General features: G+C 36.1%; 4 protein-coding genes and 2 non-coding genes across 12 annotated transcripts; 3 read left to right on the top strand and 3 right to left on the bottom strand.

Annotated features, from left to right (window-relative positions):
• Window positions 1-32,629: 32,629 nt before the first annotated feature.
• On the top strand, window positions 32,630-34,782 carry LOC141405208 (COP9 signalosome complex subunit 9). Its single transcript, XM_073989298.1, has 2 exons — window positions 32,630-32,838; window positions 34,619-34,782. Exons 1-2 carry the CDS (start codon window positions 32,776-32,778, stop codon window positions 34,751-34,753), a joined length of 198 nt encoding a protein of 65 aa, XP_073845399.1. The 5' UTR covers window positions 32,630-32,775; the 3' UTR covers window positions 34,754-34,782.
• A 91-nt stretch (window positions 34,783-34,873) lies between these two features.
• Fsn (F-box synaptic protein) lies at window positions 34,874-41,079 on the bottom strand. Its single transcript, XM_073989297.1, has 4 exons — window positions 40,171-41,079; window positions 36,422-36,695; window positions 36,268-36,358; window positions 34,874-35,994 (listed from the first exon to the last, which is right to left on the bottom strand). Exons 1-4 carry the CDS (start codon window positions 40,476-40,478, stop codon window positions 35,900-35,902), a joined length of 768 nt encoding a protein of 255 aa, XP_073845398.1. The 5' UTR covers window positions 40,479-41,079; the 3' UTR covers window positions 34,874-35,899.
• A 1,133-nt stretch (window positions 41,080-42,212) lies between these two features.
• TRNAF-GAA (transfer RNA phenylalanine (anticodon GAA)) lies at window positions 42,213-42,285 on the top strand. Its single transcript has one exon. It is a non-coding gene; the product is annotated as a tRNA-Phe (tRNA).
• A 177-nt stretch (window positions 42,286-42,462) lies between these two features.
• On the top strand, window positions 42,463-42,535 carry TRNAF-GAA (transfer RNA phenylalanine (anticodon GAA)). The gene has a single exon. It is a non-coding gene; the product is annotated as a tRNA-Phe (tRNA).
• Window positions 42,536-49,278: 6,743 nt separating this feature from the next.
• Amyrel (Amylase related) lies at window positions 49,279-53,045 on the bottom strand. Its single transcript, XM_073957793.1, has 2 exons — window positions 52,324-53,045; window positions 49,279-50,153 (listed from the first exon to the last, which is right to left on the bottom strand). Exons 1-2 carry the CDS (start codon window positions 52,993-52,995, stop codon window positions 49,323-49,325), a joined length of 1,503 nt encoding a protein of 500 aa, XP_073813894.1. The 5' UTR covers window positions 52,996-53,045; the 3' UTR covers window positions 49,279-49,322.
• A 17,221-nt stretch (window positions 53,046-70,266) lies between these two features.
• Window positions 70,267-104,351, bottom strand: gprs (speckle type BTB/POZ protein). Of its 7 annotated transcripts, XM_073957800.1 has the most exons (10): window positions 104,249-104,318; window positions 103,001-103,105; window positions 89,112-89,290; window positions 88,862-89,020; window positions 88,635-88,673; window positions 78,210-78,327; window positions 77,149-77,480; window positions 76,151-76,291; window positions 75,773-75,823; window positions 70,267-75,634 (listed from the first exon to the last, which is right to left on the bottom strand). In XM_073957800.1, exons 3-10 carry the CDS (start codon window positions 89,280-89,282, stop codon window positions 72,638-72,640), a joined length of 4,008 nt encoding a protein of 1,335 aa, XP_073813901.1. In that variant the 5' UTR covers window positions 89,283-89,290; window positions 103,001-103,105; window positions 104,249-104,318; the 3' UTR covers window positions 70,267-72,637. The 7 variants fall into 7 exon arrangements, with proteins under 7 accessions (XP_073813901.1, XP_073813899.1, XP_073813896.1 ...); XM_073957798.1 differs by lacking the exon at window positions 88,635-88,673 and having other exon boundaries at window positions 74,157-75,819; window positions 103,960-104,351; XM_073957795.1 differs by lacking the exon at window positions 88,635-88,673 and having other exon boundaries at window positions 74,157-75,823; window positions 103,960-104,314.
• Window positions 104,352-119,750: the final 15,399 nt, after the last annotated feature.

Genomic DNA, 119,750 nt, shown 5'->3' with positions numbered 1-119,750 from the left:
ATTAAGCTGGAAACACATCCAACGTTTGAGTAAACAGGTCGACGCCGACACCAAAGTCCAGCGTTGATCTGTTTGCCGGCATATATTTCAAATGGATTTTAATTTTTCGGCATCATGCCCAACAGTGTAAAAACGGCCAAAACGACACAAATCTTTACCCAAACGTTGGATGTGTTTTCGGCTTAAAAGAAGAATATCACCATGGTCGTCATTCCCTGATAATACGTAATTCTGAAATAATTGATCAATATTCACAATTTAAAAATTAATGTTCAATATATACATATGAAATGTTAGGATTCTACATCTTCCGTTTCACTTTATATTCGATGGAATTAAAAATACACCTCCACATCAAAAAAATTCTGAAAAAACCAATTCAACCAATTTGTCGAATATTACACCATGTTTACATTAGAACTTGGCGGGTAAACATCCTTTATGAGAATTTATACGTATACGCGATGGATATGACAATGAAAATCCACTGGATTTACTAAATATAGTTATATGTAAACGTACATTTATAGTTTTAACTGCGATTTTTTTAATATTTAAGTTGAATTTCTCTAAATGTAATTTGAAACATAATCATATTATAAACAGTAGTAATTTAAATAATTTCATTAGAAATTTGAATTATGTTAATTTTGAATGCGCATTATTTCGTTTAAAGTGTGATTTTTTCCATTCCATTTTGAAATGACCTGCGTCTTCTTTAAAATTCCGTCATTCTACCGATATTCGTCGCTAAAAATTTTGTATCGATAACTTTGAGTTACAGAATATCACTTTCGGTATTTCAACCGATCATATTCGTTAATTAACGATATCGGTTCGGTAGAAAAAAAGTTACAGAATACCACTACAGTTTATGTTTTTTGGTATGACCATGGCACAATTTTGGCATTGTAAAATTTTGAATATGTTATGTCAAAACTTTCTTTATGTTGTTGTGGAAATTACAACAAAAATAATTTTTTTATAAAGTGATTTGACTTTTCATATTCGATCAGCTGGTGTGATACCACTACCTGGGTTGTGCCATGGGTATGACATAACCCACAAATGTAAACAACAGCTTTGCCAAAAAACAAAACAACTGTTCCATTTATGTTTACAGACGAGAATAGAGCGCGCTCTGATCGAAAAAATATACATATGTGTTGTCATCTTATTTTGATTCATATTTTTTTATGTATCACACGACGAGTAGAACTTTTGGCCAAATACATACGGTCCGTTGTGTGACGCGTTGCGCGTTGAAAGCAACTACCACATGAAAAATGTGTAAGTGATGCCAAATTTGTTCTTGAAGTTTTCATGTGGTTGTTGTAACGCAACGCTCAACGCGTCGTATGTGCAGCGGCCTTAAAGGCCTCGGCAGATACGGCCCGTTGTAGGGATCTTTAAGGGAGTGCTTCTAAAATGTATCGAACGGAGAGCATTTTTCATAACACCGTGTGGATTGCATCGATAGATTAGTGAAATCATAACTCTGCATTGCACTACTTCCAAACTTTTTTGCTGGGTATGAGTTGGCATATGAGTGTACAACATTCGTAAAGGGCCAAATACATACGGTCCGTTGTGTGACGCGTTGCGCATTGAAACCAACAACCACATGAAAAATGTGTAAGTGATGCCAAGTTTGTTCTTGAAGTTTTCATTTGGTTGTTGTAACGCAAGCTCAACGGACCGTATGTGCCGCGGCCTTTAGTAGCGAGTTTGACATCTCATATGACATTGATGGCTACTGTAAAAACCGCTTTTGTATTTTCGCGTAATCTCTTTTTATGTACCAGAGAAAAATTAGCTAAATACAATTGGTGCGTTTGAGTCGCGTCACGCGTTGAAAACAACAACCACATGAAAACTTCAAAATAAAACTTGGCATAACTTATGGCCCCGGCACATACGGTACGTTGTGCGTCGCGTCAAGCGTTGATAACAACAACCACACGAAAAAAGTGTAAGTGATGCCAAGTTTGTTCTTGAAGTTTTCATGTGGTTGTTGTAACGCGACGCTCAACGGACCGTATGTGCCGAGCCCTTTAGACATTTTTCATACGATTGTTGTTTTTAACCCGTGATGCGACTCGAACGAACGGTTGTATTAGCCCCTACGTTCTTCAAAAAATTACATACTTTTGTGTATTAAATTATATTTTGAAGCGTCAGCGTATGCGTTTATATAACCCAGATTTGTGCGACGCATTGCGCGTTGAAAACAACAACCACCTGAAAAAAGTGTAAGTGATGCCAAGTTTGTTATTGAAGTTTTCATGTGGTTGTTGTAAAGCGACACTCATCGGATTGTATGTGCAGAGTAGAGCTGGCAAAAAATCGATGACAATATCGATTATTATTTAAAAATTCAATATCGATAGATAGTTTTGCCTATCGATATTATCGGAATAAAAACCCCTAACCTGAAATCCAGTGAAATAAATAGAAATTTCGCTGCTTTTCGGTTATGTGTGTGTAAGAAAGTAAGTCCGTAGTCACACGTACATATTTTTCGGTAAAATAAAATGTATTTTTTTACATTTTTTATAAAATTAAAGTAGTTTTTTATTCTCCTTTACATTTCTGTGAACTACTTTCAAGAAAATCATTGACATTTCCGCCATTTTATCTCCAAATTAATGGCGATGACAACTTAACGATAATATCGATAGCAATCGATATTTTAAAACATATGCTATGTTCCAGAACTTGCAAGACACTACTAATTTTTACTACGATAACATTTTTTCATTTATGTTATCGGAAAAAATAGTAGTAGCTCTGTTCCTTTACGTGCAAGAATCTTCAATGGTCTGTTCCAGAACTGCAAGAATCTACTAATTTTTACTATTTTTTCCGATAACATAAAGGAAAAAATATTATCGTAGTAAAAAATAGTAGCTTCTTGCAGGTTCTGGAACAGAGCCCAAGTTTTACAACTTTTTACTCGAAAAGCGTTCCTTTACTTCAGACACCATACAATTCATATGAAAGCAGATTGCAACTTTTGCCGGTTTTACCACTTTCAAAAGTAAAGGAACAGACCAAGTAATAGTAATAATAGTAATGTTATCGGAAAAAATAGTGCAGAACCCTAAAGCATAGTACACACCGGCCAACAAAACTGACAGTCATCGAGGTCCATTTTGTTAATGTTAAAGTCTAGCTGAATAATTACTTTCCAAATCTCTAAATAATATTTTACATATTGTATATCAAACATGATTACCTAAACAAAAGTTTTTATTTGCCAGAAAATTGTAGCAAAAGTTCATTGACTGTCAGTTTTGACTGATGGTGTGTACTCCCCTTAAAGGCCTGCGTACATAACCCTGCGTTTACAAATGACAGGACAGTTGAATTCATGTATTGGTTGTCAAAATCCCACAACTTGCCTGTGTGACGTAGGCGTCCCGACAACTGCAAAAACAGTTGTAAAATTTTGAATGAAAATCATCGACATCTTTTTGTTTTCCATTCACATATTTTTTTTTTGTTCATGTTCTTTTGTTTTCAACACATTTCAATTATTATCTCACTTATTTCTACAAAAATGCCAAAAATTTGTCTTCCTTACTGTCTGTAAAAAAATGATGGACAGCTGGGAGACAAACGACAAATGTATGTATGTGTTTGTAAATCAGAGTTGTATTGGAAGACAAACTGTCTGGTGTAAACGCCTAGTAAGCTGCCTCGCCTGGTTGCCTTGATTTCCTTCATCATTTCTGACAGAATAAAAATAAAAGAATAAAGAAGGCCGAGCAAATTTCAGACTGGGTTGCCCTTTCCTTTTTTATTCTTTTATCAGAAGCAAGCAAGGTAAGCAGGCTAGGCAGCTTATGTACGCAGGCCTTTAAGGCCTCGAAACCTAAGCAGCTGGCTTTCTGATTGTACTGTAGAGTAAACGAACAGCATCCAGTAAAGCTGGGTACACTTTGTCAGTTTTGAATGTCGATATTTCGCAATTATCGATAACTGTCAAACCGTCCAGCAACCACGAAACATTTTGTGGTTGCATGATGAATGACAAAAATGAACGGCCACACTAGCAAGCACCAACAAAGCTGTCATTCAAAACTGACAATGTGTACCCAGCTTAACATTTTGTACAAATTTCGATAACTCAAACTATTTCCTGCAAATTTGTACAAACTTTTACAAAATGCCGACGATTTCAAACTTGTGCAGTAAAAGAGAAATGAGAAGTAGTAGCAAGTACTAGCAAACACTTTTTACTTGCGAAGTTATCGAACAGACCTAGTGTGTAGATGGAAAACAAAAATAATGCTTGGACTATGTTTATATTAACGAAATCCACTCGGTTTCAACTGTCAACTCCTTTGCGTATACGTCAAATGAAAACCCATCTGAAATCCATTGGATTTCATTTGACGTTTAAGCAATGGAAATGACAGTTGAAATCGAGTGGATTTCGTAAATGTAAACTTACGATAACAGACCAATGTTCCAGAACTGCAAGAATCTACTAATTTTTACTATATTTTTTTCCATATCATAAAGGAAAATTTGTTATCGTGGTAAAAAATTTTAGATTCTTGGTTCTGGAACATACATAATGTTTACTTGTGGCGTTTTTGTGTGATGCGGAAAAGTCTTTTTGATCATAAATATTTAATTACAAATGAAATAGGGTACTTTATTATTTCGGATGATTAATATAGATGGTATAATTATTTTATGATTAGTTTTTTTTTTAATAAATGCATTACAAATGCAACTTTCCATTATCGATTGTAAAGACAGGTTAAATTTGTTTACCTTTTGTTGATATTGTGTGTGTTCGTTTACTCAAAATTTGTACGAATTGTTACTGGATGTTGTTAGACGATTACAAGAAGTTACTGGACTTGTGCAAATTTGTACAAATTATTGAGTAAACGAACACACCTATTGACAACACTGACGATGCCTGTTTGGAGCGCGTAACCCTGCGTTTACACATGACAGAACAGTTGGCTTCATGTATTGATTGTCAAAATCCCAAAACTTGCCGATTTCTTTTTGTTTTCCGTTCACGTATTTCGTTTTTGTTCATGTTCTTTTGTTTTCAACACATTTCAATTATTATCTCACTTATTTTTACAAAAATGTCAAAAATGTGTTAACCCGACTGTCTGTGAAAATATGATGGACAGCTGGAAGACAGCCGACAAATGTATGTGTGTGTTAGTAAATCAGAGTAGTATTTAAAGACAAACTCTGTGGTGTAAACACCTAGTAAAAAAAAGAAATGATAAGGAGCCAAATACATACGATCCGTTGAGCGACGCGTTGCGCGTTGTAAACAACAACCGAAAAAATGTGTAAGTGATGCCAAGTTTGTTCTTGAAGTTTTCATGTGTTTGTTGTAACCCAACGCTTATGTCAAGTTTGTTCTTGAAATATTTATGTGGTTGTTCCCAGCAAAAAAAAAAATGGAAGTTCTCCAATTGCATAACTTATGATTTCACAACATCCTTCGATGTAGTCCAAAAGAATTATGAAAAATGGATTTTTTTCTAAAGACGACAAAAAGTCTTTTTAAATTTCTAAGCATTTGTTAAGGCCGCTGCACATATGGCGCGTTGAGCGTTGCGTTAAAACAACCACATGAACCCAGCAAAAAGGTTTGGAAATAGTGCAATGCAGAGTTATGATTTCACATCTTTGAATGCAGTCCACACGGAGTTATGAAAAATGTACTCCGTTCGATACATTTTAAAAGCACACGCTTAAAGATCCCTAAAGGCTCAAGCCAATTTGTTGATCCCTACAAAAGACGTCGCAGTCTTTTTTCCAAATATAAAAAAGAGTGTCTAAAATTCTATGAATTTGTTTAAAAAATAAAGAAATACAAACTAAAGTCGCGAACATTGCGGTAATTTACGAGACGGAAATTAGTTTTGGAGTGGAGTTGGAGTAAATTTCGAAATCTGAGCTGGAGTGGGAGGATAATATGTGTAAAAACCCTTTGGATGATGAAGTAGAATCAATTGCGATGGTATAAAATGCAGAGCAGAAGAAGTAAACTCGGTTACGATTAAATTTAACGGAGAATTTGTATAATTTGTGTTTATGTAGTAAGTTCTTAATATTAGGTATGTATAAATGCAGATACTATCGTCCGTCAGGGTGAAAAATTAATTCAAATTAGGACATTTTTAATGCAAATTAACTCTGCCGTCTGTCTAGGGTATAAGGTTGACAGAATATTGTTGTTTGTTTCAACATGAATTTCAAAATAATTTGACTTTGAGTAACGTTTTGCGTAATTTCTAGCAAATGAAAAAAGATCTTGGAATAATGGCTCTGTTTAGTACCGCGTTACAATAAACAAAGGTGTAAAGGTGCCATCAGACCATCTGCTTTTTTACGTATGTTATGCAGCTTGTATATTCACATGCAAATTCATATGTACAACAAAATTGTCATTTTACATACCGTTTATGATTTTTGCTATCATACCTGTAGTGCGATTCTGTAACTCTCTACCGATGGAATTAACGACAAATGTCGATAGTTAGCGATATTTGTCGGTAAGTGCTATTCTGTATACAAATTTTACCGATTTCTGTCGGTAGTTTACGTCGGTAATTATCGAAAATCTTTGGTCAGTTAATTTAAATAATTTCATTAGAAATTTGAATTATGTTAATTTTGAATGCGCATTATTTCGTTTAAAGTGTGATTTTTTCCATTCCATTTTGAAATGACCTGCGTCTTCTTTAAAATTCCGTCATTCTACCGATATTCGTCGCTAAAAATTTTGTATCGATAACTTTGAGTTACAGAATATCACTTTCGGTATTTCAACCGATCATATTCGTTAATTAACGATATCGGTTCGGTAGAAAAAAAGTTACAGAATACCACTACAGTTTATGTTTTTTGGTATGACCATGGCACAATTTTGGCATTGTAAAATTTTGAATATGTTATGTCAAGACTTTCTTTATGTTGTTGGGGAAATTACAACAAAAATAATTTTTTTATAAAGTGATTTGACTTTTCATATTCGATCAGCTGGTGTGATACCACTACCTGGGTTGTGCCATGGGTATGACATAACCCACAAATGTAAACAACAGCTTTGCCAAAAAACAAAACAACTGTTCCATTTATGTTTACAGACGAGAATAGAGCGCGCTCTGATCGAAAAAATATACATATGTGTTGTCATCTTATTTTGATTCATATTTTTTTATGTATCACACGACGAGTAGAACTTTTGGCCAAATACATACGGTCCGTTGTGTGACGCGTTGCGCGTTGAAAGCAACTACCACATGAAAAATGTGTAAGTGATGCCAAGTTTGTTATTGAAGTTTTCATGTGGTTGTTGTAACACGACGTCCAACGCACCGTATGTATTATTGCCCCGGCACATACGGTCCGTTGTGCGACGCGTTTCGCGTTGAAAACAACAACCACATGAAAAATGTGTAAGTGATGCCAAATTTGTTCTTGAAGTTTTCATGTGGTTGTTGTAACGCAACGCTCAACGCGTCGTATGTGCAGCGGCCTTAAAGGCCTCGGCAGATACGGCCCGTTGTAGGGATCTTTAAGGGAGTGCTTCTAAAATGTATCGAACGGAGAGCATTTTTCATAACACCGTGTGGATTGCATCGATAGATTAGTGAAATCATAACTCTGCATTGCACTACTTCCAAACTTTTTTGCTGGGTATGAGTTGGCATATGAGTGTACAACATTCGTAAAGGGCCAAATACATACGGTCCGTTGTGTGACGCGTTGCGCATTGAAACCAACAACCACATGAAATATGTGTAAGTGATGCCAAGTTTGTTCTTGAAGTTTTCATTTGGTTGTTGTAACGCAACGCTCAACGGACCGTATGTGCCGCGGCCTTTAGTAGCGAGTTTGACATCTCATATGACATTGATGGCTACTGTAAAAACCGCTTTTGTATTTTCGCGTAATCTCTTTTTATGTACCAGAGAAAAATTAGCTAAATACAATCGGTGCGTTTGAGTCGCGTCACGCGTTGAAAACAACAACCACATGAAAACTTCAAAATAAAACTTGGCATAAGTTATGGCCCCGGCACATACGGTACGTTGTGCGTCGCGTCAAGCGTTGATAACAACAACCACACGAAAAAAGTGTAAGTGATGCCAAGTTTGTTCTTGAAGTTTTCATGTGGTTGTTGTAACGCGACGCTCAACGGACCGTATGTGCCGAGCCCTTTAGACATTTTTCATACGATTGTTGTTTTTAACCCGTGATGCGACTCGAACGAACGGTTGTATTAGCCCCTACGTTCTTCAAAAAATTACATACTTTTGTGTATTAAATTATATTTTGAAGCGTCAGCGTATGCGTTTAGATAACCCAGATTTGTGCGACGCATTGCGCGTTGAAAACAACAACCACCTGAAAAAAGTGTAAGTGATGCCAAGTTTGTTATTGAAGTTTTCATGTGGTTGTTGTAAAGCGACACTCATCGGATTGTATGTGCAGAGTAGAGCTGGCAAAAAATCGATGACAATATCGATTATTATTTAAAAATTCAATATCGATAGATAGTTTTGCCTATCGATATTATCGGAATAAAAACCCCTAACCTGAAATCCAGTGAAATAAATAGAAATTTCGCTGCTTTTCGGTTATGTGTGTGTAAGAAAGTAAGTCCGTAGTCACACGTACATATTTTTCGGTAAAATAAAATGTATTTTTTTACATTTTTTATAAAATTAAAGTAGTTTTTTATTCTCCTTTACATTTCTGTGAACTACTTTCAAGAAAATCATTGACATTTCCGCCATTTTATCTCCAAATTAATGGCGATGACAACTTAACGATAATATCGATAGCAATCGATATTTTAAATCATATGCTATGTTCCCGAACTTGCAAGACACTACTAATTTTTACTACGATAACATTTTTTCCTTTATGTTATCGGAAAAAATAGTAGTAGCTCTGTTCCTTTACGTGCAAGAATCTTCAATGGTCTGTTCCAGAACTGCAAGAATCTACTAATTTTTACTATTTTTTCCGATAACATAAAGGAAAAAATGTTATCGTAGTAAAAAATAGTAGCTTCTTGCAGGTTCTGGAACAAAGCCCAAGTTTTACAACTTTTTACTCGAAAAGCGTTCCTTTACTTCAGACACCATACAATTCATATGAAAGCAGATTGCAACTTTTGCTACTTTTGCCGGTTTTACCACTTTCAAAAGTAAAGGAACAGACCAAGTAATAGTAATAATAGTAATGTTATCGGAAAAAATAGTGCAGAACCCTAAAGCATAGTACACACCGGCCAACAAAACTGACAGTCATCGAGGTCCATTTAATGTCAAAGTCTAGCTGAATAATTACTTTCCAAATCTCTAAATAATATTTTACATATTGTATATCAAACATGATTACCTAAACAAAAGTTTTTATTTGCCAGAAAATTGTAGCAAAAGTTCATTGACTGTCAGTTTTGACTGATGGTGTGTACTCCCCTTAAAGGCCTGCGTACATAACCCTGCGTTTACAAATGACAGGACAGTTGAATTCATGTATTGGTTGTCAAAATCCCACAACTTGCCTGTGTGACGTAGGCGTCCCGACAACTGCAAAAACAGTTGTAAAATTTTGAATGAAAATCATCGACATCTTTTTGTTTTCCATTCACATATTTTGTTTTTGTTCATGTTCTTTTGTTTTCAACACATTTCAATTATTATCTCACTTATTTCTACAAAAATGCCAAAAATTTGTCTTCCTTACTGTCTGTAAAAAAATGATGGACAGCTGGGAGACAAACGACAAATGTATGTATGTGTTTGTAAATCAGAGTTGTATTGGAAGACAAACTGTCTGGTGTAAACGCCTAGTAAGCTGCCTCGCCTGGTTGCCTTGATTTCCTTCATCATTTCTGACAGAATAAAAATAAAAGAATAAAGAAGGCCGAGCAAATTTCAGACTGGGTTGCCCTTTCCTTTTTTATTCTTTTATCAGAAGCAAGCAAGGTAAGCAGGCTAGGCAGCTTATGTACGCAGGCCTTTAAGGCCTCGAAACCTAAGCAGCTGGCTATCTGATTGTACTTTAGAGTAAACGAACAGCATCCAGTAAAGCTGGGTACACTTTGTCAGTTTTGAATGTCGATAGCCCTGTTCCTTTACGTTCAAGAATCTTCAAGTTTTACAACTTTTTACTCGAAAAGCGTTCCTTAACTTCAGACACAATACAATTCATATGGGAGCAGTTTTCAACTTTTACTACTTTTGCCGGTTTTACCATTTTCAAAAGTAAAGGAACAGACCAGATATTTCGCAATTATCGATAACTGTCAAACCGTCCAGCAACCACGAAACATTTTGTGGTTGCATGATGAATGACAAAAATGAACGGCCACACTAGCAAGCACCAACAAAGCTGTCATTCAAAACTGACAATGTGTACCCAGCTTAACATTTTGTACAAATTTCGATAACTCAAACTATTTCCTGCAAATTTGTACAAACTTTTACAAAATGCCGACGATTACAAACTTGTGCAGTAAAAGAGAAATGAGAAGTAGTAGCAAGTACTAGCAAACACTTTTTACTTGCGAAGTTATCGAACAGACCTAGTGTGTAGATGGAAAACAAAAATAATGCTTGGACTATGTTTATATTAACGAAATCCACTCGGTTTCAACTGTCAACTCCTTTGCGTATACGTCAAATGAAAACTCATCTGAAATCCATTGGATTTCATTTGACGTTTAAGCAATGGAAATGACAGTTGAAATCGAGTGGATTTCGTAAATGTAAACTTACGATAACAGACCAATGTTCCAGAACTGCAAGAATCTACTAATTTTTACTATATTTTTTTCCATATCATAAAGGAAAATTTGTTATCGTGGTAAAAAATTTTAGATTCTTGGTTCTGGAACATACATAATGTTTACTTGTGGCGTTTTTGTGTGATGCGGAAAAGTCTTTTTGATCATAAATATTTAATTACAAATGAAATAGGGTACTTTATTATTTCGGATGATTAATATAGATGGTATAATTATTTTATGATTAGTTTTTTTTTTTAATAAATGCATTACAAATGCAACTTTCCATTATCGATTGTAAAGACAGGTTAAATTTGTTTACCTTTTGTTGATATTGTGTGTGTTCGTTTACTCAAAATTTGTACGAATTGTTACTGGATGTTGTTAGACGATTACAAGAAGTTACTGGACTTGTGCAAATTTGTACAAATTATTGAGTAAACGAACACACCTATTGACAACACTGACGATGCCTGTTTGGAGCGCGTAACCCTGCGTTTACACATGACAGAACAGTTGGCTTCATGTATTGATTGTCAAAATCCCAAAACTTGCCGATTTCTTTTTGTTTTCCGTTCACGTATTTCGTTTTTGTTCATGTTCTTTTGTTTTCAACACATTTCAATTATTATCTCACTTATTTTTACAAAAATGTCAAAAATGTGTTAACCCGACTGTCTGTGAAAATATGATGGACAGCTGGAAGACAGCCGACAAATGTATGTGTGTGTTAGTAAATCAGAGTAGTATTTAACGACAAACTCTGTGGTGTAAACACCTAGTAAAAAAAAGAAATGATAAGGAGCCAAATACATACGATCCGTTGAGCGACGCGTTGCGCGTTGTAAACAACAACCGAAAAAATGTGTAAGTGATGCCAAGTTTGTTCTTGAAGTTTTCATGTGTTTGTTGTAACCCAACGCTTATGTCAAGTTTGTTCTTGAAATATTTATGTGGTTGTTCCCAGCAAAAAAAAAAATGGAAGTTCTCCAATTGCATAACTTATGATTTCACAACATCCTTCGATGTAGTCCAAAAGAATTATGAAAAATGGATTTTTTTCTAAAGACGACAAAAAGTCTTTTTAAATTTCTAAGCATTTGTTAAGGCCGCTGCACATATCGCGTGTTGAGCGTTGAGTTAAAACAACCACATGAACCCAGCAAAAAGGTTTGGAAATAGTGCAATGCAGAGTTATGATTTCACATCTTTGAATTAGAGTTGTACAATCTAGTTCAATTGAAAGATCTAGTTCAATAGCTCAGCTCTTTAAACTGAACTAGGTCAGTAATCTAGTTCATAGTTCACTGTCCAGTTCAATCATTCGGATCAAAATCGTTCACCGGCTCTTAATCGGTCGTTTGATGAAAACGCATACATACACCAAATACAAACAAAAGACTAATATAATTTAACTACTCCATAACAAAAATATTACATTTACATAGTTTTATTGCATTCTTAAATAAAGATTAATTAATTTTAGAAAAAAAACATCCTTCATTTAGGTGGCAGGCAAAAAAATCTTATGTTGTGTGTGTGTAGAAATTGTTATTGCGAAAAAGCTCTGTGCGTGTGTGTTTCTTTTAATTTTTTCCTTCAACTATCCATAAAGTAAAGGGGTGTTTACACTATCTATGAATGTCATATGAGATGTCAAATTTGCTACCTGTGAATGTTGTACACATAGTGTGACCACTATGAAAATTTCCATCTATCAAAATGATGTGGCAACTCATATGTACATTTTTCATTTAGGGAGCGCTCTATTCGGCAATGTATTTTCGTATGCAGTTGAGAAATTAATTGTTAGAAGAAAACAATTGTAGCAAAAAATTAAGGCAATAGGTAAAGAAAACAAATATGCGAATCCAATTAAAGTTTTTAACAATATAAATTGTGTTATTTGCGTGATTTATATTTTGTGGTCATATGAAATTGTATGCTAGTGTGAACACAAAAACTAAAAGTGGTATGGACTTTGACAAACATAAAGGATGTCGAATGGTTAAAAGAAGTGACAGTTCATATGACATTGATAGATAGTATAAACACCCCTTAAGCTGTTATGTCTCGTATGTTTTTGTAGAAATCTTCATTTTCGGACAGCTTTTCCATGTACCTTGATCCAAAACATAAACAAACTGATCACATTACGAAGGCATCCCTTAACATAGACGACGCCGTCACTTTATGTATTTGTGAACGACATGTTGAACTAGATTGTGAATCGTTCGTTGATCGTACGGTCACCGACTGATTATAGTTCAGTGAACTATTGAACTATATCGACTGATCTAGTTCATACGCTCTTTTCAATGAATCGTTCAATTGAACTAGTTCGTTCATGAACTATACAACTCTACTTTGAATGCAGTCCACACGGAGTTATGAAAAATGTACTCCGTTCGATACATTTTAAAAGCACACGCTTAAAGATCCCTAGAGGCTCAAGCCAATTTGTTGATCCCTACAAAAGACGTCGCAGTCTTTTTTCCAAATATAAAAAAGAGTGTCTAAAATTCTATGAATTTGTTTAAAAAATAAAGAAATACAAACTAAAGTCGCGAACATTGCGGTAATTTACGAGACGGAAATTAGTTTTGGAGTGGAGTTGGAGTAAATTTCGAAATCTGAGCTGGAGTGGGAGGATAATATGTGTAAAAACCCTTTGGATGATGAAGTAGAATCAATTGCGATGGTATAAAATGCAGAGCAGAAGAAGTAAACTCGGTTACGATTAAATTTAACGGAGAATTTGTATAATTTGTGTTTATGTAGTAAGTTCTTAATATTAGGTGTAATGCAGATACTATCGTCCGTCAGGGTGAAAAATTAATTCAAATTAGGACATTTTTAATGCAAATTAACTCTGCCGTCTGTCTAGGGTATAAGGTTGACAGAATATTGTTGTTTGTTTCAACATGAATTTCAAAATAATTTGACTTTGAGTAACGTTTTGCGTAATTTCTAGCAAATGAAAAAAGATCTTGGAATAATGGCTCTGTTTAGTACCGCGTTACAATAAACAAAGGTGTAAAGGTGCCATCAGACCATCTGCTTTTTTACGTATGTTATGCAGCTTGTATATTCACATGCAAATTCATATGTACAACAAAATTGTCATTTTACATACCGTTTATGATTTTTGCTATCATACCTGTAGTGCGATTCTGTAATGGCCCCGGCACATACGGTCCGTTGTGCGTCGCGTCGCGCGTTGAGGACAACAACCACATGAAAAAAGTGTAAGTGATGCCAAGTTTGTTCTTAAAGTTTTCATGTGGTTGTTGTAACGCGACGCTCTACGCGCCGTATGTGCCGGGGCCATAACTCTCTACCGATGGAATTAACGACAAATGTCGATAGTTAGCGATATTTGTCGGTAAGTGCTATTCTGTATACAAATTTTACCGATTTCTGTCGGTAGTTTACGTCGGTAATTATCGAAAATCTTTGGTCAGTTACCGACGAAAAAAAGGAGTCGTTAAGTCTACCGACATAAAAGAATTTTCATATTTTAAATAAAAAAAAATCGATGAAAAGCACATTTTTATGAAATGGCGTTGGAGTATATTTCATTGCGAACAAAAAGGTAAGCAGAGATACGTCTCTTTACACATAAAAAGGAAACTTCTGCGAAATATGGAGGATCCTTTCGATCTAAAGGCCGCTGCACATACGGCGCGTTGAGCATTGCGTTACAACAACCACATGAAAATTTCAAGAACAAACTTGGCATCACTTACACATTTTTCATGTGGTTGTTGTTTTCAACGCGCAACGCGTCACACAACGGACCGTATGTGCCGGGGCCATAAGTGATAGGAGGTTTATGACACAATTCAAATTGGATATGGATACATTTTATGAAATAATGGATGAATTTGGAGTCATTTGGAAACATCCAGAATTGCGGGAAAAATCTCTGTGAAAATATTTTCTATTTTCAGTACGAACGACAGTTGCTACCCCTATACAAATGTATTGGTGGTATCGATTAGCATCAACAATTAAGTTGAAAACACATCCAACGTTTGAGTAAACAGGTCGACGCCGACACCAAAGTCCAGCGTTGATCTGTTTGCCGGCATATATTTCAAATGGATTTTAATTTTTCGGCATCATGCCCAACAGTGTAAAAACGGCCAAAACGACACAAATCTTTACCCAAACGTTGGATGTGTTTTCGGCTTAAAAGAAGAATATCACCATGGTCGTCATTCCCTGATAATACGTAATTCTGAAATAATTGATCAATATTCACAATTTAAAAATTAATGTTCAATATATACATATGAAATGTTAGGATTCTACATCTTCCGTTTCACTTTATATTCGATGGAATTAAAAATACACCTCCACATCAAAAAAATTCTGAAAAAACCAATTCAACCAATTTGTCGAATATTACACCATGTTTACATTAGAACTTGGCGGGTAAACATCCTTTATGAGAATTTATACGTATACGCGATAGATATGACAATGAAAATCCACTGGATTTACTAAATATAGTTATATGTAAACGTACATTTATAGTTTTAACTGCGATTTTTTTAATATTTAAGTTGAATTTCTCTAAATGTAATTTGAAACATAATCATATTATAAACAGTAGTAATTTAAATAATTTCATTAGAAATTTGAATTATGTTAATTTTGAATGCGCATTATTTCGTTTAAAGTGTGATTTTTTCCATTCCATTTTGAAATGACCTGCGTCTTCTTTAAAATTCCGTCATTCTACCGATATTCGTCGCTAAAAATTTTGTATCGATAACTTTGAGTTACAGAATATCACTTTCGGTATTTCAACCGATCATATTCGTTAATTAACGATATCGGTTCGGTAGAAAAAAAGTTACAGAATACCACTACAGTTTATGTTTTTTGGTATGACCATGGCACAATTTTGGCATTGTAAAATTTTGAATATGTTATGTCAAAACTTTCTTTATGTTGTTGGGGAAATTACAACAAAAATAATTTTTTTATAAAGTGATTTGACTTTTCATATTCGATCAGCTGGTGTGATACCACTACCTGGGTTGTGCCATGGGTATGACATAACCCACAAATGTAAACAACAGCTTTGCCAAAAAACAAAACAACTGTTCCATGTATGTTTACAGACGAGAATAGAGCGCGCTCTGATCGAAAAAATATACATATGTGTTGTCATCTTATTTTGATTCATATTTTTTTATGTATCACACGACGAGTAGAACTTTTGGCCAAATACATACGGTCCGTTGTGTGACGCGTTGCGCGTTGAAAGCAACTACCACATGAAAAATGTGTAAGTGATGCCAAGTTTGTTATTGAAGTTTTCATGTGGTTGTTGTAACACGACGTCCAACGCACCGTATGTATTATTGCCCCGGCACATACGGTCCGTTGTGCGACGCGTTTCGCGTTGAAAACAACAACCACATGAAAAATGTGTAAGTGATGCCAAATTTGTTCTTGAAGTTTTCATGTGGTTGTTGTAACGCAACGCTCAACGCGTCGTATGTGCAATATTAAAGGCCTCGGCAGATACGGCCCGTTGTAGGGATCTTTAAGGGAGTGCTTCTAAAATGTATCGAACGGAGAGCATTTTTCATAACACCGTGTGGATTGCATCGATAGATTAGTGAAATCATAACTCTGCATTGCACTACTTCCAAACTTTTTTGCTGGGTATGAGTTGGCATATGAGTGTACAACATTCGTAAAGGGCCAAATACATACGGTCCGTTGTGTGACGCGTTGCGCATTGAAACCAACAACCACATGAAAAATGTGTAAGTGATGCCAAGTTTGTTCTTGAAGTTTTCATTTGGTTGTTGTAACGCAACGCTCAACGGACCGTATGTGCCGCGGCCTTTAAGGCCATATAAACAGTTTCTTTAGAGATCCCTACAAAACAAAAACAGTTGGTTGATCCCTACCCGCCGCTGCAGACATCATTTTTTCAAAAGAGAAACAAGAGCTATATATCGGCCTTTTTGTAGAAAATTTACTTCTGTTGAAACTGAGGTATGGGGTATTGTATCTCGCGAATTGTTGTAATATACCATAACTTTTGAACGCATTTAGGTAAAATAAACTGTTTTAGCACGATTCACCGATGGATTTCTTAAAATTATAATTTGAGCGGAAGCTGTGGTCATATTAATGTAAAAAAATAGAAAAAAAATCGTTGAAGGAAACGAGTTTTTTTAAGTCAATTTTCAATTAGTGGCTTTACAATACAATGTAGAGTATAATGTTCAAAGAAGAAGTTAAAGAATACACTTCAGAGATGAAGTTTCTAATGTATGATTTTTTAATATAACCACCGCATCAATCTCAAACGGATGCTGACATTTTGAAGACTGAAAAATTGGGTTTTTTGAATTTTTGCTCTAATCGGAACGCGCAACTGTACTCGTTTAAAAACTGATTATGAGATTGTAGTACTCGTGATTACGCATTTTTTGATGTATAACTCGGGCGTGTAGCCTTCAAAGGTTCACAACAATCTCAGTTTAAAGTCGAAATTTGTGTGCGTATTTTTTTTTTTTTAAAACAGTTTTTTGGATTCAAAACTTACAAATGCCTTTCGATTTTAGTGGAAACCCGCGTGAATTTAGTTTTTTTACGTTCTGAATCTAACACGCCTTTGCGCGTCTAAATCCATCCACTAGATCGGCGGATATGATACGCCTCAAATTTCGAAAATATGCAAAAAATATTTTTGAAAATATCGCGTACTTAGACGCGTTTTAGATGTGTTATTCCTACTTAGATAAATAGAGCGAAACGCATATTTAAAATGTGCGAAAACAGATATTGAAAAACGTTCGCGAATCCAGAGATATAATAGATTTTTTCTAAAAACTGAGTGCGATGCTACATCCACGGTTCTTGATGGATTGCATTGAAATGACATAGGATGATATATTTTTTAATGGTGATCATTGAAATCGGATGCGCATAAAATGCAAATGTACTTCGTGGAAATTATGGGCATTTTACTGTTTTTTGCACCCTAACATGCAACTGATGCTACATCGTGGTCGTCAAATGGAATTTCACAAAGTGTATATCAAATAAGAGGGATTGATTCGGTGTTATGGAAAATCGGATGCGCATCTTGTGATTTCCACTATTACGCGGTTTATATGCGTTTCAAATGTTGTAATATTCAATATAACATTATTTTAATGTTATGCCACAATGGGAATTCTTTGTGATTTAATATAATGTTCTAAAAATATTCGCCAATAGGAAAACTATAAGTGAAAAAGTTGTTGCAACGGAATATCTTCATTATTGGACGAAGAACTCAATCATTTTTTCTTCAACATTTCCTATAAAACCATAAAAAATTAAAATTAGAATAACATAATTTTTAGTTTTTTCGTCACATTTTCATTGTATTTTTGCAAATAACACGAATACTGTAGCTCCAAACTTCACGACTTAGGTTTCATTTTATTCCTCACAATGTCTGGATGCTGCTATAATTTTTTTATATATTTTTTTGTAAGTATAAGCGCTATTGTTTCAAAAATATGTTTGTAAATACGTGAAATTATTTAACAAATTTAATTTTTCGCGAATCCATTGAAACTTTTTGAATTTTTTTTTGCATATTCTCAAAGGGTGCGAATTCAGTTAACGACAATTGGATATAACAGCTTACTATATTAAGCCGCGATTTTTTAGAATTTTTTCTAATTAGCATAATTAAAACGGTCATATCTTTTGCGCGCAACAATCAAAGTTGGTAACGAAAACAGATTTGGAATGACGATTTTTTTCTTAATCTATGTACCAAAAATCATAGATGTAGTATCAAAATTTTTTTTTTTTGATTTTTTTGAAATGGAAAAGACGATTTAAGACATTTTTGCTGATATGTATTTCGAAGAATTTGTTATAAAATAAAAAAATACAAACTAATTTACGAGACTGAAGCTTTTAATGGAGTGGAGTTGGGAGTCCATGTCGAAAATTGAACTAGTGATGGAAATCCAACATAAAAAACTTTAAGACGATGAAGCAAAATCAGTTGCGCTTGGATTAATTGGAGAACGGAGGAAATACACTCAAATGCTATTGAATTTAATGGAAACTTTTTATAATTTGTGTTTATATAATAAAGTTATTAATATTCTTATTTTACTCAAATAATACATGCATTTTATTTATTCTGGGATATTTGGCAATGGCTTGCATTTTTACTGCATCTTTAGACTGATTAAAAACACAATCCGAAGAGTGCCTTTAAATTCAATCCAAAACACGACATCAAAAGTTGTGATTTGGATCGAAAATGGAGTGCATCCTAGCTGTGTGCTGTGGAAGCAAAAAGAAGTGCATCCTAGCTGCGCGTGCATCCTAGAAAAAGATGTACTCCAACGGCACTTGGACTGTACACTTGTAGTGATTCAACTGCATCCAAGGATGCAAACTTTTTGCTTTGGATTAATTCGAGAACGGATGAAATACACTCAAATGCCATTGAATTTAATGGAAACTTTTTATAATTTGTGTTTATATAATAAAGTTATTAATATTCTTATTTTACTCAAATAATACATGCATTTTATTTATTCTGGGATATTTGGCAATGGCTTGCATTTTTACTGCATCTTTAGACTGATTAAAAATACAATCCGAAGAGTGCCTTTAAATTCAATCCAAAACACGACATCAAAAGTTGTGATTTGGACCGAAATGGAGTGCATCCTAGCTGTGTGCTGTGGAAGCAAAAAGAAGTGCATTCTAGCTGCGCGTGCATCCTAGAAAAATATGTACTCCAACGGCACTTGGACTGTACACTTCTAGTGATTCAACTGCATCCAAGGATGCAAACTTTTTGCTGGGTAATAAATACATTTTATTTATTCAGGGATATTTTGCAATGGCTTGCATTTTATAGCATCTTTAGACTACATTTAAAAGCAATCCAAAACACTGCATCAAATGCAGTGATTTGGAACGAAAATAGACTACATCCCAGCTGTGTGCTGTGGAAGCAAAATTGAGAGCATCCTATAGCTGCGAGCTTTCTTGTAAAATTCATAAGTGAAATCATAGGAAAAGATCTTAGCAAAAAAAATTGGAAGTTGTGCAATTGGAGTTATGATTTCACAACATCTTTCGATGTAGTCCAACAGAGTTATGAAAAATGCACTCCGTTCGATACATTTTATAAGTAGTTGCTTTAGAGATCCCTATAAAACAAAAACAGTTGGTTGATCCCTATCCGTCGCAGCCGACATAAATTCTTTAAAAGAGAAACAAGTGTGAGTATATTTTGAAGAATTTGTTATAAAATAAAAAAATACAAACTAAAGTTGCGAACATTTTTGTGGTAATTTACGTGACGAAAATTTTTAATGGAGTGGAGTTTGAGTCGAAAGCTGAACTAGTGATGGGAAGGCAACATAAGCTGTGTTCCTTTACTTACCTGAGGTTACCATTTTTACCATTTGTTACCATTTTTAACCTGCAAAGCGTTCCAATTTTTAAGAGAGTGAGAGAGAAGAGAGAACGAAAATGGCTTTCTCTTCTACCACAGGCTACCAGACAAATTTCTGCAGGTAAAAAATGTCAGAATTGATTTTTAGACTTGTGTTTGACGATTATTTCACAATGAAGAAGAAAATGGACGAAAAACAGAAGAAAAAGTCAAACGCTGACAAAACTAAATTAAAAACTGTGAAATAAAAGACGAAAATTGATTTTTTATGTTTCTTTTTGACATTGCTGCCAGATCTACAATTTTTCCGTTCCTTTACTTTTCTGGTAAAAATGTTCATGAGAGAGCAATTTTGAGCAATTTTGACACTTTTCTCTTTTACCACTCTTACCATTAAAAAAGTAAAGGAACAAAGCTATAAAAAACCTTTAGGATGACAATGGTACAATAATACAGGTAGCATTATCATGCCAGCTGATGGTAACATAATGTGTCAATTACATTGAATTGATGTCAAATTTTGACATCTTATGTTGCCAACAATTGCCGATGCGGCTACCTGTGTATTTGTACCATGAGGATGACGAAGCAAAATCAGTTGCGCTTGTATTAAATGGAGAACGGAGGAAGTACACTCAACTGTGATTGAATTTAATGGAAACTTTTTTAATTTGTGTTTATATAATAAAGTTCTTTGTATTCTTGTTTTACACAAATAATAAATAAATTTTATTTATTCTGGGATATTTCACAATAGCTTGCATTTTTACTGCATCTTTAGACTGATTAAAAACACAATCCGAAGAGTGCCTTTAAATTCAATCTAAACGACTACATCAAAAGCTGTGATTTGGATCGAAAACGGAGTGCATACTAGCTGTGTGCTTTGGAAGCAAAATAGAGTGCACCTTAGCTTCGCGCTCTCTTGTAAAATTCATAAGTGAATTCATAGGAAAAGATGTACTCCAACGGCAAATGTACTGTACACTTGTACTGATTAAACAGCACCCAGCAAAAAATTTTGGAAGTTGTGCAATTGGAGTTATGATTTCACAACATCTTTCGATGTAGTCCAACAGAGTTATGAAAAATGCACTCCGTTCGATACATTTTATAAGCAGTTGCTGTAGAGATCCCTACAGAAAAAAACAGTTGGTTGATCCCTACACATTTCTTCAAAAGGTAAGCAAGAGTGTATACATTTCGAAGAATTAGTTATAAAATAAAGAAATAACAACTTAATACCCCGGTTACACTATTGAAGGTTAACCCACTGGGTTTAATAGATCCAGTGGGTTAATCTTTGCTGGTTACACTTAGTCCCAATTTACATTAGGCGAGTTTACTTGCGGCAATTGTCAGTTTGTTGGTGAGAGAGGGGGCTTAGAGGCAAAGGGTTACCATATGCCTCACCTCTCTCTCCATCAAACTGACAATTGCCGCAAGTAAACTCGCCTAATGTAAATTGGGACTTAAGGCCTCGGCACATACGGCGCGTTGAGCGTTGTGTTACAACAACCACATGAAAACTTCAAGAACAAACTTGGCATCACTTACACATTTATCATGTGGTTGTTGTTTTCAACGCGCAACGCGTCGCACAACGTACCGTATGTGCCGGGGGCTTTAGCTTTTCGAGGATATAAACTGTCAGCTGATGTTTGTTTACGTATACATACAAAATAACTAATAAAGTCGTGTTTTACACTTTTACAATTTCTCGTATGAGATATCGTCCCCTCTTTGCTCATATTGGTATATTTTACACCCAGGGATACATTTTTGTATCATGGTATTATATCATGGTATTTTGTTAAAAAAGAGTCAAATATAAAAAAATAAATAATTTTATGATTTTCAAATAACTTTAGATTTATTAACTCCAAAAAATCTCATGCGACCAATCGTAAACGTGTAAAACACGACTAACTCTGTTGCAAAAACAGTTGCAACTTTTGGTACTTTTTGAGTAGAGTTGAATTTTTTTGCACAAATACCGAATACAACACTGTATTTTTGGTGGATTTGTGCCGGATTTAAAATAAACCCAGTCATGAGAGGATTTAATTTTTGTATGACAAATCTGGTCAGATTTGACCAGATTAAGCTATAAATCCTCATGAAGTGGGTTAACCCGGCAAAAAGCTGTAGTGTAACCGTGCTATAAGTTGCAAACATTTTTGCGGTAATTCACTAAACGGAAATTTTTAATGGAGTTGAGTTGGAGTACATGTCGAAAGCTGAACTAGTGATGGAAGGCAACATAAAAAACATTAGGATCCCAGCAAAAAGTTTGCATCCGTGGATGCAGTTTAATCAGTACAAGTGTACAGTACAATTGCCGTTGGAGTACATCTTTTCCTATGAATTCACTTATGAATTTTACAAGAGAGCGCGCAGCTAGGATGCACTCCATTTTGCTTCCACAGCACACAGCAACGGTGCCATCCATTTTCGATCAAAATCACAGCTTAAGATGCAGTGCTTTGGATTGAATTTATATTCATTCTTCGGATTGCATTTTTAATCAGTCTAAAGATGCAATTAAAATGCAACAAATTCTTCGAAATGTATACACTCATGTTTATCTTTTGAAGAAATGTGTAGGGATCAATCAACTGCTTTTTCTGTAGGGATCTCTACAGCAACTGCTTATAAAATGTATCGAACGTAGTGCATTTTTCATAACTCTGTTGGAGTACATCGAAAGACGTTGTGAAATCATAACTCCAATTGCACAACTTCCAAAATTTTTTGCTGGGATGTTGAAAGAAAATCAGATGCGCTTGGATTAAATCGAGAACGGAGGAAGTAAGCTCAAATATGATTGAATTTAATGGAAACTTTTTTAATTTGTGTTTATATAATAAAGTTGTTTGTGGTCTTGTTTTCACAAATAATAAATGCGTATTTTTTATTCTGGGATATTTCGCAATGGCTTCCATTTTTATTGCATCTTTAGAGTGACTAAAAATGCAATCCGAAGTGTGGTTGTTGTTTTGAACGCGCAACGCGTCTCACAGCGGACCGTATGTATTTGGCCCTTAATTCACGAGACGGAAATTCTTAATGGAGCGGAGTTGGAGTCCATGTCCAAAGCTGTACTGGTGATGGGAATGCAACATAAAAAAACCTTTTGGATGATGAAGCAATTTCGGTTGGGGTTGTATAAAATCACGGCAGAACTACCAGGTAGTGGTATCACACCAGCTGATCGAATATGAAAAGTCAAATCCCTTTGTCTTATGCCAGACTATGAAAAAATTCATTGAAAACGTTTTGCCATTTTCTTCCAAATTTTCATTGACTTCTACACACATATATGAAATCATATGAAAATTTTGATATTTTATTGCTTTGCATTGGTTTGAGAGTTACGAATGTAAACACAAAGAATAATTTCAGATTACAGAACCTTGTGTACAGAGTTTCACCCCCTTCACACCTCTTGCCTATAAACTCATTTTCACGTATATGAAAATTTTCATAGTCTGGCACAAGAGTTAATAAAAAAAATTATTTTTGTTGTAATTTCCCCAACAACATAAAGAAAGTTTTGACATAACATATTCAAAATTTTACGATGCCACTACCTTGGTAATTGTGCCATGTATAAAATGCAGAGAAAGAGGAAGTAGAATCAATTGTGATTAAATTTAATGACGACTTTTTATATGGCCTGTTCCTTTACTTTTAAAAATGTTAAAAGTGGCAAAAGTAGCAAAAGTTGTGAACTGCTCTCATATCAATAGTATGCTTACAGCAAGTAAAGGAACACTTTTCGAGTAAAAAGTGGTAAAACTTGAAGACTCTTGCACGTAAAGGAACAGAGCTATAATTTTTTGCTAATGTACATGATACAATGATATAAGGTAGTCTTTGAGCCTTTTTACACTAGCACATTATATGATTTCATTTTACGAAATCCTAGAAATAAATCATGGTAGAATAATAAAAGGTAACCTTACGCTCACAGCATTGTATCCGCCTTGACGTAACTTCATTGTCAAAGCGATGTTGAAACACCTTTCTAAATAAAATATGTGTTTTCGCAAAATTCAAATCTTTTCGTAGATCTTTTTGTCCTAATTACAAAAATTTTAAAGAAGTCCAGTCCAGAAGGCTATGTGTATAAGAAACAAGTCAGTCACTCCTTTCGATAGCTATCATGACCACCGGAGATTTTGGACCATTATGTCACGAAGCCTGGACTAGCCACTACTAATTTTACATTGTTGTAAACTATCCTCGTCAGTTGTCGTGCGTTTGAGTAAAGTTTTGCGTCGTTTTGGCCGTTGGGCATGATGCCGAAAAATTCAAATTCATTTGAAATATATGCCGGCAAACAGTTCAACGCTGAACTTTGGTGTCGGCGTCGCCCTGTTGTTGTTGTTTTTTTTCTCAACGCCCAACGCAAAACTTTACTCAAACGTTGGATGTGTTTTCAGCATTAGTCTTTTAGTTAGTGCCGCAAAAGATTTCTAAAAGCGTTTCTTCTATTATTACAGAAACTATGGATTTGCCCGAAAATAATGTACCGTTCATGGTGTAAGAAAGAAGGTGATACAATAAAAGCAACCTATGTCTTCATTTGCTGTCAAAACATATTTTTAATCAAAAATAAATAACAAATATTTCGCTTCTATAAAAAATATCTGTATACAACATCTTTGTTTAAGCTTCGCGAATAATATTTTAACGTTTTCTTCTAACTTTTGTGGATATTTCGCGCAAAAAAAATTTGACAGCAAATGAAGACTACAACCTAACGTCAACTATTGGATCACCTTGTTAAATTCGCCTTGGTACCGTTATAGGAGCTCGTGGAGAACCCACGAACAATCCGAGACATGTCCTTAATATTTTGAAATTTTGTGGGGGAGCTACCCGAGGGAGTTGACCGATACCCAGCAAAAGTTCAATTCCAAACATGAGTGCAAGTGATTTGGCATATTACCAACTCTTTAGGCTAATAATAGGATGACTTCCGAAATGTCAGTTGCTGTGTAAGTGTCTAAAAAATGTTGTAAAAATTCTATTCTATATCGCAGTGATACAGAATTAATGCGAAGTGTTTTATGGCGTGTCGGAAATCAGCCGTACCTCGGTGGAGACAAAATACGAAAGATATTGTTACGGAATTAGATTTAACTAACCCAGCAAAATTTGACGGAAGGGGTTCTTTGCGATGACGTGATTTCATGTCATCTTTTGCATTGGTTCAAAGGAAGTCGTGAAAGATCCGATCTTTTCATTAGGATTTGAACCAATGCAAAGGAAGTCGTGAAAGATCCGATCTTTTCATCAGCATTTGTACCCATTCCATCGATCCAATAGAGATGATGTTTGTGTTTTTATTTACACACCTGTTTATTTTCATTTTGGTATGTTCCAGTACTGCAAAAATCTACTAATTTTTACTATTTTTTCCGATAACATAAAGGAAAATTTTTTATCGTAGTAAAAATAAGTAGATTCTTGCAGTTTCTGGAACAGACCAAAGTTGTTAGAACTGTCGTCGTGATGTTGTCTTACATTTCCTGCATATCAAACAACTAAAACTTCTAAACAATTGGTATTATATGAAGTCCCAAACATCGAGCTAAAAATAGAATCGAACTGCACACATTGCTATTTTAAAAGTTCCCTTGTCTGTTCTAAATCTGACATAGAATGAAATCAATCAAATCTCGCTTCTTGGAATTTGAAAAAAAAGTCCGAAACGAAAAGGAACAAGAATCTGAAAATAAAGAAGAAACTACTTTTGGAAAGAAACAATTAAAAATAAATTAATTAAGCATAAATGGTATTTTCCATAAAAAGTCTCTCCTCCCCGTTCGTTACATTTTGTTCTTAGAGATCCCTAAAGCAAGCCGGGTTGTAGATCCCTACATATTTCCGTCACTAAACAAAAGAGTATAAATTACCAAAATGTTGTTATAAAATAACAAAATTATAAAATAAAAGTAATTTACGAAATAAAAATACTTAAAGGAGTGCATTTGGAGTCCATGTTGAAATCTGAACTGGTGATGGGAAGATAATTGAAAAAACCTTTTGTAAGATGAAAGACTATCAGTTGCGGAGAACGGAGGAAGTAATCTTTTGCGTTGCAGCGGTGGTGATTACATTGCAATTTTGGATGTAAACTTTTGAAAAACTAAACTGATAAATTAATTGTAGCTATTTCATGAATTCGTTTGAATTAATAAAGAGTTTTGTTTTTCATGAAAACCATATTTCAATACAGCATTTCCATTTTCCAAACAAGACATGAAAATTTCATGCCAAGGGGTTGGTGAATATGACATGCCAAAGCATTGGTTAAAATGACATGTCAAAGCATGGGTGAAAATGACATGTCAAATCATTGGTGGAAATGACATGCCAAAGCATTGGTGGAAATGACATGTCAACGCATTGGTTAAAATGACATGCTTAGGATCCAGAAAAGAACGTCATCTTTTGGGGTCCACGCTCATATAAAATTCATCGATGAAGATGCTAAAAAGATGACATGCTAGATCACTTGCACCCATGATTGAATGTCATCTTTGGCATCGAACATTTTGCTGGGAAACTCCGTGTAGACGTTGTTTTTTCCCCAGTACGATTTATTGTCCCATCTGGGATGTTTGTGGAACAATTATACGATTTATACCAAATAAAACAGGGTTCGTTTAAGATTACGTTTCTACAATGCTTTATTTACTTTATTACACTTATTCGGAACCGACTTTAATTACTAAGCACACAGCTTGTCTCTGGTTAGCACGCAGCTATTCTTTAACCGATCTGTTCAGTTCAACGCTTAAAACACAACTAACTCGTCGTTGCGTTTTATAATTATTAGAATTCAGTCGAAATGAAAATTGTTATTACAACATTTATTATTTATATTTATTACAATATTGTGATGAAACAAATTCTTGAACATATACAGAAGTTGACTCTGTAAAGAAAACTTAGTCTTCCATTCATTTTTCGCGTTTTTAGTTAATGATCCAAAATATCAAATAAGCAGTACAACCTGTTGCATATTCAGTCATGGTAATTCTGACAGAATAAGCAAATACACCCAGGCCTTGTTTTTCATAATTTGTTCGAACCTGACCTACCTTCCAAATTATTGTACCATGCATGGTATAAGTAAAGAGGTTGGTTTAAATGGAAACAATCTATAGAACCCTTGTTTTTCCTGAATTCCTAAAACTTCAAAATTAGTAAATACAAAATCAACAAGTGGGACTTAAGCTGAAATAAACACAAAGATGTAAAACTTAAAAACTTCACATCTTGTATAATTCGGAATATATATATATATATATATATATATATATATATATATATATATGAAGTTTTTAAGTTTTACATCTTTGTGTTTATTTCAGCTTAAGTCCATATTTTGTTGTAATTCAATTGTTTGAATAACAACAAAATATTTTAAAGTGGATAGTTCGACTCAAATTGTAGGGTAAACAGCTTTAGGGCCATACAGCAAATTTCTCATTTTGTTTAATTTGCTAGATGGCTTTATTGACCTGTTCATCGATACAGAGTCGGCGAAAAAGGGAACTGATGAAGTTGTTTGGTGACAACTGAAACTATAGTATTCCCTACCCTTCGCCCGCAACTAATCAATTTCATATCCACTTTAAAATATTTTGTTGTTATTCAAACAATTGAATTACAACAAAATATGGACTTAAGCTGAAATAAACACAAAGATGTAAAATTCACAATAAAAAACGCCAACAACAATAATAGGCATCAGCACGGCCTTGTTGACTAATGCGTAATGCAAAAACAACTTTCTTGTTGTTTTTACCCCCGCTTATTGAAGCAACATTCCTATGTTCGTATTCTTTGCGAAGCAAAGACGACATAAAAACAGTGGTGGATATACATTTCTTTAGTTCGACTCAAATTGTAGGATAAACAGCTTTAGGGCCATACAGCAAATTTCTCATTTTGTTTAATTTGCTAGATGGCTTTATTGACCTGTTTATCGATACAGAGTCGGCGAAAAAGGGAACTGATGAAGTTGTTTGGTGACAACTGAAACTATAGTATTCCCTAACCTTCGCCCGCAACTAATCAATTTCATATCCACTTTAAAATATTTTGTTGTTATTCAAACAATTGAATTACAACAAAATATGGACTTAAGCTGAAATAAACACAAAGATGTAAAATTCTGCAGTCCAACAATATCAAAAAAAAAAAAAAATCATTGTTCCACAACATCCCATACGGGACAAGGGAGACTTCTCTCATATCAATGAGTGCACCCCGATTCATATTTAGCTCAATGATATCCCAGCAAAATTGTATGGAAGTGGTTCCATGAGATGCCATGATTTCACTGGATCTTTTGCATTGGTTCAAATGAAGTCGTGAAAGATCCGATCTTTTCATCAGCATTTGAATCCATTCGAAGGAAGTGGTGAAAGATCCGATCGTTTCATCAGCATTTGAACCAATTCAAAGGAAGTCGTGGTAGATCCGATCTTTTCCTTAGCATTTGAACCCATTCCATCGATCCAATAGAGGTGAATTTTGTGTTTTTATTTTTACACATGTTTATATTCTTTTATTTATCTAAATATGTACGTTTAAAGCAATGTAAGATTTATTATGCTAGGAAGTCCCAATCATTGAGCTAAAAGTAGAGTCGGACTGCACTCTTTGGTATTAGTCGTGTTCCTTTACGTGCCTGAGGTTACCAGTTTTTACCCGCAAAGTGTTTCCTTACTTTTAAAAGCATACAATTTATATGAGAGCAGTTCACGATTTTTGCAACAATTACCATTTTTAAAAGTAAAGGAACAGAGCAATTATAAACGTTTCCTTGCCTGGTCTAGAGAACCCCTGCTCAACAAGTCGATTTGTAGATCCCTATAAAACAACAAACATTTCCAAAACGTAAAATAAAAGCCCTGTTCCTTTACGTTCAAGAATCTTCAAGTTCCTTTACTTCAGACACAATACAATTCATATGGGAGCAGTTTTCAACTTTTACTACTTTTGCCGGTTTTACCATTTTCAGAAGTAAAGGAACAGACCAAAAATTCACGAAATAGTAATCTGCAGTTGGAGTCAATGTCGAAATCTGCACTGCACTGATGGGAAGTAAAATCCTTTTATAAGATGAATCAAAACCTGTTGCGAGGGAAGCAAATTTTGTTGCGTGCAGCGGCGGTGTTTAGACTGCAACAGCTGGGACGGCCGGAAGTCAAGTTTCTCACTTAAATTTAAAACCTGTCGCTTGCCAAACACATCATTCCCGAAGTCAAAGTCTGGAAAACAGGCCAGCTACTGAAGCCCGAAAAGGATCCAGCAAAGGTGAATCTAACAAACCGATTTCGCTTTTGTCGCCCGTAGTAAGGACCCTTGTGGCTATAGTTCTTCCAGCATCAGAAATAACTTTCCAGTTGCCGATCAATAGCATAGGATCCGTAAGCAGCACAACAACTGCGCTGAAGGCCATCTCCATATTAGCAGAGGACTCACTCAGAGCAAGCCGTGCTCATAATCTAGAAAGAGAAGTCTTAAGTTACAAGAGAGAACCTCTAGATCAACAAGCCTTTCAACCAGGTTTAAGTAGCATTCACACGAATGCTTGGAGAACATCCACCATCTATCGCAGCTGAGAAGCGCCAGCTGTCAGGACAAACCAGAGTAGTTTTGTAGTTTTGGGTCAATACGCTCGGGATGGTGCAGCCGTCAAAATTCCTATAGGGCAAGTACTGATGACACCGTGGAAAACATCTGCCCAGCATACAGCACAGGCCCCCACGACACACTGCTCCTTTTCAATTGCCCTACCAATCCTGCTAAGAAACTTAAGCTCCCGGCACATACGGTCCGTTGTGCGTCCCGTCACGCGTTGAAAACAACAACCACATGAAAAAAGTGTAAGTGATGCCAAGTTTGTTCTTAAAGTTTTCATGTGGTTGTTGTAACGCGACGTACAACGGACCGTATGTATTTGGCCCTTTAAGTTTGCAGCTTTGTGGTTACAAAAAATATAAATAGCGAAATAGCCACATTCTTACGACTGATAGACCCAGAGTCAGATTAAGCAGAAAAATGAGAACACAAACATATTCAGGGCAATCATAAATATTTCCCAAGGAATTTTCCGTACGGAAAATAATCTTAAAAAGTTAAATTCTTTCAAAATCAATATTTTAAATCGTTTAAAACTACTAAAATCATTTAATTATGGAATATTCTCGTCGAATCGACAAAAAAATCACCTTGATTGACATTAATATGGAAATAAAAAAATGTGAAATTGAGGAAGGGGAACAAACTCCGCACTGAATTTTTATTCATGATCGCCCTGATTAACTACTGTTACAACAACGAGAACAAACTGCAATTATAGATGTAAACTTTATTATAATAAATTATAGTTATTTCATTAATTCCTATGAATTGATAAAATAAAAAAAAATGAAAATAATTTTTCAATACAGCATTTTCCATTTTCCGAACATGTCAAAGGGTTGGTGAAAATGACATGCCAAAGATTAGTGAAAATGCTATTCTTTGGAATTGGTTAAGATGGCATGCCAAAGCATTGGTATTGATTCCATGCCAAAGAATTGTTGAAGATGCCATTCCATCGAGTTAGTAAAGATGACATGCTTAGGATCTGAAAATGAATTGCATCTTTTGGGGGTCACGCTCTTGTAAAAAGAATGAGTGAAGATGCTGAAAAAGTGACATTCCATTTCACTTGCACCCATTCTTGAATAGCATCTTTGGCATCGAACATTTTGCTGAGATGGGACCTACTGTTTATCGCCGAGTCCGAACGGCGTGTCTTAAGACACCACTTGTGGAGAAGTTTTTCAAGGCTAAAATACTCAGAAAATGTCGCCAACATTACTGAAAAATGTTTGATGTTGCCTGGCCGGGGAATCGAACCCAAGACCTTCTGCGTGCAAGGCGGGCGTGCATACCATTGCACCACGGTGGCACCCAGTCCAACAATAAAAAACGTTTTTAAGTTTTATTATATTTTCCTTCATGTGTTTGGAATTTGAAATTCTTAAGAAACTTCACATCTTGTATAAGTCGAAAAAAATAGAGGTTGAACAGAATTTTGCAGGGCGGTTCTATTGAAGTGAGCGGCAGTATATATATATATATCCCTACACCTTCCCTACACTGCCGCTCACCGCTCACCATCGGCTTATTTACGTAACCAAAAATCTAGTTCAAGTTTCGCCTTGATGTACCTTCAAAACTTGATGTACATCAGAAACTTGGTGAAATGGAGTTGGTTTTGAATGCCTAAGCAGGAAAAACAGTATACCACCAAGTTTCCGACCTTTCTGTGTACTCAAACACAAAAAGTACAAAGGAGCTTCCAGGAGACATGTATTTATCAATGACTTATAATGTGTTACAAGGCCAAGAAAGGCTTTATCCTTACGATTTTTTTTGGAATGTAAGTGCATATTTTCTATCTTCTGATAGTCATTTAGGACTCAGTGACCAATTTCTAGAAAATTAAGGGCGGTTTAGCGCTAATTTTTCAGGAGATTCCTCTACCTTCCCTCGCTTTTTCACGCTCAGTTTCAGGCGCATACCTATATACGGACGTATATCCAGGACGTGTGTGGTGAAAAAAGTAGAACACATGTATTCTTATGAAAACTATCGAAATACCTCGAGCGTATATTTTTTAGTTGAAAAAGTTTAACTTTGACAGAACGTTATTGTTTGTATGTGTGTGTTTTGTATTTTAAAAACAAAAGCCCAACAAAACATGAAATACAATTCATTGCAAAGGAAAATTATTTGTTTTACGAATGAAAACATTTAAGTAAGTTCCGGTCGCGGATTTTGTGTTTTAAATGTGATTTGGGACTCAACGTATTTGGGTAATACGGACGCTCAGAGAGCGTTGTTTTGGTAGGTTGGTGAAATATTTGTGTACGTCCCGTCGTTATTTAGGTTTAGCAGTCATGTAAAAGACTAAAGGCCAAGTACTACCTAATTCAAATGAATTAGGCCTTTAATCTTTTACGTGAAACTGAGCGTGAAAAAAGCGGCGTATTTCATTCTGTTCACACCTTAAACGTAGGAATTAAGGTGTGAACAGAATGAGATATTCACGCTTATCCAAGCCTAAATTTGTGTAAAAGAATAAAGAAATGCAGGATCGCATTTTAATTAGGTAGTACCTGGCCTTTATTCATTTACATAAAATTGAGCGTGAAGCAATCAACAAAAGTCATTGTGTTTCTACCTTTAGATTACCTTGTAAATGTGGCGTAATCCAAAAACATATGTTTTGTTTGGTGTTTGTACTAAAATTAATTGTTTTTGTTATGCTGTGCTATCAATACGGAGTGATTATACATAAACAGAGCTTAAGAAGAAGAATTTTAGCAACATTTTCCTCGAAAGCGAAATTTGCAAATTGCAATACGAAAGCAACAGTATTTAGAGAACAAGAAACTGAGATTTTAACAAAAGCACGGATTCTAACACCAAAGAGATGAAACCAACGTTGGCAGCAGATGAAATGTTTCCGGAAGGCGGATATATGGATATGGAAGAGGTGAGATCTTGGGAAAGATTTTTTATGTTTATTACGTGCTTGGAGTAAGTTCTGCCCTGAAACCAAGAGCCCTTAAGTGCTATAGGAGGGTTCTTCCAGCACAAAAATATTAAGTACAAACGATCCAAGTATCTGTAAGGAGAAGCCCGGCTACTTATTACCTATTGTATTCTTCGCTTTAAGGGAAATGTTCGCCAGGTGACGCTAAACGAATTTTTTTCAAAAAAAAAACTTATATTCCCGTTAAAGCTACACAAAGAATGTTCTAGCTTGGGTAAAAAATACATTCGTATCTGTCTATAGACAAAGGATGTTTTTGTTGCGGAATCCGAGGTATGGACCATCAAAGTTCCGCAAGCGTCCTTGATTTGATCTCATTGTTTTGGAATTGAAATACATAAATTCTCCACCGATACAACTTTCTTCTTAAAAGGAGATTTTGTCTTAAATTCCCTACTACTCTCGTTTATCGAGGAAGCGGCTGTTCTTCTGTTGACACGGTTAGGTTATAGGATGCGCAGTGCGGTCCATTGTGTTCATACTGATAAAATAAGAAATAAAAAAAGGTAGGAGGAGGAAGGCCGAAGGACAGGAAAGAGGTAGAAGGATAGTCGATATAACAGAGTGGTGGGGAATAGGTATATGTTAACCATAGTCACTGAAGGCTCCTGCAGTTAATTCAACAGGACGGCATCGTCTATGGAGGAAAAATTACGCCAAACAGCCTGTGTCTTTTGACTGATAGTCTAGGACACCGGCAGATAAGGTGCTCCGGTTTTTGTCCTCCCACTTGTCATAGATCTAATGCTACAGTGACCAGTAATGAAGTAGTGTAACGAATTATTCGGGCATGTTCTGGCATTCACCACTGCACCTCACGTGTATCGAACACACTTAAAACACACATAGTTCTGCAACACACTTTACACCTAGATGGGGTGTATTCCTCACACTGTAATTTTGATGGCGAGAGCTGAATTTATCCTTATTTTTTAAAGAAACTAATTAAAAATTTCTGCAAAAAACTGTATAGGATTAAAATTTAATGCGTTTCCTATGAGCATTTAAAAAAAAGTGGGAGTAGTTAATTTGGTTTACATATGCGGCTACGAGAGTTTTTAGGGAAGGGTTCTTTGTTTCAATACAAAGAACTAAGAGAACTGATGAGTCCAAGTGGCATTGGACGAAACTAATCTTCTCTGCCATCCCCTAAAGAAATCAATTTTAACTACATCCCACTTTAAACTTGTTGTTTTGAAATTTGAAAACAACAAATATGAGATTAAGCTTGACTTGCATACAAATAGCATTTACAAAAATATTTTATTTTCTTAACAAAATATGATTTAAAAATGTATTTTTTCTTAAAGTACCAAATTCAACATGTAGAAGTTGGTTTCTTTGTTTACGTCTATTTCGTAAACAATTAAACGAACAAAGCATGTGTATTCGTTGATGCGCCAACACAGACTGGTATTTTTTCATTGTTAATGATAAAATTTGAAAGCTCTAATAAAACTTTCCAAAGTTCTTTCGTGAAATATGAAAGCTGTTTTCACGTGAAATGCAGAAACGCAATTGCTTTCACAGGTGAAGTGCATGTGTGATGTGAAATGGATGCACGGTGAATTCCAGAACATGGCCGATTGTTCGGAATTATATTAGGTTTTGTTTTGTTATGTATCGGATTGACCCGAGATGATATCACCTTTTGTTCCTACTTGTCCCTATTTGTATTTAATTTCATTTATGTACATATATATTTCTCTTCCCTTTTCAGTCCGGTGGATCCTCGGCAATACTCATGGATTTGGCCAGCAATGAAAAACATGTTCATGCCGATTTCTATAATGATTTTGATGATCTCTTCGATGATGAGGATGATGATTTGTTTAGTTTGGATGCGAATGCTTAAATAAAGTACCCCCTCATAATAAAACTCAATATTGAATACTCTTTTCATTTATAATTGTTTTCTTGGGATTTTGTCGTGTGTTGTTTTTTTTAGAAACGCTTATATTACACTGAATGCGCATTTGTTTTGTTGTTTTGTTTTTATTTTATTATTATTTTGCAGGCTAACTTGATTTGTGTTAGGTTTTGTTTAGTTTTTTGTTTTGTTTAATATTTCTTTTTTACAATTATTTATCATTTCCGTTACAAATGAAAACTAATTTAAAAAAATACAACTTAAGCAAGACTAGCACCTTTACAATAATAATAATAATAAAAAGGAGAAATGAAGGCGTTGGGAAAAGAAGTTGAGGAGGGAATAAAAACTTTAAACATAACATAATTAATTCATACATTTGTGGGCGTATTATAGTTCTTGGGAGTTAGTGTAAATAACATACGTACATAATTTAATAAAGCATCATTTAGTTTTCTTTACTACAGAGTTTCGTCTTGAATGAACAAGTAATAATAATACAAACGTAATAAATTCTACACAATTAAGAAAAAGAAACAATAGACGAAAATTAAAACAAAGAAAAAACTATATTTAATAAATACATATTGCAATTACATTGTTTTTTTGAGAATGCTAAGGACGATTTTTTTATATTTTCTTTATAAAGATATCAGTACGACGAGTTCATCTTATAAAAATGGGTGAGTGTTTTTGTTGTGTATATACGTGTGTGTGTTTATTTCTTCCGGTGTGATATAAAAAAAATAACAGTGACGACGACGAGTACAAGGCCTTTTTCTTCATTTTACACTTAAAAATAATTTACTTTTAGAGGAGGAGGGAGGCTTGGGGTTTGGATATCTTTCACTGTATACTCTTCTTTACGATTTGTTACAAGGGCGGAAAAGAGGGGGTAGGGGCGTAAGGAAAAAATTTAGCGATTTGTATATCCTAAATAACCGATCTTGTCCAATTTTCCGTGTGTTTTTGCCTAAATTGTAATTGTGTGTGTGATTTTTTTTTCAAAATTTTCTTTTCGGACTTTCTTTTTCTCTTTCAGATAGAATGTTTTTGTTGTTTTTCTTCTCTTTTTTCTTGTTAAAAAATTGCTTTATAAACTTAATAACTAAACAAAAAATCAATAATATTTTAACCATCTAATGGTGGCCCTAGGTAAACCATAGAGACCTCCGTATTGCCATAAACCGCTGATACCGTGGGGTATAATTTTTTACCCGGCAGTCCTGAGGAAAAGACAAAGAAGTTAGAAAAGAAATTTAGTTGAATTTTACCTTCAATATTAAAATAAATATTTATTCAAGATCAAGTTCATGTTTGTGCAATGTTTACAACAGATGACGATGGTAGTGATACTACCAAAGTTTTATGTAATTTTTTAAAATAGATTTTGACGTGTTTTTGCGATCTTTATTTTCAAGAAGATGCAAAAAATGACAAAAACCTAACCTCGAATTTTAATATGTAGTTATTTCAATATTAAAAGAAATCGTTCTTACCTCTAAATGCAACTCCTAAAAATTCATAATTTTTTTCAAACGATAATGTATTTTCATCGCAGTCTAATATTACACGTATTCTTTCACCCACCTGCAACAAATGAACATAGCTTGATTACAGAATCAAATTTCTCAATAATTTCCCACAACTCACCTGATATTTAGGTGCATTGTTTAATAATGGATAACTGCCCTGTACATCTCCATTATGTAACAAATGATTTTCAACTAAATTCCAACCCCAACTTTGATCATCCGATCCCAATAAGGCCACATAACCATGGCATTGTAATGCTGCTTCTTTTGTTGATATACCGACAACAGCTACTGTGCCCAATGGTCCCTCCCATATCACTTCCCAGGTGTGACGTCCTTGACGAAAACCTTGTTTACCCCTCGCTGCATCGGTACTTTGAGCAACGGGATTTCTAGAAAAAAAGAAGAAGAAAGGTAAGACATAATTTTTGAGGCATAGTTCAATTTTCACAAGCCATATAAAATATTGTGTTGTGTTCCCACCTTGTCTTGGATCTACATTTAAGGACCTTAAACGAAATATTTCTGCTTCTGAAAGTCTACACTACCTGAAGGAAAATATCATTGGCAAGATAGAAATAACGAGGCTATCAAATATGGTTCTGTACATGAACGAGAGAAAAATCAAACCAATAACCTTACTAATGCTGAAAGGAGTCACTCTCGAGCTCTCTTTCAGAAACCAAGTACTTCGACATCACTCTGGACCACCAATTAACGTAGAAAATAAACGACGATGAATATGCCAAGAGAGGTCTAATTGTTTTGTATTCCTGCAAGAATTCCATTGGCAAAAGCTGAGGACTGAAACCACAGATCACCCATTTTTACAATCATTTCTTACATTTTAGACAATCAATTCTTGCATATGGAGTTCTGGAGTAGTGGAATGCTTTGATCAAGAAAACTGAAATTATATAATCAGCCTGATCATGAATGTAAGCTCCGCGTGAGTTTTGTCTTTCTGCCGTTGTAAATTAAAGGAGAAAGTGAAACAACTCACGAGGAGTTGATATTCATGATTGGACTGAATGTTCAAAGGGTGGCATCAAATCCGAACGGCTGCGGGTTGATCGACACAGAATTGACCCGGAGCCACACTACATCAGCATTCCGGCCAGCGGCTGTCACCACGGTATACATATGTAATATAACAGTCCTGTGTGAAACTGCCGAGGTGGAGTTGCTTACGTATACATCCCGCCGATAAATAGCTATACTTCAGGTTATAGGGCCTGCTTTTGGAGGGTCATAACCATCTGGCCTTGGGGGACTTTAATGCTCATCATGAGTTGTAACCATCGTGCTACTTGGTCTGACAAATGACGACACCTGTTAACAAGTCGTTTTTCAAGGGTCAGACCATCTCCCCGTTATTGTCTATATTAGCAGACCGCACGATTCCATCACCTCTAAACGCCGCGCTTTAGGCAATCATGGGAAAACTAACTGGCTTAGTTTCAGCGAGTTCACTAATCACCGCTTCAGAGACCTGCCCAACTCTGCTAATTTTCGGGTAGCAGAAAGGACTTTCCTGCTGGGCGAATAGCCGAAGTGAGACCAAATTACCGAGCAGAGGGGAAGAGGGAAATGAGCATGATGAGCTTCGTCGAGGCAACCGCAAGAACCCTAGAGTAGTAGTAGATATCTTTCTGCCGAGAAGGAAACACCACAAATTACAATGGCTGATGTTGGGAATGCCAACAGAGGAACGCTAAATCATCCAAAGTGTAGGGCCCCGACTGAATCTGCATGGTAATTCTGAAACAGTCGTACGTGAAAATCAGGAACAAGAAGTCCAAGCCCCATAGAGTGAAACAGGGAGTTTGATCATGGAATGGCATCTCTTGAACTGATTAACCCCTACCTGTCCCCACTTGTCTCCTCATTCTTTATAGACACAGACTTTCCAGGTTTTGAATCTGGACACAGAGGAACTGTAGTAAGATAACTGAAAAAGATATATATTTTAACTAACAATAACAACATCGAGAATGTCATATCATTTGTCACTGGCCGCATCCTGAAGATTAATCATAGCCTGACAGTCCAGCAAGTTCTATACGAGTATGAACCAATCCACGACCTACATAAGTAGCCATCTCCCAGCATTTGCTGAATTCAGAGATCTCTGCCAAAGAAAACCAAAAACATCTTTGGGTAGCTTCGATCAGGCCGATTAACGATCCTCAACACATATCAGGTCGAAATCACCACAAGCGTTGAAGATATCTTGTCACAGATAAGGACCCCTCGACACCAAACTTCTCTTCGATTGCCCTGCTAAATATACAGACCTTCGCCTTTTATATCTGTGGATCCAACATATAGAAGTGACAAATTTCCTATCACACACACATAATGGAAAATTTTGAGGCAAAACGAGACATCCCAATTGTTACAACAACTATTCGGTCTCCCGATTCTTAATGGATGTTGGCTGCAGTTTAGACTACAGAATTTTTAAGTTGAAACACAGGGGCTAGAAATAAGAATCCTTAATCATAGACTATTGAATATATCGCTCATTTACTCAAAGAGTGACACATCTCAAAAAAATCGAGTTCGAGAAAAACGCGTTTTATGTTAGCGATTGACATTTGACTTCATAATATAAAAAGATCATTACACAAAAACTAAAAGAAGTACTTCGACCATATTTTGCAAACAGCTAGCCAGATATCAGTGCTAAATTTCTGTGCAAGATCAAGCATAATTTGAAGCGTTTTAGTGCTTCCTGAATTCAAAAAACGTTTGTGTTGAATTATGCGTAACTCGTAGTAAATGAGCTGTAACTCGTCGTGTTTTTTTGATATCAGCATGAAAATTTGACACAAGATAAAGTAGAGGTCGTAGAAAAAAATAGAAACTACTAACTCAGAAAACGCATTTTTTGAGTTATGCCACTCTGAGTAGATGAGCGATATGTATTTGAGTTCCTACAATAACAACAAGAACCCTAGGTTCAAGATCCCCCCTAGCAGATCCCTTTGTCATGTGTACCTCTTTTGTTGTTGTAGCAGCATAAGTTCAGTGCTGGGTTGGCAGCCGCTGGGCGAAACGCTTTTGGTTTCGGGACAATCCGGTACCTCTGGTAGCCCTGTTTAGAATGATATATATATATTTTTGCTGCGGGAGTCTATACTTCCCGAGATATGGGCTTTCAAATTCTTCAAGAACACTTATTTTTATCTCATTATTTTGAAAGACAACCGCAACCATTGGAGTACCATTTTTAAAATCTTGAAATCCATCACTGGCTATGCGATAAAATTGCCGTTGATAAGTATAAGTTGTTGTTGATGTCTGGCCTTTTGGCGGAAATTTAGGACTTTCACGTATGGCCAAATTACAACAGCCGCTACACCAGAAAGTCTCCCTTTTTTTAAGTATTCGTTTTTGTGGTTGGCTGGCCTCCCACTGGATATTTTTGATTATGCACAAGATCAACACGCTTTAAAATCTCCCATTTTGTCCTGGTGGTCTTTTAAAACAATAACAACAAAATATTTTTTCGCAAAAATGGACTTCTGCAATAAAAGTCAGACCAATCATGAATGTAATCTCCCCGTGAATTTTGTCTTTCTGTCGTTGCAACTTAAAGGAGAGAGTGAGCCTGCCCGTCTCCAGGGCAACTAGCGGTAGACATGTCAAAGAGATCGACGAGGGTGTCTTAAACTAAACATAAGCTCGCAATCCTAGCTAACATCGGCTAAATATTCGTCTCCCTATTTGAGGCACCTGAAATTCCAAACCTTCTTGAAATTCCTAATGAAACACCTCTACCAATCCTGCAAAATATCTAACCAAAATTAATTAAGCAAATCTTTCTTTCTCTCGTGTAACAACAAATCGGAAACAACTTACCTGTGTAACGTAAAACCATTTGGTTTAATATATACATTCCTTGAACAGTCATTTGGATTCCAGGCGTGATAATAGGCTCGCAATTTCATTTTGTATGTGGGTAGCGATGACATTAAATCGGATTTCAACGCTTCTTCGGGTAACTTTCGAATACAATGTGAACGCCACACATCACTGTTTTCGTCGTCGAGAAAATGTTTCCAACTTCGACAGACGAGGGCACAATTCCGCAGATCACTTAAATCCAAATATGAAAATATTACCTCCAAGACATTATGATTGATCATGGACGATATAAGGTCGACCATGATGATATTGTCGGTAGACAACAATGCAGCAGAACGAACGACAACAGCAAACAGTAGCAAGAAAAATGTTGTGGAATGAATGTGGATATAAACGGTAGGGTCGTCGGTCGGTCAGTCACTCAGCCACACAAAACTACTCCTCCTTTGCATGCAGAGAAGAGGTACTTGAACACGAACTTCCTTTTGTTTTGTTCTTTAGTCTTCAGATACAAGATAAATAGATGCTTTATTTTCTTTTTAACTGACGTCTACCAAAAGTCGTTGTCGTCTACCCCTTTCCACTCCTTTTCTGTGCTGCTTTGTATTTATCCAACAAGACGACACTTCACACACGTAAAACAAAATACTCGGCAATTTATTTATCAAAGTGTAAATGTTGTTGTTTCTGTGTTTCCCGTTTAAAAGTTGGTAGAAATTTCACTTAATTTCTGTTCAGTTGTATTTTTCTTAAAATATTTATACATTTTATAAAATAACAAAATAAAAGTTTAGTTTGGGTGTTTGGTTTTGATTGGATTGGATGTATGAAAAAAACTCCGGAGTGTCAAAAGAAGAGTTCTATAGATCCGACAACGAAATGTCATACAAATGTCATGTAGACAAATGAAATAAAAGAAAATGAAAAAAAAAAAAACAGACAGGAATTAAAATGCAACAATGGGAAATGAAGTGAGGGGTTGTATTTTGGATTGGACGTTAATTTTCAAAATATACAACAAATTGAAATTTTTATTATTAGCCCTGTTCCTTTACGTGCAAGAATCTTCAAGTTTTACAACTTTTTACTGGAAAAGCGTTCCTTTACTTCAGACACCATACAATTCATATGGAAGTAGATTACAACTTTTGCTACTTTTGCCAGTTTTACCATTTTTAAAAGTAAAGGAACAGACCATTTATAACAAGTTCACGGCATTATTAACAATATTTCTAAAAACTATTTTCAAAGAAAAGTGCGAAAACTTTTGTTTTATGCCCTGATTGTTTCTTCTATCAGATCAATGTCGTTAAAGGCTAGTCTGATATGAGGCAAGCCTGGCTGATACAGGACTTTCCAAATATCATTAAATTGTTTGTACATGCTCTTGACATAACCCTTAATGATTCTTTATATTCATTTTTGAAAAATAACTTCAAAAACTAAAAATTTCTAGCCAAATTGAATACAAAGGGACATTAAGTTCAATCATGCCAAAATTACGTCAGGAACATCATTTTTTTTCTATCGAAATCAATGGCAAAACTACTGAAAACGGGAAACTGGGAACCAATTATTCCACCATTCTGATCACTAAAATGGCATAAAAAGCGAAAAATTTGGAAATTATTAATCGATTATTGTGGTGCGTCATTTTCAATGCTCATTTTTTGATTTCCGGTAAAATTTTAGTATAACGGTACTGTAAACGGAATATTTCTGTATGCCATTTTAAAGAACACTTTTCAGCCTACAAAATTGTTTTTTTAATTGTTAAAAAATTTCAGCTCGTTTCCAAGTTAAGTTCCAAGTTTCCGATCGGTAGAGACTTACGACTGTTTTTATTCGTCGCTAACATACCGAAAAACATCGGTAATTACCGAAATTATAAGAATTTTAATTTTGCCAACAATTGTCGGTAACTCAGAAAATAAGTTAGAGAATCGCACTACTGACAGTTTGACTTTATTTTCTAAAATAGTGATTAGAACTACTTTCCGGTTTCGTGTAGAATATACCAAATGCCACTCCCATGTGCCGAAATAGCTCAGTTGGGAGAGCGTTAGACTGAAGATCTAAAGGTCCCCGGTTCAATCCCGGGTTTCGGCAGAGAAATCTTTTTTGTTTCTCCTGTGCTGTATTTATTTCTTTTTTGTTGTTCAATTGAATTTTATTGTGATTGACTATTCATTCACGATAAAAAATAACATGACATACTTTTAGGCGTATGTCTGATTGTTTGCCATATATTGTTGAAATTGGTTATTTGGACAAAGTTTACTATGTGCCGAAATAGCTCAGTTGGGAGAGCGTTAGACTGAAGATCTAAAGGTCCCCGGTTCAATCCCGGGTTTCGGCAAAATTTTTTTTTGTTTTTTTTTTTAAATTAAATTTAATTTGAATAAAAATTAAATAAACGCCAAATAAAAATTAAATTACGAATAAATTAAAGTAAAATAAACTTAAATTAAAATTAAATAATAACTAAATTAAAATGATATTAAATTTAAAATTAAATTACAATAAAATTAAAATTATAATGGTTTTTGATGGATGTTTTTTGTTGTTTTTCAATTTTTATTACATATTTCCAATATTTCGACTGCCATCGACCAACGATGAACACGAAGAGAGCATTAGTATGGTGAATCGTACGTAAACGTAAAGGCGAGTACTCATCTTGTTCATATATGCCATCGACAGTCATCTTCGGGATTAGTTTTTTGTGAGAGAAGAAGAAATTAAATTCAAATTAAATTAGAATAAAAATAAAATAAAATTAAAATTACATAAAAGTAACATTCAGATTATATAAAAATTAAATTACAATTAAAATAAATCAAACTAAAATTAAATTAAATCTAAATTAAAATTAAATTTACTAAACTAAATTTAAATTAAATAAGAATTAAATTAAAATTAGATTAACATTAAATTAAAATTAAATTAAAATTACATTCAAATCAAAATAAAATTAAATTAAAACTAAATTACAATTAAATTAAAACCAAACTACATTAAAACAATTAAAATAAATTAATATTAAACTAAATTAAAATAGAACATTGGTGGCGTTTTTTATTGGGATAGCTGATACAATTAACATTAAAATTAATTTTTATTAATTTTATTAAAACAAATTAAATTAATTAAAATTAAAATAAAAACTAAATTAAAATTGAATAAAAGTTAAATTTAAATTAAGTTGATAGAAATTGTAATTAATCGGAAATCACCTTCAAGTAAAAAGCGTTGGTTTATTTTTATACAAAGAGTTCAACGTTTTAGTAAAATCTCTGTACCTTGATGTGATTTATATCTATACAATGACGTTTCCCAAGATATGTGACCTAATATTTCCTCATTGTCACCAATAAAAATTTGAGCATAGCCCCACAATTCAACTTCCACAGTCTTGCCGGTACAGCTACCATTCACCTTGGCTCCGGATATGCATTCAAAACATAACCATTACCATCGAAGGCTATGCATTCAAAACATAACCATTACCATCGAAGGCTACAAAAGCCCTATCACCACTACAGAAACGACAGACTTTAATTGTCGGTTTCTTCAGATTTCTTCAGCATCGAATCAAATATTCAATTTTATAGTTCAATTTATTTTAACAGTTCAATTTTGTTTTATATAAAAAGTTTGTAAAACTTATAAGTAAATCTTATATTTAGTAGTTGTTGTTGGTCTTTGGTTCTAATTAGATACATAGATATTTTAATTTATTTTACCAGTAAACTTATATAAAAAGTTTGATAACAATTCCGCAAAATAAGTACATTTATGAAGTAAAATTAAATAATAACTATTTGTTGTTTTTATACCCTCCACCATAGGATGGGGGTATATTAAGTTTGTCACTACGTTTGTAACTACTCGAAATAATCATTGTAGACCCCACAAAGTATATATATTCTTGATCAGCGTGCAATTCTACATCGATATAGCCATGTCCGTCCGTCTGTCCGTCTGTGGAAATCACTCTAGCGTCCGAACGGATTGACGTAGGTTGATGAAATTTTGGGAAATATGTTATATTTACGTAGGACTTTTGGTATTGAAAGCGGGCTATGTAGGTCCACGCTTTTGTATAGCCCCCATACAAAATGACGCGTAACGCGTCGTCGTTTTAAGGAATTTTAAAGATATTTGGCCCATTTTACCACCGAATTGGTTGTAATTTGGTACTTTGTGTCTCCAGAGGCCAACAAATATTCCTACCAAAGTTGGGTTATATAGGTCCACGTTTTGGTATAGCCCCCATATAAGGCCCCATATAAAGTACGCGTCATTTTAATATATTTTGAATGTATTAGACCCATTGGACCACAGAATTGGTTGTAATTTGGTATTTTGTGTCTTCAGAGGCCAAAAAATATTCCTACCAAAGTTGGGTTATATAGGTCCACGTTTTGGTATAGTCCCCACATAAGACCCCTTATAAAGTACGCGTCATTTTAATATATTTTGGATGTATTAGACCCATTTGATCAAAGAATCGGTTGTAACTTAGTATTTTGTGTTTCCAGAGGCTAAGAAACATTTCTACCATAAAATGTTTATATAGGTCCACGTGTTGATATAGCCCCCATAATACAATATCTCCCGATTTTCGATATTTTTAACGTTTTAGCCTCATTATCACACCTTTGATATTTAGTCTTCTTTAGGCGTATAAAACTTTCCCCCAGAAATTTGTAGGTATAGGTCCACGCCATCATATAGCCCCCATAGAACGGTACCTTCCGACTTTCGGTATTTTGAAGGTTGTGGCCACATTAAACCACCGAAATGGCTGAAATTTGTGGTGGAGGGTATAAAAAGTTCGGCCCGACCGAACTTAACGCTTTTCTTACTTGTTTAATTTGCAATAGCGTTGTAAGGTTTTTACTGAAATGTTATATTTCGATGCCACTAACTTCTTGTCGTCTCCTTTTAAACATTCTTCAACTTCAAAAAGGTTCTTTTTTTTAAGTCTTGGCCTATATTTGATTATATTCAATTGGTTGTTATTTACTTCATTGAAAATGTGTTGTTGAAAAGCATAGTAAGATAATCCATGTCTTTTACTTACAACTCTTAAGGAGGCACCACCTTTCACATCTTCTTGTGCAGCTTCATTTAATTTAACTAATTTTTCTTTACTACATCTAGTTTTCTTTATTGGTTTAATAGGAGCTTTTTCTTAATTCTTTGTCTTGAAGTGTATCTTTGAAAAGAAGAGCACGGTATTCCATGTTTATACCCTACACCACTATGTGGGGAGGGTATTATAAGTTGGTTTTGGCCAAAAAGTTTGTAACGCATCGAAATATATACCAAAATGAATGTCTCGACGAGCTGAGTCGATCTGGCTATGTGTGTCCGTCCGTCTGTCCATCTAAACCTTGTAATCACGCTACAGGTCGCAATTTTGATCGGATCGTCACGAAATTTTGGATGTTGATGGGGGTCCCGGAGGGACGGATAATATTTAGGGGTTAGAAAGGGCAAAAAACTTAGGTGGATAAAAATACAACGTTTTTTTTTCCAAAGCGAATATCTCAGCTTCTATATGGGGTATACCAAAACCAAAACCTGACAATGAAAGTAGAAAATATCACCTTTCAAATGATGTGAAGTAGGTGCTCGTAGGTGACAGACAACGAAGATATCACAATAGTAGCAAATAAAACCCCAATTTTTATTTTTACGATTTTAATTATATTGACGAATATCACAGCTTTGGTTGAAAATTTTCCAAAAGATCCCGTCTTTACAATGATGCAAACTAGGTCGGCGTAGGTAACCAAATAACGGAGATATCGCAATAGTCGGTAATACATCCCATTTTTCTATTTTTTTTGAAATCACGCTACAGGTCGCAATTTTGATTGTATCGTCACGAAATTTTCGGGGTTAATGGGGGTCCCAAAGAGAAAGAAGCCTATTGATTTTGATGATGGTCGGATAATATTCAGGGGTCGGAATGGGCAAACACTTATCTGGAGAAAGGTCAACGTTTTATTTCAAAGCCAATATCTCTGTTTCTTTAAGAGGTGTATCTAAAGCAAAACCTGGCAAGGAAAGTAGAAAATATCACCTTTACAACGATGTAAATTAGCTGCTCAAACAACAGAGATATCGCAATAGTCGGTAATGCATCCCATTTTCCGATTTGTTTGTAATCACGCTACTGGTCGCAATTTTGATCGGATCGTCACGAATTTTTTGGGAGTTGATGCGGGTCCCACAGAGGAAGAAGCCTATTTAGTTTGGTGATGGTCGGATAATATTCAGGAGTCGGAATAAGCGAAAAGCTTATGTGGAGAAAAGTCAACGTTTTTTTCTTATGCGAATATCTCCGCTTCTGGTTGGAGTATTCCAAAAGGAATACCCGTCAATGGAAGAAGAAAAGATCTCGTTTATATTGATGCAAAGTATGTTGGCGTAAGTGCAAAAATTCAGTAATATACCCAATTGATTTTTGTGATAGTCGGATAATATTTAGGGGTCGGAATGGGGAAAACTCATTTGGAGACAAATTCAAAGTTTTATTCTTTGTGAATATATCGGCTTCTAGTAGGGGTATTCCAACGGCAAAGCCTGTCAATGGAAGAAGAAAATATTACCTTTACATTGGTGTAAAGCAGGTTGGCGAAGGTGGTCAAACAAGGGAGATACCACAATAGTCGGTAATGCATCCAATTCTTAAATTTTTTGCAATCAAGCTATACTCGTAGGTCGTAATTTTGATCGGATGGTCACGAATTTTTGGTTGCTTATGGGGGTCGCAGAGAGAAAGAGGCATATTATTTTTTGTGGTAGTCGGATTATATTCCCTAAAAGAAATGTTTAACAGTGAAAAGCTTATGCACAGGGGTAGTGGTGTAGGGTATCACATGGTCGGCCCCGTCCCGACTATAGCCTTTGCTCACTTGTTTTTACTTACAACTTTTAAGGAGTCACTACTCGTCGCATATTCCTGTGCAGCTCCATTTAATTTATCTTTACCACAATTATTTCTAGATCTCCTCATGTTATTTTTTAAAAGGTAGTATTGTAAAGCATTGTACGTAATTCCATGTTTTTTTACTTACAACATCCAAGGAGTCACTACCGTTCGCATATTCCTGTGCAGCTTCCTTAATTTTAAAATTCTTATTTATATCATTAGTTGTAGTTTTTTCCCTTTTTGTGAACGTATAGTCGTAAAGCTTTGCAACACAATCCATGCTTTTTACTTACCGTTTCTTACATAGTCGGAGTTTACACGCACAAATTACTCGGGAAAGAAAATTGAGTTTTTGGGCAATAGGGGGTAGGAAAGAGTATTGAGGAGATCGTTTCTCCCCGCTCTCTCCCAAAATCTGAATTTAGGGGTCTATTATGGATAGCAACTCAACTGTAATTGCGTTGCCAGAAGATAAAATCATGCGACCAAAATGATTAAAAAGACGGAAATTTTTGTCAAATTCAATCAATATCAGTGTTTTGAACCTTCAGCTATTACTTTTATTGTAAAAAAGTATACATTTTAAGGCGGAAATAGAAAATGTTATTACTAATTTTGCTGAGGGCAACGCAACTGGAGTTGGGTTGCTATCCGTAATCGACCCCTTACTTTCCCGAGTAATTTGTGCGTGCAAACTCCGACATAAAGCTTAAAGTTGACGATTCTGGTTATCCTTTGCCACTTTTTTCAAGAGTCGGAGTTTACACGCACAAATTACTCGGGAAAGAAAATTGAGTTTTTGGGCAATAGGGGGTAGGAAAGAGTATTGAGGAGCTCGTTTCTCCCCGCTCTCTCCTAAAATCTGAATTTACTTTCCCGAGTAATTTGTGCGTGCAAACTCCGACATAAAGCTTAAAATTGACGATTCTGGTTAGCCTTAGCCACTTTTTTTCAAGAGTGCTCTTGGGAACGGCATAAACTTCGTCAGCTTGCTTAGGGTACATTCTGCCCAGTAGGCATGCTATGTATAACAGCGATTTCCATGGCTTCTGGAGAGTATTACTTTGTTTTATTTGTATTGGTTTTATTATTATTATTATTATTTTGTTTTTGCTTGTGGTTGGAGGCTTGCTCTGCTGGTTTTCGGAATCTTCTTCAACTTGTTCCCACAGATTTTCAATTATATCCGGTTCGTCGGTTAATGGTGTTGAGGTTGTGGGTTTTTGTTTCCTGGTGTTGAGATTGACGACTGTTCGAGCTGTGGTGTTGAGATTGAGGGCTGTTCGAGCTGTGGTGTTAAGATTGAGGGCTTTTCGAGCTGTGGTGTTCAGATTGAGGGCTGTTCGAGCTGTTCAGTCTTCAATCTTGTTGGATCTTTCCTGTCTCCGATCTTTGGTGATGTCTGTCTAGCCGTTGCTACTGTTGTCTTCGATCTTGTTGGACCTTTCTTGTCTGCGATCTTTGGTGATGTCTTCGTAGTCGTTGCTAATGTTAGATTTTGGCAAGTACAGTGAATCGCAGTCAAAAGTATCCACTTCAATTTCTTTCATTAAAACTGCGATTGCTAAGAGTTAATTAATGATAGCGATTTCATTCCTTTTTTTATATTTTTACATTAGGGTCTTAACTTAAATATAATGAAAAAATGAAATTAACGAAATTAGGGTAACTTTATATAAGAAAATTAAAGTTGTTAAACAACATCGATTTCTATCTCACAGTGAAAAGTATCCCCACTAAAATGTTTTTATACAAAAATGATTTCTTAGGTGTTTAGCATTTGGTATGATATCCTGTGTTATCCTTTAGTATAGATTTAACTAAATTTTCGGTGTAAGAAATCTGAATTGTTCCCCATTCTTCTGACAGGACATTTTTCAGGGTTCCTATACTTTAGATGTTATGACTTCTTATATTTGTCGTCAAAATACTCCATACATTTTCTATAGGATTCAAATCAGGGGAATGGGGAGGTGATTGAATCACTTTTGAACAGTTATATAGAATCCATTCTCGAACAATGTGTGATTTGTGCTTGGGGAATGTTGTTCCCAATCCCAATAATATTTGCAGAAGCGGTGGACAGTAACAGGGTAAATGATCCAGTGTTAATAATCAAAAGATGTTTTCCCAATTTTTAATAAAACAAATAATTTTTCATGTAGTTTTTTTTTCAGAAACATCTTTAAAATTTTATTTACAATTTCGAATTTTTATGTATGGCCAGCACCCCATCTTCCTCATTGGCACCAATAACAATTTGAGCATATCCCCACAATTCAACTTCCACAGTCTTGCCGGTACAGCTACCATTCACCTTGGCTCCGGATATGACATCACAATAAGTTCCAGGTTCCAAACATGTCATCAAACGTTCATTCAAATCATAACCATTACCATTGAAGGCTACAAAAGCCCTATCACCACGACAGAATGCAATTTGATTGTCATCATTATCCCACCAATCATTAAGGCCCGCATCACCGGCAACATTTTTAAATTCAATCATATTGTAGATTTGACGCCATCTATGTTCGCAGACCCAACCATTAGTACAGGCTCCAGTTGTGGGATCAAATACCGGAGAAATAATAACGCCATCAGTTGTTTGTGGAGGTGGTTGATCACGATCGCTGAAATCAAAGGAGGACATAATGCGACTAATTCCATAAGGATAAGCCAAACCGAAGGCTGTAGCCATTTTATATTGTTTCGATTGTTTGTAGGTCAAAACATCGCCACCATCACGTTGATTGTCGTGATTATCGACAAATACCAAGGCGTCTTCACTTGGCAGGAAACCCCATTGTGGCCCCCAAGATACCAACCATTTCAGTTGATTACCACCACGGAAAGCACGACCAATTTCTTCGGAGAATCTAAATTCTGTCACAGCACCCAGTTGATTGTATTCGTATTTGGTAATTGTCTCATGGCCATGATCGATTACTTCTTGGAATATGAATGGCCGCGAGTTGGCAGCAAAACCGTGGTTGGTATTTAAATTGCGAACACGATTGTAAATGACCTGGGAAAGAGAAGGACATTTTTAAAAGGCATTAGAAAGACAAAGACTAGACGCTATTAAAATTTCAACACGATGTAAGAAGTGGGAATAAGCGGGTAAGGGTGCTGCTTAAGACACTTTCCCATGGAAAGGGTGCCTCCTAAGAACCTTCCACAACGAACCTTTTTAACAACCTTTCCTTCTTAACAAACTTTCGCCGAAAAGGGTGCTTCTTAAGAAACTTTCCCAAGGAAAGGATGCTTCTTAAGACCCTTTCAGGGAATGGATGTTTCTTAAAACCCTTTACTAGGGAAAGGATGCTTCTTAAGACCCTTTCCCAGGGAAAGGTTGCTTCCCACTTAGTTAATTAATGCTTAACTTTTAGGGGAGTGAAAGGACTACCTTTGGTAAACATTTCCGACCTATCTTTGACCAGCTGCACTTAAGTGGAAATGTAGAACCCTACAGAGTGAACCTATATTGTCCATCTTCGAACTAGGGATAGGTAATGGAAAGCAATAATCGATTTTTCGACTTTTCGATTTTGGTCTAAAACTAAAAATGCGATTTTTCGGTTTTGCGATTATTTCAGTTGTCTTAAAACTCGACTTTCGACTTTTTCATAACCGCGGAAAATCGATTATAATCGACCATTCGTCGATTTTAGAGTTTTATTTTGAAACTGTAAAACCGCCAAATGTATAAAACCGTCAAGTCTACTATCTATGAGCAAACTCGAAAATCGATCACAAGGTAATCGATTATGCGATTTTCCCTCCAGACAAAAGTCGACTACGATTTTTAGATTTTTGACTGCAGAAAGTCGATTAATCGATTAACCGAAAGTCACTTACCAACCCCTACTGAAAAGAGCATTTAAACTAAGCGAAAATGTGGAACGTTTTGTGAGTGAGGTACCCGAAGAAGTGAACCGATATAGGCAATCTTCCAACATGATCATAGTTTCGAACAAATAATACGAATTGAAAAGTTTAGGCCAAACCGGTCATTCAATTCTGAAGTTATGTGCTCATCAGTAATTTTAGTTGGGCGGCGCAGGGTTGTGTATGTCCATTATTTCAGACAGTATGGGCTTGTCCACGAAAAAATTGTAGCCTTGGTAAAATTCCAAAACAATCCTCGAAGAGACTTTAAACTGCGCATAAGTGAAAATGATGGACTTTTGTGGGGGACATATCCGAAGGAGTGAACCTTTATAGTTAATCTTCGAACTTCGATCCTAGTTTGTGAGAAATATTACGATTTTCGACCAAATTGGGCATTCAATGTGAAAGTTATCGTGCCGATCAGTTATTTTAGTTGGGCGCCGCAGTTTTTTTTAGCGTTGTTGGTCCGTTATCTCAGGAAGTATGGGCTTACTCACGAATCGTTGTAATCAGAATGGTTAGGACTAGTTTCGAAGATACCTTAAACTGCACTAAAGTGAAAAATTTTAACTTTTGTGGGGGAGATACCCGAAGTAGTGAAGCGATATAGCCCATATCCGAGCTTGATCTAAGAATGGATGATATATTACGATTTGCAAAGTCTTTACCAAATCGGGTATTCAATTTGAAAGTTATCGTGCTCACCAGCCATTTTTGTTGGGCGCCGCAGATATATTTTGGAGTTTTAGGTTCATTGTCTCAAGAATTATGCACTTGTCTTGGGCGCCGCAGTTTTTTAGAGTTGTTGGTCCGTTATCTCAGGAAGTATGGGCTTACTCACGAATCGTTGTAATCAGAATGGTTAGGACTAGTTTCGAAGAGACCTTAAACGGCACTAAAGTGAAAAATTTTAACTTTTGTGGGGGAGACACCCGAAGTAGTGAAGCGATATAGTCCATACCCGAGCTTGATCTAAGAATGGATGATATATTACGATTTGCAAAGTCTTTACCAAATCGGGTATTCAATTTGAAAGTTATCGTGCTCACCAGGCATTTTTGTTGGGCGCCGCAGATATATTTTTGGAGTTTTTGGTTCATTGTCTCAAGAATTATGCACTTGTCCACAAAAAAATTGTTTGTTGTAATCAAAATCGCTAGGACTAACTTCAGTAAAAAAATTCTAAACAATGCTCGAAGAGCACTAAACTAAAACTTTTTGACCAATAAAGACGATTTTCGAATTTTATCTAATTTTGAAATTATTTGAAAATCGCGGTACTTCAATTTCTTTCATTTTCTTACCTTCAAATCCTCAGCCTTCATGTGTTTGGCAGCATCAACCCGAAAACCGGCCACACCCAATTCCACCAAATGATCTAAAAACTCGACCAAACGATCCCGCACCCACTCCTTGCCTTGATCCAAATCCTTGAGGCCAACCAATTCACAATTTTGCACCTGATAACGATCATTCCAATCCCAAATTTCACACGACTCATGGAAATCCATACCGGAATAAGGTACAGCGGGATAGATTTTCAAGCCCGGCTCAGCTTGTGAACCAGCCGTGCCAACAGCAGTTTTACCTTGATCGGCAGCCATGTGATTTAGAATGACATCAACATAAATGCGTATACCCACGGCATTACAGCGACGACACATGTCGGCAAATTCTTGTTCTGTACCCGAACGCGTTATCAATTTGTAGGATAAAGGCTGATAACGTTCCCACCACGGCCTCTGGTCGACAATAACATTTTCCGTTACGGGAGACACCTGGACACCGGCAAATCCCCGCGGAGCCAGAAATTCTTCACATTCACGGGCAATATCATTCCATTTCCATTCGAAGAGATGGACAATTGTGTTACGTCCGCTCCACCAGTGAGGGTTGTGTTGGCCACTGGCCATGGGTGCTGCTGACAAAGCCACAACAAGGAGGGCCAATGCCCACATGGCTTTAATTTTAAACATGTTGACCGCTCCGATACTTCTCAGTTATGTGAATTGATGAAAAATAAACTGTTCCATTTGCGATTTATGCCAATTTATAGCTTCTTTGGCGTTGAGATGTCTGGGACCTGCGTACTGTGCTATTGCTTTATCTCTGAAATATTGATAAGATGAACTGGGGATTTTCTCGTCCGTTGTTGTTGTTATTTTTCAGTGACTCGTTTCAATTTCATTAACAACAGCAGGCCTTTACCTTCATCAAGTAGGCAAGGTCTTATCACTATATGACGCGGTTATAAATCTTTTGGTGGTCAGAATTTTAGATATGTTTTATGATTCCCTATGACGCTTTAAATAATTGAAACTTAATCGAAATTTGCTTTCAATTAACTTAGACAGAAGATATGCTGTGGGCAAAAGGCAATAAATATAGGAGAAACCCCCATACAGTTATAACCGCAGATAGTAGGACACAGTTTGTATTAAAAAGCGTTATGTAAATAGTGGTATTGCGTGATGTAAACATGTTCTTGTAGATAAAGATAAATAATTTTTGGGTACTGGTAAATGACCCATTGACATAATTTCCCATGCTTAAAGAATAAATACACAGTGCTAAAAACACACATATAGATAACAGATTTACAATACCACCCACATACAGAGTAATTCAAAGGTTATCTGGTGCTGCTTTAAAAAAATCTAAAACTTTTTATTGTCTCGGAACAAAATTGGCTGAGATATTAGCATTGGAAGGGAAGAACGGTGTCTAACAACGGTGACAACCTCGGCAAAGCTACTGAAAAAAAGAATATTCCAACGCCAGGATCGGCAATTTATGGCGGAGACAACCTTACGGGACTCACAAATCTAACCCTAGACGTCATTCATGATGTTGTGTCGAGGCACAACGATGACATCCTATCTCTTTTAGGAGGTGGGTTATCCTTTCGTTTAAGTCAGAAAGCATCTCGACAGGTACATGGGATAATCCATCCTTGTCTGATGTGGAAATGGACATTACGGTGAATCACACTTCGTCTATTAAGGCCGCATTAGTGTTACTACTATCCCTTCTGGTAGATAAATCATTGACACTGAACGTTATGCAGCTTCCTTCTCTCTAGACAGAATGATGTGGAAAGAGAAGACGGGAGAGGGGAACATACTTAACCTACCTAGAGGGCCTACTGAAGAGCTGTCTGAATCTCGGTTACTCGAGAAGAATCCAACCAATATAACAGGGAAGGAATTAGTGGGCATCAAGGCGAAGCTAAGACATATAAGGAGGATAAAGGAAGTGTATCTAAATACGCTTAAAGAATCATCCCGACCGAATTCCGAGAAAGTGAAACATAGTTACTCTCCCTCGTGCAATACAAAAACAAGTGAGACAGATAATAAAAGGGCCTACCAAAGAGCTGCCTGCATCTGCAGTCGGTTACTCGAGAAGGACCAGCCAATATTGCAGGGAAGGAATTAGTGGATATATAGCTCGCCTAAGACATATGAGAAGGATAAAGGAAATGTATTCAAATATGACTAAGAGAATCATCCCGACCAAACGAAATCTAACGAAACTGCTTCATATCGAAACGGGTTGAAGTGCGTACGATTCTCTGAGGAGGCCGCAAGTTCCAATTCAATGACATATTGCTCGATCGTCTACTTGCTGAATGCAGGCACCTACTAGCGAGACCATTAGGTGGTCGACACTAGGAAGTTCGGAAAGATCTCCAAAGGTAAGAAGTTCTCTTTATTGGCGGTAGCAGAGCGAGGCCATTCCGGATGAATTTCTGGTTGTAATCATCGACAGAGCTGATGCGGAAGATAATCCTCGTCGATTATGAAGATATCATATAGGAAGGTCAGGTTCAAGGGCGTGAATATTATTAATTATATAGATGAAGAATCTAAGGCATTCCTAATTCATACTATAAGGAACTAGATTGCAACGTGGGAAAGTGCGAAGATTTCTGCTGTCTCCATTGCTGAGATCCTCATGCAGTTAGAGCATAGGTTCCACCACCGGAAACGGTGAACTTACGGCTTTTGATAAACGATTGGTAATAGACAAGCAAAGCTTGGAGTAGCATCTGTTGGCCAATAAAATTCTTCTTTTTAATTCACAACTGAAGTCGTTTGTTGTGTTTACGGCGGTGCCGACGTATACGAAGTATTTTACTACCTCAAAATTATAGGAACCAACTTCAACAGTTGGTCCGATCTCAATGGACGCATTGCGCGTCGACACTTGGTCTTCTCGCCGTTTACCGCCAGACTTTAGCAGATTCTCCTTCGACCTTCATAAAGGTATCGCTTACTTCTTTTACTGATCGTCCCATGATGTCAATATCATCAGCATAAGCAAGTAACATGTGGCTATTGCTGTAGATTGTGCCACTTCATTTGACGTTTGCATCTCGTATAACCTTTTCTAGCAGGATGTTGAAAAGATTACACGAAAGGCTGTCTCCTTGCCTAGCTGATGCATACACCTTATCAGCGTATCGTCTCCGGTTTTAAACAGCTCGGTTGGTAGGCCATCAGCTCCTGCTGCCTTATTATTCTTCAGCCGGTATCCATCTTCTGGGATTGGATGTGTGGTATCTTCGTCGACTTTGCTACTATTGGATATCAACAGTTTGGAAAAATGTTCTTTCCATATCCTTAGCACACTATCTGTATCAGTTACCAGATTACCTTGCTGGTCTCTACAGGAGGATGTGTCAGTTCCAAAGCCATCAGTTTGATGTTTCACTCTTTGGACTTCATTCTGTCTTCTGTATATCTCGATTTGTTCACACTTCCGCTTTTCCATCTCTCTCTTTTTCCTGCGGAAAAGGCGTTTATCCTCTCTCCTTTTCTTCCGATACCTCTCTCGTGCGCTACGCGTTGCTATTGATTGTAAAGTAGCCCTATATGCCGCATTTTTCTCTTCAGTAGCAGCACGATACTCCTGGTCATACGATGGATTTCTTGGTGGAGATCTCTGGTATCCAAGTACTGATTTTGCGGCTGTTTGCATGCAGTGGGCAATGTTTTGCCATTGTCCTGATATGTTATCGGGACGAGGAGTGCTTTGATTAAGCAGTTGGGCCAGTTGAGTGGAATATGCTGTGGCTATCTGTTGTAATTGCAGCTTACCGATGTCCAACTTCTGTGCTGTGTCTGTTCGCACTTTGTTTGCTACGTTAAATTTGGTACGTACCTTTGCTGCAACAAGGTAGTGGTCCGAGTCTATGTTTGCGCCTCGGAACGATCGTACATCCAACACGCTCGATGCATGTCTTCCATCTATCACAACGTAATCAATTTGATTTCTTGTTCTTTGATCTGGCGACAGCCAGGTGACCTTATGAATATCGGGATGCTTAAATCTGGTACTGCTAACTACCATGTTTCTTGCAGCTGCAAAGTCTATCAGCCTCATACCATTGTCAGATGTTTCACTGTGGAGACTGAATTTCTCGACTGTTGTGCCAAAGACATTCTCCTTTCCAATTTTGGCATTAAAATCGCCTAGTATAATTTTAATGTCATGGGCAGGGCAACGGTCATAAGTTTCTTCTAAGCGCTCGTAAAATATATCTTTGGTCTGTTCGTCCTTGTCTTCAGTGGGAGCATGAGCGCAAATAAAGCTGATGTTGAAGAATTTTGCTTTTAATCGAATTGCAGCGAGTCTTTCATTTTTTTCGTTTTTTCTTTCGTTTTTTCATAGTATGCTGTTTTTTCTAGGGGAGGGTGACTAACCCGACGCCCAAACCCAAGTTTTTAAGGTTTTTATGGGTGAACGCGCGGCACATGTTAGCTCACTATCTTCAACGGGTGTTAAAGGCAGTTCCCCAGATGACACCACGGGGAGGTCAGTGTCCACTTGAGATGAAAGAGAGACCAAGATAAATACTGGGCTTTGCCAGGTTAAAGCCGGTCAGGACCGTTCCTTGGTATCTTCCTTATACACCTATGGAAGATACCCTCAGAGTGGGACAGAGTGTTCCTTAAGGGCGGGTTGATATCTCCGGAACTGTTTAACCTGTACATTTCTTAAATTCTAAATCCATCTTGCATTCCAGTCACTGATAGCGGAATCATTTATAATAGTTACGGACATCTTCACTAACCCTACTATGAAAGGTAGCCGTGGCCCTATGCTACAAATTCTAAGATTATTTTTTAAAATAAAATTGAATAATTATATTAGGTTTATAATTATTCAATTTTAATTAAAAAAAAAAATAATCTTAGAATTTGTAGCAGGTGGAGCACGGCTACCTTTCATAGTAGGTTTAGTGTAGATGTCCGTAACTATTATGAAGGACTATGCTATCAGTGAGTGGAATGCAAGATGGATTTAAAATTTAAGAAAGGTATAGGTTAAACAGTTCCGGAGATATCAACCCGCCCTTAAGGAACACTCTGTCCCACTCTGAGGGTCTTTTACGTTTTTTTTCTTCGTCAACACATATGGTTGATTATCCGATGGCTTAAACAAGACTGAAAGGAAGTCCTTGAACATCTTGGCTTGTTTGACGGTATTGAAGGCTTTCGATAGGTCAAGAGCAACTATGGAGGTTCGGTCGCACTGCCAGTTTTGGTTCCGTCGTCGACTGATATGTGTTGATATGACGTGTAATGCTGTTGTGGTACATCGCATTGGACAACAGGGAAACAAGAGTAGTGCCTCTAGAACCCAGATGGCCAAGCCATTGCTGCTTACGCAATTAGCAGCAGAACACAAAACCATCACCATTAGTTTTACACACAAAATAAGCCCACACAAGCTGCACTACTGCAAGTAACACAAATGTCTATGCACGCGTGCATATGATTTATTGCTGCTTTTTCTCTGCTGGCCACCAATACTCTAGAATATTTGCTACTGGAGAAACGTCCCGGAAAATTCTCTCAGTTACCAGAGAATCTGAGAGACAGGGCCGCTCTCTGAAGCGGTGATAGATGAATTGTCTGAACTCTTGTCAATCAGATCTTCGATGGTTCAGAAAAGAGGTTATGAAGTTGGATGTCTGCTAGGGTTGGATAATCTATTTCCCAGAGCGGAACGGTCTTTCTAGTTCCATTTCCGAAAAGGAACTAGTTTCTTAATATACTTCCAAATAGTTCCGAGAACGATATAGTTCAATGAATCTTTCTCGTTCATTTTGCCTCCTTCGTTGCAAATAATTCTGGGAACGAAATAGTTCAACGAATCCGAATAATGAACGGGAAGAATCGAAATTATTAAAGGATGAAGGATAGAGGGAACTATATGCAAGAAAGGAGCAATATGAGCTAAAGGAACTGTATGAAGGAAAGAATTGGATATATTTCCAATAGTTCCTTGGAAATAGGTCGTTCCGGAACTACACAACTCTAATGTCTGCTAACGGAGACTGTAATGAGAAGATGGTCTGGCTAGCTGTGGGGTTGTCTGCCGAGCTGTGGCAATATCCTCTTTTGCTCGTCGTAGCGCCTTCGTTCACCGTGCAAACTGTGAAGCGGATATATAACGGAACAGCTATTCTTCGGCGGTATGTACACGCAGAGAAGAAAATGGATATGAATGGGATATACGTTTTGCCCTCTTGAATACAATGCTTGACACATGCATCTGTGGTTTCTCCTTCCAAAAAAATCTGCGGACTAATGCTGTTAAAATATATTCTTTTTCCTAGCGTTTCTCAGCTACCGTCTCGTATCTAGTTCCATGTTTACCTCTATGGTCCCTGATGTTAGGATGGTAGTTGTGGACTTTGCGGCATATATTTGCAGTTTATAAAGAATTCTCTGATGGTGGGGAGGTAATTGTTTCAGTTTGTCGTCTGCATATGAATGGGATATACGTTTTGCGGTGGGAAGAGGGCTTTGAATACACAAGAGTTGAAAAGTAGGGGGAGATAGTAAGTACTGGGATATAGTTGAGGTACTTTTTGTTAGTTTTTCCACTGGGAGGGGCCTTTGTCCTCTGAATTCTACATCGGATTATTGCCTACCGCCCATGTAATTTGTTAGCTATCTTTAGAGGTGGTTAGGGATTTACTTTGTCGAAGGCTTTCGACAAGCATATTGCCACTAATATTCTCTTTTTATGTCTCTTGATATTTAGCCCTTTTGCAATCCTGAAGTCGACTTCACCGATTGCTGTGATTGTGCTTCTTCCATTGGATTCCAAATGTCAAATAAAACCCAGGGGATTTAATACGATAAATTATTTGACGTATACGCTATGGAATAGACATTTGAGACCCAGTGCACACTGGTCCCAACCTGCGACAAAAATCGAAAAATCGATATCAGCAAATCTCTGCGACAATTCAGCAAATTGTCTCTAAACATATCATATTTTAATATTCCAGCACTGTTTTTGTACTTTATAACGGTATTTAACAAAGCAAAGCAGAAGAAGATGACATTTACGTATTATCTTTCAAAAACTTTAAAATCATCAGTAAGGTCGTGACTTTTTACAAGGCAAATAACTCGAAATTGAAACGATAAACATTTTGTGTTTGAAATTGAAGTTTTAGTTCAAGGTATTCTAATTACTTTTACATAAAAATTTTTACATATTGCTCGAATAAAACGTGCTGGAAATTAAATTTTTTATAATACTTTTTTTTGTGAAATTTTTTCCAAGTCTTAAAAATGGAAGTTGAGTTTTACTAACTTCGCCATCCTTCGCCACTCTCAATTTTTTTGGAGAATGTTCGAAATAGTGTCAAGTTTACAACAAAATTGATTCCAGCTGCATATATTTGCGCTTCCGTGCGTGACATAAAAAGTACTGACGATGCCTCTGGTCGTTTCATATGAATATGCCGTATTACTGTATTTTAAGTTTCTTCTTTGATTTAGATATTTTTGTTTTGGGATCTACTTATGAGTGTATTTTTTACATTTGTATATTTTTGATATATGTATGATGCTACATATAATATGAAAACCAAGTAAAAATGTAAAGTTCGGTCGTACCGAACTTTAGTATATCCCTACCATGAAATATTCTGACCTCAAATGAAATAATTTGTTTCCTTTCCTGTCCACGATACCAGTCGAAGACGTTTTTTGACCACTAAGAACTCCAAATAGCAAATTACAACCAATTCGAACCGAAAATGTAGATAAAGACCTCAAAATAATTGAAATAGGGAGGTACTGTAATATGAGGGCTATACCGAAACCTGGACCCAAGACCACAATTTTTGGCGCAGAAGGTTTTTGATCATTGAGAACTCCAAATGGCAAATTACAACCAATTCGGGCCGAAAATGTTGATAAAATCCTCAAAATACCTGAAATCGGTAGGTACCGAAATATGAGAGCTATACCGAAACCTGGACCTGAGACCACAATTTTTTGCGCAGAAGGTTTTTGACCATTGGGAACCCCAAATACCAAAGTACAGCCAATTAGGGCTGAAAATGTAGATAAAAGCTTCAAAATACCTGAAATCGGGTGGTACCGCTACATGGGGGCTATAGGAAAAACTAGACCCATATTGATGATTTTTTTGCTAAAGTATTTTTTACTTATTTTTAGCATATACTGAAAAAATCAGATCGATCCGACGAGTATAAATATTTTTGTCGCTCCTTCCCATACAAGTGGGACCACTGTGCAGTGGTTTTCGTCGACTTTCGATTTATCAATGAGAAGATTTAAAACACATTCTTTTTTAAAATTCAATAAGACATTTGCTTTTATTTTTTACTTTCTTCCTTTCTTTTACTTATATTAAATAAATATACATACATAACTTTATAATCTTTTTTCATTTTGTTTTTATAATAGTAATAAAAATATTTTAACTCCTCTCCCATATGTTGTTGTTTTATAATAATAAATCAGAATGTCGTTAAGCTCAAACAATCCAAGCTTTCTTCATATGCTTTCTTTGCGCTTTTTCCTTTTGTTTCTTTTTTTAATAACTTTATGACAATTATACGGTAAGATTAAACATTTTATATAAAACAATTAATTGTAAAATACATAAATAATTTATTATATATATTATTTGGCTGTTGTTGTGTTTTTTCTGTAATCCTTAGATAAAACTGCAAATAGAAAAAGTTTTATATAAATAAAATTAATTCTTGAATTTATATATATTTCAACGACTTTATCTTGTTCACAAGCAGTACGAGTTGCGATTATTTTGCGATAAAATAAAGCCAAATGCATTGCATAAATAAGCCATGTTTTTGGTTATTTGTTATAAAAATAAGCTTTAAATTGTAACTATTTTTTAAACAACTACCACCAACTAAAAGCCATTTAAAGCATAATAATGTATTGTTAATAAAATAATAATAATAAATATAAAAACAAATGAAAAACTTTTTCTACTTGCATTCTTTGTTTACAATATAAAATTTAATTTTATTGTTTTGTTTAATGTGATAATTATTTTTAATAACACAACACAAAATTGGTAAATATAATTATAACAAAAACAAGCTTTTTTTTAAATAAATTAGCTACTTTTTGTCTATGGTTTTGTATATTTAAATGCATTTATTTTGTTTTTCTGTTGTTGTAAATATGTGTATACTTTTATGGGGGAATTAAATATTTCTTTATTTGTTTTTTTTTTGCCTTATCTTTTACATATAATAAATAGTACGGCCCCATGACCAGCTTTAATATTTTTTTATTTTTAATAATAAAAAAGTTTCGGATTTTGTGTAAAAGGATCCATCATTATATGTTAAATACAAAAATGTATGAAAAATTTAAGACGTTTAAATAATTCATAAAACAAATAAATAATTCATAGTCGTGGGTATAAATTTTGTCAGTAGTAGTATGGGAGTATGGAGACAAAAGAAAATTCCTAAACGATCTGGCAAAAACAGCAGAGCAAGCAGAATAACATGAGAAAGCTACACCGGACAATAGATTGTCTTACAAAGGTGTATCAGGAACCAAGCAGTAAAATATCGTAATGATAGACTACTAACGAACAATGATGAACAAATTCAAAGATGGAGAGAAAATTTCGAATAACTTAGTAACGTCAGAAACATCATTGAAAATAACGAAATGTACAATAGCACTCCAAGAGAAAATACTTTGAATATATCCTGTAATCTTGCCAGATTGGACGAAATAAATAAAATAAAGGCAATAGAACAACTAAAAAGTAACAAGCTATTATTTTATACAATTTCCATGTTTTCATTTCTTATTACGAGAAACTTGCCGCACAACAGTTCCTTTACTTTTTTAATGGTAAAAGTGGTAAAAGAGAAAACTGTCAAAATTGCTCTCTCATGACCAGTTTTACCACAAAAGTAAAGGAAGGGAAAAATGGTAGATCTGGTAACAATGTCAAAAAGATACAAAAAGTTCAATTTTCTTTTTTTATTTCACTGTTTTTAATTTCGTTTCGTCAGCGTTAATTTTTTCCATCATTGCCAAATAATCGTCAAACAAATGTCGAAAAATCAGTTCTACCATTTTTACCCGAAGAAATTTGTCTGGTAGCCTGTGTTAGAACAGAATGCCTTTTTGTTCTCTCTCTCTCTCTCTTAAAAATTGCTACCATTTTGACCACTTTTTGGGGTTAAGGAACGCTTTGCAGGTTAAAAATAGTAAGAAATGGTAAACTTAGGCAAGTAAAGGAACACAACTCTTGTTTGTTTGTATTTTTTGAATTTACCATATCGCTCATTTATCTTGTGTCAAATTTTCATGTTGATATCTCTAAAATCCAACGAGTTACAGCTTGTTTTCTAGGAGTTTGGCATAAATCAACAAAAAAGTTTTTTGAGATTATGAAGCACTAAAACATTTCGAATCATGCTTGATCTTGCACAGAAATTTAGTACGGATATCTGGCAAGATCTTTACAAAAGATGATCCAAAAATTTCGAACGTTCGTTATTTATCTTCTAATAAAAACTCACTCGATAACGGATGCGAGAATTAGGTCCCAGGTCAGAACCCCAGCCGCCGGAACCGCGGCTGAGTTACTTCGACCTAACATCACATCAGCTTGGGAAGAAGAAAGACTGCCTCAACATGGAAGAAAGGGATTATTGTAAAGTTACCCAACAATGGCGACTTAAAAAACTATAACAACTGGAGAGGAATAACCCTGCTCAACCATACCGCCATATACAAGATACTAGCAGTCATCATACGAGAAAGAATTCAAAAGGCGAGTTGAAAACATTCTGAGAGATGAACAAGCTGGCTTCAGACCAAATAGAAGCTGTGTAGACCATGCCAACAGCCTACGCGTCATAAATCGAAGCATGGCGTACACCCCTGTATCTACTGTTCATCGATTTCAAAAAATCCTTCGACACCATCAGACGGACTGCCATATGGGAAGCATTGAGCAAAAATGGAGTACCCCAGAAAATAATCCAAGTAATAAAAGCGATGTACGAGGATACAGAACTCTCAGTTCTTCATAACGGGAACATAAGCCGACTGTTCCTCACTAATACGGAAGTATAGCAAGGATTCCCTCTGTCACCCCTACTGTTCACAAGTGTACTGGATGAAATAATGAATGAAGTTTGCTCTCAGAGAAGAGCATGAATATGTCGATAGCTTGTGTTATCTAGGAAGCACTGTAACAACCAATGAATGCAAACAAACAAAACGATTCCCGTACCAATCACCCAAAGTCTGAAACTTTTCAGCTTTTCTGAATCGTTTCGTTCTCAAAACAAAACCCCAAACTTTTCAATGCAAAAATATGAAAACCGTACGATTGCTGAAATGTGCTTCGGCTATGATGTGCCGAAATAACAAAACAAAAAGAATTGTTGGCAAACAATTACTGTGCGAAATGATCAATGACACACTCAGACACACACACATTCGATTGCTAACAACCAACGTTCAGTGAGATTACGTGTGCGCTCTCTTGCCTAACGCTGCTATAAGCTAACATCAACATACTTGGAACATACCACGATACGCTGGAATGTTTTTCAACCACCAAACGAATTACTGATTGAATCATTCATGTGTTTTGAACTGTTTCGTTTTTGTGGAATTGGGAACTTTTCACTATTCGTTTGTTCGCACTCACGAATGTAAACAAAACGAAACTAAACAGCGAGTTCGGTCAACGTGGGTTATGTTTCGTTTTGTATTGTTCCGATGGAAAACAAACCAGGAACCCATACAATAGCAGATTAGACGTAGGAAATGGAGGTGGATTGGACACACCTTAAGAAGAAATGTTCATAGCTTAACCAGGATGGAGCTTGAATGGAGTCCCCAAGAATCATGAAATCGAAGTCGACCAAGAAACACCTGGCGACGAACAATATTCCAAGAACGAAGACAAAACAACCTTAAATGGGAAGATGCATAAACAACAGCTAGTAACCGTATAAGATGGCGATGCTTTGTGGAAGCCCTATGCTCACAAGAGCAGTAACAGAAAAAACATGAATTTCTCTTCACAAAGGACTTAATTAATTATTGATTTTTTTCTTGATGCCAATGTCAAGACGCGTGGAAGCTCCATTTTGAGTTAAGCCCTAAACACATCCAACTTTTGTTTTAAAGTTTCGTGTCGTCGTTTTACGTTGGGCGTTGGTAACACACATAAAACGTTTGATAACGCCCCATATGTTTTATGTAAACAATAACATATGTTCGGCGCTCAACATTTAAGAAATATAAAAATATAATATTATTCCTCCTTAAACATTTGTATTTTATATTTTTAGTTACAAAATGAGAAACAAATAAACTAAAAAATAGGATTAAAGAAAAATCAAAGAGAAATGTTAAAACAGCGCCGCCAAAACGTCAAATTTTTTAACTTTGAAGCGCAAAACTGAGCGTTGTTGTGTGCAACACAAAGATAAATAGAACAAGAGAAATTTTCGGAAGCCAATGCCAAACGCAAAATTTTACCAAAACGTTGGATGTGTTTACAGCTTTAACTTTGAATGTCGCACTCGAGGAATACCGAATGCGAACTACATTAATGACAGATAGACAGACCAGACGGCGTAATATATATGACTTACGCAGATGACCATCATGGCCACAGGAGTATGCACCAACAAAAACAAGTCCATCTCGCTAACCTGGTGTTGAAGCAAAGACATTTTCAGCGATCAGTGCCAAAATTCGCAGCAACTATCTTCACGTCATGAAAAAAGGGGGTTTTAGAGATCAAGGTTGGAGACATGACAATATGTGTGTTCGTTTACTGAAAATTTGTACGAATTGTTACTGGAAGTTGTTCGTTTACTCTACAGTACAATGCAAAAGACCTTAGTCGTTCACACAAATTTATAGGACTTGTACAAATTTGTGCAAATTGTTGAGTAAACGAACACACCTAATACCAACGGTCCATAAAATGAAAATACTTGGCGATGTCTTCGACAACCTCCTTATCTATTCTCGTGACATTTTGTTGTCCGTTATTCATTTGTTTCAAACAAAAAATTATAATAATAATACAAATCAGTAATTTCACTTGTAAAAAATAAATGGTTCAGTTCAGGAACATAGGGCGTCAAAATGCGTCCATATTCATATGCTTCGTCTTTCGAAAGAAATAAGGTATCTGCTTAGTCTTAAACTTTTGTTAAGCGACACCCAGTGGAAGGCTTTACTAACCACCTAAAATAATGCCTTACGAACCGGCTGTGTCCAGATGTCGAGTGCTACATTCGCTTTCGCTTTATGTGTAATGTTTTAAAAATTATTTAAACGTCTTGTCACTGTATTTTTAATATATTGTTTTTTTTTTCAATTTTATAAGTGTGTGTTCGAGTGTGATAACATTTAATATTAAAACTCTGTATTTGTAATAACAATAATCAGGTAAACATTTTTTATTTGTGTTATGTTGCAAAGTTTAAAGAAATATATGATTACTATTAATGTTACTATAATTAAATTCCTTCAAATATAAAGATAAATACATTTCATACGGGCGTGCAATTTAATTTTCATTTGAAATTTAAAAGGACTACAAATGGAATATACAACGCTATGTTTCTGGAAACCCTAAAAGATTGTCAGGGCGAGTGGGGCGGGTGATCAAAATTTGTTGTATATACAAATATGAAAAAATGTCTAGGATATATATTTATGTTTATTGTGATATTTGTACATTTATGTGTTTTTTTATTTATAGTATTGCAAAAAAATTATTGTTTTGGGATTTGAATTTTTATTATCAGTTTTTTATTTGGGAGTTTTAAATAGTCATAAGATGGCGCTTTAGGTCATTGTTGAGATTCTTAGTTCAAAAAACAGCTGTTTTGCTTGTTCGTTAATTATTGTTAAGGGTTATCGATTTATTTTCAAAATAAATGTATTTGTACTAAAATTGTCAAACAATAGATGTCACTGATAGTTTAGATTTAAATTGTCAATTTCATTACTTATACGTCAATTAAATTCTCATAAAGGATGTTAAACCATTAAAATGCTCTAATGTAAACCTGTTAAAAACCCATTTACCAGGTTATGTAGTAAAAGCCGTGACAGAATCAATCGTCGCTTGCTACCCAAATGTCAAATTAAAAAGGAATGCCAGAGTCTCTTTGCAATTCCGCCGGCGTTCCCACATATAATTTGAGATTTGAAAGCAAGCAACGAGCTGATTCTGTCACGGCCTTTAGGTCCGCTGATTATCTCTAGCACTACGTTTAGATCATGGCACAATAATAATACAGATACAACGGCTGATTACCACACTAGTTGTCAGAATGCATTATTGTGAATAAAACTAGATACAAAAGGAAAACAAGCAATTTGCAGTAATGCGTTATTGTGAACAAATTTTGACGTTTGGTGTGGTAAATGGCCCCATTATTAGCTTCGTTCCAGAACTAAAAAGTTTTTAAACATTTAACACATTTTGCACATTTTTCCCGAAAATGCGTTCCCACACCAAAAAGTTGCAAAATGTTCACTTCACTTTGAACAAAATAGTTTCTTTAGAAACTTTTTACACGACTAATTTGAGCGAGCAAAAATGTGTAACATGTTTGCCGGCTTCTGATTGGTTGATTCGCCGACTATGACATTTGTTCCAGTTTTTTTTTCTGCATTTTTCCGTTCCCGTACATTTTGGAAAAATGTGTATGTGGATCTCATTTTCGACAGTTTGCTCTTTTGACACTTTTATCATTAAAAAAATATTGGAACGAAGCTATTGTTATTGATGTAACACCATCTTAAGCTGGGTACATATTGTCAGTTTTGAATTACAGCTTTGTTCAAATAATCGTTCATTTTTGTAATTCATTGTTGGACGGATGGACTTTTAGCATTTTTAAAAGTAAAGGAACATACCATATATAATTCCTACCCAAACATTTTTATTTTATACTTTTTATTACAAAATGAGGAACAAATAGACTAAAAAACTAACCTTAAAAATGCGTCAATGTATTTGTTTGACATGTAATGCCAAGTTTACACTTGCGCTCCAAAATCCACTGGATTTCACGAAATCCTGAAATACACCCTGGTGTTTACACTTATTTTTTGTTGATTTCAAACATATCACAATGATCAAGGTAGATGTATATGCGCAGCTGATCGAACATGAATTTTCAAAACAAGTTGTAAATTGAATTAATCATCAAAAATATACGACAATATAGAACTTTACAACTTTATTTGGAAAATTATCGTAAAATTATCTATATATGGTATTACTTGTGTATAGTACTAACAAATGAACAAGTAAAAAAGTATCAGTCGGCTTTGCCGACAGAGATATACCCTCAGCCTGTGTATATTGAAAAATTTTTTTTCCAAAAAACTCATGTATTTAGGGAGTTTTAAGAATTTTGGGCGTTTGAACTGACAAAAATGTTGATTAGGATTTAATATCAAAAGTTTTGCGGAGGAGATACTAAAAAGAATGGATCTCCAGCCACTACATATGGTACCATAGGGTTTTTTTAGAACTTCAGGGATGTTTGCTCAAGAAGTATGAACTTGCCCCTGAAACAACTTTTACCATCGCAATTGAGGCAGCAATGCAAGTTGCTTCAACAAAAATCAAAGTGATTCGAAAGCAGGTCTTAAAGTGAACATGTATCCGAAATTTTGAGTGGGAGGTATCGGATGGAGTGGACAAATATAGTCCATATTTGAACCTGATCTATATCTGGTAGATATATTAGGATGTGTAAAGTATGGATTAATTCGGCCAATCTCTTAAAGAGTTATCGTACGCACAATTTTTCCGAACATTTTTGAACTTTTGTGGGGGAGGTACCTGAAGGAGTGGACCGATATGGCTTATCTTCGAACTTAAACTATGTTTGGACAAAATATTACTAAGGCCAAACTTTGGACCGAATCGGCAGACCTGTTCGAGAGTTATTTTGCCCTCCAACCTCCTCACACGGTGTCATAGGGGTTTTTTTTGCAACTTTCAGGCTATTTTCTCAGGAAGTATGGACTTGCCCCTGATGAAACTTATACCGTCGTATGGAGGGCAGTGAATACAAGTTGCTAAAGCAAAAATCAAAGCGATTCGAGAGATGTTCCTAAACTGAACTTTTCCAAAATTTTGTGTGGGAGGTACCCGACGGAGTGGACCGATTGAGTCCATATTAAAACCTGATCTAAGTCTGGTACACGCTCCACGATGGGCAAAGTATAGACCAAATCGGTTACACACTTCAAGAGTTATCGTGCGTACAAATTTTCCGAACATTTTCGAACTTTTGTGGGGGAGGTACCGGAAGGAGTGGACCGATATAGCTCATCTTCGAACTTAAACTAAGTTTGGACAAAATATTACGAAAGCCAAAATTTGAACCGAATCGGTTCATCCCTTCGAGAGTTATCGTGCGCTCCAGCCAGACAGACAGACAGACGGACGGACATTGCTCAATCGACTCCAAATTGTCTGAAACATATTTCGTCCAAACATACTTGGGGTCTAAAACCATTATTTCGATGAGGCACATTTTGCCCGTATGAAAGTGTATATACCCTTCATAGCCTAAAGGCTGAGGGTATAAAAAATAAAAAAATGATTTTTATAGTTAAGATATAAGACATAATAATAAATTTTGGTAGATAAAAGTTGTGCTCAGAACCTGCACAATATGAGTACTTGCAGTAGTTTTCCCGTTTAGTGCTAAAAATGCGTTCCCGTACTTCGAAATCTAGCAAGACACCCTCTTCTCCTTTTTTCTGCCATACAATTTTTTGGCCTACATAGTAGAAACTAGCAGCAAGCATGTTCATTGGCATCTAATATGATAGCTCATACGTTGATTTTGACATTTATGTTGGAGTTTTTGCAATTTCCGTCATTTTTCCGTTCCCGTATTTTTTAAGAAATTTGTATGGGGAGGCAATTTTTGACAATTTGCTCTTTTTTCTAACATTACCATTAAAAAAGTACGGGAACACAATGAAAAATAGAATTGTAACAAAGTAATTTAATATTTTTTTCACATTGTTTACAAATTTTGATACTAAAATTTTTTCTGGCAGCAATTGACCATCTACCTTGTTTATTGTGATACGTGAAAAGTGTTGCAACTTTTGGTACTTTTTTAGGCAAAAACAGGGTTGTATATCATGTGTACTGTGATTTCGATGTTGATTTCGCTGAAATCACGAAATGAGATGATTTCATTTTTGTATGCGAAATCATGATAAATTTTGCTTGATTCCGCGCGAAATCACGAAACGCCTTCGAAATCACGAAACGACGCCGAATATAAACCAAGCATAAACAAAGAAATGTCAAAAATAACGCCAGTGTCAAAACGTCAAATTCAAAAATTTTAAACTTTGAAGACGAAAACTTAGCGTTCTTGTGTGCAACACAAATAGAACAATATAAATTTTCCGACGTCAAAGCCAAACGCAAAATTCTACCCAAACGTTGGATGTATTTACAGCTTAACTGTAAATTAATCGTATAAAAGCTGGAAAAATATATTTTTGCGATTATATGATGCAATTATATAATCGCAAAACAAGTAGCAAAAACAACAGGACTATTTTGATCGAAAGTACTTCAAGCTGTCATAATTATCATACCAATAACAATCAATTTGATAGACTGGGAGAAATCAGCTGGCCTTATCGCTACGCCTTATGTATTGCACCACCAGCATCTTTACAAGAGCGACAATGGTATTAACTGTCAGTATGGGGAATCTAAGAATTACCTTATCCAGATAATAGATAACACGAGCGCAACATTAGATGGCTGCAAGCTAGTCGCAATCTGAATTGCTGAAATCCTCTGCATGGTTGTAACCACGACATGAGTGCCATATACTGATTCGGGCGAGATAGAGAGTTGGGCATAGTTTTGGTTCAGGAACCCTATATATGCCAAAATAAGCTTCTTAAACATGGTTTTTTGACGTATGTTGTATGAAAATGACAGCCTAACCGGGGTATTAGGCTAGCGGTGGGCGATATTGCCTCCTATAATTGGGAAAAGGTAAGGGTCACCAAACTATTCGGTGCGCCAACTGCTGAATGAGTAGTAGAACAGGTGCAGCTTGTAAATGATCTGTGATTCAAATGCTCATCATGGGGGATGATACACAACATTGAAGTAATTATGTACGCTCATGGCGTCAGGTCCAATCGCTGATAACATTTGATGAATATGAAAATATCGACCACTAAGTCAAGAACCAACTTTGTTCAATATATGGACTGCATAAATAATGCTCCCATTAAATGTGCAATGGCATTTGACAGATTCAAACCACGACCCTGGAGCCAACTTAAACGGCGTTTGCACTAGAGCTTTTCTCTGGGTTAACCTTCTTTATAAGCATTTATTTGACGTTTGCGCTATGGAATTGACATGTGAAACCCAAACCCACTGGGTTAAGTGCAAACGGGGTATTATAATTTCATCATGTGTAATTAGTAATTCGAACGAATTTGAACTCGAATAGTTTTAGAGAAATCGGCCATAAAACTGTTATTGCCAGGGTATAAAGAAGACCATGCTTGTGCTTTAGTAAATCGATAAAGGATACATGGACACAATTCAAATTTGTCTATTGTTTGACATTTTAAGGGGAGTACACACTAACAGTCAAAACTGACAGTCAACGTACTTTTAGGTCAATTTTCCGGAAAATAACAACTTTTATTTAGCTAAAAACGTTTGAAATACAATATTTACGGTATTATTTAGATATTACAAAATAAATTTTTCAGTTAGGCTTTGATATTCACGAAATAGACCTCGATGACTGTCAGTTTTGCTTGTCAATGTGTACTATACTTTATTTTCGATACGATGTTTTTGGGATTCATTTACTTTAACAGACATTTAGATTGATTTTTATGTTCATTAAATTTTAATATATTATTAAAAAACATATATTTAAAGTTTTTTTTATTGAACAACAAATTTTGGTTCAAAAATATTTATCTAAATAGGTTTTGATATCTAATTTTGGTTTATTATTTTATTAAAGATTTCTAACTACACCTTGAGCTTGAGTTTAGAATCGGGTTGTTGGTAGTTGTTTTTTGATTTAAAAAATTAAGTAAATAATTTTTTCTTTGCTTTTGATGAACAGTTTCATAATGTAGTATTTTTAAAAAAATCTTAGATTTTCATTTGTTGTAAATTCTTTTTTTTTCACTTTAAATTAAGTTCAGGGTGATCAGGATAAGGCAAGAAGTATTTATATGTGCCCTTTTAAAATAATATAATCAATAATATTGGTGAGATCAGCTGATTAGTATAATGTTGCATATTGCATTCAGCCCCTTCGTATATTAAAGGCCGTTTTACACTTGCATTTGACAGGTATGCTATGGGAATGACAACTTAAATGACGCATGTTTTATAACACCTGTTAGATGTAAATTGGGCTTAAGAAAGGTAATCTCGAAAAAAACGAGATAAAGGGTATACTAATATACAGACCAGCTGATGTCATACTTGTGAAAAAGCATATGGTGTGATATAGCCATAACAGATCTCCAAAAGAAAAAACAGCTGATCATTATTTTTTACTTTAAATATAAAAATTTGGTGTACTTTTTGTACTGTGATTCAATCACAAAAGTGTGTTTTGACAGCTCAAATCATTATCAGCTGTTTTCCGGGGGATCTGTAAATTGAGCCATGGCATAACGCGACTGAGAACGTGTGCAGAGTTCTTTAGATTGAAAAGTCTAGTCTGATAGTTGTAATTTTTCGTGAATTGAAAGGAGTAAGCATACATATTTAGAATCGAAACTTCCGTACAAATAATTGAATAGATACTTCTAACGTAGATTTAGATGCACGGGAAATTTAACAATCGAAATAAAAGACTGTGTCTTAAGATGCGTTTACATTATACCCATATATGATGATAATTTTATTAAAAAGATTTATATGACGTAGAATGTGTGAAGACAGACGTCTGTCAAATAAATCGACGCAATCCACTAATGAGCGTTTGTATAAATGTGATATACATTTTAATGATTTTAAATTTATGAGAATAAAGGAACAGTTTCTAGTCTTTGGAGAATATCCAGGATGCTGCTAAAGTTCTCAATTTTCACTTTTAAAAACAATTTAAAATTAATGGAAGCTACCGGCCACTACCCTTTTGAATTATAATAAATAATCTTGCCATTTCCCTCTCCTAAGTAACTTCAAAAAGTTCCCAACTTTCACTGTATTTTAAAAATATTCCTCACATTCCTAGACACTTTTCCCTGTAGTCTGTAAACGCCGTCGACGACTATCACGTCGACGATAACGATCAATGATGCGACTTCTATGTCGCTCCGGACACAAAGCTTCCGGTGAACTATCTACCTTCTTAAGGACTATGCGAAAAGTAAAAGTGTGTTTGGGTGAGGCACTGGTAGCACGTCGCGGTGAGGGTGGTTCAAATTCACTACCACTCGAAAACCCACCACCAATACTACTACCCACAGCACTTAAAGCCCTCGGTGTGCCATTGGCATAACCGGATGGCGTTGACATGGAGCCGGTAGAGAATTGTTGTGTCAACACCGAGCTGGGTCTGGGTTCAAAGATTGAGGCACACCTTTGATCGGTACATAGAAATGTCTTCACCTCTTCTTCCTTCTGTTTTATGGTCAGCGGGAAATGTTTCTTTGTTGGGTCGGCATAGGGGCTACGTTGCGGCAATTCATGATGTCCTGCCGATGAACTTGAATCGTAGCTATCACGTGAACTGTAATTTGAGGAGGTTTGATTGGACAGGGGACTGCGTGCACGTGAAAAGGCACTAAAGGGTGAAATGTGTAGGGATTTAAAGGTTTCTGCTCTCTGTTTTTTGGTCATGGGGAAGTTGGGAGATCTAATGGAGGTAATGCCAAATATACCACCACCGCCGGAGGATGCAGCAGCACCACCACCCCCACTGGCCTCAGAGGGGGTATAATCAAAATGTGTTTCCAAAGAAGATTTCCTACCCGGCGAGGAATTTGATCTTTGGAATGTCTCAGCATCTACCAGTTCTATGGAGGATTTCCTCAGATCTATACTAGATTTCTTGCTCTTCTCATCAATGTCTACAATCTCAAAACTTGAGCTTTGATCTTCATAGCTGGTGGATTGATAGCGGGATATCTCAAAACTAGTTTCCCTAGATGAGTAGGGACATTCGAAACTTGATTCTGCCCGACTAGATTTACGATCACCCTCAACCATTTCAAAACTATCACCACCCGATTCTAAACGTTGCAAGCTGGCATCGGTGTCACCGCCGGGACTACGCAAAGTCTCCAGGAAAGGTGAGCGAGGAGGATCAAATGAAGAGCGCCTAGAAGGGGGGACAAATTCTATTGTGGGACACTGTAATGGAGACTTGTCAGTGGATGAACCCAAAGCTGCCGCCTCCAATACCTTTTTGGCAGCAGCTTCTGCATCATCGGTTTCACGCTTTAGTTCCACAAGATTAACATAGATTGGTTCCTCTTTGTAGCCCTTTAAAATCTCCACCAGTTCAGAACGGAAATCTTCGGGTATGATCAAATCATTCGAATCCGATTCCCGTTCTTCACTGATGCGCGGTTCAATGGGTTCACGACTTTCAGATCTGCGCTGAAAATGATGAACACTGGCCGTTTGTTCAGTCGTTAGGGAGGAGATTTTCAGAGAGTTGTTAATCTCCTCCACAAGATTGGCTAACATTATGTCTGTGGAGGGATCCGCGGCATCTTCAACGTTTTCTTCTTCTTTTTCGTGCTTTTGTTCTTCTTGTTTCTTATCATGCTTGATATAGGATTCACCTACCTTTTCGAAATGGACATTGGCAAACTCGAAGGGGATATCACTTAAGGGTGTGGCCCGACCCGAGGCACTGCCTTCCTGAACATTCAAAAGACCACTGCCGAAGGTGCCGGATGAATCATTGCTGGCTCGCTGGGTATCGCTGGAAGAACGCTGCTGCTGCTGGTGTTGTTGCTGCTGGTGTTTGTTGGACTTCTCCTCGTCGCGGGCAGATCGACGTAGTTTCAGAGACATTTTGGCATAGTGTGAGAATTTCAGTGACATCTTTGGTTCGAATCCAACTTCGGACATTTGTTTTTGTACAGCACTCTTTGCAGCAGTTGACGAGGCTGCCGGACTGGCTGAAAAAGTACTTTGGCGTATGAGCGGTCCCCTAGATGAACCCGACTCGGCTCTGGTAAAAGCATGAGCAAAGCGATTGGTGCGTGTCGAAATGTGTTTGGAGGGTTTGCGTACAAAGGCCAAGATTTCACGCATAACACTTTTCTTTTCAGTGGTGGGTTGTTCCTTGTCGCTGGAGCTCTTTGCTTCTGCTTTCTCCTTCTCCTCCCGCTGATGATCTGATTCCTTTTGACTTTCGGTTGACATGTTGTTAGATTCAGCCATGCGATAAGTTTCAGCAGGATTCGATACGGTTATGGGAGGTATGGGTCCTATGGGACTGCGTTTGTCGCCACTAAAGTAGATGGGTGTAAAGAGATTTATGGAAGGTCTCTTGTAGCCAGTTGGGGTACGGCCGCTGCTAATGGGTTCTTCTTGCTCGGTGGAGGAATCAAAGGTGGAGCGATTACCGCTATCCTGTACGTGGACCGTAGATGTGGGACTACGACTGCGAGCATATTGGCCAAAATCCGTGGGTGCAGCACTACCCACCGGAGAACGTCTTTCCTGGGTGTGGATACTAAATGTGGGACTGCGGCTACGCTCAGCTGAGGGGCTACGCACTGTGGGCGATGCCGTGCCAAATGTTGGATGTAAGGGCAGCTCATTGGGTGACTTCAGGCGATCATTGGAAATCAAAAGAGGGCTACGTCTACCCTGGGGACTGCGATCATTAAAACCGACTGGACTTTTGCGACCTTGCGACAGAGACAGAGAACCCGTCATGCTGCCTTTGCGCCTGTGCGATGCCCTCAGCGTACCTTGGCGTGACAAGGTGGTGGGTGTCTTTTGGCTAACACTACCCGGACTCTTGGACTCCGGATGCGGTAGTATGGGACTTTTCGGTGTGTGCGGACTTAAACCCTTATCATTGGCCGCCAACATGGCATTCAACGTCAATGGACCCTGGGCGTTGATGGGACTGCGCCGATCACTGGGACTACGTCGGGTACGGAAACTTTGGGACTTGGCTTTGCGTATCTTGGGCAGGGATTGGTTGTGCTTATGACGTCCGGATGAGTGATGGTGGGAGGAGGAGGAGGGGCCGTTCAACTTATGTTAGTTGGTATTATGTGGGCCACTGGTGGGATCGCTGCTGCCGCTGGAGCTCAAAGTTGTATTCGAACCATAGGGATCAAGTGAACTCTGCACGGACATCGATCTGCCTTGGTTTTGTCGAGCACGCCTCACTCGACTAGAGTTGGGAGACAGTTTTCCGGGGTCGATACTTTCTGGGTCTGCCTGTAAGTGTTAGAATCAGGCATAAAGGGGGGACACAAGGGACGACAACCGGAAAAAACGACCATGATAATGTTTTTGCATGTTTTTTAATCAGAGGTTACGACCGTGAGTCGTCCATAAGTTTGGGTAATCATAGTCATTTTTTCATTTTAAAGGTTGGATGGATGGATGAAAGAAAGAAAAAGTATTACGCAAGAATTAAATTTCGATTTTTTCGGAAAGAAAAACAAAAGGGAAGCCGATGAGTTGTTATTAATATGAAAAACAAAAACAAATTGTTTTAGTGATGCCAAGTTGAGAACTATAAGAAGAACAATGCGAACTCACCTGATAGGCCAAAGCATTCATGATAATGGAATACGGCACCAGACCCAAAGGATGGATTTCACGCATCAGAACATTGGCCGGTATTTTGTGGAACTGGATGTATTCCAAAAAGTTACCCAGTATCTCTTTCATGTCAATGTTCTGTAGGAAGAAAAGAGAGAGAGAATTATTAAGGTGGATCTCACAAAAACAGCCTTATAGCTCATTTAGACTAGCCATAAATCCTCAACTTGATTTAATAAATCCAGTACAAATCTCATTTTTTCATTTTGATATACCTTTGGTGGATTTAAATGACAGTCAGCTGATTTTTTGTTCATAGCACAATTACCAAGGTAGATGCATCAGCCCATCTGATCGAATATGAAACGGCAAAAGAAGTTGTTGTAAATTGAATTCGTCTCAAAAACCACAAATTACAAATTTATTGTTAAATATTGAAAAGGTTACCACTTTATGCCACTAATGCTAACTAATGAGCAAATAATGAATTATTTTATCATCGTAAATATTAGTCTTGGTTAATTAAAATTAACCTTGTATGTCAAAGCAAATTAAATTTTTTCTCCTTGACATTTTGACATTTTCAATTATTTGTAGCAATTCATCGATGCAGCTACCTTGTTTCTTGTGCCAATTTGCAACTTCTTGTATTTTCCAACAACATGTTGCAAAAAACAGAGTTGTATACGAGGATTTATGCCGGATTTAAAACAAATCCACTCAACACGAGGATTTATTTGTGTATGGGAAATCTGGTAGATTATCGCCGGATTTAGCAAATAAATCCTGATAATGCGCTATATCCGGCTAATGAGGTCATATCTAAATTGCCTATTAGAGAGGGGTACGTGTCACGATCGTGACACTAAACAACAGCAACTAACAACATAAACAACTAAGCACTTTAGTGCAGAACTAAGTACTAAATATTTTAGTTGTTGTTGTTTAGTGTTACGATTGTGACAAGCGCCCCTCTCTAAACAGCGTTTACTTACCGGATTATTGTCATTGTATTTCTTACTCCACATCAATGCCGCCTGGAACTTGGTAAATTCATCCGCCCTCAATTCTTCACGGGCCAATATCAGCCGCACCACATGCTGTGGCAGTAGGGTGAAACTGCCCAAATTCAAAACATCATTACCATGTTCATCGACAAATTCCAATACCTTCTGGACCAGCGATTTCGTGCATTTATATTGGATATAACGTTCCGCCGAGGAGAGTAGGGCACAAACAGTATCCACATTGATACAACATTGCACAAAGCCGGCACAGGCTCTACGCAGTTCCTCCAATCCGTAATAATCAGCAGCATTCATGACACCTGACAGCCAAAGAAAGAGAGAGAGACAGCAAGAGAGAATAAGAATTAACTTTGCTTTTACCGCCTGTTCATGTATGTCGCACGGAAACCTGTACGAAAGGAAAGCAGTCACTCGCTTCCGTCTAAAAATGCGTTCATGTATTTCGCAAACTATCGTGCGACTGCCGTTACGTATCCTATGCGAAATACTACTAATTTGAATGTACATTTGTACAACTATGTTCCATAAATGAGAGCCAAATGAGAAATGAAAACAAAATCCACATATACATACAAATATTGGAATATGTGTGATTTGTTTTGTTTGAAAAATAAAATGTGTCGGTATTTTGAATTATTTTATTTAATTGATTTCTTCAAAATAATGAATAAAATCGCCATTGAAACGTGTCTGTAAAATTCTTATTTTGTTTCAAGAATGTGTTGCATAAATTAGTTTTAAGATTTTCGGTGTTTTTCGCGAGTTTACGTTCTACACGGCAGCTACAAAGCAAGTGAGTGATTTTGACATTCTCTTTCTATAAGAGACAGTCCTTTCGAAATACATAAACCCAAATTTAATGGAAAAGTGTACGTTTACGTGTTATTTCGTATGGCTTGTCGGTCGCATAGATTTTCGTTTCGAAGGTGTTTACATGAACAGAAAATGATTTTTTTCCACTTCCGAAGCGCAAGAAACCTTTCGGTCGACATACATGAACAGGCTGTTAATGTTGTTGGAAAACATACCCAGTAAGGTCCTTGGTTGCAGGGTGACACACCCTGTGTGGATATATTCGATGAGTTGACGGAATACATCCGGTTCAAATTCCTCAATAATTAGCGTTTGATGTTGCTGGCCAGCTGGCTAAAATGTGAAATAAAAACAAAGTGAATGAGAATTAGACAGAATGCTTCGTAATGAGGAGTTTTTGGTTATGTAGACACAGGTACGTATATCATGGGTTTTCGAACAGGCAATACTTCAAAGCAGATAATTTTATAGATAGGAATAACAAGATTTTGTTAAAGCTTTCGCTTATGACTCATGGTGTTTTGGAAAATAAAAACAAGTGATATAAATTATAGTGCTTCGAAAAGCTGTTATGTGAAAGTACTTATAATAGGACCATCCGCATGCTTAAAAATGTGAATATTGAATGCAGTCCACTTGAATGTAATCAGGCCTAGAATTGGCGAGGTCGAGCCACACACAAGAGAGAGCCAACCACAGTCAGCGACCAATCAACAGGATCATCCAGATAAAAATCCATAGGAGTGAAACGGCAAACTGGAGGACCAAAGATAGAGGTCAACCATACGTGGAGTCGATCCAGAATCTCTAAAATATGCCACAAAAACTTATGTTTTCTCTTCAGAGTTGTCATTGTTGGGCGCCAATGTGCTGAGGCAAGGGAATGTACTTCAAATCAGGCAATGCTAGTATCGGTGAGGGTGAGTCGACTAAAATTTATAGCAATGAGGTTAAACTTCCGATCGACACACAAGAGGGAGTCAAAACTAGATAAACCTCTTATATAAATTACTTTTTATGCTAATACGGCGACACAACCTAGGACATATATAACATGCCGCATATACTTATGTTGCTTTTATCTTTAGAGTTGTCATTTGCGGGCACCACTGTGCCGTCTACTTCGAAACAGCCAGGGATATAATCGGCAAGGATAATGTAGTCAAAAACGATAACTAGGAGGTTAACCCGTAACCATTATACACTCCCATGCCAATACCATCATCCACGCCCGTTTACTGGAAGACTGATGGAGAAAATTAACTGTGAGTTCAATCCCTGTGTGTAATGTTGGCTTACATTTCCTCGGTATTTCAGCCAGACACACCATTCGGGCTCGGTGATAAAAAAGTAGGCCATATATCATTGAGCCAATGTGAATCGGCGGCGTGCACACATTGATATGAGAGAAGTCCACCTTGTCCCTTTGTGGATGTTGGGGAAACTTATTTATGTAATATACACATTGGTTTAATTCAGAAACCTTGGTATGTACCGAATATGACCCTTGTACTAAATAATATAAATTACCAACATTGTCTACAATTTTAAAACTGTAACTTCAATCTCACTGTGGTTCCGCCCGTGGACAAAAATCGAAAAATTTATGGAGACAAATTTGATTGTGATTGAAATAAATATTCTCTAAACACATTAAATTTTTAATATCCAGTATTATTTTTGCCAATTTACAGCGGTAAGATGTCAAGTTAAATCGAAGAAGTTGAGATTTTTATGTGGTGCCTTACCGCCTGTTCATGTATGTCGCACGGAAACCTGTACGAAAGGAAAGCAGTCACTCGCTTCCGTCTAAAAATGCGTTCATGTATTTCGCCAACTATCGTGCGACTGCCGTTACGTATCCTATGCGAAATACTACTAATTTGAATGTACATTTGTACAACTATGTACCATAAATGAGAGCCAAATGAGAAATGAAAACAAAATCCACATATACATACAAACATTGAAATATGTGTGATTTGTTTTGTTTGAAAAATAAAATGTGTCGGTATTTTGAATTACTTTATTTTATTGATTTCTTCAAAATAATGAATGAAAATTCCATTAAAACGTGTCTATAAAATTTTTATTTTGTTTCAAGATTGTGTTGCATAAATTTGTTTTAAGATTTTCGGTGTTATTCGCGAGTTTACGTTCTACTCGGCAGCTACAAAGCAAGTGAGTGATTTTGACATTCTCTTTCTATAAGAGACAGTCCTTTCGAAATACATAAACCCAAATTTAATGGAAAGGTGTACGTTTACGTGTTATTTCGTATGGCATAGATTTTCGTTTCGAAGCCGTTTACATGAACCGAAAATGATTTTTTTCCACTTCCGATGCGCAAAAAGCCTTTCGGTCGACATACATGAACAGGCTGTTAAAAACGAAAAATTGATCCGTAAAGCATTCGTAGCTTATGAGTGAAATTATAAAAAAAATTAAAAAGGTAATACCCTAGACAGACGGCAGAGTTTATTTGCATTAAAAATTGCTTAATTTGAATTAACTTTTTACCCTGACAGACGATAGTTTCTGCATTTATGAAACAGCTGTTTGTGTTGTTTGTTTGTACCCAGCAGACCATTTCATAAAGTTTTACAAAAGTTCGCCAAAATATGCGAAACAAATATACATTCTACCATTGACTTTTTCACCTGGATAATGGGAAAATAAATTTAATTTATTCGCGATATTTTTGAGTCTTTTTAATACTAAAAAAATGTCGCAAAACTGTAAAGAAACATTTGAAGAAGATATTATTTTCGATAGAATTGGTATGGTGGGTAATGAAATGCTTGTGAAAATAAAAATTTTAAAAATAGATTTGATAGAAGGCGTGAAAAACGATTAGCTGCTATTATATTCGCGAAAGACCACTACTTATTTGAAAGAAACGCGAAAATTGCTGATTTGTTTTCCTTTTTTATTTTCTTAAACATCGAAATTTGACAAAAGACAATTGATATTCAACAGCATTGCCATATTGAAATTGCTAAATTCATTATAAATTAAATTTGATTTTGTGCATTTGAAATGGGGATAATGTTCAAATTAATTTGAATTAAGGCTGTTAATGCAAATTAAGACTGCCATCTGTCTAGGCTATAAATTTACAATTTCCAAAATTAAACTTATAGTTGATGGCATTGACAACATTCTTACGAAAAAAAACAAACAGCCAATTTCACTATGTCGAACGAAAATGAAAACGAAAGAAAAACTACTAAATTCGTGTTTGATTTTCAAATTTTGTAGTTGTTTCGAAGCAGCATTTAGGTGTTTTTCGTTCGCATTCATTTTCTTTCGACGTAGTGAAACAGGTCCAAATTCATAATTCGTTTTCTAAAGGCCTCGACACATAAGAAGCATGGCATTCTTGCTGAAGTCATATCTGATAAAAGACTATAGAGCAAGTTCGACCTAATAAAAAGATTTCAGAATCACATTTGAATTAGGTCGAACTTGGTCTTTAGTCATTTACCATATATGACTTAAGCAAGAATGCCATGCTTCTTATGTATCGAGACCTAAACTGCATTAAAAATTAATCCTTTGTAAATGACTTTCTGTGCTATTTTTAATATCATTACTATAAATTTATGTTGAGTTTTATTAATGTTGGCCCGGCAAGGGCAAGTTCATATTTTTTTTTAAATACAGGGGAAAGACTCTGGTTTACGATAAAAAAAAATCCAGTTGTACCCATCTGCCACCCTGTTAGTTATTCCCCTTATAACAAGCCTGTAAAACGCCAACATTCCGAAAATCGGGAGGTACGTTTATATGGGAGCTATACCTAAACGTGGACCTATGTTGACCGTTTTTTGGAAAAGGTATGTTGTTCCCTCAGAAATCAAAATGCAAAATTACAGATAAATCGGTTGAAAAATTTGGCGAAAATCGTCAATATACCGAATATCGGTAGGTACGTTTATATGGGAGCTATACCTAAACTTGGACTTATAATGAACATTTGTTGCAAGAAGTTATGTTGTTCCCTCAGAACACAAAATGCAAAATCACAGCCAAATCGATTGGAAAATTTGGCTTAAAATCGTAAAAATATAAAAAATCGGGCGGTACCTTTATATGGTGGCCACCCCCAAATGTGGACCTACATCCATTAAAATTTTTCCTCTCTTTCTTGATCAGCGAGCATGTCGATCTGTGCATGTCCGTCCTTCCGTCCGTCTGGGGTAACCACTTTAGAATCCACAAAAATGGAGATAGGACGCTGAAATTTTGGGAAGATGCGTCTTTTGTTTGCAGGTAGGTCAATTTCGATGATGGGCTCTATCGGTTCACGTATAGCCCCCATATAACGGTACCGCCCGATTTCACGTATTGTACCGTTTTTAGTCACATTTTCAAACCGAATTAGCGCTCCTAGTGATCGACAGCGCTCCTAGTGATCAACAAACATATATTTCAAAAGATATGGGCATAGGTCCAAATTTTGGTATAGCCCCGATATAACAATACGTCCCGATTTTCGGTATTTTGGCTGCATTTTTGACTGAATTACCTGTTATTTAACATTTTATATTCCTAGTGGTAGCAAAACATCTCCACCAACATTTTTCAACGTAGGTATAAATTTTAGTATAGCGCCCATATAACGGCACCTCCCGATTTGCGGTATTTTCAATATTTTAGCTAAATTTTTAAAGCAATTAACTGTAATTTAACATTTGATGATCCCAATGGCCACAAAACATCTCCACCAAAAACTGTTAATATAGGATCAAATTTTGGTATATCCCGATATAACAGTACGTCCCGGTATTTTGACGATTTTAGCTAAATTTTTTGAGCGAATCACGTGTAATTTTACAATTGATATTCCCAATGACCACAAAACATCTCCACCAAACATTGTCAACATAGTTTCAACATGTACATGTTGAAACTATGTACATGTACGCTCGGGATATTGCAGTCGCCTAAATTCTTATTGGGCGGAAATCGATCGCACCGTGCAAGACATCTGCCCAGTATGCGGCATGGGCCCGCACGACACACAACACCTTTTTAACTGCCCCGCCAAACCTACCCATCTAACTCCAGTGGATCTATGGCTACATCCCATCGAAGCAGCCACTTTTCTTGAACTGGAGATAGACCCAGAGCCAGATTGAACAGAGGAACGAACAAATAAACATAACAAAAACACTGTTACAACAACAACAACAACATAGTTTCAAGTTCACGTACATATGTATATCGCCCATATAACGGTACCTAACGATTTTCGGTATCTAGAATATTTTAGCTAAATTTTTTAAAGGAATTTCCTGTAATTTAACATTTTATATTCCCAGTGGTCAAAAAACATCTCCACCAAAAATTATCAACATAAGTCCAGATTTTGGTTAGCCCCCATACCTCCCGATTTTCGGTATTTTGATGATTTTAGCTATTTTTTTTGACCGAGCTATCTATAATGTGATATTTGAGTTCCCAGTGATAACAAGACGTCCCTACCAAAAATGGTCACTATAGGTCCCTGTTTTGTTATAGCCCTCATAAAAGGGATTCTCTAAAGGGCATTTTGAAAATGTTTTGGCACACTGTAAATTGTCAATACAGGTCTATGTTTTTGGTGTAAGCCCCCGTATAAAGGTACCTCCAGATATTAGGTGTTTTGGGGTTTCCATCCACATTTTTTAACCCAACTACTTGTAGTTTGACATATCGCCAACAATTGTCAACATAGATCCATGCTTTTGTATAGCTCTATATAAAAATTTCAACTATATGTTTTCACCGAGCTATCTGTAATTTGACGTTTGAGTTTCCCAACGGTCACAGAACTTCTTCCCCTAAAATTATTATGGTCCATGATTTGATGTAGCTCCATATAAATTTGCCGCCCGATTCAAGACATTTTTTGATGCATTTTTTACTACCCGATTTTAGGGTACAGCTACATTTGTTAACAGAACTCTCTGTGATTCGACATTTGAGGACCTCAGTGGTCACAAAACTTTTACACCAAAAATTTTCAACACAGGTCCATACTTTGATATAGCTGCATATAAAGGTGCCGCCCGATTGAAGACATTTTTAGATGCATTTAAAAATGTCTTCAACTAAAAATGTCTTCACCTAAAATTGTGGACAGGAAAGAAATTAATATTCCATATTTATTATCAGAATATGTTATGGTGGAGGGTATAAGAAGTTCTGGTACATTAACCCATGATCTGCAGTCTCTTGGTTGTGAACATTAACGGCGACATAGTAAGTGTTCGATTATCTCTGTTTCATCTTCATTTTCCCATAGCCTGCAGTAGTCAGCAATTTTGTTTCTTTTCCATTTGAAGGATAGACATAGTTCTAATATTGCAGTCGACCCTGAATATTCCTACTACAAATTTTAGATCGGATTTCTTCAGAGAAACTAGAGTTTGAGAGGATTTACCAAAGTTAGAGAAAAAACGCATTAGAAGAAGCATCAACAATTTATGACTCGATGGTTAAAGACGCCATCACGAGTTAATCAACGTGCAAGCCATAATCTGTTTTACCTGTGGACCATACTTCGCCCGAGCTGGAATTTTAAATGCTTTCTTAATATTGCTTTCACTCCTATAGCGTGGCAGGAGGAAATGGTAGTTTTCATTACAAAACCTGAGGAGGAGAGTTACGCAGTACCAAAATCTTATCGACCCATAAGTCTAACCACATTCTTACCTTAAGAGTAAGATTCCAAACGATATACTAAAAACTCACACCATAATGGTCTTGCTGTTAATCCATCTATTTGAAACTATTTGCAGGGAAGAGAAATATTGCCGAATTCGTCACACCAGTTTTGGATGCTGCGTAGTAGAATCTCTCTACAAAAGCTAAGTAGCATGGCGATCGACCATCAGAAAAGGAACACCGAGGAAAGTACGAAGAGAGATTTGGCGGAGTTTGTTGGTAGTCTGGTATTCTGTCAGAAAACAAGAAGGATTTGGTATGACAAACCTAGATGCATGTTATCGTTATAGAACAGCTCCCCTACTCTCACTTAGCAACTCAGAGATCAAAATTGCTGTAGAGGTCATGACTGGTCACTGCCGCATAAGATCCATGACTAGCAAGTGCGAGGACAACCCTATTGAGTTCTGTAAGCTGTGTGAAGACGAGAAAAAAAGAAAACGAAACGATCGAGCACCTTCTCTATCGGTACCCTAGTCTTCTGGATAAAATATCTCATGAGATTTAATCTCTTTTCTTCTTCTCTTATATAGAACCTGCGGCTCTGTTAATATACGGCAGGAACCCCAAATGGCGGCTACGTGACTTTACGCTCAACGGACATAACGCCCAAAATGAAATTGGGCGTTATGTCTGAGCGTTATGTCTGGGCGCTATGTCTGGGCGCTATGTCTGGGCGTTATGTCCGTTTTCGGAAATTAAAGATTTTGCCAGTTCTTATAGTAAATGTCAGATTTATTTCGAAATAAAATTAGATTGTATTTCAAATGATTTTTCAATGATTTTTCAAAAATAGTTGATGCTGCTCTTCAGCATACATTTCATTATATTTGCAGTTTTTTTTTTGACTAACTGTTCTAGAGATATCGCGCCTTGAAAGAGTCGAATTTAGTAAAAATTATATGCAAAAAAATACTCATAACATCCTAAATTTTTTTATTTTAATAAAATATACAGTTTTTTACTTTTGCTCGATTGCTTTCAACATATTTAGGTTTGATTTACGACTAAATTTTTTATTGAATCAATCAATCGACACGCTTACAAACATTCCGTTTTGTGTCATGTGTTCGCTATTTGCAAATGTGTTAATCAAACCCTGAGGGCTTTACGGAGATTTCGTTATAGCTTGGAAATTAATTGGGAGTAGTGCAATGTAGACTAGTTCTTTCACGGCATGTTTTGATGCAGTTCCAATGAAGTCGTGAAAAAGGCACTCCATTCCCCACATTTTATGAGCATTCAGATTAGGGATACGTAAAATCGATTTCGGTTAATCGATTATTAGCTGCAAAATTTCTAAAAGTCGTATTCGACTATTGACTGTGCGAAAACCGGATAATCGTTTATTCTTAATCGACTTTTGAAAGACGGAGTCAACTATTATTCGTAGTCGACCATTAGTCGTAGTCGACTACTAATCGTGGACGACTACTAGTCGTAGTTGACTATTGGGTGTGCTAAAACTGCGTAATGGGTGGTACTTTTTTATACATATATACATAACGGATCGCATCAACGAAAATGTTCGATTATAATCGGTTTCCGGCGGTTAAGGAATAATCGAAAGTCGACTTTTAGTACACTCTCAAATAATCGACTAACCGAAAATCGAGTTTTAAGTTTTTCACGAAAACCGTATAATCGAAAACCCGATTATTGCATTCCGTTGCGTATCCCTAATTCAGATGCGATGCAACGAATGACATCCATTTTTCACATTTTAACTGCATCCGGATGCAGTTCAATTAGAGTCGTGAAAAATTCACTCCAATTCCTTACATTTAAACCGCATTCGGATGCGATCCAATGATTGACATCCATATTTCACATTTTAACAGCATCCGGATGCAGTCCAAAAAAAGTCGTGAAAAAGGCAATCCGTTCGTTACATTTTATTAGCAGTTGTTAGAAGTCCCTACAAGTACATAAGTCAGTTTGTACATCCCCACATTTCGTCCAAAAACAGAAAAAACATTTCCAAAAATTTGTTATAAAATAATTTGTGAACTTTTGCGGTATCTCATGAGAAGAAAAATTCCTAATGGAGTGCTGAATAGAAAAAACATCAAAAGGGCTTTAGTAATCGCAGTCGGTGCGGAAACTTTTTGTCACCGAATCGACTTAAAAACCGCGTTTTCGTTATCAGCACAATTTTTCCTATATCGTACTGGTGTAGAATTTTTTTTATAACCCTAATGTACATATGTGACCTCCCAGCAACAACAATATGTTGGTAAAAAACTAAAAGGCAAAGAGTAACCTGGTTCGAAGTTGGCTCGGCCAGAATGTGTTGCAGTTTATGTACCGAGGCCTTTATTAACTTTCTCTTTGACAGCATTGTCACAAACTAAACTACTAAAAACCATGGTGGTACACTTCGGGATCCATATCTGAGGAAGTATTATCTTCCCCTTGCAAAAACAGGTTATGCATGATGTTGAAGTCAATGATCACTACCCGATGTTAAAGTTTCAACACGATCCGAGAAGTGGCGTGAAATTAACGCGGAGAAGGTTCATGAGGGAATGGGCCGAGATTGACTATCCTGTAAGTGGTTCTAATTTTGGGAGTCACTGCATTCTATAGTTATCGGATCAACCATTTTGTTGGTGACCGTAGGATTTTTTAGAGCTTTTTATTAGAAAGCATGGACTTGCATGGACTTGAAAATCATCATATCGTTGTAAACAAAACGATCCTGGAACTAGAATCAAATTCTAAATTGAAGTTCTTTAACTTTTGGGGGGAGGTACCCTGGACCGATGTAGACTTTCTTGGAATTTGATGCACGTTTGGAAGAAACTTTATCTTATTATCATTCACACCATTTTAAGGGAAAATTTTAAACTATTGTGGAAGATATACCCAAAGGAGTGTACTTTGAAATTGATCTAAGTTAGGACAAAATATTACGAGTGGCAAAGTTTGGCCAATTGGTTGATCCTTGCGAGAGTTACGTACACACCAAGCAGGCCGACATACGGACATCTGAAAGTAATTTCGTGCAAATATACTTAAGGCCTCTGCACATACGGCGCGTTGAGCGTCGTGTTACAACAACCACATGAAAACTTCCAGAACAAACTTGGCATCACTTACACAGTTTTCATATGGTTGTTTTCAATGCACAACGTGTTACACAACGGACCGTATGTGCCGCGGCCTTTAGGGTCGCAAATCATTATTTCGATGAGCCACATGGTTGATCGTATCAAAGTGTGTATACCCTTGTTAGCCTAAGGACTGAGAGTATAAAACCAAAATAATATTTTCAGGAACATAAATTATTTAAACCAGGAAAATTTGGAAAGGATTAAGAAATCGAGATGTAGCCAGAAAAGAAGTATACAGAGGACATATAAATAGTAAATAACAAAGAATTGAGATATAAAAGAGGAATGAAACAGCTGATTCGATGTACATTATATGTATAATAATAACTAATTAATTTTGGTGTATATTGTTAGGCGCCCAAAAATAAAAAAAATCCGTTGCATAAATTTGGGTGCCGTATTAGATTATATAGATTATATTATAAATGTGATTAAAACCAAGTGCTAAATATAGAAGGATAAAACATGCAAACTGTTTAGATATGTATAAAAATATTAAGGTACAAGAATAGTTTGTAATTGGAAAGTGCTTCCGTTTAAATGGTTACTGGCTTTGCCAAAAAAACTGTGCCATGCTATAAGATATCCCAACGGATATAAGTTTGAATGATATGATAGACACCGAATATACGAATTACGAGGTATATGAGGTAAAATTCTACAATGTTTATTTTTATATTTAAAGCCAATTCAAGCAAATTATTTGCAGAGTTTTGGAGTAGAAATTTTGGAAAAAACACATATTTTCATGTCTAACATCAGGCGAAAATATTTTCAAGTGCCACAATGCAACTTGAAAATGCACTTTACCTCAGGTATTGGAGATAATTGTTGGGTGAAACCACTTCTCTATAACAGAAAATAAAAAAATATATAAAACATGAGTTTGAGTGGGAATTTTGGGGGATGATGAGTTAAATGGAAATTTACATAAAAATTGAAATATTGAAATAATAAAAAAAGTTACGAAAAAAGCTCCATAACAATTAACAGAAAATATGTGGAAAATATTTTTGGTTATTCGTTTATTTGCTTACCTGCTGGGCAGCATTTTGTAAATTCAGTAACGGCTCCGAGGAACGTTTCAAAAACAGCCTCAACTTATTCTCCTTGGTGGATGTTTCACGTTTCCTTTGCGGCGAGGGTGCAGAGTAGAGCATTTTGGCAAATACCCTGGAGCGGGATGCCAGGACAGCCTAGAAATATTCAGAATTTATTTGAATTATATAAAAAAATATATATATATAAATATACATATATTTTTTATTATTTTTTGTGAAGCATTACCTTTACAGCACATACCGGCTCCCTGGTATCTCCAACTAAAAATGTTACATCACATAGCTCTGGCATGGAGGCTAAAAATTTCATATCCTCCGCCAGGCCAGTTTTATTTTCAAATGTTGACAAATCTGGCTCTTGATCAGCCATACCGGGCAATGTTAATGCTTCAGGCATTGGGGTTTCTGCAGGGGGTTAATAATTGTGATTAGTTCAAGAGTTACGGTAAAACGTTCAAAAAATATTTAAGTTTGTTGTAAAGAATGTTAAAAAATTTGAATTAAAAGGTTAGTAAAATTCCATAAAAAGTTATTAATAAAAATATGCAGGAATTATTTACAAAAAAGAGGTTGTAAAAAATAATCCCAAAAAGGAGGTGACTTGTTTATAACTAGCACACGACTAACATGTTGTCTGCCATCAATGAAAAATCATTTACATTCATAAAGGAGGTTTGAGTTTGCTTAACCCACCCCTCAAAATTACCCTCTCATTGCAATCACATTGACTGGGAATTGAAGGTCATAGCATCATCTGCTGCTGCAGTATGTATTGGTGGCGGTGACATTTTGAAGGACCATTAACTTACAACCAATGCAATGATGCTTCACAAACTTTGATTGTAATTTAACATCATTGCTCATGGCCGTTACTCAGATGTTCTTTGCATAGCTCAGTATAATATTTAAGTGGTTGACCTTTGGCCGAAAATGACCTTTGAGTTTTGTTTTGACGGCAACGCCTTTTACATGTCAAACTTATTATAATTAAATTTAAAGGTAACATAATAAAAAAATTGTTTGGAAAGATTTTTGAAATTTATTTGCAGCAGCTTATCCTTGTGGCCATCTGCAACGTGACAAAATTTCCCCGTACATAAACCTTCCACGCAACCACACATCAACTCCCTAACATAGCCCACTCTAATGCAATCCAGTATTAATATAGATTTAGTTGACTTTGTTGTAAATTTATCAATAATCCCAGCAAACCAATTGTACCGACATCGTAACGAAATCGGAACAAAATTTGGACGCTACGTCCGATGTCGGATCCGAAATCGTAACGACATCTTAACGAAAGTTGTATGAAGTGGTTGACATAGTTTCGAAACGAAATCTCGGAGCGAAATCGGATCGATTTCGGTCAGAATTCGGAACGAAATCGAAAGAAAATCCTTGGGATATTCGGAACCCGAATTTTTTCTTCCGAATTTTCCTACAGTTTTCTGAACGATTTCGGAATAATGTCTTATGAAAATCGGACGCACCTTCCGAATCTTCGTAAATATTACTGAACGATTTTGAAATAATGTCGTATTAATATCGAAGGAAAAAATTCTCTGACGCCTCTTTTTTATTGATTTTTGTTGTGGTTTTATTGGAAGATTGTAATTTCAAACGATTCTAATGATTTTCACTGTTGTTATCATTTTGTAGTTACAGTAGAACAATGTAAACTTTGTTCACGAATACGTAGAGTCTATCAGCACTAGCTGGATTTATTACATGTTGCATTTATATTTAACATATTTAAAAATTGTATATGCGAATTTTACAACCAACCATTTTGTTTTTCGACAACAAACTAAAATGAAACCAACCCCTTGCTGTTAGATATATACAAAAGCTGGTTGTTGTGCGAAGGGAAATTTGTTTCCGACATATCGATCCGAATTCGTACCGTAATCGGAAGAAAAACATTGGTATATTCGAAAGGAAATTTACTTCCGAAATTCTCTCCGAAATCGGAACGAAGTCTAAACAATTTCGCCTACGAAAAATCGCATAGAAATCGAAACGAAATCTGAACGATTTTGCTTCCGAAATTGTTCAGATGTGTCGGACATCCGACATTTGGTTTGCTGGGATGTTAGCAGTTTATAAGGAAATATTTCTCATTCGCCGTTTGTCATAATTAATAATTCTCTTTCACTTTTTGTCACTCTTCATAATGACAAGAGGCTTGCTATTGCAGTAAGCTACCCACAGAGGCTTCGAAGACTGTGTCTGAGTAAGAAGAATATTCTTGGTCCCATAACTGACACGGAATTGTAACGAGTGATGAGAATTGTTTGTAAGCTACACATTTAGTTGGGTAAAACATTTTCGCTCCACCTCAGTGTGTTCTTCCAATTCAACTTCAGATGTTGTACTGCTCCGTCTTCAAGTGTTGTTGTACTAGTCAATTTGTGTTGTATGTTTTAAAGGCCATAACACGAACATTGGGTGCCCGGATAACTGTAACATAAACCCCTAATCACGGAGTTCCTGAACAACCGCAACATCAACACTGGTCTCAAACAACTGCGAAACGAATATAGAATCATCGAGTTCCTGATCATCTATAATTGCGAACAACTAATCATACAAATCGAATACATGCAAACACCGAACCATTGAGTTCCCGAACATCCACAAACACGAACAATGAATCATCGAGTTTTCGATTCCCTTCAAATCGTCTATAACCGGACATGGAATCGTTGAATCCTCGATCAGTGCAAAACCGAACAACGAACCATCGAGTCCCTGGTCATCTAGAACTCGAACAAGGAGTCATCGGGTTCCGATTACCTTGTAATCGCCTATAACCAGATATCGAATCGTGGAATCCTTGATCGCTGTAAAACAGAACAAGGAATCACCGAGATGTTCCCGATCATCTCCCGACCAACGAACCTTTGAGTTCCCTCCTAATCATATACAACTCAAACAACGAATCTTTAAGTTCTCGATCATCTACAAAATCGCCTGCATACAAACATCGAGCCACGGAGTTCTCGGCCATCTTCAAATCCGAAAAACATATTTGGTTCCCGATCATCTTCAAATCTTCCACATTCAAGCATCGAAACATCAAATTCTCAATCATCTTCAAATCGTCTACATCCGGACAGTGAATCATTGAATTTCTGATCATTTACAACACCAACATCGAATTCTCGAGTTTCCGATCAACTTCAAATAGCTTACATTCGATCTATATATCGGACAACACCTTCGGATACTTCACCTGACAGAAGTTATTAAAGTTATTTCATATAAGTTCGAGCGTCGGTGCAACGAACGCACTACTTATGGCCCAAAGGCTCTAAAAAGATCCTACGCTCACCAACTAAAATGTGCAAATAGACCTGCTTTCGAACGTAGTGACTTACATTGGTCCAACTTTTGCACATCGTAATATTTCTCTCAAACTTAAATTAAGATTTAAGATCGACTATATCAGACAACAACTTCGGGTACCACCTTCGCAAAAGTTTAACAGTTTAGCTTAAGTGCAGTTTAAGAGCTGTTAGAGGATCATTTTGACTCTTTTATCGAAAGTAGTCCTCATGATTCTAATTGCAACGACATAATGTTTTTCCTGCTCAAGCCCATACCTCCTGAGTTTTCCTCTAAAAAACCTAGTGTGACCAACTAAAATCGAAAGGAGTGACTGACATTTTTTAAACTTTGCACATCATACTATTTCGTCCAGGCATAGATTAGAATGAAATATGGACTACATCTGTTCACTCTTTCAGTTATCTCTCACGCACAATATCTAAATTTGGACTCAAAAGTACAGTTTAAGGAAATGTCTCGAATCATTTAGAATTTTGTATGTTGTAACAATATGTTGCTTCCCCGGCCTCTATTTTTTCGTGGACATGTCCATACATCCTGAGATAATGCATCAAAAGCTAAAAAACTCTTCGATACCAGCTTAAAGGACTGATGAACACGATAACTGACGAAATGCGTATCCGATTTATCGGAACTTTGCATATGGTAAAGTTTCTTCCAAGTTCCAAGATGGTCTATATCGGACAATACCTTTGGGTTCGTTACTCAACGAAAAATCAAATTCATACATCAAATTCCAAGCAAGGCACATTTATAGAAGGTAGAAGTGACAATCGGCTGTATTTTTACTTTTTTTTTGAAATTTGAAACTTCGAAATTTGCTACCATAAAATACTTCTTTTCATCCTAAACGTGTAATAAAAATGACCTACGACAGTTCTGAATGCTTTATATTTACATTAAATTTTTTTCTATTTTAGAGGATTTTCAAAATGTATTTTTGTTTTTCCTGAGAAAATTTTTAGAACAACCCTACTAAATATTATCTATGACATTTAATTTTCAATAACAACAATGTTGTTTTTGTAAATTTGTTAGCCTTGGTTCCAAGAAGGTCTATATCGGACAACACCTTCAAGTATCTCCTCCATAAAAGTTTAGAAACTTTCACTTAAGTGCAGTTTGAGCGCGGTTAGGGGATCGCTTTGATACTTTTACCAAAGGTAATCCTAGTGACGCTGATTACAAACCTTTATAAATAAAAATCAGATGTCGTTCGTTGGTAATTGCATCAGTTGAGAAAGGCTGGACACATAATTCTTTTTTTTTTTTGAAATGTTCGTCATAACGAAATTAGGGTTTTATGCAAAGAAAATTTGACAACGCCCACTTTTACGCCCATTTTTTTTCAATTTTCTACTTTAATCTTTTCTACAAAAACTACTGAACCGATTTTCCGGAAATTGTCAGGGAATGTACTGGGTTTAAATAGGCTACAAATTTAGTAGTGACGGGGTACTTCCCCTATACCCTATGCTATATTAATAATAATTAATTAAATTAATTTGCGAGACAATTGTGCTTGTGTCTCCAACCTTACCTACTTTTCTAGGACCCAAAGGCTTGACCACGCCCACTTTTTAAAATATGTTGCATCCATAAAACTACTGAACCGATTTTCCTGAAATTTTCAGGGAATGCACAGGGATGGTGAAAATAGGATGCATATTTTCTTGAATTTGCCATATTTAAAGAAACGCCATATCTTTTTGAATAAAAATCAAATGCCGTCATAACCCAACTTAGGTTTTTATGGAAAGAACATCAGAAAATGTACATGGATGGCCACCGAAAGTAGGCAACATTTTTTATTGAATTCCAGAGGGGGTGGGGTACCTCCGCTATGCGATATTAAAAAAAAACGATATATTTGTATCGGTTTAAAAATTCACGGATTAATCTACAATCTAGGTACTTCTTTTGGGCCTTAAGACGACCAGGCCTGTTATTTTTAATATGTAATATCTCTAATTCTACTGAACCGATTTCAAATTTGCAGCAAAAGCTCAATGTTGTATATTTTATGTATATTTTATGAATTTCGGCGGAGGTGGGGTACCTTCCCCCCGCCTTTATTTTAAAAGCAATATGTATAAGCCAAACCTATGATTTTATCGGTTTCAGCATACATTTTGGGAGGCAATGGGGTTGTGTGTACCCTAGGTACATATTTGGAGCCAAAATACCGGACCAGCGCTAAGCGTTTGTCATGGAAGCACAACTAAATGAGCAAATACCATTGTAAAAAACATTAAAATGCATTTAAAAGAAGAAAAGTGCGATGACAGAGAAGCCGCTCCACAGCCGATATGTCTGAAGAGCCGCTGCCAAAGGCGAAACATGCATGTACATAGTAGTGGTTGTGAGGGTTCGAATCTTCGGTTTTCCTTTATCACTTGCATTACTGGTCATTAAGCTTGATTCCAACGAGAAATTAATTAAAAATTAATATTTTGCGGTTGTTGGACAGTTAACGATAATTGCGAAAAATCGACATTCAAAACTGACAATGTGTACTGCACTTTACTTTATTGTACAGCCAAAGCTGATTATTTTTTGTTTTGTTTTATTATTACTTCAAACTTCTTGAATTTGTGCAATAAAATTCTAAGTACAAAACTTTTTCCAATCGAATATTCAAAAATATCCGAGGTTTATAAGGGGGTTTATAAGAGGGGTTGAGGGATTTATTACATTAATGTCTTACGAGGGCTGCACTAAAACTATCTGGCCTAGGCTACACCGCGTGTTGTCAGGCGCCATTTGAATTTTTGGACAGTTTTTAGACTATACATATGTACTCAGGGGAGTTTGTCATACGACCATGTGTTGGGTTGTTTACAGTGACTTGAAAAAATCACTTTGCAAAAAATTCCATATTTGTGAACATTTTCGTCCGCTCATTTTTCACAACTTTCGACGTGGATAATCACGTCAAGAGTGCATCGATCAAATTAAATCATTATATGTTGATAAATGGTAGAGTTGGGTAATCTAGTTCCTAGTTCCTTGTACTAGTTCCAAAACGTATGAGTAACATCATGCAATATAACGTGTGCTGTTAAGTATACGCAGTTTGTTCAAAGAAAAAATGTGGGCCATTGGAACTGCGAAGTGAACTAGATAGTTCCATATAGTTCCTTTGGCACAACTCTAATAAATGGCATCCGTTAGCACTATAAAAAACTCGTTTAATGAATTAAATCGTAGCCAACACTAGCCAAAAAAACAAGGTCGTGAGGGTAGCCCAAAATCGGCGGTTGTGCTAGAAAAATATTGTGCGTGAACGGATAACGCAAGATCGCCATGTTATTATACCATATTATATACGTGAGATAGAGGCATCCTTGGGCATTTCTTCCACCAACTAACATTTGATATTGCATGGACACCTGGCCGCAAAAATTGATTATTCTCGTTAGATCCAGAAAAATTGCACAATCGCTCAAACAGAGGCACCTGTGGATTGGTGCAAAGAAATTGTGAATAAAAACGATCGTTGTGCTTTAGCCGACGTTTCTAAGATCGCCACAGACGAATCTTGAACCTATGCTTCGGAGCCCGAAAAAAACAGGAATCGACAGTTTAGGTCGTCGAAAGCAATCCAAATCCAACGAAATTTGTTCATGTAAGAAGCACTCCGAAGCAACTGGTCGCCGGTTTCTTCGGCAAAACTGACCGTGCAGCGGCTATACGGCTTCAGAAATGTAGGACGGTTAATTCTGAGTGGTACAATACAATTTGTTTGCCAGAAGTCTCCTGAGAAATTCGAAAAACGAACAAGAGAAGGCGAATCATTCTGCATCATGACAATGTGGGCTCTCACACATCGATTCAAACCAGCGCTTGTTTGACCGGACAAAACGTGGATTTGTTGGGTCATCCACCATACAGCCCTGACTGGGGATCCAATGACTTTATTTGATTCCAGCAAATTAAGAAAAAAATGCGTGTTCAACGATTTTCGTAGCTAGAAGATACTGTAAAAGTGTTCAAAAACCATGTTTTGGAGGTGTCTAAATCGGAGTGGGAAAAGGGATTCAACCATTGGCTTGAGCGCATGAAAAAGTGTATAAATCATGCTGGAGACTATTTAAGAAAACAATAAAACAGTTTTTGGTGGATAATATTTGCGTTTTCATTGTTAGGCCAGACAGTTAACGTTCAGACCTCGTACGCTTGTTATTTGTGGGATAACACAAACACCGGGGTAATTCTATAACAATTTGCAATGTCTTCATTAGGGGGATTAACAAACATTTAAAACAAATCTGTACATCATTTTTAAAACAATTTTTTGTGAAGTGGTTGGGGGAAAGTGCTGTCAATTACAATAATACTACGCATGCTAATTGAATTTGCTCAATATATAAGGGAAAAGTTAAAAAAACATATTATTTATTAAAAAAGGAAGTTATAAATATATTGAAGAAAAAAAAATAGTGAGAATACTGGATAAAGTTTTACCATACCATACGAAATAACTGTCTAAAGATTTTTTACGAAAACTTCCATGAGATTCAACGTGTTTCTTGACATTTTTCAATGGATTTAAGTATTGGATTTAAGATTGGATTAACCAACCATACAAACCGTGCAGTGTTTCTCAAATAGATAGAATGTTGATTATATTGTTTATAACTAGCAGCATCTGCTTAGTTACTAATAAATATTATAAAGGCGAGTTGGTTTGTTTTATGCAAAGCGTTGCGCTGTTGCATCTTTTATAAAAGTCAAATCCGAACTAAACTTAAGAATGAAAATTACTTATTGCTAAACTTATTTCTATTTCCCATTGACGGCATGACCGTGGTGCTACCTCAGCATTTGCTGCAGACATCGTACGATAACTGCAACTCGATACTCCAACATCACCAAAACACAAAAAGGCACTTCGCTCTATTTTTCAACTTGATGACAACACCCAAACAAATAAAGGAATGAAATGCTGACAATGCGTCTTTACATTTTATATTCCAATATCATCTCGTTGTTGGGTGATTGTGTTAACATATATATGGGCTGTTCCCTAAATGTTCTAGTCCACTAAAATTTAGTACCTTAGACAAAATAAAATAGATTACTTCGTGTAAACGCTACGGTAATTTATTGAAACGGTTCTTAAATATAACAATCCTACTTACCTAACAAAAAACAATGAACACAATATCTGTTATAATTTCCGAGAAATAGCTATTTCTTTCTCCAGAAATTTACAAAAAACAACGTATTTTCCAAAATTGCGAAAAATAAATTCGTCTTTAGTAGCACGCCACGCCCACGCGTTCCAATATTTTCACCTAATTTTTTGCTTTCCTACGTTTCAATATGTTTACTAGAAGAAATTAACAATCGGTGACGACAAAAAATTGAGGTTGTGGCCAAGAAAATCGATTCCTGAACCACTGTGCGCCGAAGGTTTTGTTATTTGTTTCGCGAGTTTCTTTTAACACTCTTAGTATGGACCCTACAGTATACATGCTTGATCCCTCTAGCATCTAAACAAATTAAAATAGAACTCTAAAACAGTTTCACAGATATGTCTTATGTTTCCTTGCTGATCAAGTCGGAGATAGGCTATGTCGGTGCACGATTTTGTAAAACATGTCATCTTTTTTATTGTTCTTCTTAAATTGTTATGTTATTCTTAAATAAATGAAGGTAGCGAATGAGAAGGTCGAAATACTACTTGATGCAAAAATACTCATTTGTTTTGACTGAACCCATGCCATCTCAAAAATCTCAGGGATCTCCAGAAAAAAATGCAGGGCGTCATGTCTCAAAAGTTCGACTAACGGCGGATCTATCTTTCGGGATTGATATACTCACCAAGTCATTTTGGAATTTTTTATCGGTAGTAGTCCTGATTATAATGAACTATTCTACTACTTGAGATAAAGCTAAAGCTGATGAGCATTCGAGTCGGTGAAAATTTTGCATATCGTAATATTTCTACCAAACCTACGTCAAGTTCCAATAAATCCTCACAACTTAAACATTTTTGTTTATGTGCAGTTTAAGGGTATTTTGAGAATCGTTTGAAAATTTCAGCGCTGGCAATTCTTGTGAATTGTTAGTTTAGGTTGAAAAGAGAGAAAGGGACTTTTTATTGTTTTTAATTTAGGAATTCTGAACCCTCAATTTTTATACCCTACACTACACTGTGGTAAGGGGTATTATGTCTTTGTGCATTTGTATGTAGCATACAAAAGGAAACGAAATAGACCCATTGTTCCTTTCGGGGATATACATATAATCACTTTCTGAGTCGATTTATGCATGTCCGTCCGTCAGTCCGTCTGTCCATGCATTTTTGTTCGCAACGTACAGGTCGCATTTTTGTCCGATTCAGCTGAAAATGTGCCGAATTACATCGAAATCGGTTCAGATTTGGATATAGCTCCCATATATATTTTCGACTGATTTCTCCTATTTGCTGCACCAAACACCCTATATCTGTCTAATTTTGATGAAATTTGGAATGTGTGACGTAATTTTGTCTAGTAATAAGTGTACCATATTTTATAGAAATCTGTTCAAATTGATATATATCTCCTATATATGGTAACATGGGGCGGCTTCGCCACTGGGGCGCCTCCGCCAGCACCTATTTTCTTGATAATTATAACTGCTACAGAAATGCCGTTAAAGGGAAAATTGTGAGTTTAAGGAAGGTCTTTCATCTCCCAAAAATTGGCATTTCTATCAAATATATGATTGCTGATGCACGCGGTTTCATGTTTTTGGGGTATCGCGAAAAATATTCATGGTAGGTATATTTTGTGATATCTTGTATGCCTTTTGTGATATCAAAATTATATTTTATATCGTTAATAGACAACTACTGAAGAATATAAATCCAAATAATTTGCATGATAAAAGTAATTATAAATGTCAATATATTCATATTATGAACTATGTAGGGGGTGGGGCGGCTACGCCATGATAGGGGTGTTGTGGGTTTATGTGAGAAATATGTCAGGTTTAAATTAAATTGTTTATGCTATTGATATAATGTGAAGTTGAAATCAAATATTGTGCTAAACCTATATAATTTGGCAAAAATTTCATTTTTATGCCTAAATTCAAGGTACCTACTTCAATTAACGGCTAGAATATGTTTCTTTTTGTAAATCTTAGAATCATTTTTGATTATTGAATAGAAAACATGTTCCTTTTATGCATAATGTTGATATTTGGGGAGGAAGTATGGTAAATGCCAGTTTTAGAGTCCGTTGATATACGTCCTTGTCGATGGCGAAGCTACCCCATGGGTGGGGAGGGTTCGCCACTTTTTAGACATTTTGTAAATTCTCAAAAATAATATTTTAAAAACAAAATTATAATCATTTATATATCAAAACTTATAGTCAAGACATGCTAATATTCTTACCAAAAATAATATTTGGAAAAACTTTAATGATGTCGATATGAAAACATTTTGAACAAAAACGTGGCGAAGGCGCCCCATGTTACCATATATTTTACATATTCACAGTGGTGTAGGGTATCATATAGTCGGCCCCGCCCGACTGTGATCCTTTCCTTACTGGTTTTACTTCATTTACCGTTATTTTATTGAGATCAGGTATGATGTTGTTCTCTTAAAAACTAGGATCTGATAAAGTATCCTGCATGCGCTATTATTTTCATATCCAATTTTGTGCATATGAACTTGTAAACCCTGATGACCTGTAAGGATGTCGGACTCAAATAAGGATAACATTTAAGACATATTATTACCAGGTAAGGCAGAGATAGCCTACTCATCTATGATATCTCTACCTTACCTAGTAATAATAGGTTTTTAATTTTGGTCTCCCCATGGTACAATTATTACAAGGTATGTCATAGGTAGGTTTGCTTATTCTATCTTTCTTTCCGATATTTCCTAACCTTTTTTCCGATTATTTTCCGAGTGCTCTGCACATTCTTTGAAGGGAAATTTTGATTCGACTTTTTCCGATTAATTTCCGAGTACTCTGCACATATTCTGAAGGGAAATTTTGATTCGACTTTTTCCGATTAGTTTCCTAGTAATCTGCACATAATTTGAAGAGAAATTTTGATTCGTTTCTTTTTCTTGCGAGCAAAATTCTCGAACTTCGGTTGCGTGTTTTGTTTTGTTTGCATGCTGTTAAGAGAGTAAGACGTAGCGGAACAAATTATTGTGTGTTTTAAAACCAATGAAAATGGGAAGTTTGCATACACATTTTGTAAAAGAGTTGTTTATAATAATTAATATTGTTAATTCTATTTTAGATACAAATAAAGAACAACAGCGTGATGGCATATGGAAACTTTATTAAGAAAAACTGTATTTTATAATGAATACTATTAAATCCAATTTATAAAGTTCGACAAATAAAGTAAATAATTATTGAGAAGTTCGCATCAAACATCCGACAATTTTTCGAATTTGTTCCGATTTTTGGATACAACTATCGAAAATATTCCGATTTTTTCCCGAATATCGGATCAAACGTCCGATAACTTTCCGAATATCGGATCAAACATCTAATAATTTTCCGAATTTCGGATCAAACACCAGAATTATTTTTGAAATTCTTAAAAAGTATCCGAAAGTCCTCCGATTTTATGCCCATTTTCGAATGTTCTTTTAGGGTTTTGTCCAAAATTGTGCAAAATATCGAAAATTCCCTCAAAATTTCCCATTTTTTCATTCTAATTTTTAAACGATTTCGTTTAGAATTCGGAAAGAAACTCGAATGTCCCTTTCGTTTTTTTCCGACAAAACTTTGCGAATTCGTGGGCAACTTTACACAATTTTGTTCCGATTTTGGAACGAATTTGGCATCACAATCGGAAACGTGTTCAGAGTTTCGTTCCTGTCCTAACTTCTAAAATCGATTTCTGCAAAAAATTTTGAAAATAGGATCGGATTTTTTTTTTTGATATGGCTTCAATATCCGATCCGATTTGACCCCAGTGGTCAAATGCCAAATTATAGCTTATTTGGAGAGAAATTCGATAGCGAAAAACTTCGAAATACCTGAAATCGGGCGGTACCGTAGGCCGATATAGTCCATCTTCGAACCTGCAAATTATTAGTCTGGATGGAACGGATGAAACGATTTGGTCTTTGTAATATTTTGCCCGAACTTAATTTATGTTTGAAGATGAGCCATGTCGGTCCACTCCTTCAGGTTCCCCCCGCCAAAAATAAAAGATTTCATTTAAATGATACACGCCATATCTGTTGTGGTATTTTTTATAGCGATATTATGGTTTTCGTGGGCAAGTCTATGCTTCCTGGTACAGTGGTTCAAAAGCTCTAAGTCATACGGCGTCTAACTGAAATGACTAGTGGGCGTGATATATATCCAAAAGAAATGATTCCCAAAATAAGATCGACTTCCAAAATGGACAATGTCGATTAATTCCTTCATGTACATCCTCGCCAACACTTTTGAGCATTAATCCTAATCCACATTTTTGTCGGCAAGAAACCCTCCTTTGTACATATTTTTTGGGGAAAAGGATTTTGGTTTTGTAGCCGGTATTTGATCTGTCCGTAGGTGAAAGTTTCAATTCACATAGGCTGAGGGTATATCTCTCTCGGCAACTACTTTCATTCTCCGGCTACTTTTTACATTCTCCACCATAGTGTGGGGGAATATTAAGTTTGTTTTTACGTTTGTAACGCACTGAAATAATCATTTGCGACCTTATAAAATTATCAAAAATGGAGATAGGACGCTGGCATTTTGGGAGGATCCTTCTTTTGTTTGCAGCCCTCATATAACGGTCCCGCCCGATTTCAGATGTTTTGTTTTTAATCACTATTTCAAACCGAATTAGCTATAATTTGACATTTAGGGTTCAACAAACTTATATTCCAAAAATGATGGCCATATATCCATGTTTTGGTACGGCCCCATATAACGGTACCTACCGGTTTTGGGTGTTTTGAGAATTTTAGCTACAATTCTTAACCGAACTAGCTGTAAGTTGACATTTGAGGTTCTCTGTGATCATGAAACTTATTCACTGAAAATCGTCAATATAGGTTCTTTTTTCAGTATAGTCCCCATATAACGGTACCTAGCGATTTTCGGTGTTTCGAGGATATTAGCTAGAATTTTTAACCGAACTAGATGTAATTTGTTATTTGAGGTTCTCAGAGGTCACGAAACTTCTTCACTAAAAACCGTATACATGGTAACATGTTTTGGTATAGCTCCAATATAACGGTACCTTCCCGATTTTCGGTATTTTGAGGGTTTAAGCTACATTGTTTGACGGAACTATCCGTAATTTGACTTTTAAGGTCCCCTGCAGTTATAAAACTTTTCTAACAAAAATTGTAAAAATAGACCTACACATTTATATAGCCCCGTTGGTGGTACCTTTCACCTGGCTGAACACATTTTTTATATTAGATTAGATAATTAAGGCATTTGGGGTATCCGTGGAGGGTATAAAAAGTTCGACCCGGCCGAACTTAACGGATTTTTCCTTGTTACCTGTTAATAGAGCATTTTCTCTGGCAGTTTCATTGAAAGTATAATTTAATTACTTGTTAAATCTTTCGACAATTATTTCATATTCAAGGCTGTCAACTTTATCCATTCCTAAGCTTTACCTGATTGTGATTTCTGAAATCATTTCGTTTTTGTTATTTCGTGTTCAAAAATGATTTCTTGGTGCCTAAAATTTTTGTGATTTAAATTTTGTGTTTGTTGTAGGTTTTTTGTTCTTGTTTTTTTTTAGAACTTTGCTTCTTGCATAGTCAATACTCACCAGCTAAAATGTTGGTATTTTTTTGGTTGCGTTTTAACGGATTCCCAAAAAAATTAGATTTTTTTGAAATATCCGTTTAGGCGCCAAATATTATTTCATTATTGTCTTTAGTTTTTTTGTTCAGGATGAGGAGGAGTTGTTATTTTTTTTTTACAAAGAGAGAGGATTTGAATTAAAAAGTTATTAAGAAAAAATGTAGGTTACCAAAAATTAAACATGCATTTGGTTGTTGTTGTTGTTATTAGTTTTGAAAATAATTAAAATAAGCCAAATGAGAAGAGAGCTTAAAAACGTTCAATGAGGTTTCAAAAACCGTTAAAAAAATCGAAAATTTAAAACAAAACCAGGCTACACGAGTTGAAATAATTCGAGTGACACAAAAACAATGAAAAAGAAGAAGAACAAAAACAGAAATGTGACGTCGACAAGTGATCAATGGTTTCCGGAATTTCTGGGTCAAACTATTGGATGTTTGGGTTAAGGTTACACATCACGGTCTTCATTGCAACAATCATTGTTTTCTGTCTGTCTGTCACTGACATTTGTTACGATGTTTCAGTTGTTGCTGTTTTTGTTGTGGTCCTTATCAAATGGCAGACGCTTTCGCTTTCTTTGCACTTAAAGTTTTTGTTGTTGTTTGATTTAGCACCACCTTTATTTGTGGCTTTTCGTTCTCGTCCAGGAGTAGACACACAATAAAATTTTTACGCATATACACACACAAATGAACGAAGGGAGATGCAGAATATCCTTACAGGGTCAGCAATACAAATGTTAACACAAAACAGAAGGGGCGGGGAGTAGGGGAGGCAAGACAAGACCAGAAAAAATCAAATAAAGAAAATTTTTCACACAAAACTAACAAAGAAAATGGCAAAATTTTAGTGACGAAAAATATGTTTTGCTAATAAAAAAAATTATTCGAAAAAAGAAGAAAATTTCTTTAGAAAAAAGTTTACTTTTTCGTTTATTACTATGTGCGCGTTAAAGAATTTAACTTTGTCAAATATTTTTTCTTTTCGTAGTTATTTTTTCAACTTTTCACAGGTTTTTCTTTCTTTCTTTCGTTTGTTTTTTTTTTTTTTTTAGTTAAAAAGTAAAACTTTTAATTAAAAAGCAGCAAATTATAATAAATCAACTACTATTTTAATTTTAATTTGTTTTAAAAAATATGTATATGTGTAATTTTTTTCTATGTTGTTGTTGTATTTTTTATTGTTGCTGTTGTTGTTGCTTGTTAGCTTTTACAATTTTTTAGTTATCTTAGCACTGGTCTTGAAATGAACTGTTCACGACGAGAGTAAATTTATATCTGCTCGACGAGTCTCTACACCAAAAGGAGTTAACCTACAAGTTTATAAGGATTTCGGTTATAACCTCCAGTGCCCAACTCCCCCCTCCTTCGTTTAGTGGAAAAACAGTGTCCTGCTATTATAGATTGGGCATGCGCTAGGGAGCTATTGATTTCATTGCAAAGGAATGTTGTGGTTTTTCGGAGAGATAAAGAGAAATCTTTTCATTAAAAATAACATGTTGTATATTGTAATAAATATTATTTCTTTGTTTAAAAATTGTATACTTTTGTTTATTTTCAATTCAATATTATTTATCATTTATTCAATCAATTTAAATAAAGATAAAATATATACTTTGGGAGGCACATCCTATTGCAAACTTGTCTCAACTTTATTTTTATTATTTTATTTTGGTCCTTTCCACATTTCTCGGTTTGGACCATATATTCAAATGGATCCCAATTTAATAAGATAGATCTCATTATATTCTCAGCATTATGGTTGCTGGGAGTAAACTCACTTGTCACGATCAGAAATGTACTTCATTAAAATAATAGTTAAAAACCCCACCACCCAATGTACTTCTCTAAAGGCGTATACTATCTGTCTTAGTATACCAGTATACTAATAGTATAGTATACTATCTGTCCGTATCGTTGAAAATTGTGATAGTTCTTCGAGTAGCATTTTGAGGATTTTCTCTTATGTACAGTCTGATCGCAGATCGGCTTGAAATTTTCATCGAAAGTAGTCCTTGTGGCCCGGAAGCTTTAAAAATCTAACGGTGATCAACTAAAATGACAGCTGATCTTCCCACATAAAATTTCAGAAAATCGAAATTCTCTCAAGTGGAGTTTAAGGAAATAAATGTCAAAAATCCAGCGTACGTAAAAATACTTTATGAAACATTTCCAATGGTTTCGTTTTGTATTTTCCATAGGAACAATACAAAACGAAGCATAACCCACGCTGACCGAACTCGCTGTTTAGTTTCGTTTTGTTTACAATCAACTAAAAAACGAAAAAGTTCAAAACACATGAACGATTCAATGAATGATTCGGTTGGTGGTTAAAACCACAATCGTAGTATGTTCAAAGTATGTTGATGTTAGCTTACAGGGTTGTTAGCAATTGAATGTGTGTGTCTGAGTGTGCCATTTATCATTTAGCACAGCAAATGTTTGCCAAAAATTCTTTTTGTTGCGGTGGTGAATGAAGCAACTCGGCAAAGCATAGCCGAAGTACATTTCAGCAATCGTAGGTTTTCGTATTTTTGCATTGAAAAGTTTGTGGTTTTGTTTTGTTTTGAGAGCGAAACGATTCAGAGAAACTGAAATGTTTATGACTTATGATTGCTACGGGAATCGTTTTGTTTGTTTGCGTTCATTGCAAAAATCAGAAATTACCATACTCAAACCGAAATAATGTTGGATGATAAGGTAATAAGATGGAAACAATAAAAAACCTTTAGGGCTTTTGATGGATGAGCATTTCCAGCCGAGCTCTACGGTACATGCATGGGTAAGAAGGGAACAACTTTACAGACAAACCACTAAAAATGAATGAAACGACGGCAAAGGATGACATCAAGAGTTTCAAACATTTTAAAGCAACGGGACCAGATAATTGGTTTCCGGCCTTACTCCAGAAGGAGATGGAATGCAGTTCGGAATCTTAAAAATTTCCATATACCCCGAGGGTCATATTTATCCCCAAACATGGTAAGGCAAGCTACGCAATTCCGAAGTTTTATCGGACGATAAACCCAAAATATTTTTGCCGGCACCAACTAAAATGAGTAGTGAACACGATAGCTAACGAATCGAGTATCCAACCGATTTACCAAGATTTTCGCAAATCCTAATAAGTATTTCTTCTAAGCGTAATAAGTTTCAAGAACTTCCCATATAAATGTTCAAACATTTCATTAAAGAACTTAGGATCGCACCAAATCTAGCGGGGACTAATTAATAATTCCTAAACTAATTGAGTATATCACTTATATGTATGTTTAGGTATTATTACACTGAAAAAAACGATTCACAGAAGAGCGTAGATGACGGTTTATGACCAGCAAAAAGCCTTTAATATCGACAAAAATGAAAAATTCAGACTGGAATTCGCCAAGACACATCTGAACTGGAGTGTCCAAAAAAATTGAGGAATGAATCTAAGTTTAATTTAAACGATTCAGATGGTATAAGGCGTGGACCAAATGGGTGACGGGTAAATCTTGAATATTGCCAATACGGAACACGATGGTTCGAAGATATGTATCGAAAGTGGTTAAGGAATGATTCCAAAACAATTCAAAGAAGTTCTCCAACCACCTGAGCTCTCTTTTGGGACTTGTGGGAGATCGTTAACCCAAATATCAACCGAAACCAAACTTAACCTAAGGAGTTTTGTATTGAAAAATGAATTCTAGCGAAGTACCACACATCCAACCACTATGCTACGATCGTTTCGCTGGTGGTTTAAGCCAGCTCATCAGGCATATTTTGAATGTAAATGAGTAGAAGACAAAGGCTGATTTTGATAACTTCTATTTATACAACCATTTTTACAAATTTGTAGATATGAAGTATGTATTTATACCCTCAGCATTTATGCTAACGAGGGTATATACACTTTCATACGGGCAAAATGTGCCTCATCGAAATAATGGTTTTAGACCCCAAGTATGTTTGGACGAAATGTGTTTCAGACAATTTGGAGTCGATTGAGCAATGTCCGTCCGTCTGTCTGTCTGGCTGGCTGGAGCGCACGATAACCCTCGGACGGATGAGCCGATTCGGTTCAAATTTTGGCTTTCGTAATATTTTGCCCAAGCTTAGTTTAAGTTCGAAGATGGGCTATATCGTTCCATTCCTTCCGGTACCTCCTACACAAAAGTTCGAAAATATTCGGAAAATTTGGGCACACGGTAACTCTTGAAGGGAGTAACCAATTTGGTCCATACGTTGCACATCCTGAAATGTGTACCACACATAGAAAAGGTTTCAATATGGACTCAATCGGTCCACTCCTTCGGGTACCTCCCACAAAAAATTGTGGAAAAGTTCAGTTTAGGCCATCTTGTTTTAGCAACTTGTATTCACTGCCCCCCATACGAAAGTACAAGTTTCATTCGGGGCAAGTCCATACTTCCTGAGAAAATAGCACGAAAGTTGCAAAAAACCCCTATGACACCGTGTGAGGTGGATGGAGCGCAAGATAACTCTAGAACGGATCTGCCGATTCGGAACAACATTTGGCTTTAATAATATTTTGCCCAATCTTTGTTTTAGTTCGAAGATAAGCCATATCGGTCCACTCCTTCAGGTACCTCCAACACAAAAGTTCAAAAATGTTCGGAAAAATTGTTCGTACGGTAACTCTTGAAGGGAGTGGCCAAATTGATCCATACTTAACACATCCTAATATATCTATCAGATACAGATCAGGTTCAAATATGGACTATATTTGTCTACTCCATCCGGTACCTCCCACACAAAAGTTTAGATAAGTTCACGTTAAGGCCTGATATCGAATCACTTTGATTTTTATTGAAGCAACTTGCATTCGCTGCCTCAATTACGGTGGTAAAAGTTTTTTTCAGGGGCAAGTCCATACTTCATGAGCAAACAGCCCAAAGGGTGTAAAAACCCCATAGGCACCATATGTAGTGGCTGGAGATCCACTTCCATAATGGTCAATGTCGATTCATTCCTTTTAGTATCTCCTCCGCAAAACTTTTGATCTTTAATCCTAATCAACATTTTTGTCGGTTCACACACCCAACATTTTTAAAACCCTCTAAATACATACGTTTTTTGGGAAAAATTTTTTCAATATACACAGTCTGAGGGTATATCTCTGTCGGCAAAGCCTCCAGGACAATATAAAACACCTTCTACATTTTGGGTCAAATTTTTCGTATAAATCTTTCGTTCTGGTGATCAATCAAATTTTTTGAAGTCATATAACTTAAATATTGATTTATATCGAGGAGAAGTACTCGGTTTCACTACTCCAAGAATATAACCACACATTTTTTGAATAATTTCTATGAAAAATTCCATTTTTCCTGGAAATTACTGTTTTCCCAAAATTTGCCTGTTTTGGTATACCGGTGTCTTTGGTATGTATCGGAGGAGTTTGTATAGATTTATCGGTGTCAAGTCTTTTTTTTAACACCTCTTGATGACCTCTGAGAGATCTGCTTAATAATTCGAATAATTTTTTTATCATCCCCTGCAGTAGATGTTGTTGTCCTTGCATCTCCTTCCCATTTTATGGCGATTTTAGTTCTTTTTACGCTGTATCCAGCTCTGTTTTAGATATTGTGATGTTCCTATGTTTATGTTTGGACCTCGTTGGATCCACAATTTTCAAAAATCACCATTTTAGCTAAGCGTTGAAAAAATTTCTGGTCATAATTTAAGTTTTTCTTAAAAAATTGGACATGTCTTGTTTTCGGCACACTTGTTTATCAAAAGTAAACATATGTGGGATAAAATGTACTCCTCATGAAAGCTTTTTGCCCCCTTCTTCTGATTAAATTCAATTTGATGCCAATCAATACAAAAAACTCGTCAAAAATGAACTGATAGATATTCGTAACACGGAGTTGCAAATGTTTTGAGCAGGCTAAAATATGTGTTTCTCCGATATTTCACACATTTTTAAAACATAAGTGTTCATAACTGAATAATGCTTTTTAAATCATGAAAATATGGTCAATAAAAAATCAAATAACAAAAACAAACATATTTCAAAACTCAAAATGTCCCTAAAAATAGACTGAATGTGATATAGACATCTGAGTTGCAAATGTTTTGAGCAGCACTGTATATACATATTTTGTTTGTAACCTTTCTATTCTCGTACGGACTTTGCCGAATTTTTGCACCCATTGATGCTGTTTAGGATTTATTATCGTCCATGTCCCCTGTCTTTGTCCTAAAGCGATCTAATTATAAAACTTAAAAAAGTGGTTAAGTCAAATTCGCCCTCTTATTGAGACTTATATGTTTTAGTTGTTCATGGCTGATGGACCGTTGAACCTCACCATTTAAGGAAATTTGTAACTATATCGTTTTTCTTGATAGGGGCGCAACCACCGTTGTCTCGAAAATTAATTTGCAAGCCTATGCACCCATAATTTTAACATATATAGCGATTATAAAACAATCGTCTACAAATACATAGCATTTTGGACCACGGGATATTCCTGAACATTTTCTGAAAATTGCATGAAAATGGGTTCAATAGTTTTGGAAAAATAATGTATTGAATGAGTGGTCGTGTCGGTTTTCAAGATATAACATATTTAAAAAAGTGGGCGTGGTCCGGTATTTTGGCTCCAAATATGTACTTACGCACAACCCCATTGCCTCCCAAAATTTATGCTGAAACCGATATAATCATAAGTTTGGCTTATACATATAACGTTTAAAAGAAAGGAGGGGGGAAAGAACAACACCTCCTCCGAAATTTATAAAAAATACATAAAAACTGCAAACCTTGAGCTTTTGCTGCAAATATCATGGAAATCGGTTCAGGGCCATCCATGTACATTCCCTGACAATTTCTTTCTTTCTTTCTTTCTTTCTTTCTTTCTTTCTTTCTTTCTTTCTTTCTTTCTTTCTTTCTTTCTTTCTTTCTTTCTTTCTTTCTTTCTTTCTTTCTTTCTTTCTTTCTTTCTTTCTTTCTTTCTTTCTTTCTTTCTTTCTTTCTTTCTTTCTTTCTTTCTTTCTTTCTTTCTTTCTTTCTTTCTTTCTTTCTTTCTTTCTTTCTTTCTTTCTTTCTTTTTTTTCATAAAAACCTAAGTTGGGTTATGACTGCATTTGATATTTATTCATTTATTCCGTATTTCAGGAAAATCGGTTCAGTAGTTTTGTAGTCCATTTTAACCGGTGGCCATCCGTTTACGTCCCCGAATTGCTTTAAAAAGTCAACATTTCACCATGTTTAGATGGGGCCATAAAATCCTAGCTGGATCTGACATACCAAAACCCAACTAGGGTTTTTGTCGCTTGGGTCTGTACTTTCAAAAAATCCCCAGTTCTAATTGTTTCCACAAGATTGCCTTAAAAATGTTATACAGTGTTATATTTGCGACTTAAAATGCAGGGGTAAGTCCCCAATGTCCTATTTTTTAAAAACGCTATTTTCGCACGCCCACGTTTTATATATGTTATAGAATATACAGGGAGGACCCTATTTTTTAAAAAACGCCATTAAGGGCCACTCCTTCATACACTCCTCGCACGATTGTCTAGTAAAGTTCATGTTTTTATACCCTCCACCATAGTATGGAGGGTATATTAAGTTTGTCATTCCGTTTGTAACACATCGAACTAATCATTTGCGACCCTATAAAGTATATATATTCTTGATCAGGATAAAATTCTAAGACGATCTAGCCATGTCCGTCTGTCCGTCTGTCTGTCCGTCTGTTGTAATCACTCTAGCGTCCGCAATAATCTTTTTTCCATAGGCAGGTCAAGTTCGAAGATGGGCTATATCGGTCCACTCTTTGGTATAGCCCCCATATAACGGTACCTCCGGATTTGAGGTATTTTGACGTTCTTCGCCACATTTGCAGACCGAATCAGCTATAATTTGATACCTAGGGTTCCTAGTGATCAATAAACTTATATCCCAAAGGATATGGGCATAGGTCCATGTTTTGGTATAGTCCCCATATATCGGTACCTCCCGATTTTCGGTATTTTGGGAATTTTAGCTACAATTTGTAACCGAACTATCTGCAATTTGACATTTGAGGTTCTCAGTGGTCAAGAAACATCTCCACCAAACATCGTCAACATAGGTCCATGTTTTGGTATGCCCCCCTTATAACCGTACCTCCCGATTTTCGGTATTTTGAGCATTTTAGTTACAATTTTTAACCGAACTAGCTGTAATTTGACATTTGAGGTTCTCAGTGGTCATGAAATATCTCCATCAAATATCGTAAACATAGGTCCATGTTTTGGTATAGCCCCCATATATCGGTACCGCCCGATTTTTGGTATTTTTAGAATTTTAGCTACAACTTTTAACCGAACTAGCTGTAATTTGCCATTTGAGGTTCTCAGTGGTCATGAAACATCACCACCAAACATCGTCAACATAGGTCCATGTTTTGGTATAGCTTACATATAACGGTACCTCCCGATTTTCGGTATTTTGAGAATTTTAGCTACAGTTTTTAACCGAAATAGCTGTAATTTGAAATTCAAAGTTCTCAGTGGTCATAAAACATCTCCAACGAAACATCGTCAACATAGGTCCATGTTTTGGTATAGCCCCCATATAACGGTATCTCCCAATTTTCGGTATTTTGAGAATTTTAGCTACAATTTTCAACCGAACTAGCTGTAATGATCGGTATTTTGAGAATTTTAGCTAAAATTTTGTCTATTCAAATATAATCGTCAATATAGGTCCATGTTTTGGTATATCCCGATTTTCGGGAATTTTCAGTGGTCACGAAATTTCTTCACTAAAATTCGTCAACATGGGTCCATTTTTGAGGGTCTACAATGTTTTGATGAAACTACCCTTAATTTGACTCGTGAAGTTCCCTGCAGCTATAAAACTTTTCCGCCAAAAAATTTAAAGATAGGTTGACTCTTTGGTAGGTGGTACCTTTCACCTAGCTGAACACATTTTTTAGATTAGATTAGATTATATTAGATTAGATAACACTGTGCAACAAAATGGAGTTGAAAGTCTGGGGCACGGAAAATTCCTCTTGGGGAAGAAAGGCCTTGGTGAATATGTTATGAACCCCGAAGGACAGATTCGCCGTGAGTCGAACTTCCGCGTTATGGCGTGATGAAATTTTTGTTGGAGACCCTGTGGGCCATCAGGAATTAGCGTTATATCTTTGTTTACTGTTGCTTAAGTGCTCTACAAAAACAACAAACAAAGATATAATGCTAATTCATGATGGCTTACAGGGTCTCTTGCAAAAACTTAATCACGCGAAAACGCGGAAGTTCGACTCACGGCGCATCTGTCCTTCGGGGTTTTTAATATACACACACCAAGGGCTTTCATCTCCAAAACGAATTATCTCTTCCCCAACATTTGTGTTCACAGTGTAATTTAAGCAATAGTGGGAGGCAGTAGGAGTCTATCCATTGTCGAAAAGTTGTTCCACCTAAAATTGTGAAAGGACCCTAATTATTCGATTTTAATTAAGACTATTTTATGGTGGAGGGTATAAAAAGTTCGGCCCGGCCGAACTTAACGACTTTTTACTTGTTACTGCAGTAGTTTTGTTTGTGTTCCTTATTACAACGCTATAATTTTACTCTCCACAGTTCCCCCGATAATGTCTGAAATACCCAAAAATCCCGAGTAAGTAGTGTTACATTTGCAGAACGATCATTAGTTCAACACTTATGATATCTTCCTCTACCGATTAAAAATATATGCTCGAGGCTTAAGCAAAATGGTGACTCATAGAAATAATGGTTTAAGACCCCTCAAATTTGTGGACAAATACGTTTCACACAATTTTCCGATTTAGTCCTGTTCGTCCGTCCGTCTGGCTGGTGATCACAATATCTCTCGAAAGTACCAACCAAATTGGTTTGTACATCTTAATATTTCAGACATATGTGTGTATATAGATCAAGTTCAAATATTAGTGTTGATTAGATCATGAATAAGCTAGTTCCATGATTGATTAAAAAGAGCGTGCGATCATCGCAAAATTTTGGGAGTTGATGCAGGTCCCAGAGAAGAAAAAGCCTATTGATTTTGATGATGGCCGGATAATATTCAAGGGTCGGAATGGGCAAACAACTTCTGTGGGGAAAAATACAATGTCTTTACAGTGTTTTATTTAACTTGCTTTGTTGTCTGTCTGTTCAGTTAAAATCTAGTAACACATTTGCAGTTGACCAATCGAACTAAAACTTTGCACACGTTTCCGATTTGGATGACAATACATGAATATGAAACCAAAACCATTATGGGTCCTTTTTTCCTATAGCCCCCATATAACGGTACCACCTATTTTCAGGTATTTTGAGGATTTTATCTTCATTTTTAGCTCGAAATCAAGTGGTACCGTTATATAAGAGCTTTACCAAAACCTGGACTTATGTCCAACATTTTTGGCGCGGAAATTTATGTACCATTGAGAGCTCCAATTGACAAGTTACAGCCAATTCGGGCTAAAAATGAAGATAAAATCCTCAAAATACCCCCTATATGGGGGCTATAAGAAAAAAATGGACCCATATTGGTTTTGGTTTCTTATTCATGTATTGTCATCCAAATCTGAAAAGTGTGCAAAATTTTAGTTGCAACTGTGTGGAAAATGAGTTACTAGATGTGAACTAAACAGACATCAAAGCAAGCTAAATAAGACACTGTGAAAACAAAAATTAATCATGGGAATTAAATTCCTCGAAGTCATAAAGCCCTTCTGCAATATACTTCCATGCCTCTGTTCGGTATCATGAGTTCCGACTCAGCTGATCCTTATGGAATTGGGTATCTCCCCCATTGTTACATTTGCCTTGATTATGAAATTGTTGGCTGGTGCCAAAATTGGTTGGTGACACCGCCAAGCATTGTGCTTAGTGCAGTGATGCCCAACTACTCCTTGGTATGTTTTTAGTACCATATGTCATGACAAAGTAGGAGTTAGTCCCATCATTGTAGTTTTTTGGACCACACACAATTGTGCATGTGAGAGCCCATATAACACCTATATTTTCACTGGACCATAGCCATAACCAATGGCTTATCCATTTCCATTGGAAAGATTTTCGAAAAAAGGACAAAAAAGACGCCTTTGATGATCCGCATGAGGGTTAAAACTTTTAACAAAAATATTCCCCACACCCTCCTAAGTAAAGTTGCTGAAGACACTATATACCTGAAATGCAAGGATTCCAAGATATCTTAACTCGAATATTTCGAAAAAATTCAAAATGGGCGGAACTTGCCCCGCCTATTTTGGCTACTTTTCAACGTAAACTTTAAAAACGCCGATAAACGTGTCATATGTTTTTAGCTCTACTTTCATAATCTACTCGATTTTCCATGTCATTTTTTTGTTGTCGCACAGTTTTATCGAACAGACCTATTCCCATCATCTTGCACAAATGTTGGCCGTTAAATTCAAAGGTAACTTGGTAAGTTCTTCACCAACCTCCTCGGTGTGTGGATGATGTTGGTGGTGGCGGTCCATCTCGTTTCTAAGCCCTATAGTCACCAGAAAGTGTTGGTCACATCTAAACCGATCCCATCCATGCCATTCTCTTTAAGCTTGTAAAGAACTTTATGAAATCTTTTTATTCGTTAAAACAAAAAGTTTATAGAATCAATCGCGTCTGTTACTTTAAATAATTTCGGCTATTGCTTCTACATGTTGGTGTTGGTTAGGCCGTTTTGGCGCTGAGCGCCTCAATTGATCCCAATTGCGTTACCAAATGTGGTCAAACAATAGAGATATATAAAAATACGCTCGGATATCTTAGTTTCCAAGTGTGGTTTATTATTTTCAATACGGAAACCTCGGTTTATGTTGGACATAATCGAAGGGGAGCTTGATCGTGAAAATGTACCATCTTAGCTTTAAATTAATAGAAAATGTGTTTGCATTTGTGGTAAAATATTAGAGTTATTGCAAAAGCTATCACAATTTTAATACTTTGAAATATTTTTTTTTTCGATAAATGCATCTGATTCTCTTCTACAAAGCTGTCAATCAGTACCAAGTAGATTGTCGACAGTAGTCAAATATAAAATTACACTGTGCAACACTGACAATGCAAACAACTTCTAATAGGCATTTTCTGAAAGTACATATGAGACTACAAAAACCTTAATTGGGGGTTCTTTTGTTAGATCGGGTTTGGATTTTATGGCCTCCTCTAAACCGAGCTAAAATGAGCCTTTTTTCTACTGATCAGACCTTTATATCAGAAACTAATAAGAATTTTTGCAGTCTTTAGCAATGTTGTAGCCCTAAAGTAGTAGAACTTACATCTTTGTGTTTATTTCAGCTTTAGTCCATATTTTGTTGTATTCAAGTATTTGAATAACAACAAAATGTTTTACAGTGGATATGAAATTGATTAGTTGCGGGCGGAGGGTAGGGAATACTATAGTTTCAGTTGTCACCAAACAACTTCATCAGTTCCCTTTTCCGCCGACTCTGTATCGATAAACAGGTCAATAAGCCCATCCAGCAAATTAAACAAAATGAGAAATTTGCTATATGGCCCTAAAACTGATTACCCTACAATTTGAGTCGAACTAAAGAATTTTATATCCACCACTGTTTTTATGTCGTCTTTGCTTTGCAAAGAATACGAACATAGGAGTAGTAGAACTTATGTATATGTAAAGCAGATAAATTACGAAAAACTGCGTCTATCGCATCAAACTCATTAAAATATTGAAAAGTTTACATAATTTCTGGGATTGTGGTCAGTAGCAGCTAAACTGTTGGACCAAGTAACCTTTCGCAAAATATTGCAAATAATGTACCCACCAATTTTTCAGAACATTTTGAAACTCTAAACTGATTATTTCACGTTGTTTAAGCGGTATTTCATAAATAGACAGCAGAATTTTATACAACCCCTATTTTTGGTCCGAGTCAAATTTTGGGACTGGGCATATTTTTGGCTTCTGATTAAATTGCAATCGAAACATATGCAAAGTTATGCAACAAATATTTTAATAATAGGTACAAAAATATTTGTATGTAAAATTATTCAGTTTAAAATGCTTTTCAGACAAGGCAATAAAATTGAAAAATGTATTACCACAGCCTCAACCTTCAAAATACCGAAAATCGGGAGGTATCGTTCTATGGGGGCTATATGAAGGCCTGAACCTAAACCGACAAATTTTAGGTGTTTACCCAAGAAAGACTTAATACAAAACTTCATCCATTTTGGCGGGATATTGAGGCCACAACCTTTAAAATACCAAAAAATCGGAGGTACCGTTCTATGGGGGCTATATGAAGACGTGGACCAATATCGAGAAATTTCAGGTGGAAAGTTTTATACCCCTAAGGAAGACTTAATACCAAATTTCAGCCATTTCAGAGGGATATTGAGGCCACAACCTTTAAAATACCAGAAATCCGGAGGTACCGTTCTATGGGGGCTGTATGGAAACAAATTTCAGGTGGAAAGTTTTATACCTCCAAGGAAGACTTAATACCAAATTTCAGCCATTTCGGAAGGATATTGAGGCCACAAGCTTTAAAATACCAGAAATCCGGAGGTACCGTTCTATGGGGGCTATATGAAGACGTGGACCTATATCGAGAAATTTCAGGTGGAAAGTTGTATACCCCCAAGGAAAACTTAATACCGAATTTCAACCATTTCGGAGGGATATTGAGGCCACAACCTTCAAAATACCAGAAATCCGGAGGTACCGTTCTATGGGGTCTATATGAAGACGTGAACCTATACCGAGATATTTCGGGTGGTTTTATATCCCCAACGAAGACTAAATACCGAATTTCAGTCATTTCGGTGGGATATTGAGGCTACAACTTTCAAAATACCGAAAATCGGGAGGTATAGTTCTATTGGGGCTATATGAAGACGTGGACCTATACTGACAAATTTCAGGTGGAAAGTTTTATACTCCCAACGAAGACTTCATACAAAATGTCAGTCATTTAAGTGTGATGTTAAGGCCACAACGTTCAAAATATCGGAAATTGGGAGGTACCGTTCTATGGGGGCTATATGAAGACGTGGACCCATGCGGACAAATTTCAAGTGTAAAGTTTCATACCCCATGGGTGCCACCGTGGTGCACACCCGCCTTGCACGCTAAAGGCCATGGGTTCGATTCCCAGGCCAGGCAACATCAAATTGTCAACGGTGGCAAAATACCACTCAGTGATATTGGCGACATTTCCTGAGTATTTCAGCCATGTAAAACTTCTCTACAAGTGGTGTTCTTAGGACACGCCGTTCGGACTCGGCAATAAACAGTAGGTCCCATTTCATTGAGCGGGGTGCACTCATTGATACGAGAGAAGTTTCCCCTGTCCCATCTGGGATGTTTGTGGAACAATTACACTGTGATACAAAAGTTGACAAAAATTTTTTGCAGGTGTTCTGATGCATAAATTCGGTTTTGTGGGAGTCCATACAAGACGAAAATACCTTTGGTTTCTTTGGGTCACTTCGGTTTTTGGTTTTATAACGGTAAGTGTAGCGAAAAATAGACATTCTTGGATTTTCAACTTTAAACGAACATTACTTCTTTTCTCCACAACCGATTTGCACACCCTATTTTTCACTACAAAGGGGAGAATAATGCCTTTCGAATAAGGAAAATATGAAAAAAACCAAAAAGTTGAAACACAAAAAATGCCATAGCGCATTCGTTTTTCAACCGATTTCGTTGGTTTTTCCCATTTTGGGAAGCCAACTAAATTTCCTACTTGTTAACAGTAGATAATTGTACTGTTAGGTACCGTTTACGCAGCCTAGAGCACAAGGAAAAACATTTTACTGTTTTTAATGCGTTTTTGTCACATAAAAACCACTATTACATAGCCATTTGTTAACCGATTTTAAAAATCCATGGCTTGTTCGAAGAACAATATTCTCCCCTTTCCAATAAAGGATAGGGTGTGAAAACCGGTTGTGGAAAAAAGAAGTAATGTCCGTTTAAAGTTGAAAATCCAAGAAAGCCCATTTTTCACTACATTTACCATTATAAAATCAAAAACCGAAGTGACCCAAAGAAACCAAAGGTATTTTCGTCTTCTATGGACTCCCACAAAACGGAATTTATGCATTAGAACCCCTGCAAATTTTCACTGTAGCACAGTGTTATTAGTTACATACCCCTAACGAAGATTTAATACCACATTTCAGCCATTTCGGTGGGATTATTATACCACAAATCCTTGTATATATTTTTGCATATGGTTTTGCATATGCTCATTTTATGCAAATATGTAAAAATATGTCAAAATATTCACGATATGCAAAATATGCAACAATTTCTGGGCTTAATTCGTTTTATTTTGTGATAAAACGAGATTCTGTCTAATCAGATTTTCTCTACGACCATCCTAACCATATATGCATTTGCATAGGATTCCGCTGTCTATTCATAACATACCTTCTACAAAACATATTTCAAACAATGTTCACGCATCCAGGTTATTCTCATATTTGGGATTTCAATGCATTGTTGAAATATTTATCAAATTGTAGTTGTAAACTATGCTAGAAACAACGCGATAGAAGCATTTTACAACTATGAATTGTTTTGAAGAATTGTGTATGTATTACATTCCAGCGAATAATTTTCCAAAGATAACATTAAGAAAAATTTCGAGTTCATTATTCCACCAAATATTTTCTTCCTGCTCTTATCTACGAGTTTGCTGCAGTGGTCAAAACAATATTTGCATTGGTTTCTTAGATACAACCACGATTTGCTTTAAAAATTCGATATTTAACCAAGTTATAAACATGGAGACCATAAAATCCGAACTTGATATAAGAAAACAAAACCCAAATAGGGTCTTTGCCTATTGGTCCTTTACTTTCAGAAAATTCTCAACAGAAGTTGTTTGCACGCGATTAGCTCAAAAATGTTGTTGTGTTGCACAGTGTTATTAATTATTTAGGGCTAAAGGCCTCGTCACATAAGAGGATTTCTGGCCTAATTCATTAAGTTGCATGTTTTTCCGGCTTTAATTCAAAAGTCAAAGCACACGAAAATCGTGTTTCAGCACACATTCTGCGGCGTAGAGTTGCTGCATATCTACGACTTTTGACTTAAAGCCGGACGAACATACAACTTAATGAATTAGGCCAGAAATCCTCTTATGTGACGAGGCCCCGACCCGACTACTCGTATAGCCTTTGCTCACTTGTTTCATATAATGTGTTTTTTTTTTCAAGATATATATGTCTGTATGTCGGTAAGTGTACTTAAGCAGCATCAACACAACAAAAAATAAAGGAAATTAAAAACTATTTTTCTCTAAACTGTCCGGTTTTAGTTGGAATTCTCTATATATTGTTGTAATCAGGGTATCAAGGTCTACCTTTGGTAAAAAATTTCAAAATGATACAAGAGATGCCCCTAAACGCCGTATGTTCTGTTATTTAGTGTACTAGAAAAATTGTATGTTAGTAATGTATGTATTTTAATACTAGAAGAATCGATTTATAATTGAGTACTAGCAGACCCCGGTCCGCGTTGCTGGCCCGTCGTAATGAGTTTTAATGACAACTTTTTATCGACTTTATGCTTTACAATTCAAAAATAGGTTATTTTTACTCCACTTCTTCGGTCCATTGTCAAACCGAGAAGTATTTTAAATTTATCAACAGATTTTGTCTGTAATTTTTCTTTTCTCTCACTGACTTTGTCGGATTTTTCGCCAAGTTGTGCCTTTTAGAATTTATCCTAAAGCGATCTAATTATAA

Source organism: Musca autumnalis, unplaced genomic scaffold (assembly GCF_047663935.1).
Source record: "Musca autumnalis isolate F117 unplaced genomic scaffold, ASM4766393v1 scaffold_5, whole genome shotgun sequence".
Classification (NCBI taxonomy): domain Eukaryota; kingdom Metazoa; phylum Arthropoda; class Insecta; order Diptera; family Muscidae; genus Musca; species Musca autumnalis.
The sequence above is the reverse complement of the archived record's forward strand: the minus strand, read 5'-3'. Positions and strand labels throughout refer to the sequence as shown.

Excerpts from the sequence above, each read along its gene's own strand:
- Fsn (XM_073989297.1), bottom strand. The coding sequence starts at position 40,478 with ATGGTCGACCTTATATCGTCCATGATCAATCATAATGTCTTGGAGGTA. Across the intron at positions 36,359-36,421 it reads ACAATGCACCTAAATATCAG|GTGGGTGAAAGAATACGTGT; the intron begins GTGAGTTGTGGG and ends CATTTGTTGCAG. Across the intron at positions 35,995-36,267 it reads TTTAGGAGTTGCATTTAGAG|GACTGCCGGGTAAAAAATTA; the intron begins GTAAGAACGATT and ends TCTTTTCCTCAG.
- gprs (XM_073957800.1), bottom strand. The coding sequence starts at position 89,282 with ATGCCTGAAGCATTAACATTGCCCGGTATGGCTGATCAAGAGCCAGAT. Across the intron at positions 89,021-89,111 it reads AGCCGGTATGTGCTGTAAAG|GCTGTCCTGGCATCCCGCTC; the intron begins GTAATGCTTCAC and ends GAATATTTCTAG. Across the intron at positions 75,635-75,772 it reads TGTCTCCCAACTCTAGTCGA|TTGAACGGCCCCTCCTCCTC; the intron begins GTGAGGCGTGCT and ends AACTAACATAAG.
- LOC141405208 (XM_073989298.1), top strand. The coding sequence starts at position 32,776 with ATGAAACCAACGTTGGCAGCAGATGAAATGTTTCCGGAAGGCGGATAT. Across the intron at positions 32,839-34,618 it reads GATATATGGATATGGAAGAG|TCCGGTGGATCCTCGGCAAT; the intron begins GTGAGATCTTGG and ends TTCCCTTTTCAG.
- Amyrel (XM_073957793.1), bottom strand. The coding sequence starts at position 52,995 with ATGTTTAAAATTAAAGCCATGTGGGCATTGGCCCTCCTTGTTGTGGCT. Across the intron at positions 50,154-52,323 it reads TGAAGGCTGAGGATTTGAAG|GTCATTTACAATCGTGTTCG; the intron begins GTAAGAAAATGA and ends TCTCTTTCCCAG.